General features: G+C 36.2%; 2 protein-coding genes and 2 pseudogenes across 5 annotated transcripts in view; 3 read left to right on the forward strand and 1 right to left on the reverse strand.

Annotated features, from left to right (window-relative positions):
* Positions 1–6,017: 6,017 nt before the first annotated feature.
* On the forward strand, positions 6,018–118,403 carry TRPM7 (transient receptor potential cation channel subfamily M member 7). 3 transcript variants are annotated; one of them, XM_024761869.1, is made up of 39 exons: positions 6,018–6,261; positions 28,561–28,640; positions 32,751–32,789; positions 34,536–34,734; positions 36,848–37,061; positions 39,435–39,559; positions 40,369–40,540; positions 44,543–44,717; positions 45,798–45,921; positions 48,607–48,679; positions 50,467–50,567; positions 57,518–57,652; positions 61,011–61,064; positions 63,620–63,760; positions 64,051–64,185; positions 64,767–65,047; positions 66,066–66,294; positions 67,383–67,538; positions 67,616–67,759; positions 73,772–73,900; positions 75,378–75,656; positions 81,582–81,756; positions 84,094–84,220; positions 85,312–85,496; positions 86,509–86,641; positions 87,409–88,124; positions 90,122–90,189; positions 94,581–94,677; positions 96,909–96,979; positions 100,258–100,292; positions 102,229–102,254; positions 103,741–103,791; positions 103,878–103,943; positions 104,566–104,849; positions 104,972–105,054; positions 105,403–105,608; positions 108,229–108,280; positions 108,382–108,488; positions 116,907–118,403. In XM_024761869.1, exons 1-39 carry the CDS (start codon positions 6,259–6,261, stop codon positions 117,035–117,037), a joined length of 5,601 nt encoding a protein of 1,866 aa, XP_024617637.1. In that variant the 5' UTR covers positions 6,018–6,258; the 3' UTR covers positions 117,038–118,403. The 3 variants fall into 3 exon arrangements, with proteins under 3 accessions (XP_024617637.1, XP_024617639.1, XP_024617638.1); XM_024761871.1 differs by having other exon boundaries at positions 116,954–118,403; XM_024761870.1 differs by lacking the exon at positions 61,011–61,064.
* A 9,070-nt stretch (positions 118,404–127,473) lies between these two features.
* LOC112411035 (uncharacterized) lies at positions 127,474–127,573 on the forward strand (annotated as a pseudogene).
* A 6,946-nt stretch (positions 127,574–134,519) lies between these two features.
* The window catches only part of USP50 (ubiquitin specific peptidase 50), a 26,931-nt gene continuing 17,271 nt past the window's right edge, over positions 134,520–144,179 (forward strand). Inside the window, exons 1-6 of one of the 2 annotated variants that reach the window (XM_024761877.1) lie at positions 134,520–134,725; positions 136,293–136,487; positions 136,726–136,921; positions 138,539–138,748; positions 140,003–140,145; positions 143,443–143,575. In XM_024761877.1, the coding sequence (XP_024617645.1) occupies positions 134,673–134,725; positions 136,293–136,487; positions 136,726–136,921; positions 138,539–138,748; positions 140,003–140,145; positions 143,443–143,575 (930 nt within the window). In that variant the 5' untranslated portion in view covers positions 134,520–134,672. Of the gene's footprint in view, positions 134,726–136,218; positions 136,488–136,725; positions 136,922–138,538; positions 138,749–140,002; positions 140,146–143,442; positions 143,576–144,179 lie in introns of those variants that run through there. The other variant, XM_024761876.1, reaches the window with a different exon arrangement.
* Positions 144,073–144,179, reverse strand: part of LOC112411031 (acyl-coenzyme A thioesterase 9, mitochondrial pseudogene) — a 10,357-nt pseudogene continuing 10,250 nt past the window's right edge.

Genomic DNA, 144,179 nt, shown 5'->3' on the forward strand with positions numbered 1-144,179 from the left:
CAATCATATAAGCCAAATATTTGGACCTAGTGAAGTAAATAAAGAATCTTGATTAGCTGATTAAATAGTTTGAAGAAAAGATTTTGTGAAAGGCTGAATCATATATAATCTGTTCTCTATTATTAGTAACAGCTTTCTCAATGTGTTTTACTGTCACAAGAGGTAATATAGCAGAAGTGTTAAGGACATAAACTCTGGAATTAGGCTGCCTTGGTTGAAACTGTGGTTCTGCCCTGTGCCTCAGTTTCCTCCTCTGTACAACAGGGATGATAATAATAGTATGTAGCTCATAGAGTTCAGAGGACTTAAGTTAATACAAGTTGAGTGACTAGAATAATACCTGGCAGAGAGAAACCATTCAATAAATGCTTGCTCTTCAGTGTTAGGAAGTAAGGACTCTGATGCTTTCCAACTGTTTTACTATGGAGCCTGCTTTTACTTATCTGAATGTAAACCTCTATACACATTTGTGTGGACATCAAGGTGAAACATGTTTTAAATAATTGTGGGAAGTCATAAAACCTGGCTAGTGTCAGAGACAGTCATCACTCATAAACTGCACTATTTATTGGTCCCTTTAAATATAAATTACAATAAACTTGCAGCATTCTAAAAATACTTTTCCTAGGTTAAAATTTAGCCTCTTTATTATTAAATACCCTAAAACCACAAAGAATCTGCTAATGTTTAAAATGGTTGTTTTATAATTGCCACATCCTTACTGCAGCTGTTGATGTGTTTAAAACAGCAAAATGTGCTTCTGAAACATTCTAAATGTAAATACAACACCAAGTATTGTATATTTTAGTTAACAAATTTAAATTACAAAAACCAAGAGGAAATTGTGGACTAATCACTGACATTTTTTAGATTGACTTTTTGTTTTAATCCATTTCTCCTCTACAGTTTAGAAGTTATATAATCCATTTCTTTTCTCATGGTTCTTAATCTTATTTTTTTAAATGTCCTTATGAAACTTGAAGTCTAAAACACTATGGCTGTATCTATCTTCTTCCAAAATAATGAAAGAGACTTGGAGTGATGGTCTTCAAGTATTTTTGTTTACATACCACTTAAAATAATTTTGAGAAACTACTATGGATGGATGGATATTAACTGGACTTATTGTGGTGAACATTCTGCAATATATACATATATCAAATCATTATGATGTACACCTGAAACTAATATAATATTATATGTCAATTATATCTCAATAAAATATGTATCAGTGTAAAAAATACTATGTAACACTTGTATATTTTATCATAATTTAAAATATTTGCAATAAATGTAATTAACAGAATATTAAAAATTTATAGACTTTAAAATGTAAATTTTATCACTTAGATTTTAAATATGATTTGATACCCATCATTATTCATTTAAGAAAGGTAACCTTCTCAAGAATAGGAAATTTTGCATTATTCTTTTTTTGTCCTTAACTTGTGTTTCTATTCTACTTTGCCCATATGCTTTTAAAAAAATTAATACACTTTATTTTTAGAGCAGTTTTATATTTACAGAAAAATTGAGTGAGAAAGTATAGAAAGTTCTCGTATACCCCTTTCACAACCCTCCCCCCTCCCCCCAGTTTCCCCTATTATTAACATCTTGCATTAGTGTGGTACATTAGTCACAGTTGATAAGCAAATATTGATACTTTATTATTAATTAAAGTTCATAATTTACATTGGGATTCACTCTTTGCGTTGTACATTCTACAGGCTTTGACAAATGTATAATGACATGTATCCACATTACAGTATCATACAGTGTAGTTTCACTGCCCTAAAAATGCCCTGTCCTCCACCTATACATCCCTCCCTCCCTCCCTCCTCTCAAACCTCTGGCAACCACGGATCTTTTAAATGTCTCCATAGTTTGCCTTTTCCAGAGTGTCACACAGTTGGAATCATACAGTTTGTAGCCTTTCAGATTGGCTTCTTTCACTTAGAAATATTTATTTAAGTTTTCTACATGTCTTTTCATGGCATGATAATTCATTTCTTTTATCACAGAATAATATTCCATTCTGTGGATGTACCACAGTTATTTTATCCACTCACTGAAGGACATCTTGATTGCTCTGAATATTTGGCAATTATAAATAAGGCTGCTATTAACAACTATTTGCACGCTTTTATGTGGACAAAAGTTTTTACCTCATTTGGGTAAATACCAAAGAGCACACTTGCTGGATCCTATCAAAAGAGTATGTTTAGTTTTTGTTGTACTATCTTCCAAAGTGTCACTACTATTTTGTATTCCCACAAGCAATGAATGAGAGTTCCTGTTGCTCCACTTTCTTGCCAGTAACTTGGCATTGGCTGTTGGGAGGTCTCAGCCCCTTGCCACATGTACCTCTTCAGAGGCTGTTTGAGTGTCTTTTAAAAAAAACATTTATTTACTTTGGCTGAGGCGTGTCTTAGTTGCAGCATGCATGTGGGGTCTAGTTCCCCCACCAGGGATAGAACCCGGATCCTCTGCATTGGAAACACGGAGTCTTACCCACTGGACCACAAGGGAAGTCCTAACACTTTTTTTTGAATGAATATATTCATTTTCCAGAACTGATTGCTCACTGAAGGTCAGCATATGTAAACTTCAGGGCTGTCTGATCACCTGTAAATTAAATAATTTATTTTCAGTAGTTCAATTAAGGTGTCAGTGGGAAAAAATGCACAACCTAAAAGTTGAGAATTATGTTTTATTCAAGAACATTACTGAGTACTATAGCCTGGAAACAGACTCTCAGATAGCTTCGAGAAACTGTTTCAAAGAGTAAGGGCGGAGCCAGGTTATGTAGGAGTCTTTGCTAGAAAAAGACATGTAGTCGAACATCAAAACATTACTGCTAATTACAAAAAAACAGACATCTCAAGTTAATGATGTTAGTGCTTTTCTATGTATGGGAAGATGCAAGAGTCTGGGCTCATTGAGGAACTTCCCTGGTGGTCCAGTGGTTGAGAATCCGCCTTCCAATACAGGTGATGCCAGTTCAATCCCTGGCGGGGGGGGGGGGGGGAATAAGATCCCACATGCCGCGGGGCAACTAAGCCTGAGTGCTCTAGAGCCCACATGCCGCAACTACTGAGCCTGTGCACCACAACTAGAGAGATGCCCGTGTGCCGCAATGAAAGATCCCGCATGCCGCAACTAAGACCCGATGTAGCCAAATAAATAAATAAGGGTCTGGGCTCATTGAAATTATTCCTTTGATATGCATCTTAACTATCTAGAGCCAGTATCCTGTCTTTCTTTATCCTGAATTCCCCTCAGAGCACAAGGTGATAGTGGCTGATGGCTTGATCATGGGCAACATTCGCTGTTTACTGAAATGGCAAGCAACATTTCTAACTCTAAACTAAATGCTCCAATTTACCAAAAGTTTCTGGAGACCAACTATCATTGAGCTATTCTTGTTTCTTTTCTACACCATCCAAGCAAGGGGACTTGTGGGTACAAAAAGGCCAGAGACACAAAGACCAAGGAGAACAGAGCACTCTTATCTCATTTTATTTTGATTTTCTGGTTTGTTTCCACCTTCTAGATTATAAACTCCCTAAAGGCAGGAAGTGTGTAGGCCCAGCTGAGATCTAGAAAATAAACATTTAGATCCCTGCCCCAAGGGGCTGACAATCTAGTAGGAAAGGTATGACACATGTTTTAAAACATTTTTTTAGGACTTCCCTGGTGGCGCAGTGGTTAAGAATCTGCCTGCCAATGCAGGGGACATGGGTTCAACCCCTGGCCTGGGAAGAGCCCACATGCCGCGGGGCAACTAAGTGAGCCACAACTACTGAGCTTGTGCTCTAGAGCCTGCGAGCCACAACTACTGAGCCTGCGTGCCACTACTGAAGCCCAAGCGCCTAGAGCCTGTGCTCTGCAACAAGTGAAGCCACCGCAATGAGAAGCCCACGTACAGCAGCGAAGAGTAGCCCCCGCTCTCCATAATTAGGGAAAAGCCTGCGCTCAGCAACAAAGACCCAATACCGCCAAAAAGAAAAAAAAAAGAAAAAAAAAAACACCATTTTTTAAACCTTGGTCCTGCTGGACCTGTGAGATGGGGAAGGAATATACAATACAGGCATACCTTGTTTTATTGCACTTCATTTTATTGCTCTTCAAAGATACTATTTTTTTTTTGTGGTACGCGGGCCTCTCACTGCTGTGGCCTCTCCTGTTGCGGAGCACAGGCTCAGGACGCGCAGGCTCAGCGGCCATGGCTCACGGGCCCAGCCGCTCTGCGGCATGTGGGATCTTCCCAGACCGGGGCACGAACCCGTGTCCCCTGCATCGGCAGGCGGACTCTCAACCACTGTGCCACCAGGGAAGCCCAAAGATACTATTTTCAAAGCAATAAAGTATTTTTAAATTAAGGTATGTAGTTTTTTTTAGACATAATGCTATTGTACACTTAATGACCTCAGTATAGTGTAAACATAACTTTTATATGCACTGGGAAACCAAAACATTTATGTGACACAGTTTAGTGCAATATTCACTTTATTGCAGTGGTCTGGAATGGAACTTGAAATATCTCCAGGGTATGTCTGTAATTGAAGATTGTTCACAAGTATGGCCAAAGCTTGTTAGGGAAAATGGGTGGATCAGTTTTGTTGAAGAGAAGATCCTACTTCAGTGAATTGTGTTTTAAAAGGTTTACAAGGTTATAGCTATGCTGAGTGAAAGAAGCCAGACCTCCTCTCCCTTCCCCCAGAAAAGTACATATGGTATAATTCCACTACATAAAACTTTAGAATATGCAAACTAATCTATAGTGAGTGAAAGCAGATCAGTAGTTGCTAAAGGATGGAGATGGGGAGGGACAGGATGGAAGAATTATAAAGGGCAGAAGGAAAGTGTGAGGTAATGAATACGTTCACTGTCTTGAGTGTGACGATTTCATGGGTGTATAAATATGTCAATACTTGTCCAATTGTACATTTAAATAGGCATAGGTTACTTAATTGACATGTCAATTATTCCTCAATAAAGCTGTTTTTAAAAATAATTTTACTTTATTTATTTTTGGCTGTATTGGGTCTTTATTGCTGCTCACAGGCTTTCTCTAGTTGCAGTGCACAGGTGCCTCATCGAGGTGATTGAGGTGGCTTCTCTCGTTGCAGAACACAGACTCTAGGCTTGCGGGCTCAGTAGTTGTGGCGCACCTGCCTAGTTGCTCCCTGGCGTGTGGAACTTTCCCGGACCAGGGCTCAAACCCGTGTCCCCTGCATTGGCAGGAAGGTTCTTAACCTCTGCACCACCAGGGAAGTCCCAATGAAACTGTTTTTAAAAAAGAGATGAGATTATCATCAGACAGAGGAACTCTTGACGTTTTTCCGGAGTGTGAAAAGCAACAGTAAACTATCCCTAATGGTCAAACCTGGGCTGGTGTGAGAGCAAAGGAAAAGGAAAGACAGAAAAGCCACAGTCTTAGGTTCAGGTGTGTGGTGTGTCCGCGCCGGCGGGAGATATCTCTGGAGGGAAAGGCTAGTGCCCACAGTTAAAGCCAGAAGAATTTTTGCTGGCACAAACAGGGGAAGAAGCTAGAGGAAGAACATGATTTGGGTCAAGATAATTTTCCATTTTGGACTAGGAGAGAAAAACATGGAAGGCCTCCACCCTCGCTGAGGCACAGCTACGGGGTTGCAGGCAGACGCCAGGCCCAGTTAACAGAGACGAGACCACGCCACAACTCCCGGCGGGATCCCAGGGGCCTGAAACCTTAAACCTCAACTATCGCTTCCTTAAGTTCCACTCCCCGAGCTGAGGCAGATGTTTGTGCAAGTCCCGCCTAGGCATCCCACGGAGATCTGAGGAGAACACCTCACCCAACTCGGCATACCCGAGACGCTGGGACTGGGGGCGCTCGTGCCCGACGCGCACGCGCGGCGCGCATGGAGCCGGCCTGTAAGTGAGGGAGCGCGCGCCTCTCACGTGACCCGGGCCGCGGGCGGCTACGCACACGACGCGCCCCTCACGTGGTCTGTCTCCAGCCCCGTCGCCGGCGGAGGCGGGCGCGGGCGCGTCCCTGTGGCCAGTCACCCGGCGGAGTTGGTCGCACAATTATGAAAGACTCAGTTTCTGCTGCTAGTGCCGGAGCTGAGTTAGTTCTGAGAAGGTTTCCCTGGGCTGTCCTTGTCCGGCGGCCTCTGCTGCCGCCTCCGGAGACGCTTCCCGATAGATGGCTACAGGCCGCGGAGGAGGAGGAGGTGGAGTTGCTGCCCTTCCGGAGTCCGCCCCGTGAGGAGAATGGTACTGGACCCACGCAGGCCCAGGCGGGGGAATGGCCCTGGGGGTTGCGGGCAGGGAAGGGGGAGGACTCGGCTGGCAAGTGTGTGTGCGGAGCCGCTCTTCCTGGGGCTATGCACCGCCGGTTTGCCTTGAGGCTTCCGGACTTGCCGTGGCGGGACGGGAGTGCAGTTCTTTCGCGAGTGAGGAGCAGGAAGCAGGTAGCAAATCTGGCGCGACACCTCGTCGCGGGAATCCCCTGAGCGGAGCCCGGGCTCAAGCGAGGGCTCTTCGGGGCGGCAGAGGTGGGAGCCGCGGAGGACCTGGCAGAGCCGAGCGGCCGCAGCGCGCCAGAGGCAGCGCTCAGCCTGCAAGCTCCGCATCTCCCGGGAGCGCGTTCCTCCTGGCGCTTTTTGCTGGCAGATAAAGCAGCCAAATGCTCTGCTCAAGTTCTGCATGGAAGCAGAGGGAGGGCTGAGAGGGAGCAAAAACGGGATAGAGGATACGGCTTTGGAGCTGTGCCTTGTTTGCTGCGCAGCGTGTACTCCACAGGTCCATTTTCCTCTGGAGCCCAAGAGGAGGGATTAGACGATATTGACGCTAAATCTGGTTTGGAATTTTCTTTAGCAAGAATTAAGGGTTTTATTGGGGCGCTGCTGTAGGTACCGAGGCGATGTGTTGTCTGGATTTATGTCGAACCGCCTCATCCGTTGCCCCAGAGAAGGGTTGGTCGTGTTTTAAACCAAAGTTGCGAGAGGGATGCGGCGCATTTCACCTTCTGATAGAGGTTTTTGTTAAGGCCAGGAATAAAATTAGAAGATTTCTCACAGAGAAAGTCATTTAGATCAGAGACTTGACGAGCGGGTAGGTATTCCTGGTCAGTAGTTGAACTAGATAGGCTTCATGCAAACAATTCTCTCTCTGCTGGAGTCTGGCAGGTTTACTTTTCTCTAGAAACTAATTCAAGTACCATACAAATTGAAACCACGAAAGTAGTTATGCTTTGAATAAATAGTACACCTTTCCATTATTTTCCACATTTTTCGGTAAAGTCAATAAAAACGTCATTTTACCTTTTTTCGTAATTTTTAAAAGAAGGATTTGTTAAGTTCCTCTACCGACGCTAAATTTTAACATTTATTACTTAAGTGGATTTTAAGGGAATCTATTTTGGGGGGGGAAGTTGAATCAAAGTGCCTTTCATTAAAAAAAAAGCAAACCATTAATACTGTTCAGTGATGTGTCTAGTTTTCCTTTTTTTATATGGTAAATAGCATACATTTGAACATGCCATTTAAGTATTTAGAAAAACATTTAGATACGTTAGAAAATGGAAATGAAGACGATTCATCATCTTAAAAGCCATTGCTTCCTACTGTTTGCTTAAAGCAACCAGATGACTTTGTTTCTAGTGACATTCTAGTGAAAGTCAATTTCTTAGTCTTACCTCAGGTGCTGTTAAGTTCAGCCTCTTAATGTCGCTATCTATGTCGCTATCTACACACTTTGAAATCTAGCCTTCAAAAATTGACGTGGTCAGAGTTTCTCTTGTGTTTGTTTTCCATTTTTGTAGCAGATGCACCCCCCGCCTCCGAAACAAAGTTTGTATGCAGTATTGTTGTTTCTACAGGGAGAATTTTTCATTTTAAAATTTGAAATTAAGAATCTGATTTTATTTTTTACGTTGCTTGGGTCCTGACTGCTATTGAGTTTTGTGATTTTTTCCCTACAATTTCCAATTAAATTACAGTGAAACCTTAGGATAACCTAATACTGAGGTTCTCCAATAATGATAATTCGTTGAGCCTCCTCAACTTTAAGGTAAACACTGTGACCTGAAAGTTTCCCTAAGTATGTTGTAGCTACACTGTATAATTCTTATTGTAAACTCTTGTTTAAGGCCTTTGCTTTAAAACTAATCAGCCAAGAGACCAGAAAACAACACAAAACAAATAAAATACCAAGAAACACAAGGGAAACTGCAGTGGAATAAATTTTGTTACAAAATTAAAAACCATGGCTATTAGAAATATTTGTTTCATTCATTTGGTAAACAGTGTTTAATATATTCCAAGCACTGGAGTGGCAAAGATGTGTTAGACAAGTTTCCCACTTTCAAACCGCTTACATTCCAGTTATTTATAAAAGAACTACCTGTCTGTTGTCAATGGGAGATGCATACATCACAAAACGAACATTTAGTGTCTAGCAGGCTCTGTGATACTCTGTCTTGAAGGGCAGTATAGATATGCAAAAAGCAAAAAGGTAGTTTGATATTACTGCATAGATTACTTTGAATGTATAGGGTAGTCAGGGAGAGAGAAAGGAAAGTCTGATTAGGCTTGCAAAGGAGCTGATAGGAGAAGTGAGTGTCGTAGAGGCAATAGGAATTAATTAACCTGGAGATAGAAGGTATGTAGAATTTGGTATTGGTGGTTTTAGTCTAAGGGAACTGAGCTTTAGAAGAGAAGAGCATCCAGGGAAATCCCTGGTCCAGTGTTTAGGACTCGGCGCTTTCACTGCTGAGGGCCTGAGTTCGACCCCTGGTCGGGGAGCTAAGATCCTGAAAGCTGTGCAGTGTGGCCAAAAAAAAAAAAAAAGAGCATCCATAATTTATCTTAAGATCTGTTGTACAAGTACTGTATGTAGTTTAGAAAGAGTGGAGTATGGGATGATATATGGGGTACTAGTCTGGGAGTGTTATAAAGCTAGGCAGGGACCAGATTTCTGAGGGCAATGTATGTTATGCAAAGAAGTTTGGATTTTATTCTGGAGATGAGGGGTCCACTGAAGGAATCAGTATGGAGGGTGACTTGCTGTGTGTTTAAGCTGAAAAGAGAGTCCATAAGGAGGCTGTAGCAAGACTGACCAAAATATTTAGGGCTTGACGTAAAGAAGTAGTAGAAGAAAAGAAGGAACTGATTGAGATGTTTAGGCGTTAGAATATTTAGAGCTTGGTTCCTTTCGAGGAGGTGTGTGTGTGTGTGTGTGTTAGCAAATGTCAGTCAGAAGAACCAGACATAAAATGAAAACATGTAATAGTTGAAGTCATTACTTAATATGTGCAAATATAATACTTAAGGGCAGTACTTAAAATTGTATTTTTGACTTCGATTTTTTTTTTTTTACAAATTTATTTATTTATAGCTGCATTGGGTCTTCATGGCTGCGCGGGCTTTCTATGGTTGCAGTGAGCGGGGGGTGGGGGGGCTACTCTTCGTTGCAGTGCACGGGCTTCTCACTGCGGTGGCCTCTTGTTGCAGAGCATGGGCTCTAGGCATGCGGGCTTCAGCAATTGTGGCTCGCGGGCTCTAGAGTGCAGGCTCAGTAGTTGTTGCGCATGGGCCTAGCTGCTCCGTGGCATGTGGGATCCTCCCGGGCCAGGGCTTGAACTCTTGTTCCCTGCATTGGCAGGTGGATTCCCAACCACTCTGCCACCAGGGAAGTCCCTGGTTTTGATTTTTAAATGAAGGTCTATTGAAGCAAACACTTCTAAAATTTAAGTTTGAGAGTTTTGCCAACCATAGATATTTTTGATACAGTACTCTGATAATCTCTTTCTTGAACATTCTAATGTGGGAGATTTCAAACTTACAAAGGTATAATAGTAAAATGAATCACCATATACCCATGACCCTTTTCAACAGTTTGAAACATGTGAATATTGTTTGTGCTATTATCCCTCTCATTCCTCCTCAACTGGATAATTTAAAAGCAAATCTCAGACATGTTCCATCTACAGGTACTTCATTATGTTTATCTCTAAAACTTTAACATATCCACAGTACTATTAGCACACCTAAAGTTAATAATTCTTTGATATCATTAAATATTCAGTATATTTCCTTAATTTTCTCATGTTTTTTTCCCCAGTTGGTTTGTTTGAATCAGGAGCCAAAGAAGTCCACACAGCATTTGGTTGATAAATCTCAGTCTCTTGTATCCCCTCCCCCTGCTTTTTTGGTCTTGTCATTTAACATTTATTTAATGAAAAAAAAATCCAGATCATTTGCCCTGTAGAATTTCCCAGTTTGGATTTTGTTGAATGTATCCGTATAGCATCCTGTAACATGTTCCTTTCTCCTCTGTATTTCCTGTGAACGAGTGGTTAATCTAAAGACTCTATGAGATTCTAGTTGGATGTTTTGGCAAGACTGCTTCACAGGTAGTGCTGTGTAGTTTTTATTGCATTACATTAAGAGGCACATGCTGTCTGGTTGTTTTTCTTTTTTTGATGTTAAGATTGACCAGTGGGTTGGTGTTGTCAGCTGCCTGATCTTTGAGTTGTGAAGTTCCCCATCATACATTCACATAATAGTAGCAATTGATGATTATTGCCATTGCTCAGTTATTTCACTCTGGGTTTCTGTTTCTCCTTTCTTTTTGGGGGAACCTTTCAGCATATGATTAAATTTTACAATGTTTTTTTGTTTTGTTTTTTTTTAAGAGACTGCTCTTTAAATGCCTGTTTTAAGTTTGTTGCCTGGAGGCAAAGTTCAGAGTGGTTGAGATTAGTTTAGAACATGAGGAACATTTGGCTATCTATGGGAATTTGAACTGAGTCACTTATATGAATTGGTATAAAAACACTTAGATGTGTGTCACTCTTAGAAGGGACTTCGTAATTATTAGATTAGTTTGAATATAAGTGAAATGTGTGACTTGGAGAATTGGACCTCTTCTAGTTTATCTTTATAAAAATGTTGGTTTAATTTGAATTAAGTTACTACTTTTAGATATTTTGTTGACCCTTTGGTTCGGTTCACCTAGGATTTAGAAAATTACTCTGGATCTTTTGGGGGAATATGTGTTTAGTTTCCTGACTAAAGGTTTTAGAACCCTGTTGAAGAAATTTTGGTGTATGGCGGTAAGCAGTTCTTTGAAATTGATAGACTTGCCTGTTCACCTAAGCATCTTTGCCAAGTCACACTCTTTTATGAGTGTCACTGTTACTCTGTGAAAGGCAGATGGTAATCTTTTTTCTACTTCACCTCAGGAGCAGTACTAGGATTAAAGTCTGTGAAACACTATTTGTCCCTCCTTGCGTCATGAAAACATGTTAATAACTTAACACCTCAACTATCCCAGCTGCCAGACTTCTGAAAACTTCATCCTTTGGAAACCCAACTCCTCATAGAAAGAAAAAAAGCTTTTGAGCCAAGCCATTATCAGAAATATAGCACCCTTAAGCCCAGAGTTCAGTGGTTGAAAAATATGTGCAAAGTGAAATTTAATAGGCTTAGTTACCTACTTTTCTCTGACAGTTTGGTAGTACATTAGGAATGATAGAAGGAAAGTTATCTGGGAAGCAGACTATTACTATAAGGAGGAGACTGGAGAAACATTAACTAGAATAGAAAGATGGGACTGTAAATTACCCCTCAGTATGTGAACTAGCAGTCTTCCTTGTTTTTAAGTATAATTTACCATACCCAGTACCTGGAAGGTGCTCTACCCAGAAGGTACTCCTGACTAAACAAAGTGTGTTATAGGCTTTAGACAAATTTTCACAATATTAGCTAACATGTATTAGCATTTTGTGGCCATCGTTCTAAATGCTTTACATATATCAGTTACATATATCACTCTCAAGACTCCATTATGAAGTAGACACTTTTTCCGCCCTCCATTATTTGTATAAAGAACAGAGAAGCAGAACCACTCACCAGAGGTCATAAGGCTTATAAGTGGAAAAGTAGGTGTTGACTTGCCAAATTATAGAAACCTGGAGAAGGATCTTTATTAGCGAGATGTCAGATGACAGGTGTTACTGTTAAGTAAAAAAGTTAAGGTCATTTAAAAAGATGTGTCATTTATGGCTGAGTAGTACATACAATGGAATATTACTCAGCCATGAAAAGAAACGAAATTGAGCTATTTGTAATGAGGTGGATAGACCTAGAGTTTGTCACACAGAGTGAAGTAAGTCAGAAAGAAAAAGACAAATACCGCATGCTAACACATATATATGGAATTTAAGAAAAAAAAATGTCATGAAGAACCTAGGGGTAAGACAGGAATAAAGACACAGACCTACTGGAGAACGGACTTGAGGATATGGGGAGGGGGAAGGGTGACAGGGCGAGAGAGAGTCATGGACATATATACACTAACAAACGTAAGGTAGATAGCTAGTGGGAAGCAGCCGCATGGCACAGGGATATCGGCTTGGTGCTTTGTGACCACCTGGAGCGGTGGGATAGGGAGGGTGGGAGGGAGGGAGATGCAAGAGGGAAGAGATATGGCAACATATGTATATGTATAACTGATTCACTTTGTTATGAAGCAGAAACTAACACACCATTGTAAAGCAATTATACCCCAATAAAGATGTTAAAAAAAATACGAAGTAAGCTACTGAATTCTTTAAAGACTCTTCAATAAAGGCAAGGTGCATCCTTTAAAAAAAAAGAAAAAAGATGTGTCACCTTTAAAAAAATTTTGTCGTACCATATTTTCTTTAAATGCTGTAAAGCTTAGTAGAATTTCCTTTACTACCAAATTTCTATGTAATAACTTTAGGATAGGTTATTTATAACTCAGTTGTTTACATGGTATTTTGACGAAGTGCAGAGATTTACTATTCTGAGGGAATCCTTAATAGATTGGAAAAGTCATTAACTAAACTAAATAGATTTTGTTATAGGTAGAACTCATTAATAAAAACTATAGATGCCTATAATGAGTGTATCAACAAAGTATCATCACACTACTCAGGGACAGAGAATAGGTTGTTATGGTTTACTCCAATATGAAGGCTCAAGATTTGTAATAGAGAATGTCCAATACTTCTTTAGATTTCTCTTTTTCAGATTAATTTTTGTGGTATCATCTGAAAACATATCAATCAATGGTCATTGAATTAGGTATATGTGATAGATCCATTTAATTCGACAGATGCTGTTGCTTTTGAAAAAATATTAGGTAATAAGGAGCCAGGAAAAAAGGTGCAGAATTTAAATTGTATACTATTTGACTGAAAGTACATAATATTTTAAAATAAATGTATATAATTTGAGTTCTTTGCTGGTTTTTTTTGTTATGGAATTCAGGTGTGTAGATCATAATATAGCAGACAGTGCTTATCACCCAGCTTAAGAAATAAAATATTACAGACAAAATTTGATGTACCCCATCAAAATCCCATTCCACTTTCTACTTTTTCAGACATAACTTTTATCCTAAATTTAGCCTTTATTGTTCCTTTGGATGCTTTTGTAATGTTGTTACCAAGAGTCTGTATACTATATAGTGGTCTTTTGGTATTTCTATGTTTGATATATATAGAATTATGTACATCTTTTTATGGATCTTTTTTTCATTTTCTTTTTTTATTGAAATATAATTGATATACAATATTAGTTTCAGGTGTACAACATAGTGATTCAATATTTTTATAGATTATACTCCATTTACAGTTATTATAAGCCGGGATATGGGGATATATGTACATTTATGTCTGATTCACTTTGTTGTACAACAGAAACTAACACAACATTGTAAAGTAATTATACTTCAATAAAGATATTAAAAAAATAAAGTTATTATTAAATACAGGATATATTTCCTGTGCTGAACAGTATATCCTTATAGCTTTTTTTTTTTTTTTTGGCCTCTCACTGTTGTGGCCTCTCCCATTGCGGAGCACAGGCTCCGGACACGCAGGCTCAGTGGCCATGGCTCATGGGCCCAGCCGCTCCGCAGCATGCGGAATCTTCCTGGACCGGGGCACAAACCTGTGTCCACTGCATCGGCAGGCGGACTTTCAACCACTGCGCCACCAGGGAAGACCTCTTTATTTTCTTTTTAATGAACATTCGGTTTTGGAGATTAATTCATGTTGATACATGTAAGGTTTAGTTTATCCCTTTCAGCTGCTATATATTATTCCACGATAGGAATATGCTGTATGTTGTCCATTTTACTGTTATTGGGCATTTAGGTTGTTTCCAGGTTTTTTACAAATAATGATGTAACATTCTTATATGTATCGCCTTATGTACACATGTGAGAATTTTTCTAGGAAGTATATATCTAGACGTAGAATTGCTGGGTCATAGGGTAGGTGCATCTTCATCTTTGTAGATATTGCCAAAGTGTTGACCAAAGTAGTTGTGCAGTGTCCACTCCCTCTAGAAGTATATGAGAATTCTTTTTTTTCCCCCAACGCCTTTGCCAGCACTTTTGATGCGGTTCTTTTATTTTGCCAGATTCATGAATGTGTAGTAGTTCCTCATTGTTTTAATTTGCATGTCCCTGTCCACCGATAATGTTGTGTATCATTTCAGGTTACAAGTTTTTGGCTATGGTTACCTCCTCTTTGATGAATTGCTTTGCTCAGTTTTCTAATGGATTATCTTTTTCTTTTTTATTATTTACTTCTAGAAGTTCTTTATGTATTCTGGATACTAATTTTTGTGTTTTGTTTGTTTGTTTTTGTTTTATGAGCTACAAATACCTTCTTCAGTCTCTAGCTTTTAAAATTTTTACTTTGGGGCTTCCCTGGTGGTGCAGTGGTTGAGAATCCGCCTGCCGATGATAATGGTGGGCTATTTACTTATTTTTGGGTTGTTGGTGTACATTGGTTTTTAATTTTAGTGTAATAATTTATCAGTATTTTCTTTATAGCACGTGCTTTTTCTTATCTTGAGGTTATAGAGTTATTTATTTTTTGGTAGAAGTTTTAAAGTTATGACTTTATTAACCCATCTAGTATTCATTTTGAATTCTAGTGTGATAGTTCATATACATATAGTATATTGGTATTATCTCCTGATTTGTATTGCTGTGTCTGTCACACACCAAGTTTCCTTAAGTGCAAGTTTCTAAGTGATTTACTCAGTTGTTCTGTTTGTCTTTTGTGTCAATATATTTATTTGGATTTTTTAGCAATCTTAGGAGTCTGGTAAAATTTCTTGAGTTAGTGTAAGAAATTTAATTTTTTTTTTTTTGCCAACATACTTATCTTTTTTTCTCCTAAAATGATGAATTTTGATCCCTTTTCATTTTAATAATAATTCTTTATGGTAAAAATGAATTATTCTGGGTAAGACTTTATCAGGAATACCTGAGGAAAAAATTACTGCTGTTTGAGCTAAATGGAGGTTGGTCACTTTTTAGACTCAATGTCTAGCCTTCAGTTATTTAATGTCTTGGACTCCATGGTATGGCATGATGGCAACTGCTCATACTTATCTTTATCAAACATTTTCTATCCCTTAAATTGAGGGCAGTATTGGGCTGGTAAGCAGTCAGGGTAGCAACCTCCACGAGGTCAGCAGGACAGCAAAACCAACAGAAAATAAGATGGGTTATAGTAGTTGGACTCTTTACAAACATAGTCATGGTCTGAATCTGATTCTGTTTATTTATTTATTTTTATTATTATTTTTTTTTGCGGTACGCGGGCCTCTCACTGTTGTGGCCTCTCCCGTTGCGGAGCACAGGCTCAGGACGTGCAGGCTCAGCGGCCATGGCTCACGGGCCCAGCCGCTCCGCGGCATGTGGGATCTTCCCAGACCACGGCATGAACCCGTGTCCCCTGCATCGGCAGGCAGACTCTCAACCACTGCGCCACCAGGGAAGCCCTGTTTATTTTTTAATATATAAAACTTCCCCAACTGTTTATCATTCCACAGAAGCTTTTCAACAGTGTCTTTAAAACCTGTTCAGAGGGTTCACATTTGAATTATCAGTAATATGTAATTATTAATTAGTTAAGTGGTTGGCAGCCAATTAAGCACAAGAGCAGAACTCTAGCGTAAGGGCCTGTGGGAGTGCCAGGAGATCAAATAAATAGGACTCTGACAGAGGAAGTCAAAGAGTGCCAGCTGTTTTCAACATTTTGCTTCAGGCTAGCCTTAATTTTTCTTTGTCATTGTGCTGTTGTTGGCAGGCATGTTGACCTATGTACAAAATTATCATGTAACTCAAAATTTCTAGATCTGTAGTGTCATTTAACTTTTTTAAGCTATTGCATTTTATTAGTAGGCAAACTTCCTCTTAATTTGATTGCCTTTTCTCTTGAGTATGGGTCACATTTTCCTGTTTCTTCTTATATCTGGTAATTTTGGATTGTTATCATAGGTGTTGTGAATGTTACCTTGGAGAGACTCTGGGTTCTGTTATAGTCCTCTGAAGACTACTGATATTGTTTTTTAAAGTAGTTGTTATGGACTGAATGTTTGTGTCTTCCCAGAATTCAGTGTTGATGGTATTTAAAGATGGGGCTTTGTGGAGGTAATTAGAGTTAGATGAGGTGATGAAGGTAGGGTCCTTATATGAAGAGACACCAGAGAGCTTGCTCCCTCTCCCCGACACAGTGAAAAGACAGCTGTCTGCAACCCAAGGAGGGGGCTCTCACCAGACACAGACCTTACTAGCACCTTAATCTTGGATTCCAGTCTCTAGAAGTGAGAAAATGAATTTTGGTTGTTGAAACCACAGTTAAGTCTTCCAGTATTTGTTACAGCAGTCAAAGCAGACTAGGATAGTAGTTGATTAACTTGACTGTACTCAAATTCCAAACTGTGTCTCCTTCGGTGGGCAGCAAAAATATCTGTTCAGTTATTTTATTCTTAACTGACATGCTTGAAATCTGCCCCATGTGTACGTACTTCATGGGTCAGCTAGATTTGAACAGTTATTGTGCAGCATTTAAGCTTCCCTTTCTGTGACTCTGTCCTTTGCAGAGTCACTTTTCCCATCACTTTCCAGCTGCTGTTGTCACCTTGAAGTTGCTGTTCTGGTTCTTCAAGCGAGTAAGACTGTGGGATTTCTATTGGAGTTTTAGCTACTTAGTAGATGTGGAATGGGGCCTGTCTTAGGCAAAAAATGGGAAACTCGCTCAGTGCTGTCCCTTTATCCTAACTAAGTACAGACTTCATCTGATTTCTGCTTGCTTTTGGTTGCCTCTCCAGTGCCATTAAGTAGTTGTTTTTTTTTGTTGTTGTTAATTTTTATTTTGTCCAGAGTTTATGGTTATCTGTGGGAGGGTTAATCCAGTAGAACCTCCATAGCTGGAAGCTCCTTTCTAATATTAATATATAGAACCATAGAGTGTATTTAGTTGTAAAAATAGAGTGATTTTCACATGTTACCTTGAAAGTAGAATTTTTAGAGCAATCTTTTTTTCCCCCAATTTTTGTTCTCAGCATATAGGCAAGAAGGATGTGCTATTACTGACTTGTTTGAAGAGTAGTATGTGGTTAGAAGGTTTATTTATAGCATATGTGTCCCTTATTGCTAGGAGACAGATAGGAAGAATTTATAACTGAATTTTGAAGAGTTGTTGAAATATGACTGTGTGTGTGGCATTTTGCTAAAACATGGACCGTAGTCTTCAGAGCAACATTGTGAATTAGGTACTGTTATTTTTCTATATTATAGGTGAGGGTACAAGTTCAGAAACTTGCTTAAGGTTGCATCGACAGTATAAACAACAAAGCTAGAATTCTAACAGGTTAATCTGACTCCAGAATCTGTGCTCTTTAACCACTGAAGATCACTAAGTGATCCCTAAGTTTCCCTCTTTTGCTAATGTTCTGTGGATATAGTTAGTTTTTACTTTACCTAGTAAAAGTTCCTAAGTTTAGGAATTTTCAGATTTGTGTTTGTAGTGTGCCACCTTTTGGTAAAAGTCAGTAATACAGTCTAGCATAAGAAGTATAAAATCGGGAATATAAATATACATATATTTGTAATCCAGGGTACATTTGATTGGATACCTGATGGCAGAGCAGAAACTCAGAATTTCAAAAATTGCAGAAACCAGTCATTGGGAAGGATTTGCAGTTATCAGCTGGGATATGTGACTATCAGCTATAGGAAACCTGCAGGAAAAATAACTTTTGTTAATCTACATCTAAAACTCTTTAGCCCCACCTCTTTTTTCACCTCATTAGAAAGCAACTCTTTTTTTTCTTTAAAAATATTTTTATTTATTTTTTTGACCACAACAAAAGCAACAATGACTGCAATTTACCAAACACGAAACACACTCATACTATGTCATAATATTGACATTCAGTCCAGTAATCCTCTACTGTAACAGCTCCTTTACTTTGCAGTGAAAATTGATTTGTATGTTTTTTGCCTCTGAGTCCTTCTGGGGTAGTTTTTTTTTTTTTAATTCAAACAGAAAGTCACAAAAATTATAATCATCCTAATCAGTTCACTCAGTCCCATGTAATTAATTTTTTTTATCTTGATCTTTTGTTAGCACTTTTATGAATTCATCAGTTTTCCATTAGAGTTCTGAAAATGCTTATTCATTCAGTTCAGCAGTATAATCAGTTACCAGAAACCTGTACTTGTCAGAGTCTTTTCCATGAATTCCTTGAAGATGAAACCCTTTTATAGGAACATATTTGGAAAAGCATCAGAGTACATCTAGAACTGTCTGTGAATGAAAAAAGACTTAAAAATGACCACAGTTAAAGATTTTATGAAAGTTCATAATAATGCAATTGACAAGGAAATTTAGTTATTTCTGAGATATATATTTTAAAGTAATAACTAGAATTATGACTTATAACATTATATCAGAACATACAAGATTTTTAGAAATTTCATGTAATGTCTGAAACATTTATATTAACATATTTCCATACAAATTAACCCAAAGAGAGTTTAGTATTAGTTTTTCTGTTTTTTTTTATACTGCAGGTTCTTATTAGTCATCAGTTTTATACACATCAGTGTATACATGTCAATCCCAATCGCCCAATTCAGCATACCACCATCCCCCACCCCACCGCGGTTTTCCCCTCTTGGTGTCCATACGTTTGTTCTCTACATCTGTCTCTCAACTTCTGCCCTGCAAACCGGTTCATCTGTACCATTGTTCTAGGTTCCACATACGTGTGTTAATATACGATATTTGTTTTTCTCTTTCTGATTTACTTCACTCTGTATGACAGTCTCTAGATCCATCCACGTCTCAACAAATGACTCAATTTTGTTCCTTTTTTAGGGCTGAGTAATATTCCATTGTATATATGTACCACATCTTCTTTATCCATTTGTCTGTCGATGGGCATTTAGGTTGCTTCCATGACCTGGCTATTGTAAATAGTGCTGCAGTGAACATCGGGGTGCATGTGTCTTTTTGAATTATGGTTTTCTTTGGGTATATGCCCAGTAGTGGGATTGCTGGATCATATGGTAATTCTATTTTTAGTTTTTTAAGGAACCTCCATACTGTTCTCCATAGTGGCTGTATCAATTTACATTACCACCAACAGTGCAAGAGGGTTCCCTTTTCTCCACACCCTCTCCAAAGTTTTCGACTATAATCTCTTCAGATATTTTCTCTGGTCCTTTCTCTCTCTCTTCTCCTTCTGGGAGAATGAGAATGTTGTTGCGTCTAATGTTGTCCCAGAGGTCTCTCAGGCTGTCTTCATTTCTTTTCATTTTTTTTCTTTATTCTGTTCCGCAGCAGTGAATTCCACCATTCTGTCTTCCAGGTCACTTATCCGTTCTTCTGCCTCAGTTATTCTGCTATTGATTCCTTCAAGTGTAGTTTTCATTTCAGTTATTGTATTGTTCATCTCTGTTTGTTCTTTAATTCTTCTAGGTCTTTGTTAAACATTTCTTGCATCTTCTCGATCTTTGCCTCCATCCTTTTTCCGAGGTCCTTGATCATCTTCAGTATCATTATTCTGAATTCTTTTTCTGGAAGGTTGCTTATCTCCACTACATTTAGTTGTTTTTCTGGGGTTTTATCTTGTTCCTTTATTTGGTATATAGCCCTCTGCCTTTTCATCTTGTCTATCTTTATGTGAATGTGGTTTTTGTTCCACAGGCTGCAGGACTGTAGTTCTTCTTGCTTCTGCTGTCTGCCCTCTGGTGGATGAGGCCATCTCAGAGGCTCGAAGGGAGGGACTGGTGGTGGGTAGAGGTTACTGTTGCTCTGGTGAGCAGAGCTCAGTAAAACTTTAATCCACTTGACTGTTGATGGGTGGGGCTGGGTTCCCTCCCTGAGGCCACCCAACCTTTGAACCTGCCTGGGGTCTTTGGTCGGGCTAATGGCAGACTCTGGGAGGTGTCACGCTAAGGAGTACTTCCCAGAACTTCTGCTGCCAGTGTCCTTGTCCCCATGGTGAAACAGAGCCACACCCGCCTCTGCAGGAGACCCTCCAACACTAGCAGGTAGGTCTTTTTCAGTCTACCCTGGGGGGTCACTGCTCCTTCCCCTGGGTCCCAATGTGGACACTACTTTGTGTGTGTCCTCCAAGAGTGGAGTCTCTGTTTCCCCCAGTCCTGTCGAACTCCTGCAATCAATTCCTCCTAGGCTTCAAAGTCTGATTCTCTAGGAATTCCTCCTCCCATTGCCGGACCCCCAGGTTGGGAAGCCTGATGTGGGGTTCAGAACCTTTACTCCAGTGGGTGGACTTCTGTAGTATAAGTGTTCACCAGTCTGTGATTCACCCACCCACCAGTTATGGGATTTGGTTTTACTGTGACTGCACCCCTCCTACTGTCTCATTGTGGCTTCTCCTTTGTCTTTGGATGTGGGGTATCTTTTTTGGTGAGTTCCAGTGTCTTCCTGTCGATGATTGTCTAGCAGCTAGTTGTGATTTTGGTGTTCTCGGAAGAGGGAGTGAGAGCACATCCTTCTGCTCCGCCATCTTGGTTCCTCCTCTAGAAAGCAACTCTTAATACAAGGATCTATTGGGATTGTAGGGCTGGTAGAAGGGACATTAGTAATATCCAAGAAACAGTGTAGGGGAAGAATCTGAAGGGCTTGGCACGTACTTGTTAGATTGAATTGACTCAGTGGAATGGTGAGATTTTTTTGTGGGAAGCTTTTGTGGGATTTAGAGCGTGAGTTGGCAAACTATGTCATGTATGCCAAATCTGACCAAGGCCTGTTCTGTATGGCCTTGGGCTAAGAATGGTTCTTATGTTTTTTAGTGGTTAAAAAACAAAACAAAGAATAGGTGATGGAGACAGTATGTGGTTCAAAAAGCCTAAAACATTTACCATCTGGCTCTTAATAGAAAAAATTTACTGATTCCCCATTTAGAGTATAGCCATACTTCTCTAAGAAGCGGGGAAGTTGAAGGAAGCATCAGTTTAAGGGGAAAGGTGTTCCTTTGGGCCCTGATGAGTTGTCTGTTGTTGGACAAATAATTGCAGAGGTGAATTTGAAGAAAGGATGAGAAACCAGGACTATATTAATAATTGATCTGTAGTGTTTATTTTTTTGTAAGGCATTGTGTTAAACTATAAAGGATTTGGAAATTATCTGTTGTATCCATTCCTTTACTAGTCCAGGCTTCCATTGCCCCTCCCCAAAAGACTGGTGGCTCTAGCTTACTTTTACTTACCTCCCTGATTAATTTTCCTAAAGAGAGCTCTGATGATTCCTTATGGTAAATGCTACTTGGGATTCATTTTTCTTCCGTATGTAAATTAAAATGTCAATGAAAATGTTTATATTTACAATTACTAGGAAGGCATAAGGTATGAAAAGTATATATACCTGTGTTTCACTTTTTTTTTTTTTGCGGTACACGGACCTCTCACTGCTGTGGCCTCTCCCGTTGCAGAGCACAGGCTCCAGACAGGCAGGCTCAGTGGCCATGGTTCAGGGGCCCAGCCGCTCCGCGGCATGTGGGATCTTCCCGGACCGGGGCACAAACCCGTGTCCCCTGCATCGGCAGGCGGACTCTCAACCACTGCGCCACCAGGGAAGCCCACCTTTGTTTCACTTCTACGAGTATTTCAATTAATAACTATCCAAAGTTTTACAAGACGGCATTTAGACTTAACTGGGGCATTAGTTCGTTGCTGTAGAACAGTCATTTTGAAATCTGTTGATACTTCCATCCCTATCGCCACTTGGGTTTGAATAGCTATAGTTAGAGTTGCTTCGGGTAGACTGTTGCTGAGGAGTGGAATTGGAGAAAGAAAAGGGGAAAAGCTAATACTGCTTAGCAGTAGTTAGCAATTAACAATGCCTTTTAGGAGAGGTATGTTAGCTCTCTGTTCTTTTTATTTTTCTCCATGTTCAGAAAATTATATACATAGTGATTACATAGGAATTCTACTTTTGAAAGTAATTAATATATTTCTACTCATTGGTTTCAAAAAAAGATGTAAGAAAGGTGCTTATTTAAAGCATATCATCAAATGATTTTCAAATGCTTATCTTAAATTTCTTTTAAAAAGCTAAAAAAAGAAAGCTAGTAGAGGCTTTGGAGTCAGGGTAAACTACTAGCTGTGTGACTTTGGACAGTCTTTTAACTTTCATGTCTAAGTCTCTGTCCATACCTTGTCTTTTCTCTTTCTGGAGCTCTGATTAAACTTACGTTTGATCTTCTCATTCTGTTTTACATGTCTTGTAACCCTCCCCTGCCTTTTTAACAGCTTTGTTGTGGAATAATGCTCATACTATAAAATTTGCCGTTTTTAAGTATACACATTTGATGGGGTTTTTTGTTTTGTTTGTTTGGTTTTGGCCATGCTGTGTGACTCGTGGGATCTTAGTTCCCCAACCAGGGATTGAACCAAGGCTCTCGGCAGTGAAAGCACAGAGTCCTAACCAGTGGACTGCCAGGGAGTTCCCCATTTGGTGGGTTTTTTTTTTTCTTTTTTTTTTCATTTGATGGTTTTTAATAAATTTATTTACTTTTATAACCAACATAATCCAGTTTTAGATACCTCACAAAGTTCCCTTTTACTTGTTTGCAGTTTATCCCTGCTCTCACTCTCAGCCCCAGGTAATTACTAAACTTACTGTTTCTGTGGTTTTGCCTTTCTAGAAATTTCATGTAAATGAAATCATAATATCTTATGTCTGGGTCTTTCCATTACCATAATGTTTTTGAGGTCCAGCAGTGTTGCGTGTTATCTTTAGTTTGTCCCTCTTTATTGTTAAGTAGTATATATCATTGCATGGATATATCACTTTGTTGGTTATTATGAATAATGTTTCTAGAACATTCAAATACAAGTCTTTGTGTGGACATGTTTTCATTTTTGGGGGGAAGATAGTTAGGAATGGAATCTTGGAGTCATATGTAAGTTTATGTTTAACATTTCAGTAAACAACCAAACTTTTCCTTTGTAAGTGTTTATACCATTCTGCATTCCGACTAGTAAAGTATGAGATTCCAGTTTATACATCTGTGCTTGCACTGGGTATTGTCAGCCTTTGATTAAAGCCTTTCTAGTGGTTGTGAAGTGGTATTGCATTGTAGTTTTAAATTTGCATTTCCCTAATAGCCAGTGAAATTGAGCACCTTTTCTTACACTTATTTGGTAAAGTAAGCATATTCTCTTTGGTGAAATGTCTCTCCATGTCTTTTGCCCATTTGTGAATTGGATTTTTTTTTTTAATGTTGAGTTTTCTGAGTCCTTTATCTTATTTGCAAATAAGTCCTAAATCAGTATATGCTATTTTGGATGGAGTATTTTATAAGTTCCATCAGGTAAAATTGATTGACAGTGTTGTTTAAGTCTACTCTATTCTTTCTAGTTTTCCTATCAAGAAAAAGATGAGGTTAAAAAAAAAAAAAGGATGTGAACTGTACAAGATTGCATTTCATAGCATTTATCTATGCCCATATATTTCCAAGTTCTCCCTAAGACCTTTTCCTCTTTTGTCAAGTGGTTGTCTTTGACAGAACTCCTTAGAAAGGTCCACTGTTAATTAATAAATTTGCTCATGTTGTGTTCATTTTTTGCCCATCTTTCATTCATATTGTAGGCTTTAGACATATGCTCATGAACTGCAAATGATTTAGTTAAAAACATATATATATAATTTATACCGGAGTAGTCTGAGTGCTTCTCATGCATGTATATTGCCATTATTTTAGTAGGTTATTTGCATATGTTCTAGAATCTGATTTTGGTGGACTTCATTACCATAGCATGGGACTGAGCTGTGGTCATTGCCATTTGTTTGCAAAGAAGCTCACAGGGAGAAATTCCAAACAAATCTTTGTCTTGCTTTAACAACCAGTAAAAATATAGCAGCAAGTACAACCACTAATCTGTTTTTCCCCCTCAAACCAGTTCCAATTTTTTCTAGAAGAGAGAAGCAACCCTTTAAATGATAAATCACAGTATAATTTTAGTGCTACCCCTAAACCCTGCATTTTTAATAATAGGAGCTTAATGAAAATTTCATGAGTTTAAAGCAGTAGGTTAAGTTGGTTTTGGTAGAAATTCAAGCTCACGTTATCACGTATCAGAGCAGCCTACCAAATGGTATTTTTTTCAAGTTACAAGCCGAAGTCACATGAATAAATGTCTTCAGGTCCAGATGCTCTGCCTACCTTCAGTGTACTATGGTTGTGGAGTGGGAGAAGGGGCCAGGATAGCAATAATATACCAGCAGTCTAACTGACATGGCCAGATCTTTTGGTTCTCAGAAGAATGCTCTAAATGTGATCCTGGGGATGGTTCTGTTGCTCTACAGGTGCATAAGGGAGTAGGGAGTGATGGAGATTGCATTCCTAAATAGAGTAAGTCTCATTGAGAAAGGTGACGTTTGCTCAAAGACTTGAAGGAGGTGATAGAATGAAAGTAATGAGTCAGGATGCAGAGATGCAGAGCACTAGGACCTTAAAGATTATTGTAAGGACTTTGGCTTTTATAAAACTTCTTTGAGTAAAATGTGAAAATACTGAAGAGTTTTGAGCAGAGAAGTGACATAATGACATATTTTAAAAGGATTACTTTAGGGACTTCCCTGGTGGTCCAGTGGTTAAGACTCTGCACTTCCATTGCAAGTGCCATGGGTTCGATCCCTGGTCAGGGAACTAAGATTCCATATGCTGTGTGGCATGACCAAAAATAAATAAATAAAATAAAAATGTTTTAAAAAGATTATTTAATTTCTTTTGGCAAGGGTGGCGTGAGTGGTTTCTGCAGTAAGCCAGGCAAGAGGTGATGATGGCTTGGGCCAGAATAGTAGCAGTGGAGGTGTGAGAAGTGGTTGGATATTGGATGTGTTTTGAAGGCAAGCTGACAGGTTTTGCCATGGGATTATATATGAAGTACATAAGAAGAGGAAACCAAAGATGACATTAAAATTTTTGCCTTAAGGGACTTCCCTGGCGGTCCATTGGTTAAGATTCCACACTTCCACTGCAGGGGCCACAGGTTCGATCCCTGGTTGGGGAACTAAGATCCTGCGTGCCATGCAGCCAAAAAAAAGAAAAAGAAGTATTTTTGCCTTTAAAAAAAAAAAGAAAGAATTACAACTGGAAGAATAGAGTTACCATTTACTGAGATGGGGAAGACTTTATGAGAAATAGTGTTTGGGTGAAAGATGAGCTCAGTTTTGGCCATGTTACGTTTGAGATGCCTGTTAGACATCAAAATGAAGCTGTTAAGTAGGCAGTTGGTTATGTGAGCATGGAGTTCAGGGAAAGATCTGACATGGAAATACAAATTAGAGAGTTATCCAGTGTATTGATGGCAAACTGGATGTGAGCACTAAAAGAATGACTATAACTGGAAAAAAAGTCCAAAGTCTGAGTGAATATAACCGGAAAAAAGAAGTCCAAAGTCTGAGTGAATATAATTGGAAAAAAGAAGTCTAAAGATTGAGGAGAAGAGGAGAAATCAGCAATGGAGTGGCCAGTGAAGGGAAGAAAATCAAACTAACTGATGAAAATGTTTTAAGAAGGTAAGAATGGTTGATTTTGTTAAATGCTGCTGATATATCAATGAAGATGAGTCCTGAAAGTTGACCTTTGGATTTAGAGAAAACCATTGATGATCTTGTTGAAACTTATTTTAGGAGAGTGCTTGCCTTGAAAGTCTGACTGGAGTGGGTTTTAGAAAGCATGGGAGGAGAAGAAAAGAGGGAAACACTTCTTCCAATGATCTTTACTGTAGATGGAGACAGAAACATTATGTGTTAGCTTGAGGGGCAAATGGAGTCATGCAAAATTTGTTGTGTTTAAAATGGGAAGAATAATAGCATGTTACGTGCTGATAGGAATAAGTTAATAAAGAAGGGGAAAAAATCAGGGAGAACTGGTGGAGAGTTAGTAAGGGTATGGGGTCTAGAGCGCAAGAGTGATTAGACTTAAATAGGAACACAGTCACAGGAAGGAAGGCAGAATGTGTGGGTATAGATACTCATTGGTGGACAGATGTGGTAGAGGTTTGTAGAAGTTCTCTTCTTGCTCAATTTTCTGAGTGAAATGGGAAGTAGATCATCACTTGAGAGTAAGAATGCTGAAGGAGTGTTGGTGGTTTGAGGAGAGGAGGAGATGGTGTGAAATCATACAGAAGAATGAGAAAATGGACCAGGGAAATATGGTGTGACTGTTGGACATCATGAAGGGACATTTGAGGTTTGTGGTCAGGGCTTTAAAGTGAAACCAGAGGGTGTTGTTTTGTTTTTTTCCATAGTCATATTAATATAGGCAGTTATGGAATAGATGGGGAATTGGATTGAATCAGGGTTGCGTTTGCTAGGTGTATTCCTAATACAGTAAAACTGGAGAGATTCCTATTTCCCCCCCCGCAAGGGGTATGTAGGGAAGCAGATTCTTCAAAGGAATACTACCAGACTTTAGTTAGAAAAAGAAGGTGGTGGCTTGCAGGATCTTAGTTCCCCAACCAGGGATCGAACCCATGCCCCCTGCAGTGGAAGCACAGAAGAATCCTAACCAGTGGACCCCCAGAGAATTCCCTAGAGGTTTCTTTTTGGAATACAGGCTCTTCCTTTTTGTACTGTACTGGTAAGAAAGAGGGGGATGGGGGCGAGAGATTTTGAGAGAGAGAGCGTGCTAATACCTATATTTAATATATATCTATATCTATAGATATATTAGATATTTAATGTTTATATGTCTAATATATATATTATGTGGAGGATGAAGCTCAAGATCTTCAATCTACTCAGTCCGAATTTATGGAGTTTCACCTATCTCAGTATGTAATGCCTCATCCCTTTTTTTAAAAAATAAATTTATTTATTTATTTTATTTTATTTTTGGCTGCCGTGGATCTTCATTGCTGCATGCGGGCTTTCTCTAGTTGCAGTGAGCGGGGGCTACTCTTTGTTGCTGTGCACGGGCTTCTCATTGCGGTGGCTTCTCTTGTTGCAGAGCATGGCCTCTAGGCGTGTGGGCTTCAGTAGTTGTGGCACGCAGGCTCAGTAGTTGTGGCTCGCAGGCTCTAGAGTGCAGGCTCAGTAGTTGTGGTGGATGGGCTTATGTGCTCCGCGGCATGTGGGATCTTCCCAGACCAGGGCTCGAACCCGTGTCCCCTGCATTGGCAGGTGGATTCTTAACCACTGAGCCACCAGGGAAGTCCACCTCATCCCTTTTTGATCAATCACCAATAGCAGGATACAGAGTCTGGGGATCCAGGCAGAAGCTTAAGTGGTGGTATAAAAAGTAATTTTAAAAAAAACTTTTAAATTTGAAATTATTTCAGGTTTAGAGTAATTGACGGAAATGTGTTAATCTTCCACTGTCATCCTAGATTTGTCTTATTCTCCATATTGATGTTTTTGCTTTATGCATTTTGAGACTACTTTATTTGGTGATTCATATTTAAGATTGTTGTAGTAGTCTGGTGAATCAGATATTTGAAATCATATAATAACCTGCACTATCCCTGTTGATGTTTAGCATGTATTTTTTTTTAGTATTGTCTTTCTTTTGATTAGAATTTGCTTGATATCTCTTTCTATCCCTGTACCATTAGCCATTCCATGGCCTATGCTTTAGGTATTTGTCTTAGAAACAGAGTATAGCTATTATTAGGTTTTATTTTATTTTTAGTTGAATCTGACAGTCACTTTTTGTGTGTGTGTGTGTGTGTGGTACGCGGGCCTCTCACTGTTGTGGCCTCTCCCGTTGCGGAGCACAGGCTCAGGACACGCAGGCTCAGCGGCCATGGCTCACAGGGTTAGCCGCTTTGCGGCATGTGGGATCTTCCCAGAGCAGGGCACGAACCCGTGTCCCCTGCATCGGCAGGCGAACTCTCAACCACTGCGCCACCAGGGAAGCCCTGACAGTCACTTTTAATTGGCTTTAAAATGATCCACTTCCCAGGATCATACCAGCCCCTCTTGAAGTTTCTGGCTGAAACTCGATTTCCCTCCTCTCTGGTTATTTGAAGCCACAGTATCTGCATAGCACTGTTGATTTAGTAATCTCAATCTCACTGGACTTAAATGGAATGATTCTAATATTTTAGGTGTGCTGTCGTCAGTCAACATGTTTGTATATAGTAAATATTTAGTGAATTAAATTATTTTAATGTATTTATCATTAAATTTTTCCTTGTAATATTAGTTGGTTAATTTATAAACCATCTTTTTTAAACTTTCTGTTTTAGTCCCAGAAATCCTGGATAGAAAGCACTTTGACCAAGAGGGAATGTGTATACATTATACCAAGTTCAAAAGACCCTCACAGGTAAGCATACTTCTCTTTCTTCTGGGTTCTTCTAGAAATAAATAAATAAATAAATTTATTTATTTACCTACCTACCTACCTTATATTTTTGGCTACGTTGGGTCTTAATTGTGGCAAACGAGATCTTCGTTGAGGCATGCAGGATCTTTCATTACGGAGCACGGTCTCTTTGTTGCGGCACTTGGGCTTCTCTTTAGTTGCAGTGTGTGGGATTTTTGTCTCTAGTTGTGGCGTGAGGGCTCCAGTGCACATGGGCTCTATAGCTGTGGTGCGCGGGCTCTCTTGTCGAGGTGCGTGGGCTTAGTTGCCGCGCGGCATGTGGGATCTTAGTTCCCTGACCAGGGATTGAACCTGCGTCTGCTGCATTGGAAGGCGGATTCTTTACCACTGGACCACCAAGGAAGTCCCTCTTCTAGAAATTTAGATGTAAATTATATTGCTATTTATTTATTAAAAATTTTAATTATTAATTATTTGTAGTTACTGTTAACTTTTGTGCTTACTGTTAATTATTCTTTTAGGATTAGGAGAAGGAGCTATCATAGCAAAATATCAGTGTTCTGGAGTTCTTAATGACATTTCACAACATAAAACCTCTTCTTCAAAGTGTTGTTCCATCCCTAATCTCCCCCATATCATACTAGTGTATTACAAAGACAGTTAAGGCTCTCTTTTTTAATTGATTCACTGATACTGAGAACTTAAAAAAGTTTGTGTATCGGTTTAATGGGCATCTACTGAGTGCCCAACACTATGGTTTATGCTGAAGAAACCAATATGAACCTAATAGTTGCTGGTTTTGTTTGCCAAAATATAGCTATAATGAGCACTTAGTGGAAAACCTATCACCAGAGATTCTGTTGGCATCTCTGATTGTCTTTTGGTCTTTAAAATGGCTTTGATAATAGAAAAAATTTTAAGTAAAGGACAGTAGTTAGAATTCAAGAAAAAGACCTGTTGAGGTATTTATTGAAGAAATATTTTTCCTAATATTTTTCTTTTTCTTTAGACCTAAAAATAGCAAGAAGCTTAAAAGGGTAAATTAAAAATACAGTTATTTTCTGGCCTACAGAGCACCTCTTTTCACAGGCACTTAGGAAAAATTAATTGAAAAAGGCATTTACAAGGATTTTTAGTCTTCTTACCTTTGCTGTCTCCTGTTAAACCCTGTTTGCTATGTAGTAATCTTCTCTGCAACTTTACTTCCATTTACTATATGGCTCTTATGAAAATACAGCCAAGTAGGTAATCTTTTATTAACTGATGTATTTTAAATTATAGCACCTGTCACCATTATTGTCCATAGTGAGTTTTTGGTAAATATTTGTTGAATAGAATTTCTGAACCTTTTGTTTGTTACATTACATAAACCTGCTGTTTGAATTCAACATTTCTCTTTTTTTTTAAACAGCAAAAAATACCTATTTTGAATATATCTCTCACTTAAACAAATTTCCATTATAAGAGGAATGTGCATGATAACTTTTGGAAAGTTTTGAGATGCAGAAAGTAGGCTCAGGGACTTCCCTTGTGGCGCAGTGGTTAAGAATCCATCTGCCAATGCGGGAGACACGGGTTTGATCCCTGGTCCAGGAAGTTGTCACATGCGGCGGAGCATCTAAGCCTGTGTGCCCCAACTACTGAGCCTGTGCTGTAGAGCCTGCGAGCCACAGCTACTGAAGCCCGTGCACCTAGAAGACCGTGCTCCGCAACAAGAGAAACCACTGCAATGAGAAGCCCATGCACCGCAATGAAGAGTAGCCCCCGCTCGCCACAACCAGAGAAAGCCCGCACACAGCAGCCAAGACCCAGAGCAGCCAAAAATAAATATATTTATTTATTTAATTTAAAAAGTTACTCTATCATTAAAAAAAAGAAAGTAGGCACAATACTCAGTTTCAAAACATGAAGACAGTCATTATTAATAACATTAATTGCACCTATTTTTAATCTTTTCTCAGTGCATAGCTTTCGTTTTAAAATATTGCTAAATTCAGTCTATACGTAAAGCTTTGAATCTGCTTTTTTAACAAAATGTTATAGTAATTACATTTTTTCATGATATAGATATTTTATAAGAATGGTAGTTAATATTCTGTTAGTGTAAGTATCACAATTCATATACCTATCCTACTCTTTGCCGTTTGAGTTATTTTCAGTTTTTAGCATTATAAATTAAAATTAGGTCACAGTGGAGATCTTAGTGGATAAAACTTTTGTGTTTAAAGTTTTATTCCCGCTTAGTATGTGTAATGCCAAAAAACTTTACAAAAGATAAAAGAAGACACATTATCACCAGTAGTGACGAGATTGCCTGAATATTGACTAGAGTAATATGATCCATCATCTTCAAGAAAAAGTGATGAGTAGAAAATAGTGTATGTATTAAATTTGCATTTATTTGATTACTGTTGAGAAAACATTTTTAATATTCTTTAATATTCCCCCAATTTTTGTTAATTTCTGTAAATGCCTTTTTAGATCATTAAAATAGATAACCTTAATGTCTCTTCCAATCATTATTCTATGATTTATTTGTATTTCTTACTAATTATTAAAGATAGGTTTTATTACAAGATAAGATTACATTTCTTAACCAGAGAGCATAAGTGACATTTCCCAGGTCCCATGGCTAATAATTCATAAAGATTGGATTAGAATTTAGATCTGCCAGTTCTAAATAAGACTGTGTTGTTCTTCCATTTAGAGAAAATTATGGTTTTGCTTTATTAAAAAATAGATTGTATTATCATTAAGGAGCTTATTTCTTGTAATTTTGTTAATTTTACTTTGCAGTAGAAATAATACAAGTCCTCATTAGGTGTTAAAGAAATCTCAAGCTGTTATTAAATACCCTTGCCTGTAGCCATCCATATGAGACCTAATTTACAAACACCATTAGCTGGTCATTTTTTCCTACACTAATTGGATTTTAAAATTAATTTAATATGAATAGGTTAATCATTGATTTACAAGGTACCAAAAATTATAAGTGAAAGCCTCGTTTTTACCACTGTGCCTTAACTATAAGTTCCCCTCCCTAAAGGAAACTGGTGTTACCTATTCCTTGGGATACCTTTCAGAAATAGATATACTCTTTGTCTGACCAAGCAGATGTATATTTATTCCTCCCTCTTCCCTTTTAAATACATACTGTTTATCTCGTGTTTATTATCTTGGCAATAACCACTTTGCTCTTAATTTTTGCATCCTTTTTAATTATATATCTGGATCATAATTTTAGTATTCCCTTAGGACATTTTAGCTATTCTGTTTTTTTGCTGTTAGAAAAAAAAATTCTGTTGGGTTTTTTCAGCAGTAGCCGTCCCTGACTCCTTGTTTGGTACCTTACAATAAATGCCGCTCTTTCCTTCACCACAATAAATAAATAAATAAATAAATGAATGAATGAATGAAAAAAAATTCTGTAGTGAATAACCTTATAAGTGAATCATTTTACACATATGCTGTAGATATTTTTTAACCTTCACTCTTAGTACTTTAGACTTAGAGAAAGAGTCTGCATTTTTCATTTTGATAAGTATTGCCAAATTGCCCTCCATAGAGAGTTTATCAATTTATACTCCTCCCAGCAGATACGAGGCTACTTTCCTCTATATTCTCACCAAGATATTGTCTTAAAGGATTAAAAAAATTATTTTTCTAATCAAATACCTTTTCATGTTTGTTTTTACTGTGAATTATCTGTTTATATATTTTCCTATTTTATATTGATTCAATGAAGCTCTTATATATTAGGAAAACTAACATTTTGTCTGCAAATATTTTTTCTCAGTTTACCTTTAGACTTTATGGGTGACATATTTTTGCCACATAAAAATGTTGTATTTTTTATGTAGTTAAATCTGTCAGTCTTTTCTCTTATGGTTTTAAGTCACAACTAATTATATTTTAAATATGAAAATCATGTTAGTTTTTAAAAGTAGTTATTTGAATATGTAAATTAAGGTATAAATGTCTTGTGCTATCTACTGAAAAATTAAACTAAATACATAATTTTTCCTTTGTTTTGTATTTTTTATGGATTTTATATAGTTTAAACTAAAAAAATTATTTCCCTTTAAGTAATAGATTTACCTTGTTTTATAGGTGCCTTCCAGGATGTCAAATTTGTCAACAACTCGTCAGGTAATTTTCATAACTCCATTGCACAAATTTTGAAAAATAAAACTAATGTATAAAAAAAATCAGAATACATTGGGATAAATTCACAGGCCATTATGTTTAAGGGTTACTTTACTCAGACTTGGGAGGTGAAGGATCAGGCAAAGCTGCTTGAAACTCAAGTGTAGGTATCTGAGCAGAGTTCTAAAGCTGAATGTGACTTAGGTAAAGATTGAGGGAAAGGGATTTTAGGCAGAGAGAACAGGATGTGGGAAGGCCTGGCAGTGAAAAAGATTATGGTTCTGTCAGGAAACTGCAGGCTGTAGAATGTAAGATGGATATTGGAGAGATCAGAGTCTGGAGAAATAAGTAGGGCCAGATCATTTAAGCTCTTTGTGTACTATGCCACACAGTTTTGATTTCATGTTAAAAGGGTATTATATAGGGAAGTAACATGTTTAGTTTTTTTTTTTTTTCTTCAATAAAAGCAGTTGGTATTTTGAGGAGATTGGATTGGGAGAAAAAAATAGTTTAGAAACTTTTGGAGTAATTCTGGCAAAAAATGAGAGCCTGAATTAAGATACTGGCTATGGTGATGAAGGAGAAGTAGGCATGTTTGAAGGGATTAATCAGACAAATTCAGTAGGATTTGGTGGATGTATGGAGAAAGGGAAGATTTGAGGATGGTACCTAAATTTCTTACTTAGGCAACTAATTAAAGAGTAATGTTGTTCTTTTAAGCTGTGATGAAAGAAGACAAGAGGAAGATGAGAAGGTCTCTTGGTGGTGGGCTAGGAAAAGAAGTGCATAGAATATATTCATTTAGATATATTGAGTTGTTTTAGCATCTCCAGTCCTGTTCATTTGTTCCTCTAGATGGGAAGTTTTCTGTCTGGTGTCTTTACACTCAGGATGAAGAGCTTCCTTTAGCATTTGGTATAATGCAGATATACTGGAGAGGAATTTTCTCAGCTTGGTTTATCTGAAAATATGTTTATTTTACTCTCATTTTTAAAGGGTATTTTCACTGAATGTGGAATTCTGAGTTGATACTTTTCTCATTCCAGTGCTTTGAAGATACCATTATATTGTCTTCTAGCTGTTGGTTTCTAGTGAGAAGTCAGCTGTCGTTAGTGTAGTTGCTCTCCTGTGTGTAATGGGTCTTTTTTTCCTCTGGCTATTTTAAGGATTTTTTTTTTTTCCCTGTAATTCTGGATTTCAACAGCAGGTCTATGATGTGCCTAGGAATGGTTCTTTTTGTACTTCTTGCATAAATATCTGCAAGTTCATATTTTTCACCAAATTTATAAGTTTTCAGCCATTGTTTCCTAAAATACTTTGCTGCCCCATTCTCTATCTCTCTTCCCTTAGAAACTCCAGGTATACATATATTAGATTGCTTGATATTTTCCACAAGTCACTGAGGCCCTGTTTCATTTTTATTTAATTAAAATAATTTTTCCCATTTATTAGATTAGATCATTTGTATTGATCTGTCTTCAGGTTCACTAACACTTATTTCTGCAATCTCCAATGCTGTTTTGCCCATCCAGTAGGAAGTAGATGCCCCAAACTAAATTTAGAAGACTGTATCATCAAATACTAATGTATTTATACTATTTTAATTCTATGGTGACGGTATTAATTTACTGATATCCTAAAATCAAAAAGATTAATTTTCATACTCTGAGTTCATTTATTTTCGTATGGTTTTTCATTGACTAATTTTTTAAAAGGTTTTTTTAAAATTTTATTACTTTTTTCCTTTAGGTGTTTTTGTGGTCGCTTGGTCAAGCAACATGCTTGTTTTACTGCAAGTCTTGCCATGAAATACTCAGATGTGAAATTGGGTGACCATTTTAATCAGACATTAGAAGAGTGGTCTGTGGAAAAACATACAGAACAGAGCCCAACGGATGCTTATGGAGTCATAAATTTTCAAGGGGGTTCTCATTCCTACAGAGCTAAGGTATGTCATGTATTTGAGTTTCTTCATTTACCTTATTACCTAATAATATACGTTTATTACCTGACAATAATATTGTGTCAGAAAATTAGTTTCAATCATTTCCTTATGTATTTTAAAGTTCTTTATATAGGTACATATATGAATATAGAATTGTTATATCTTGTTGAATGGAACCTTTTAGTTTAGTCTACTATCTCACTTTTTCTTTTCTTTTTGGTCTTTTGGATTAAGTATTTTTTCATTAAGCTTGCCTTCTTTATAGCATTTTATTTATACATTGTTTTTCTATTCTTTAGATTAATCTTATAATAAATACTATAAAATGCATTTATAACTTGTTCCTATTATAAATTAGTACTTTTACCACTTCCTGGACAACGCAAGAAACTTTAGAATACTTGTGACTACATTTTTTTCCCTCATGACTAATGTGCTCTTGTTGGCATGAATTTTATTTCTTCGTGTATTAAACTTCCAAATCATAATTATTATTCATTTAGATGTATCAACATATTATCCCTTAGATTGTTCCACCTGCCTCCCTCCCTGCCTTGATTTGATAAGCAGTGCCAAATGTTGGGCCTGTCTCTCCATTTTTTCTATTCTCTTGGATCCTGATCCCACAAGTTGTCACTGCTTTGGTAGCTCACTGATAGCTTAACAACAGGTGTTATTTATCTAGTTTCTAGTTTCTTTAGTTCCCAGGGGCTGTTAGTCGCAGACAACCTAGTCCATCATTGTTGGAAATGGAATTCCTCATTTATTACTAACATAATCTTTTTTTTAAAAAAATTAACTTTAGATTGTTTTCCAAACACTACTTAATGTACCCAAGTATAATAATGAGTTAAACAGAACTAATGCAGAAAGACTTAGTACAGAACAAATCTCATTACAAATCATTCTTAACGGATTCTGGAGTCTTCTCAGTTTTATATAATTCTGATATTTTGGGATAATTTTCCTTGGTGTTTGATCTCTATTTGTAAAGGAATTGGCAATATGTTGTTTTGCAAAGAACCTTTATTAGAGATGATTAAAAGTGTTTTTCTGGGCTTCCCTGGTGGCGCAGTGGTTGAGCGTCCGCCTGCCGTTGCAGGGGACACGGGTTTGTGCCCCGGTCCGGGAAGATCCCACATGCTGCAGAGCGGCTAGGCCCATGAGCCATGGCCGCTGAGCCTGCGCGTCTGGAGCCTGTGCTCCGCAACGGGAGAGGTCACAACAGTAAGAGGCCTGTGTACCGCAAAAAAAAAAGTGTTTTTCTTCCAACATCTGAATATTTTAGATTTCTTATGAGCTAAGTCATAGGTGCTTTAGATAAAGAAAATGAATTACAGTAGTCATAGCGAGTAAATTTTGTGATGTCACTTACCAGAAAGATCATTTTTTTAATCTTTCAAACCAGAGGAACTTACTCCACAGATATGATAGCTTATTTCCTTATAGAATGATTTTTCAAAAATTAAAGTGGTGATTCCATCTGAACACCTTGAAATACTGAGCAAAATTTATTATTTTCAGCAATTTGTGAGTCAAATCCACAGTTACTTCCAGTGAAGGAAACAATCATCTGTATTAAAAAAATCTGTGTTACTTTACTGCATAGTCACAATTCTGATCAGTGGATTAGATCATTGATCAAACTTTCAAACAGATAATTCAGTATTTGCCTCTCATAGTTGCAAGAGTTGTAGAAGTCTCCATGTTTTCACCATTCTTCTCTTATTTTCCCTTTTCCCATCATCATACCTATCCTTAACACTTCTCACTCAATGCATACTTATAGTTAAACAAGGCAATGAGTACTGTGGATAAATTTGTAAATCAGATGAATGGTAATTAAGTTTATATAAACAGAAAGAGTAACAAATTTACATCTTGGTTTAAAAATTACAGTGCCACTACTTCTGTAGCTCTTATGGAATGATTTTCCAACTTTAAAATCATTTGCTATTGCTTATTCCTAGAAGTGTAAATATATTGCAAGTAGCCTGTGAAATTTATTTTATAATAATCTGATCCAAACAAAATTTTTCTTAAGTCATATAATGTTGCATTTTGAAACCTATGAATATTCAATTGTTAATTATTGTTTTAAAACCTTTTTTATTAGTATGTGAGGCTATCATATGACACCAAACCTGAAGTCATTCTACAACTTCTTCTTAAAGAATGGCAAATGGAATTACCCAAACTTGTTATCTCTGTACACGGTGGCATGCAGAAATTTGAGCTTCACCCACGAATCAAGCAGTTGCTTGGAAAGGGTCTTATTAAAGCTGCAGTTACAACTGGAGCCTGGATTTTAACAGGAGGAGTAAACACAGGTAATGTGATTATACCAGTTTTATTTGGTGTGCTTGTAAATTCTTCATAATATCAATTAGATATTTGAAAAGTCAACACTGAATATAAATATATTCAATTCTTCTGTTAAATAATCTACTTCCTAAGTATAAATGCTAACTGAAAAAGTATTTGGTTTTCATTTATTCTTTTAAAAGAATAATATGCTTTATCATTCACTTTTTTAAAATTAAGACTTTATTTATTTCTGGCCACGCTGTGCGGCTTGTGGGATCTTAGTTCCCGGACCAGGGATTGAATCCGGGACCCGCGTCCCTCCGTGAAAGCACCAAGTCCTAACCACTGGACCGCCAGGGAATCCCCAAGAATAATATGCTTTAGAGCAGGGGTTTGCAAACTGTGGCTCCATGCACCAAATCCAGCCTACTCCTTATTTTTGTAAATAAAGGATTTTTGGAACGCAGCCACACTCATTTATTTTTGTATTGTTTTGTATCATACTTTTGTGCTACAAAAGCAGAGGTGAGTGGTCTGACAAAGACTGTATGCCCTGCAAAGCCTAAAATATTTACAATTTGGTCCTTTATAAGAAAGTTTGCTGACTCCCTACTGTAAAGTGAAGTGTTGTTCTTGTCACTCTGTGACTACTGGTAAATTGAGAGAAGAATGGCAATTCATTGCCTAGACACTGGTAACAAATAGCTTTTCAAATTAATTTTTAATGTACTATAATCTTTCATTCTAAGTCTTTCCTGTCAGATATACAGGTTGGATATATTGAAGGCAAATTAATTTTAATATCCAAAGTAAAACATAGTTATTATTTAAATTAGCTTGGAAAAATCTAATTTGTTATCAGCAACTGTGTTTTGAACCTCATTGTGTGTCAGGCACTCTTCTGGCTGCTGAAAATATATCATTCCACAAAATAAAATATTTACCTTCATGGAACTTATATTCTAGTGGGGAAGATGCAAACAACAAACATAACTAAATAGTGTATAATAAATTAGATGATAAGTGCTTTGGAGACACATGAAATACAGAGGCGGGATAGTGAGGGATGGTCGAGGGGACTTCATTGATAAGGTGACATTTGAGTAGAGATGTAAGGAAATGAAGTGAGCAAGATCAGAATAATGTGGAGCAGAGCATTTAAAGGAGAAGTGGCAAGTGTTGGAAGAATAGTAAGAAAGGTCCAGTGTAGCTTGACTGGAATGAGCAAGGAGTGCCAAGTGATGAAATCAGAAAGTTATGGGTGAGTGGTGGTGGTGGTAGGCCTGGCGTGGGGTGGTGTGGTGAATAGCATGGGCAATAGACAGATCATCATATAAGGCCTTGTAGGCCATTATAAGCACTATGACTTTTAATCGAATGAGAAGGGGAGGTTTTAAACAGAGAGTTGACAAGAGCAAAGATCACTTGAATGATGATTTAAAAATAGACTGTAAACAGGCAAGGCATCACTTGGAAGAACAGTGAAGGTGCTGTTTCCATTATCCATGTTAGGAATGAGATCTAATGCGTTATAAAAATCAAATTGAGTGATGCACTGGTTTGCTAGGGCTGCTATAATAAAATACCACAGACTTGGTGGCTTAAACAAAAGAAATTTATTTTCTCACAGTTCTGGAGACCCAAGATCAAGATGTTAGCAGGTTTGGTTCCTCCTGAGGCATCTCTCCTTGACTTTCAGATGGCTCTCTTCTCCCTGTGTCCTCCTGTGGCCTTCCCTCTGTGCATGTGCATCCCTGGTGTCTCTTTTTGTGTCCAAATTTCCCCTTCTTATAAGGACACCAGCCAGATTGGAGTAGGGCCCACCCTAACAGCCTCATTTTCACATGATAACCTAAAGAACCTATTTCCAAATACAGTCACATTCTGAGGTACTGGGATTAGGATTGCAACATAGGAATTTTGGAGAGGTTACAGTTCAGTCCATAACAAGTGATAATGAGAAGTTGTGTGCTCTTTTGAATTATCTTTTCTACTTTCCTCCCAATTTTGACTCAGTTGGAAAACTTTTGTAGTTTTTTGTGAGCATGTGTGTTTTGCTTGTAGTCCTGAGCCATACTCTTGTTTTTTTTAAGATGATGTTTAGAGCAGTAACAAAAACTACAGTTAACATGAGGAATCTAAGAGAGGAGACTAGGCCTAACAACATGGTAAAAGTTTTACGTGTGTTTCAGGCAGTTGTAGTGATTTGACATTGTGGGTTTTTTTTTCTTTTTTGTCCTTGTATTTTCTTTTGTAAGTTTGTCTTTTGGACCTTGTTGCCTTTTATCTAGTGTATGTAAAGAAAAATACCACCAATTGTAATGTTATTGAGCAAAGGATTGTTCTGAACACTGTAAAGACTTCCAAATAAAATGAATTAAATTTTGTATGAACAGGTGTGGCAAAACATGTTGGTGATGCCCTTAAAGAACATACTTCCAGATCATCTCGAAAGATTTGCACTATCGGAATAGCTCCGTGGGGAGTGATTGAAAACAGAAATGATCTTGTTGGGAGAGATGTAAGAGTGCTTTTTAAAATTTCTTACATTTAAACTTATGTATAAACAAAATTAGAGCAAGAATAATGCGAAGTCAACCTAAAATATTCATGATCATACCACGACCGTTTCGAAAATGCGTTCATAGATACAAAAAGTAGTGTTAATACATTGTTTCTGCCTTCTTTTGTATAACTATTTCACACCGTTTCCATGTCATGCCAGTCTTTGTAATTAAATTTTTAATGGCGACATTCTATTAAGAATTAATTGTATTGTCTGTAAGAGTAGTAATCAAATACCGGTGTTTTATTCAAGTAGGTTAAAGACATGTGAATTGGTTATAGATATCTTTCAAGAGATTATTAAAAAGGAATTACTGAATTATAATGATCACTTTCAAGTGCAATTAAATTTCTAACATCAATTTTAAAGATTCTACTTATGACTGGAAAAATAACTATGACATTTGATTGCTTTTCTTCAGTGTCCTTTATATATTTCACTTTATTCAGTAATAACTTAATAGTTTCTTCATATTGTTTGTTTATTTGCTTGTTTGCTGCTGTTTCCTTTGCATGGGATGATGAAATATGGTATATTCTGCATTGATAGCCGAAATACAACACTGTGGTTCAACCCATTATTGAATAATCTTCAGCTGCTTAAAAGCTCATGCTTTTTGATATATTCTTTTACATTTTCTATTTGTTGCTATGCATAAATAGAATCTTATCTCCTACTTGCCTTTACAGATTATTTCAAAATTTGTTTTTACTTTATATTAAATTTAATCCTGCCCACTAACTCTCACGTTTGCTATTGTTTAGGTGGTTGCTCCTTACCAAACGTTATTGAACCCTCTGAGCAAATTGAATGTTCTGAATAATCTACATTCCCATTTCATATTGGTGGATGATGGCACTGTTGGAAAGTATGGGGCAGAAGTCAGACTGAGAAGAGAACTTGAAAAAACTATTAATCAGCAAAGAATTCATGCTAGTAAGGGAATTTATAAATTTGTTGTTGTTGAAATTATCCTGGGCTGTATTAATTGCGAGCAGCATTCTAAAAAAGGTAGACTGTTCTTTAAGTGTTCATTTCCTTATGTAGCAGGATAACATACAAAACAACCATGAATGACTGACCTTACACAAAATAAGATCTAGGAAAGGAAGTCTGAGATTAAATAGGGTACTCAGATAACAAAGCCAAAGCCACAGAGGTTCATTGGAAGCTTTGTTGCTATTGTAAACCCACTGCAGCTCAAGGAATTCAGAAATATTCTTAATGTATGACATATTCCAATACCCGACTTTGAAATTCAAGATTGAAGAGGAAAAATATACTTTATGGTGAAGTAAGAATCACCTTGCTTAAAGTTGATAACACGAGTAGGTATCACTCTTTGGTAGATAATGTCTTAAAAGTTGGTATTTTTGACACTGGTCTTCCTTTCTTTTTTTTTTTTTTACATCTTTATTGGAGTATAACTGCTTTACAATGGTGTGTTAGTTTCTGCTTTATACTCGATCTGTATGACACACTCTGGGTCTATCCACTTCATTACAAATAGCTCAATTTCATTTCTTTTTATGGCTGAGTAATATTCCATTGTATATATGTGCCACATCTTCTTTATCCATTTATCCGATGATGGACACTTAGGTTGTTTCCATCTCTGGGCTATTGTAAATAGAGCTGCAATGAACATTTTGGTACATGACTCTTTCTGAATTATGGTTTTCTCAGGGTATATGCCCAGTAGTGGGATTGCTGGGTCATATGGTAGTTCTATTTGTAGTTTTTTAAGGAACCTCCATACTGTTCTCATAGTGGCTGTACCAGTTCACATTCCCACCATCACTGCAAGAGTGTTCCCTTTTCTCCACACCCTACAGGTGGTGCATTTCTAAGAATTTGTCCATTTATTCCAGACTGTCCATTTTATTGGCATGGAGTTGCTTATAGTAATCTCTCATGATCTTTTGTACTTCTGCAGTGTCAGTTGTTACTTCTCCTTTTTCATTTCTAATTCTATTGATTTGAGTCTTCTCCCTTTTTTTCTTGATGAGTCTGGCTAATGGTTTATCAATTTTGTTCAGCTTCTCAATGAACCAGCTTTTAGTTTTATTGATCTTTGCTATCGTTTCCTTCAATTCTTTTTCATTTATTTCTGCTGTGATCTTTATGATTTTTTTCCGTCTGCTAACTTTGGGTGTTTTTGTTCTTCTTTCTCTGATTGCTTTAGGTTGTTTATTCGAGATGTTTCCTGTTTCTTAAGGTAGGATTGTATTGCTATAAACTTCCCTCTTAGAACTGCTTTTGCTGCATCCCATAGGTTTTGGGTCGTCATGTCTCCATTGTCATTTGTTTCTAGGTATTTTTAATTTCTCTTTGATTTCTTCAGTGATCACTTCGTTATTAAGTAGTGTATTGTTTAGTCTCCATGTGTTTGTATACTTTACAGATCTTTTCCTGTAATTGATATCTAGTCTCATAGCGTTGTGGTCGGAGAAGATACTTGATACGATTTCAATTTTCTTAACTTTACCAAGGCTTGATTTGTGACCCAAGATACGATCTATCCTGGAGAATGTTCCATGAGCACTTGAGAAAATGGGTATTCTGTTGTTTTTGCATGGAATGTCCTATAAATATGAATTAAGTCCATCATGTTTAATGTATCATTTAAAGAATGTGTTTCCTTATTTATTTTCATTTTGGATGATCTGTACATTGGTGAAAGTGGGGTGTTAAAGTCCTTTACTATGATTGTGTTACTATCAATTTCCCCTTTTATGGCTGTTAGTATTTGCCTTATGTATTGAGGTGCTTCTATTTTGGGTGCATAAATATTTACAATTGTTATACCTTCTTCTTGGATCGATCCCTTGATCATTATGTAGTGTCCTTCTTTGTCTCTTCTAATAGTCTTTATTTTAAAGTCTGTTTGGTCTGATATGGGAATTGCTACTCCAACTTTCTTTTGGTTTCCATTTGCATGGAATATCTTTTTCCACCCCCTTACTTTCAGTCTGTATGTGTCTCTAGGTCTGAAGTGGGTCTCTTGTAGACAGAATATATATGGGTCTTGTTTTTGTATCAAAAAAGTAGAAATAAAGAATTAGAAGAAAGAAAGAAAGGAAGGAAGGAAGGAAAGAAGGGAGGGAGGAAGGAAGGAAGGAGGGATCGAGGGAAGGAAGGAAAAAAGAACGAAAGAAGATAAAGTAAGATAAAATATAATAAAGTTATTAAAACAAAAAATATTAAGAGAAAAATTAAAGAAAAGAAAAACTGGACAGATAGAACCCTAGGACAAATGGTGGAAGCAAAGCTATACAGACAAAATCTCACACAGAAGCATACAAATACACACTGATAAAAAGTGGAAAAGGGGAAAAAATCATAAATCTTGCTCTCAAAGTCCACCTCCTCAATTTGGGATGATTCCTTGTCTATTCATGTATTCCATAGATGCAGGGTAAATCAAGATGATTGTGGAGCTTTAATCCACTGCTTCTGAGGCTGCTGGGAGAGATTTCCCTTTCTCTTCTTTGTTCTCACAGCTCCCGGGGCTCTGCTTTGGATTTGGCCTCGCCTCTGCGTGTAGGTCTGTTCTTCGCTCATACAGGATGGGGTTAAAGGAGCAGCTGCTTCAGGGACAAGGCTGTGTTCTAGCTGCCAACTCCAGTCCTCTCCCTGCGCTCCAACCGACCGAAGCTCGAGCCTCAGGTCCCAGCCCCGCCCGCCCCGGCCGGTGAGCAGACAAGCCTCTCGGGCTGGTGAGTGCTGGTCGGCACTGACCCTCTGTGCAGGAATCTCCCCACTTTTCCCTCAGCACCCCTGTTGCTGTGCTTTCCTCCGCGGCCCCGAAGCTTTCCCCCTCCACCACCCGCAGTCTCCGCCCGCGAAGGGGCTTCCTAGCATGTATGTGGAAACCTTTCCTCCTTCACAGCTGCTTCCCACTGGTGTAGGTCCCGTCCCTATCCTTTTGTCTCTGTTTATTCTTTTTTCTTTTGCCCTACCCAGGTACGTGGGGAGTTTCTTGCCTTTTGGGAGGTCTGAGGTCTTCTGCCAGAGTTCAGTAGGTGTTCTGTAGAGTTGTTCCACGTGTAGATGTATTTCTGGTGTATCTGTGGAGAGGAAGGTGATCTCCTTATCTTACTCTTCTGCCATCTTCCCTTCGTCCTCTGGTCTTCCTTTCTGACCATGGTCAAACTTTCTGGTTCAACATCTGGATTTTTATTTCCCAAAAAAAAGAATGTAATAATTTTAGGAGACCAAGGAGGTGAGCTCTATGACAAAGTGAAATAGAAATGCAAACTCATAGAACAGTATTTTCAGATTATGATGGAGTCATAGCATCTCCTAAAAATTAGGAATATCTTAGAATCCTTCATACCCCACTAGGGAATGCCTATATTTTGGATTCTTTCACTGCAGTACAAGTTATTGTAAAACAAAAATTGGTATTCACTAAATTTTTTGTTACTCTTAATAGAGGTCTTGGATTTTTTTGATCTGTTTTGTCTATGTAATCCTGATTCTGTTAATTTCTATATTAATGTCTCAATGCATTTGGAATCAAAAATAGACATTTTAAAAGTGATTAAAGACAAATACATATGAGAAGTTCAACTCATAAAGTATTAAAAAACTGAAAACCAAATTGGTGTTTTAATTTCTTGTCGAGTTAAAGTAGTGAAATATACAAAATAATTATTGCTTTTCAGTGAATATATAAATTATAGTGTGTGCCTCATTATATATTGGATTTTCTAATTTTGTTATTTAGAACAGACTTAAAGTCAGTGCAAAAGTAATTTATTCAGTATTTAATTTATTTATATCAGACTATATATCATGTTGAGTATGTAATATTAAGTCAACATAGTCTTATAAGAAATTATATTTTGGCATTTTATTTTTGATTGAGTGAAAACTAAGATTAAATTACTGAATTTTGCCTAATATCATAATTAATCTTTTACCTTTTTTAAGGAATTGTTCAAGGTGTTCCTGTGGTGGCACTTATATTTGAGGGTGGGCCAAATGTTATCCTCACAGTTTTAGAATACCTTCAGGAAAGTCCTCCTGTTCCAGTCGTCGTATGTGAAGGAACAGGCAGGGCTGCAGATCTACTAGCATATATTCATAAACAGACAGAAGAAGGAGGGTAAGTGTATGATTACAACATATTTTTAATAATTTTATGTAAAGAAGCTGTGGTTTTTAGAATATTAGATTCATTTCAGTGTTTTAATAATATGAAAATACCTTCTTAAGTCTTGAGGAAATAGCCTGTCTGATACATTATTGGAATGAATTAAAATATAAGTCTTTGTAGTGGACAGTTTTCAAAGACCTGTTAAATAGAGGCACATATCTTTTGACGCAACAGTTCCATTTCTGATAATTGTTCCTACAAATGTACTTGCACGCATGTGAAATAACATATATAAAGTTACTCAATACAGTGTGGTTTGTAACAGTAAAAGATTGGAACAAAATAGAACATTTATATCAAGGGGACTAGATAAATAACTTAAGGTACATCTGCACAACGGAGTAGTTTGTAGTTACATCAGGTATCTGTATATTAGATTTGGAAAGATTACCAAAATATATATGTAAAAAAAGGAAAATGTACAGTAACATGTATATTTTGGCACCTTTTATGTAGGAAAAAAGACAAGGAGATAATTGTATGTATTGAAAGAGATCCTCAAATGTTATACAAAGTAATAGTGTTTCTTGAAAGCAGTTGAAATGGAATGGCTGATGGAAGACAGTGGGAAAGACACTTTCACTATGAATTTTCACAGTTTTATATTTTATATTATATCATATTTTTGAGCATGTAAATATATTCCGTATTGAGAAAAAGAAATAAAAATGCAAATGTGCTGGTATTTAACACATTTTGTTAAAATACTGCTTTTTACACCATATTATCTTAAAATTATCTTTATACAATGTCTTACATGATAAGATACTGTATAACTGATAACATTAACACATGCCTTATAAAAAATTAAGAAATAATTCAAAGAGAAAAATCACTCCATTCCATTTTCCACCCTTATGACTTATAGTAGGAGTCTAATGAAGGAGAAAATTTCACTCAGGGTCAAGTATTTAATATTAATACAGTATCTTTAAATGTCTTGCCTGGATCCACTAGGACTTGATATTAGATTCTTCAAATAATGGAATTTGAAATCAGTGGATTGAGTTATGTTTCCTCTTACTTCAGGAATCTTCATGATGCAGCAGAGCCTGATATTATTTCAACCATCAAAAAAACATTTAACTTTGGCCAGAGTGAAGCAGTTCATTTATTTCAAACACTGATGGAATGTATGAAAAGAAAGGAGCTCGTAAGTACATTTCACAGAATAAGCCTTTTTTTTTTAATATAGGTTTATTTTGGCTGCATTGGGTCTCCATTGCTGTGCGCGGGCTTTCTCTAGCTGCAGCGAGCGGGGGCTACTCTTTGTTGTGGTGAGTGGGCTTCTCATTGTGGTGGCTTCTCTTGTTGCGGAGCACGGGCTCTAGGCACATGGGCTTCAGTAGCTGTGGCACGTGGGCCTCAGTAGTTGTGGCACACGGGCCCTAGAGCACAGGCTCAGTAGTTGTGGTGCACAGGCTTAGTTGCTCTGCAGCATGTGGGATATTCCCGGACCAGGGCTAGAACCCGTGTCCCCCTGCATTGGTAGGTGGATTCTTAACCACTGCGCCACCAGGGAGGCCCAGAATAAGCCTTTTTATTTCATTCAAAGTACATTCTAAATTGGATAAATGCTTTTTTATTTTTTTAATTTAATTTTATTATTTTTATTTTTTGCGGTACGCGGGCCTCCCACTGCCGCGGCCTCCCCCATTGCGAAGCACAGACTCCGGATGCGCAGGCTCAGCTGCCATGGCTCACGGGCCCAGCCGCTCCACAGCATGTGGGATCTTCCCAGACCGGGGCACGAACCCATGTCCTCTGCATCGGCAGGCGGACTCTCAGCCACTGTGCCACCAGGGAAGCCCTGGATAAATGCTTTTTAATTAATTAATTAATTTTTGGCTGCTCCCCATGGCTTATGGTATCTTAGTTCCCTGACCAGGGATTGAACCCAGGCCCTCTGCAGTGAAAGCATGGAGTCCTAACCACTGGACCTCCAGAGAATTCCCAATTGGAGAAATACTTTTTTAAAAAACTTTGGATTTAAAATTTTAAAATCTTTTCTAACCATGTAAAGATGTCATTTATAATTTTGTTCAAGCTAAGAGATAGCATAGAAGGATTATGGGGTTTTTAAAAAAATTATTTAATTTATTTATTTACTTTGGCTGGGTTGGGTCTCTGTTGCTGCGCGCGGGCTCTCTCTAGTTGCTGTGAGCGGGGGCTGCTCTTCGTTGTGGTGTGCGGGCTTCTCATTGTGGTAGCTTCTCTTGTTGTGGAGCAGGGGCTCTAGGCGCACGGGCTTCCATAGTTGCAGCACGTGGGCTCAGTAGTTGTGGCACATGGGCTTAGTTGCTCCGCTGCATGTGGGATCCTCCCGGACCAGGGATTGAACCCGTGTCCCCTGCATTGGCAGGCGGATTCTCAACCACTGCGCAACCAGGGAAGCCCCTAGAATATAGTTTTTATATGGTGTGGAGACATGTATTATTACACTTCTATTTTTGGAAAAGTTTCATAACTGAGCCTCAGTAGATTATGTTCAGGATCAAGGAAGAACTCTAAAGAGTTATTATTGGCTTCTCTAAAATATATTTGGAGGAAAAAACCCTATTTTCCTCTGAGTGAGTGCTCAAATTAAAGATCAGTGCTGCTTCACTATTGATACTATGTGTAAAACAGATAACTAATGAGAACCTGCTGTATAGTATAGCACAGGGAGCTCTACTCAGTGCTCTGTGGTGACCTAAATGAGAAGGAAATCCCAAAAAAGAGGGGATATATGTATACGTATAGCTGTTTCACTTTGCTGTACAGTATAAACTAACACAATATTGTAAAGCAATTATACTCCAATAAAAAAAAAATAGAGACCAGTGTTGCTTAATTTCAGTCATCTAGACATGGGCTTAAGTTTACAGAGACAAAAAATTTTTACAGTTCTCTAAGTAGGTGGATGATAACATGGTTTGATCTGCAGTTTTCTTCCATGCATTTCATTTTTGTATACTATGAAATGAAGTTAGTTGAAAATTTTGTATTGGGGTTATAACAATAGACTTTTATTTTATGGAAAGATTATTAAATGAAAACCTCTCTCTAATGGTATTATGTTTCAAATAATTTTAAATAAATTTCCAGTAAAAGGATTCAACAAAACACTTCTCATTCAAGAACACATATATTTACTTGAACTGAGTAAGTGTCTACTCTGCAGAAGAAACAGCCGGATTTACTCAGATTAGTAATCTATAGCCTTAGCTCATAAATTGCTTATACTAGTAATGGACATAAAATATATAAAAAATTAATATAATATGAAACCAAACATTTTGAATATACTTGAATTTTATTTTTTTTAAATTTATTATTTGTTTATTTTTAGCTGCGTTGGATCTTCGTTGCTGCGCGTGGGCTTTTTCTAGTTGCAGCGAGTGGGGGCTACTCTTCGTTGCAGTGTGTGGGCTTCTCATTGCAGTGGCTTCTCTTGTTGCGGAACACAGGCTCTAGGCGCGCGGCCTTCAGTAGTTGTGGCACATGGGCTCAGTAATTGTGGCACACGGGCTCTAGAGCGCAGGCTCAATAGTTGTGGCACCCAGGCTTAGTTGCCTCGCGGCATGTGGGATCTTCCTGGACAAGGAATCAAACTCGTGTCCCCTGCATTGGCAGGTGGATTCTTAACCACTCTGCCACCTGGGAAGTCCCTACTTGAATTTTATTTGGTAAATGATACAAATTCTTTAATTTTCTGTGTTTTAATTGTAATGAAATTATTCCTGACTCAAAAAAACTATATCTGCCAAGTAGTTTGCAGTTACTTTGCGATTTATATGCGTTATGTCTTAGCTTATAAAATATAAAGGCATAATATTATGAATTGATCTTTAAATAGATTACTGTTTTCCACATTGGATCAGATGAACATCAAGATATAGATGTAGCAATACTTACTGCACTGCTTAAAGGTAAGACTTAAAATTCATTTGTTAGGTCTTTCATTTATAGTGTTTTTATATAAGTTAGGATTTTTTAATTTGACCAAATGTTTGAGACCTGAATTTTTCAATAGTTTTTCTTTGAAAAAGACACAGTGTTCACTTTCTTTGACAAATTTGCTTTTGTTTTGAATCTTATAACTTTTTAAAAAGTTCATACCAGGATTTATGCCATTAGACCTATTTAATTATCCTGTTAAGAATGTGTCAAACGTCATATTTTTAATTGGCTGAAAAATAATTGTTTAAAAGTAATAGAGTATTAGTTAATGCAAATTAAGGATAGCATTCTTAAATGTGCTATTTTCATTAGGGAGGAAAATTTGGAAAGAAAACTAATGGTATCTTCTAGGACTAAGGGGTTAATGCACACGCAGTTGAATTGTTTTCCTCTTATTATCTTTCCAAAGACATCTAACTGATAAGACAAACAATACTATAGTGAAAAATCTTTTCAAAAATTAGAAATTAAAATGTTGTTTTGTCCGAGTACCTGAAAGTCCAAGCATGCAGTGAGGTGGCAGAAGCAGAGCAAGAGGGCACTATCTTTATCATTCATAAGAATTTCCCAAATATTAGACTACAATGAATTGCCAATAGATCAGACATTTGAAAAATACTATAATAAAATATAACATATTTACATCATCTGAGAATAAGAGATCATAAGTAATAGGAAGCCTAGAAACCATAAAGGGAAAGATCAATAAATGCGATTGCATAAAAATAAAAAATAAAAAGAGAGCACCTAATATTTGCTGTGTACTTTCTGTGTACTAGCTACTGTGCTTTAGTGGTTTATGTTGTTTACCCTTGTGACAGCCTTAAGATGAAGATTTCCTATTATTTTTCTCATTTTATAGATGAGAAAACTAAGAACAGGAATGTGGAAGGATCACAAAAAGGTGTTGTAAATTAGTAATAAAAAGATGAATACCTCATGGAAAAATGAGTCAAAATTTAAGTAAAAGATTTTAGCAGAATACAGATACTTGGGGGAAATGTGGAAATGATGGAAAGATGTTATAATTTTTAAAAAAACATAAATTAAAAAAAAAAAGCTTTTTATCCTCCTACTGGGTATTTGTATACTCCTGATGGATGATATAACCTTTCTGTAATATATTTTGGCAATGTGTCAAAAGTTTTAAATTATATACCCTTCTACGCAGCAATTTGGCTTCTACAGATTCATCCTGTTAAATATGTGCACAAAGATACACTTACCAGAAAATTCAAAATAACGTGAAATGTCCACTAGTTAGAATATTTGTTGAATAAATTTTAGTTCACCTTTAAAAGGTATTTATATATATATAAGGTACATCTGTATGTACTGTTATTGAAAACTAAATACACATAAAGCAGGCTGAGTATTTTGTATAGTATGACCTGCTTTTGCATAAACAATTATATGTATGAACTTATATATGCACAGAAAACACCTGTAAGGATATTTTTCATAATATTAACAGTCAATACTATCGCTGTGATAGAAACAGATCATCTTTCTTTTCTGTTCATTCTTGTGCATTCTGAATTGTTTGCGATGGATGAGGCTGTGTCTTTTCTATAGTTGGAAAATAAAAGTCCTCAACCCTGGGGTAACCTTATCTTTCTGAGGCAGGCTACCTCTGAATAGTGACTAACACCAGCTGTGTAAGTTAATTAAAGGGGGAGGAGGGGAATTCATAAGTGTTCATATTTTATGGAGATAAATTAATTGAACTTGTCGACTGTTTTCTTTATTTGATTAGGCACTAATGCATCTGCATTTGACCAGCTCATCCTTACATTGGCATGGGATAGAGTTGACATTGCCAAAAATCATGTATTTGTTTATGGACAGCAGTGGCTGGTATGTAAATAATCTATATAAACAGTGTAATTTAATTAAGCTAAGTTAATATCAAAGTATTTGCTGAAACTGTTACCTAACTTGACATTTACCTGTCAGTCAAAAGTGCAAACTTATTGTAGCCAAACATTTCTGCAACATTCAGATCCATTTAGGATTTAATAAGTTCTATTTGCCTCTTGATAAAAACTGTGTTTTTTATAGGGTATAGATCTTTAAAAATCCTGAAACTGAAAAAAGTTTTAGAAATAGTGCTCTTTGCATCTGTGTTTGTCAGGAATGTTGGCCTGTAATTTTCTTTTCTTCTGGGGTCCTTGTCTGGTTTTGGTATCAGAGTAATGCTGGACTCATAAAATGAGTTTGGAAGAGTTTGAAAAGGATTGGTATTAGTTCTTTGAATGTTTGGTTAAATTTACCAGTGAAGCTGTCTGGTCCTTACTAGTAATCAGACTGTTCAGAATTTCTGTTTCATCATGATTTGGTCTTGATAGGTTGTATGTTTCTAGGAATTTATCTGTTTCTTCTAGGCTGTCCAGTTTGTTGGCATGTAATTGTTCATATTAACCTCTTAATGATCCTTTGTATTTCTGTGGTATCAGTTGCAACATCTGTTTCATTTTTGATTTTATTTATTTGAGTCCTCTCTTTTTTTTCTTCCTGAGTCTAGCTAAGGGTTTGTCAATTTTATCTTTTCAGAGAACTAGTTCTAGTTTCATTCTAGTTGTCTTTTCAATCTGTTTCATTTATATCTGTTCTAATTTTCGTTACTTTCTTCCTTCTACTAACTTTGAGTATCGTTTGTTCTTCTTTTTGTGGTTTCTTGAGGTGTAAAGTTAGGTTATTTGAGACTTTTCTTGTTTTTTGAGGTAGGCATTTATCGCTGTGAACTTCCCTGTTGGAACTGCTTTTGCTGCATCCCACAAATTTTGGTATGTTATATTTCCATTTTTGTTTCTCTCAAGGTACTTTTTATTTATTTATTTATTTATTTGGCTGCGTTGGGTCTTTGTTGCTGTGCGGGGGCTTTCCTCTGGTTGCGGCGAGCGGGGTCTACTCGTCGTTGCAGTGTGCGGGCTTCTCATTGCAGTGGCTTCTCTTGTTTCGGAGCACGGGCTCTAGGCACATGGGCTTCAGCAGTTGTGGCACGCGGGCTCAGTAGTTGTGGCACGCAAGCTCTAGAGTGCAGGCTCAGTAGTTGTGGTGCACGGGCTTAGTTGCTCTGTGGCATGTGGGATCTTCCTGGGCCAGGGCTCGAACACGTGTCCCCTGCATTGGCAGGCAGATGCTTAACCACTGCGCCACCAGGGAAGCCCTCTCAAGGTACTTCTTAATTTCTCTTTTGATTTCTTCTTTGACCCATTGGTTGTTGAGTAGTATGTTGTTTGATCTTCATGTATTTATGAATTTTCCAGTTTTCTTTGTGTAATTTCTAGTTTCATACCATTGTGGTCAGAAAAGATGCTTGACATGATTTCAGTCTTCTTAAATTTATTAGGACTTGTTTTGTGGTCTAACATGGTCTATCCTGCAGAATTTTCTGTGTGCACTTGAGAAGAATGTGTATTCTCTTGCTTTTGGATGGAACGTTCTGTATATCTGTTAAGTCCATTGGTCTAATGTGTCATTTAAGGCTGATGTTTTCTTACTGATTTTCTGTCTGGATGATCTCTCCACTGATGTAAGTGGGTATTAAAGTCCTCTATTATTTTGTATTGCTGTCTGTTTCTCCCTTTAAGACTGTTAATATTTATTTTATGTATTTATATGATCCTATGATGGGTACATAAATATTTACATATATTGTATCTTCTTGTTGAATTGACCCCTTTATCATTATGTGCCATCCATCTTTGTTTCTTATTACAGTCTTTTTTTTAAAGTTTATTTTGTCTGATATAAGTAAGCTTCCTTTTGGTTTCCATTTGCATGGAATATCGTTTTCCATTTCTTCACTTTCAGTCTATATGTGTGTCTTTACATCTAAAGTGAGTGTCTTATAGGCAGCGTATAGATAGGTCTTGTGTTTTTATCCATTCAGCTACTCTGTGTGTTTGAATTGTTGAACTTAGTCCATTTACATTTAAAATAATTATTATAAGTATGTACTCACTGATATTTTGTTAATTGTTTTCTGACTGTTTTTGTAGTTCCATTCTGTTCCTTTTTTCTCTGTCTCTTGCTCTCTTCTTTTATGATTTGATGACTTTAGTGATATGCTTATATTTTTTTCTCTTTGTCTTTTGTGTATAGGTTTTTGCTTTGTGTTTACTATGAGGGTTACATATAATAACTTATATCTGTAATGTCTATTTTATATTGATAACCATTTGTTTGATCCCATTCTAAATCTCAACATTTTTATTTTCCTCTTTTCTGTTTTTCATGTCACAGTTTACATCTTTTTACCTCGAGTATCCCTTAACTAATTATTGTAATCATGGCTATTTTTACTACTTTTGTCTTTCAACCTTTATTCTAACTTCATAAGTGATTAATCTACTATTTTTACTATATATTTACCTTTTCAGTGAGATTTCTTTCCTGTGTTTTCTTGTTACTAATTACCACCCTTTCTTTTCAGCTTAAAAGATGCTCCTTTAACATTTCTTGAAAGGCTGGTTTAGTGGTAATCAACCCCTTTAGCTTTTGCTAGTTTGGAAAAGTCTTTCTCTCTTTCAATTCAGAATAAGAATTTTTGCCAGGTAGAGTATTCTTGGTTGGAAGTTTTTTTTTTCTGTACTTTGAATATATCATGCCACTCCCTTCTGGCCTGCAAAGTTTCTGCTGAAAAATATGCTGATAGTCTTATGGAGGTTCCCTTGTATGTAACAAGTTGTTTTTCTCTTGCTGCTTTTAATATTCTTTCCTTGTCTTTAACTTTTGGCATTTCAATTATGTGTCTTGGTGTGGGTCTCTATAGGTTCACCTTATTTTAAACTCTCTGAGCTTCCTGTATCTGGATGTCTGTTTTCTTCCCCAGGTTAGGAAGGTTTCCGCCATTATTTCTTCAAATACAATTTCTGCCCCTTTGTCTCTCTCTTCTTCTGGGAACCCTAAAATGTATCAGTCCATTTGATGTTGTCCCATAAGTCCCTTAAGCTAACTTAACTTTTTTAAAAGTTCTTTTTGCTACTCTGGGTGAATTACACTACCTTATCTCCAAGTTGACAGATCCTTTCTTCTGCTTCATCTAGTCTGCTCTTTAACCCTGTTAGTGTATTTTTTAGTTCAGTTTTTTATTCTTCAGCTCTGTGACTTCTGTTTGGTACTTTCTTAGATTTTCCATCTCTTTGTTGAAGTTCTCACTGTGTTCATTCTTTTCCACAATTTGGTGAGCATCATTATAATAATTACTTTGAACTCTTTATCAGGTAAATTACTTATCTCCATTTCATTGAGGTTTTTCCCTGAGGTTTTATCTTGTTCTTTCATTTGGAACATATTCCTCAGTTTCTCCATTTTACTTGACTGTGTTTTGGTTTCTGTACAGTAGATGAAATAACCACCTCTTCCAGTCTTGAAGAAGTAGCCTTGTGTAGGGGATGAGCCTTGTCAATCAACCTTGACTCAGCTTTTTGTTCTCTCTCAAACCTTTCTGCTTGTTTAAGCAACGTATTGTATTTTTACTAGCTCCCAGTAGTTGAGAATGTGCAGTTACCTATCAGGGTCCCTAAGGGAAGTATTTCAGCATCCAGATTCAGACTGACTGGAATCCATACCCTCAGACAACATCTTTTGAAAATCTTCAGAATATTTAGGAAACTGAATTCAACAATACTTTTAAAGGACCATATACCATAATCAAGTGGGATTATTCTGGGGATCTGCAAATCAGTCAACGTGATATATCACATTAAGAAAAACGATGATAAAAGTCGTATAATCAACTCAGTGGATACAGAAAAAACATTTCACATGATTCTATATCCATTTATGATAAAGACTCTCAACAAAGCAGGTATAGAGGGAAGGCACCTCAACATAATAAAGGCATATATGACATAATAAAGGCCTACAGCTAACATCATATTCAATGGTGAAGAGTTGAAAGCTTTTCCTCTAAGAACAGGAACAAGACAAGGATGCCTGCTCTTGCTACTTTTATTCAGCATAGTATTGGAAGCCCTAGCCACAGCAGTTAGGAAGGAAAAAGTAATAAAAGGCATCTAAATTGGAAAGGAAGAAATAAAACTGTCACTCTTTGCTGATGACATGATACTATGTGTAGAAAACCCTAAAGACTTCACCAAAAAACTGTTAGAACTAATAAATGAGTTCAGCAAAGTTGTAGGATACAAAATAAATATGCATGAATTTGTTGTGTTTCTATACACTAATAACAAAATATCTGAAAGAGAAATTAAGAAAACAGTCCCACTTGCAATTGCATCAAAAAGAATAAATTACCTAGGAATAAATTCAACCAAGGAGGTGAAAGATTTGTGAACTAAAAACTATAATATGTTGATGAAAGAAATTGAAGAAGATACAGAGAAATGGAAAGATATTTTGTGCTCATTGATTGGGAGAATTAGTATTGCTAAAATGTCTATACTACCCAAAGCAATCTACAGATTCCGTGCAATCTCTATCGAAATTCCAATGGCATTTTTCACAGAAATAAAACAAGCAATTTTAAAATTTGTGTGGAACCACAAAAGATCCTGAATAGCCAAAACAATCTTGAGAAAGAAGAACAAAACTGGAGGCATTATGCTTCCTGATGTCAAACTGTGTCACAAAGCTATGATAATTTAAACAGTATGGTATTGGCATAAAAATAGGTAAATAGGTCAGTGGAACAGAATAGAGAGCCCAGAAATAAACTCATGCACATATGGTCAATTAATTTACGACAGAGTAGTCAAGAATATACAATGGGAGAAGGACAGTGTTTTCAATTATTGATGTTGGGCAAATTGGACAGCCACATGCAGAAGACTGAAACTTGACCACTGTCTTATACCACACACAAAAATTAATTCAAAATGGATTAAAGACTTGAACATAAGACCTGAAACCATAAAACTTAAAAGAAAACATAGGTGGTAAGATCCTTGACATAGGTTTTGGTGATGATTTTTTTAATTAACCAGACTAATACAGAATGTTATTGTTGGTAACTTAAAACCCATGGGGAACAGAAGAACACCCCTTACAAGTACAGGATAAGAAAAGAAAGGAGAGAAGGCCAACTGAGCAATAGAGTAAAGGTTGTTAATGTTAGAATAAGTTAATAAGAAATCAGATTTGTATGTGATACGAGAAAGTAGGAGATAATCTTAACTAAAATAGGAGTAACATGCCATGATCAATTACAGGCCGTTAATATATGAGAAATTGAATACGTATTACATTCTTATAAGTTAGTTGTGCCTTGTTTTTAAGTGCAATGCCAAAATATTTTCCTTGTTATGAAATAGAACTGAGTGGTGAAAAAAAAATGACAGAAAACATATCTGCCGTCTCATCATCATCCATCATGCATAAGGCATGCGTTTAGTCTGTATACTAAAAAGATTTTGGAGACCCTATCCTTTGCAAAGTAATGGAAATCAAGGGTAGGTTGGGTAAAGAAATGGTAATAGAAACTGCTGTAGAGAAGTTGTATAGTTGTATGGTAAACTTTTGAAGACAATAAAGATTTAAAAACAAGAGGTGAAAAAAATGATTTTTAAAAAATTTATTATTTTATTTATTTAATTTTGGCTGCGTTGGGTGTTTGTTGCTGCACGCGGGCTTTCTCTAGTTGTGGGGAGTGGGGGCTACTCCTCGTTTGCCGTGTGCAGGCTTCTTATTGCGGTGGCTTCTCTTGTTGCAGAGCAGGGGCTCTAGGCACGCGGGCTCAGTAGCTGTGGCTCATGGGCTCTAGAGTGCAGGCTCAGTAGTTGTGGCGCACAGGCTTAGTTGCTCCACGGCATGTGGGATCTTCCCAGACCAGGGCTCGAACCCGTGTCCCCTGCATTGGCAGGCGGATTCTTAACCACTGCGCCACCAGGGAAGCCCAAACCCAGTGATTCTGGTATTGATTTTCACAAAGCTTTTTTTCCTATGATACCAAAATATTTAAAATTATACAGAAGCAATGAGGTATTATTAAAATATTAATATATCAGTAATACTAAACATACTAATATTATTACATTAATAAGATGACTTTTATAATGCTTCTCAGTGAAATTTCTGTATTTGTGTCTTCACTGATTTTAGAGTATTTGATTCAGTGTCTGTTGAAGTCTGTAAAAGTGTCTCTAAAAACTTACAAGGGAGCACTACAAATGCTGACTGATACGTGTGTTATATTAAACTGCAGTGCCACATGTTGTATTGCTGTTAAGAGATATGATTTTTCTCTGACGGTGAATGGTTTCTGTTAAAGTTCTAAAGAAAACTAAGTATAATCTTTTCTGACTTATATAGTAGTTGTATTTTTGGAAAGTTTGTGACAGAATACTTTGTGTTTATATGTAAAGCAGAATTACTGGATTTTCATTTGTGAGAATCTAACAGGATAATAGAAAGTTGTATGAGATATAAGGCAATTCCTTTTTGAGTGACATTGTCTGGCATATTGCATGATTTCTGGTATCTTTTGACCGTGTCCATTAAATGTAGTAGTGGCCCCCAATTATTGAAATGATCCCTCTAAAAAACCTTTCTTAAACACTGAGAACCATTGCTCTAAGGTATTTTTCCCAAAATTTACTTGATGGTGGATTCTTTCTTGTTTCCCCCCCCACGTAACCTTTGCTGTCCTACAGAATGTTTTTTAGGGAATGCTACTCTAGTGAGGTCTTTTTATCTATTCCCTGTATACCTTAAGTCCTAGTCTTTTACTTTGCATCTTTTTAATTTTGTTTTAAAACTGTTTAGGAACAAATATGTATAAATCCTAAGGACTTGCATGTAGAACTGTTTGTATAATTTTATTAATTTTGATACTGTTTTAGGTTGGATCCTTGGAACAAGCTATGCTTGATGCTCTTGTAATGGATAGAGTTGCATTTGTAAAACTTCTTATTGAAAATGGAGTAAGCATGCATAAATTCCTTACCATTCCTAGACTGGAAGAACTTTACAACACTGTAAGTGTATGTTAAAATTCTTTGTGGACTAAGTTTTATCATCTTTGGAAAGTGTCATTTTACCTGAGTATATTCATTCCTATTGGTAAAACCTTTAATATTTTGCTGGATTACATGGAAAAATTACAGCCAGTCTTAGTATAGATTGTTTATATGAGAGTCTGAAACCCTTTCCCTGTTTCTGGAGACCTTCTCTGTCACCATAGCCACATAGGAAAGAGATGTACTTAGTGTTAACCCTTTCCTTCGCCTTAACCCTTTTTAAAACTGTAAGATCAAGTTCTTAATTATAGAGTCATTATATTTCTTCTTTTTCTTGGTGGTCATTTGTTACACCAAATTTCTTTTGATTCCTTTGACCAATGGAGAAATTACACATTGCTTTTTCTTTTCTCCTTTTTGTTGTTTACATTCATGATTTTGACCTTGTGGTGTCATACTTTCAGCTTACGTACTGTTTTTCAACTTTTCTTTTAAAGAGCTCCTGAAAACTAATTATTCCTTTTACAAAGCCTTTCTCACTTTGTTTCAAATTTCATATCACTAACATTGGAGAGGGTAAATACTACTATTCTTAATAGTTTTTCATTACTAATAGAAGTATACCTTGAGGAATACTAGGACCAAATCCTAGCTTTCTAACTTTGACTTCTCTGCAAAGCTGTTTCCTTTTATTTATCAGTTTCTACCTATTTATCTCTTTCTTTTCATTCCTAATGTCTTTGTACTACTCAATCATTTCCAGCCTATACTACTTCTGTAATCTAATTTCCTTGTCTATTTTCAGATCTTTAACCTAAATATTCTTATAGTGACATATTTTATCATATCTTTCCCCAGTTTAAAAACTTTTGATGGCTCCCCAGTATGTATAGAATAATACTCAAACCCTTCACTTGATTTTCAGAGCTCTTCAGCTTTTGAAATTTTGCCTCAGCTATCTCTCTCACTTGGCCTTTTAATTCCTATCTCCCACCTCCGCATAGTGGATATTTCAACTATGTTATCTACGTGTTATTTCCCCAAAATATAAACTTTTTTAAAAAGCATTAGTTGTTTACACAGTGCTGGTATGTGTTTTTCTTCCAGCTACTACTACCCACTTACTGGATTTTATTTTGTTTGGAACCTAGTTAAAATGCCAAGGCAGTACTACATTGAAGCCCAGTGGTGCAGTTTGTTAAGTACAGTTATGTCTTCCACTGTGGATTGTAAATTTCCTGAGTAGGGATTTGTTGGCGTTCTACTGTCTCTAGCAAATAGATGTAAAAATTATTCATTGTGCCGAAGTAAGGTTTATCCCTGAAATGTAAAGCAAATATAAAACACTAAAAATAAAAATTGGTCCCATTAGCAAGGAAAGTAATTTTTTTAACTGTATAACTCAAAGTTATTAAGATAATAGTTAACATTCAGCATCAATTATTGATAAAATTTTTTAAAGTTTAAGGGTTATATATAACATGATAAAGCAGTGGTTCTCAAACTTTTTGTTATCAAGATCCTATTACATAAAAATTATTGAGGACATCACAGAGCTGTTCTAGAGAGGTTTTGCTTATGTGTGTTGATATGTACCATATTGGAATGTAACACCAAGAAATTTTAAAAATATTTATTAATTTGTACTTCAATACAAATAATAAATCCATTACATGTTAATGTATATAACATTTTTCAAGAAAACAAAAAAGAATTAGTGAGGAGAGTAGAATACTTTTATGGCTTACAAATCTCTTTAATGTCTGGTTTCATAGAAGGCAGCTGGATTCTCATGTTTGCTTTTGAGTTTAATATCACACATCATGAAGCCTCTGGAAAACTCCACTGAACACTGAGAGAATGAGAATGAATAAATGCAAATAACATTTTAACATGATTCTGAAAACACTTTTGATCTCATGGGCCTCCTGAAAGGGTCTTGGGGGCCTTCAGGAGTCCCCAGATTGTACTTTTGAGAACTGCTGTGTTAAAGTATACTTATTTTTTACTAGGAAGTTTTATTTAATGAATAAACATTAATGGATTAAGATAAAATAGAATTACAAAAATTGCGTTTCTCTCTGATTATATACTATTAGAGAAAATACAGTGAAGCTTCCTAATACTTAAAAAGTATGAAATAATTCACATTCACTTGGAAGACACATTTATTTTTTAAAAATTAACTTACAGGCCTTCTGTCTTTATTTTTTATAATCCTTTGCATTTCAGAAATGTTTGAGCTGTAAATATTTTGTAAGTCTAAGTGCACTAAAATATTACCAATTTTTTGTAAATATTTCTACTAAGTTTCTTTATGTTAAAAATAAATGACATTTTAAATAAAAGAAAAATTAACTTACAGGGGAGAATGAGCTGAGGGAACTTAGCTCTTAAGTCTATAGACTAAATACTGTAAAAAGAATGCAGTATCAGTTATAGCCATCTTTAGATATTATATAGAATTTGAAAGCCAGTAATATCAAAGAAAATAATATTGTTTTCAAAGGAATAATAAGTTTACCCACTTAGATTTGAAAATGTATTACCAAGTATATGTAATCAAAATGGAGAAGTACATTGAATTGATTACTAAAATAACCTCATAAAAATTAACAGTAACACAGTGGTGGGAGAAAAATCTCATTTGGTATTTCTTTTAAACAATAGATTTAAAGTATTGACAATAATTCTCTTGATTTGTGCTACATAGAATCAATTGCAGTAAATTTCATATAGATCAGAGCACTGTCCAAAAAGTTTAGAAGAATATCTTTTTGGCCCATTTATCTCAGTTTTGATGGGGGGACATATACTCCTGGGTATTTTTTCAAAATACAGGATACCATCAAAATAAGATTAATGTAAAAATGAAACTTGTCATTAGTGTACTGTAATATTATATTTAAATAGAATTAAGATAATAGGGAAAAATGGCCTATATAAATGTTAAAAGTTTGTTACCCAAAATATTTAATGTATTGCTACAGCTTGATGATTAGTGGCAGAAACAGAGGTGCAGACATTTTAACAAGAGGAAAGAGAATGTATGCCTCCATTATCAATGAAATATAAATTAAATTTAACATATAATTGTGAAGCTTGCAATGTTTGCATGACTTTTAGAAAAGAAAAGCTTTTGTGTTTTGCATAAGTAAAAATGTAAGAGCATAAGAAATTATATATCTTGTTAAAGGTAAATATGACAACATGAAATAGTTACATCTTTTTCTTTGTTCCATTTTATGAACAGAACTTGTATAACTCAAAAACAATATAATTTGTGTAAGTACAAAAGTCCTGTAACAAAAAGGAAGTTGTTTAAGTTATTTTAGAAGAAAAATAATAGTTTGCTCTAATTATTTTCTCCTTAAAGAAACAAGGCCCAACTAATCCAATGCTATTTCATCTTGTTCGAGATGTCAAACAGGTAACAGATTATTTTTGTTTTCGAAAAATGTTATTTTAAAAAAGTCATTTATACTTCATCTGTTTCTAGAAAGCATTTCAGTGCATCTTAAAATTAGCAATAAAGTGACTTTTTTTAGATCGAGATTAAAATAAGGGATAAATTTATAGTAATACAGGAGTAAAGAGCATAATGTATCAGAAATCAAGAGAAAGGAAAGTTTATGAAATTAAGACCTGAGCTTCTAGTCATCCAGGATACAGTATGATGAATTTCTTAATGCTCATTTGTTCATAAAGGAAGGTCTTCTTTCTCTGTGTTAAGAAGAAATTTGTTCCCTGGGCATGTAAAGGACATTGAGAGAAACACAGATTGGTGATCTTCAATGGCAGATTTTGCCAATAAAAAGGCTGAAAATGTTCTTTCTTTCTGTGTATGTCTTTCTCCCGCCCCCCTGCCACCATCTCTGTCTCCCTCTTCCCCCTTCTTTTATATTCAGTATTGGTAGTGATTTCATATATAAGGCTCTCATACGGTCTGAAGCCATTCTGTGGTGACTAAATTTGATACACTGATATTCCTCTTCTTTTCTACTGAATTCTCTGTGAATTAATAGTTTTAAACACTTATTTAAAAATTATAACAATTTAAACTATTGATATCCAATAGTTTTATTTCCCTTGGTGAAAAAGTACTCATATTTAGTTAATTGAATTATTTTTAAAGTTTCTGAACTGAAATGCTTTCCTTCTAGAATTCTTCATTCAACTGTTTTACTTGCCATTAAGTGTGAGTGAGTATACTATTAAAAAATGGAAAACTTGATAGAAATGTCATTTTCTGTGTTTTTTAATATGTTTAATACTAAACTAACATTTCATAGAAAGAACTTAGACTTTGTCATACTTAAAATTTTTTTAATTTTTTTCCATGTGCTTTTCTTTGTAGCTTTATTGAAATGTATTTCACATACCATAACATTCATCCACGTGAAGTGTATATATAGTTCAGTGACTTTCTATATTCAGGGTAGTGCCACCGTCACCACAATTTTAGAGTATTTACAGTACCCCCCAAAGTAACTTCATACCCATTAGCAGTCTCTCCCCATTCCTGCTCCTTCTCTACTCCTTGCCTCTGAGCCCGCCCTAAGCAACTGTTAATTCTTTTCTATCTCTGTGGATTTTCCTATTCTGGACAGTTCACATTAATTTTTGTTTGTTTTGTTTAAGTAACTAAAACTTTCTTTTTTTTTTTTTTTTCTTCCCAGAAAGCTTGAATAATGAGGGAGACCTTCAGTCCGGGGATTTCTTAAACACATTTGCATTATGATTTACTTATGTGGTTTAGCAGAACTATAGTTGTTAATTCTGGGAACCTCACATAGGAGATTTGTTATATGTTAACTTCTTTTACATTGATGGCTGTAATAATAAGCCCAGTTTTTCTACTTGCATAAGTGAAAAATCCTGAAGTAAAATCAGTACTTGAATATTTTCTAATTCAAATTAATGAGTTTTCTAAGAGTTATTTGTATAGCTTGAGAAATTGCTTATCTTTTTTTTAGATAATTCACATTATTTTCCTTAAATTAAGTTTTTCCCATACAAGTGAATTCATAACATAAGGGTATTTGTCAGATTAAAAAAAAATAAAACTAAAATATCTATCATACCTGACATCCTTAATCATAGAGCATATTTTGAGGTTGCTTAAGATGAAATTAAAAACAAAAATCTTGTACTTAAGGTGAAAATATGTTTTTTGATTAGTTTTTAAATTAGCAATCTAAAGAATATAGGTATCTAGAAATTAGAAACTTCACAGATGCAGCCAAAATATAAAAAGTATAAGCATTTTAAAAAGTACTAAGTTCATGAAGTTATAGTTAGGGAAATGAAAAGAATGGTGATGGATGGTGTAAGAGGGCAGAATTGGTTAACATATATAACTCATCTGATGATTAAACCCTTTAACCAATAATTCATTCTGAAACTGTCTTTCCAAACTCACAAATGGATTATGTTCCAAAAGTTTATTTGTAAATTGATGCCCTGGGAAAATGAATTTTTATCTCTGAACGATGTTATAGGCGGCAGTTGAATTCTAGTCAAGGCTATAAAAACGTGTAATCTACAATATGGCCAATATAATTTTGGTTAAAAATATTTATAAGTATTAATGGGCCCTTCAGGAAACATTTATAGCATTATTTATGCAGGAAAATGCAACTTATGTGCCACAGTGAAACAGAATACTTGGCACTTGGAGGTTTCTTTGCCTGTGTGTGTGAAGTATTAGTACAGTGGAGAGATCAAATTATCTTCCTGTTGTAAGCCATACTCCTGTCCTGAGCCACACCGTTGGGACTTCAAAACTTCAGAATCTCTCTTCTTACAAAAGGAAACAGAAACAAATCACCCCCCTCTTCTGTAAAGTTAGCTGCTGGCAACTCCAGCTTCCTGTAACAAGTAAACATTTGTTATTTTGGAGAGTAGTAGGCACATTTCTAGGCATGGCATAGAAATATTGAGAAACACTATTTTGTCTTTTTAAAACTAATGCTTTGTTTTCAGGGAAATCTTCCTCCAGGATATAAGATCACTCTAATTGATATAGGACTTGTTATTGAATATCTTATGGGAGGAACCTATAGATGCACCTACACTCGGAAACGTTTTCGATTAATATATAATAGTCTTGGTGGAAATAATCGGGTATGTAATTAATATTTGGGGGGAAGTCTATAATGTGCTTTAAAATGAACTTACACACTTTAAAAGTTAAAAATTACTTAGAATGGTAAAAGTGGGATTGCCTTAAAAACATGAGATTTTAAACTAAGAGTACTTAGAAATACTTTGTAATTGAAATCCTGAAGAAACTATGTATTTTTTTTGGTGTGCGTACACACATATTTATATACACATACATGAGTAAAAACTGATTTTTTAATAGCATAACAGCATATTTAAATCTATAAAATCTAATAAGCTTTTGTTTTCAGAGATCTGGCAGAAATACCTCTAGCAGCACTCCTCAATTGCGAAAGAGTCAGGAATCTTTTGGCAATAGAGCAGATAAAAAGGAAAAAATGAGGCATAATCATTTCATTAAAACAGCACAGCCCTACCGACCAAAGGTATATTTGTTTAAATATTACCCTTTCTGGCTTTCACATTTTGTTCTTTCTAAATTACTTAGTATTATGAAGCAAAAAACTACTTGTTTTAGTAAGAATTATCTTTTGGTTTTAGATATGGTATTATATCCTTGATTCTTCATTTTCCTATATGCCAAAAGATATTCATTGTTACTTAATGATTGTTATTTTTTAGTATTTATGATAATGACCAAAATTTTTAGATGTTTTGATTATTGCTTAACTGCCTCCTTTTATTCCATATTTACTTGATTAACAACATGCAAGACAGGTGTTATCCAAACTTTCCTTTCATTAATATTGTGTTTTATTGGATATTAGTTGAAATATTTAGGCCCTTTCTTTAATCCTGGAAAACTTCGTTGCAAAGACATGTTTTTGGAAATGACATTTCTATAAAATGAATAGCGGTAATAAAAATCAAGTGTGTAAAATTTATACTATTTTGATTTGTGCAGCTGTATGAAATTGAAGAATAAAGGGTATTTTATTAAAATTCTCACATGAATGTCATATGGCCTTATTTTGATGAGCCTTATAACATTTATTTTCTCTTAAAGATTGATACAGCTGTGGAAGAAGGAAAGAAGAAAAGAACCAAAGATGAAATTGTAGATATTGATGATCCAGAAACCAAGCGCTTTCCTTATCCACTTAATGAACTGCTAATTTGGGCTTGCCTTATGAAGAGGCAGGTCATGGCCCGTTTTTTGTGGCAGCATGGTGAAGAATCAATGGCTAAAGCATTAGTTGCCTGTAAGATCTATCGTTCAATGGCATATGAAGCAAAACAGAGTGACCTCGTAGATGATACTTCAGAGGAATTGAAACAATACTCCAAGTAAGTTACATTTTATCATTTGAAACATTTTAAAATACAAAATAGATGGGGTTTAAGTGGAGATTATAGTGCCATGCACTAATTAGGTTACGTATTATAATTTTACTGGAAAATTTAAGAGAAACCCACTTTCTAAATGTTTAAGTTTTTAAAAAAAAACTCAGAAAGAAACTGCTGCCTAGGCATGTATATTGTTTGCAGTTCAAGAGTTAAATATCTCAACAAGAAAGAAGAAATGCCAGAAATCAGTTTAATAATTAGTTGTACATAATAGCAATTAGATTAGGAAAAGTTCCATTTGAAGTGGTAGGGAAAGGAAGAAAGTGAGGTTTGAGCTGTAGTCTAAGGAAATAAATTTAATTCAGCTGGAAGGGCATTTCAGATGGTGGGACTACATATGTAGAAGAATAAAATAGTTCACAAGTTTTACAGTCTACTTAGGGGAGTAATAGAATATTAAGCTAGAAAGGTAGTTTGTAGGAAGCTTTATAATAGAGAATAGGACCACCTTCCCCCAAAATGGGCTGTCTTTGGAAGAGAGTAAGAGTTGTTACTGGAAATAACTCAAATAGAGATCCTGTGATCATGTTACCAGGGATTTAAGATTAAGATGTTCTTCATATTAGGTTAGTCCCTATTCACATTATTCTTCCTCTCTACTGGATACCAACCCTCTTCTATGTTTGAAATATTATATAGAGACTTTCTGAACAGAACATCTGAATATTGTCAGTTTTGGTTTCCTGTGAGTCTATAGGTTTATTTCTAGGACCAGGGGAAAGTGCTCCGGAGTCACATTTTCAGTCTTGTTCCTAATGTGGCATATTTTAATATTTTGTGATTTTCACATAGTGGATATCTGAAAACGCAGGGCTACTATGATTCTGATGCCTCACATTTCCCTAAGTGTGTGTGTGAAAATATTAAAAACTGGAACATGTTATGAATGACTTAAGGATAATGGTTTAAAACTGCAATTTGGTAATCTGAATATGTTTTGGCTTTTATCTTTTGATAGTGATTTTGGTCAACTGGCAGTTGAATTATTAGAACAATCCTTCAGACAAGATGAAACCATGGCTATGAAATTGCTCACTTATGAACTGAAAAACTGGAGTAATTCCACCTGTCTTAAGTTAGCAGTTTCTTCAAGACTTAGACCTTTTGTAGCCCACACCTGTACACAAATGTTGTTATCTGATATGTGGATGGGAAGGCTGAATATGAGGAAAAATTCCTGGTACAAGGTATACCTTAGAAATAATTTAATATAAAGTGTGTGATTAGATAAAAAAGAACAGAAGAATTAGCTCAGCTGTATAGTAAAATGCCTTGATTTGTGAGGGTGGTAGGGGTTGCGGTGTTGGCATTTTATCCCTCTTAGTCTTCACTCTGAATCCTTTTCAGGTGTGATGTATAGTGATTGTTTCCCCAGTCTGAGGCAGAAGCATGAGAGCAACAAATGGGAGTACTGGCATTTATAGCAGCCATGAAAAAAAGTTGTTGCTGTATGAAAAGATGATTCCCAAATTCTAAAATTCAGGACCTATCTACTAACTTAATAATCTGTTACTTTTAATTTGCTTGAAGTATATTGGATCTGCTCGGTTTTTATGGTTAAAAATTGGGGTAAAATGTTGTCTGGTACTTTCAGTTTCATTAGTGAGAGATTTTACTTTAAACTTTCCTTTTTGTTATTTTATGTCTGAAAAAAGGTATAGAAATATAGAAGGCAGAAATCAGGCAAGTAGTTTAATCACTGATCATTGTAAGTGGATAATAAATACTGATCATATATTAAAAATAATGGTGAAGGATTAACCCTGATATACAATTATAATAGAAACCCTGACACAACAATTATAATTTCTTTGTGCTTGAGGATTTTGCAGGTAATACATAAAATTTTGGAAATAAACCTTTTTGTTTATAGAGGCACAAGCTGAGTAATCACGTTGTGACATGGAACACTTGCAGAGAGATTTAGGATAAAATTAAGCACATATTAACTTCATAAGGCTTACATTTTATTTAGACAAAAATGTATTTTCTGAACAAATTGTAACCTGATTTTTTAACAGGACAGGTGTATAATAATTATTAAATCTTTTCTGTACCCTTATATCATAATACTCAAATGTTTTGTTACTCTTTAAAACAATTCAACCTGGCCTCTTTATATATAAGTAAAATGTGAAGTTTTTGTTTTTTCCCTGCACCACCAGGGGAAAAATGGCTAATAATCAGGAGATTGTATGCCTTTTTATTGCCTTTATTATATTCTTGAAGGCCATTAATTTTAAAATGTAAACTTTTGTGTTTCTAAAATTTTTAGGTCATACTCAGCATTTTAGTTCCACCTGCCATATTAATGTTAGAATATAAAACTAAGGCTGAAATGTCTCATATTCCACAATCTCAAGATGCTCATCAAATGACAATGGAAGATAGTGAGAACAACTTTCAAAACATAACAGAAGAGATTCCCATGGTAAGGAGGAGAAAAAATTTAAAGTAAATATAAATTTGTTGTGAATAAATGTACAATAAATGTTCTTTTTATTTTAGGAAGTATTTAAAGAAGTAAGAATATTGGACAGGAATGAAGGGAAGAATGAATTGGAGATACAAATAAAATCAAAAAAGCTTCCAATCACACGGAAGTTTTATGCCTTTTATCATGCACCAATTGTAAAATTCTGGTTTAACACGGTATGATTTTTTTTATTGAAGTATAATTGATACTATATGTTACAGTGTATAATATAGTGATTCATAATTTTAAAGGTTATACTCCATTTATAAAATATTGGCTATAGTCCCCATGTTGTACAATATATCCTTGTAGCTTATTTTATACCTAATAGCTTGTACTTCTTAATCCCCTACCTTTATATTGCCCCTCCCCCCTTCCCTCTCCCCACTGGTAACTACTAGTTTGTTCTCTATATCTGTGAGTCTGCTTCTTTTTTGTTATATTCACTAGTTTGTTGTATTTTTAAGATTCCACGTATAAGTGATATCATACAATACTTGTCTTTCTCTGTCTGACTTCACTTAAGATAATACCCTCCAAGTCCATCCATGTTGCTGCAAATGGCAAAACTTCATTCTTTTTTATGGCTTAGTAATATTCCATTGTATATATTTACCACATCTTTGTCCATTCATCTGTTGATGGACACTTAGGTTGCTTCCATATCTTAGCAATTGTAAATAATGCTGCTATGAACATTGGGGTGCATGTATCTTTTTGAATTAGTAACATGGTATATTTTAAAATTGAGCAAAAATTGTTTTTACCACATTAAAAACCATTCAGTTTTATTAGTTAACGTATTAAGTTCACACATGGTCTAAATAAACCTTTAACAATCCATCTATGATTCCCTATCAAAATACAGATTACAATACAGAAGAATTCTCGTTCTTTGAATGATCTGAGAATTGTGATTTTTTTGATTTACCCAAAGAAGCCTATTTAGTAAACATGGATGTACAGTAATTTTATAACTTCTTATGGAAGGGTTACCTATATTTTTCTTAGTTATTGATGAAGATGTATTTGTTTCAAATATGCCAACTAATATTCATGACTTCTATCTGTTGATTTAATGAATGTTTATCAAGATTTTAATGAATTAACATCCTTTTATCCTAAAAGCAAATGGGCACAACTATTTAAAGTTTACAGTGATCCTCTGTCTTTAATACAAAGAATGATTCCTTGAACACTTAACTAATGGTGATCTATAGGAATGATTTAAATCAATGACAGATGTCATCTCCATTTAGATTTTCATTGTACATTTTACATTACAGGCTCTTTAAACATCCATGGAGTAGTAAAAATAAATGATTGCTACCTAATATTATTTTCAAATAATCTCAAATAATGCCAATATAAAAAAGATGCTGATAATAATTACACCTGCCCAAATATCATTCCCTGTGATCCTGTGATAAATACCACAAATTTTATAAGTGTTTTAACTTTAGATTATTTTCTGTAATATTCTCAATTAGAGTAACGCCAGAAAAATTATTGACTTTAATGCTTTCTACTATGTATTCTGATATTTGTTTAGATTTGATTTTTGATTAAGTACTTTCACATTATTTTCATCATTCAAGTTTCTTTCCACTGTGAACTCTTTGTTTTCTGAAGTATATATTTAGGACTGATGTCTTTCATCACTTATTACATTTGTAGGGTTTCTCTCCACTATGGATTCTGATGTTGAGCGAGGTAACAGCTCTGGTTGAAGGCTTTGTCACATTCTCTACATTTGTACGGTTTTTGCTATTATGGTTTTTTTCTACTTTTTCTACTGTTATTTTCTGATGTTTTTGAGAGCCAGTTAAAGGCTTTGCCACATTTGCTACATTTGTAAGGTTTCTTTCCAGTATGAGATCTCTGCTGAATAAGATACGAATGCTGATTAAAGGTACTACCACATTCTGTACTTTTGTAAGTCTTCTCTGCAGTGTGGATTATCTGATGCTGCTTAAGATTTGAGCCCTGGGTAAAGGCTTTGCCACATTCTTTACATTTGTACAGTTTCTCCCCAGTATGAATTCTCTGATGTTGAGTACATTTTGAGCACCATTTGAAGGCTTTTCCACAGTCTTTACATTTATAAAGTTTCCCTCCAGTATGAATTTTCCTTTGTCTACTTAGATTTAATGATTGATTAAAGACTTTCCTACATTTATTACACTTGTAATATTCCTCTCTAGTATGATTACTCTGATGTTGAGTAAGTTGATGTTGAAGACTGATTAAAACCTTTATCACATTCACTACATTTGTAAGTCTTCTCTCCAATATGAATCCTCTTATATGTAGTAATATTTGAGCTTTGATAAAAGACATTCCTGTATTTATTACTTTTAGAATGGTTTTCTGAAAATTCAGTGCCCTGATGTTTCATAAGACTTGAGTCTCCGTCAAAGTTATTGTCTGATTCAATGCAGGGATAGCTTTTTGTTCCATTATAAATGCTGTTGTAGTTATTGAAAAATAGAGCTCTTGGTTAAGACCTTACACAGTTTATTGCAGTTTAAATTTCCAAGTCGACAACTTTCATGTTTTCCCAGCAGCATTTTTTGGAATAAATCTTCCATGCCTACTTTGTGGTCATCAAAATCTGGGTGTTGTAAGAAGACATAGTTGGGTATGTGGCTACTGTCTCCATTCCCTTCACATCCTAGAGATCCTTTTTTTGCTCCAAAAAGGTGACCAGATCCCTATAGCTCTCTAACATCTGTCCCTGTACAATTCCCATTGATCAAAGTCCAGTCATTCCCACTCCTCTTGAGAGAAATCTATGGCCACATCTTGGAATGTCAGCAGTCCCTGAGAAGCTGCCATTTCCTCCTATTCTTTCTCCTGCTCTGGGTTGTTTTTTCATCAATATTATGTTGAAGAAACACATCAGCATCTTGAGAATATACCTTCAAAGGTGTCAGCACATCTCCCTCACCAGCTCCTACGCACAAGCCGAACTTTCATAGTTGACTTTGAAATGCTGAAAAGGCCAATTTCTCCCATCCTTTGTCTCAGGAGAAATACAGGAATCACCAGCTCCTGGCCTTTAAAAATGCTTTGCTGAAACCCTTTCAGGAGTTTGGGTTTTTGGGGGCATGAGCCACCAGTCTCCTTGCATTGCCTTGCAGTAAACCTTTCTCTGCTCCAAACTCCAACATTTAGGTATTATTTGGCTGGGGCTGCGGCTGCTGTGGGCGCCCGTGCCCCACCCCCGGCTTGGGGCACCCCCTCCAGGAACCCCCTAGGGGTGGGGCCATGCATTCTGCACTCTCCCCCAAGTGACTGAGGGCGGAGCGGCCCCGCCAAGCAGAGCCAGCAAAATGTTTTTAAAAGATAGGCTTTAAGGGTACCTTTGGTTTAGAGTCCATACTAATCTTGATATAACTTAGATCACTGGAGATCCATTTTCCACTTAAAAGAACAGTACGTTCTCTGATACACAATTATAATTTCTTCGTGCTTTTGGATTTTGCAGATAATGTTAAAATTTTGGAAATAAACCTTTCTGCAGTGTTAGTTGATGGTGAAAAATAATCTAGATTATTCATATAGTTTTATTTTTCAGTGGTATGATAGCTTATTTCTTTAATCATAGTACATGTTTGGTTATCTGTCACATAATTGGTTTTTCCCTTGCCAGTGGAAGAACAAATTTTACTACCAGGTTAAAGAGCATACATGTCCATAGAGGAATGGACTCCATCTGAGAAACACATGAGACTGGTGCCTACTTTTTTCCAGGGGCCAAGTGAATGAGTTTTTACTCCCCAGGAAAACTTTTAAGTTGTTTTTGGTTTTTGTTGTCATGTTTGTTGTGTTTCATTTTCATCATTATCAGGCTTTTTTTGAATTGCCAAAGTATGCAAATGTTAGTTCTCTGTTAGCTTTATGCTAATATGAACATTTGAGAATTTGTTCCTTCAACCATTGCTTTCTCACCTACACACATGCCCATTAACCTGAGACTAATTCATTACACTTCCTTCCCGATACGAAAATTTTCTTGCTCCATCTTGTTCAGATGTTAAAATTGTAAATCTGAATTACCTAATATAATCCCCAAATTCTGTCTCCACTAATGGAAATAACATAGGTTTCATATGTTTGCATTCGTATGAACAACTATTTAAAAATGGACAATTCAGGTGGCTCTAGGAATTTTTTTCTTTCTTTGCATATTGCAGTTTACTTCTCTACTCCGCCATAGTTCAAATCAAAGATATGGCTTATTTTAAAACTGGTAGAGGCAAGGAAAACGATGAGAGAATTCTCAGCCACAATTGTTCAAGGGTCAGAGAGTCTGGGTTTTCCTCTGAAATGAAGTGACTCTTCAAATGTTATTATATGTTGTTCCTTATCATCTCCTTAAAACCTTTCTTGTTAAGAGTCTCAAAGGTGGGATGTTCTCTTACCTAGGGAGAATGTTTTCCATATTTGTTTACATTTCTTGGGATTCAACCTCACTGATTGGGAGCTAAGAAAATATTGGGTTGGCCAAAAAATTTGTTGGGTCTTTTCTGTAAGATGGCTGTAGTAGCACTTAGTTGTCTTTAACTTCATTCAAAACAATTTTGTTAGGCTGTATTGTGACAGCTGTCATATCAGCGTGCATTTAAAAAAAGCTTATCAAAATTGGCGAATTTTTGTGTAGCCATTTTAATATTGAAGATGGAAGAAAAACAACATTTTCAGCATATTATGTTTTATTGTTTCAAGAAAGGTAAAAACAACTGAAATGCAAAAAAAGATTTGTGCAGTGTACGGAGAAGGTGCTGTGACTGAATATGTCAGAAGAGGTTTGTGAAGTTTCATGCTGGAGATTTCTTGCTGGACGATGCTCCGTGGTCGGGTAGACCAGTTGAAGTTGATAATGATCAAATCAAGACATCGAGAACAATCAATGTTATACCACATGGGAGATAGCCGACATATTCAAAATATCCAAATCAAGCGTTGAAAATCATTTGCACCAGCTTGGTTACGTTAATCACTTTGATGTTTGGATTCCACATAAGTGGAAAAAATCTTCTTGACCGTATTTCTGCATGCGATTCCCTACTTAAATGTAACGAAAACATTCCGTTTTTAAAATTGTGACAGGCAATGAAAACTGGATACTGTAAAATAATGTGGAATGGAAAAGATCATGGGGCAAGTGAAATGAACCACCACCAACCACACCAAAGGCCGGTCTTCATCCAGAGAAGGCGATGTTGTGTATATGGTGGGATTGGAAGGGAGTCCTCTATTATGGGCTCCGGCCAGAAAACCAAACAATTAATTCCAACAAGTACTGCTCCCAATTAGACCAACTGAAAGCAGCACTCAATGAAAAGCTTCTGGAATTGGTCAACAGAAAATGCATGATCTTCCATCAGGATACCACAAGGCCACATGTTTCTTTGATGACCAGGCAAGAACTCTTATGGCTTGGCTGAGTAGTTCTCATTCATCTGTCGTATTCACCAGACATTGCACATTCGGATTTCCATCTATTTTGGTCTTTGCAAACTTCTCTTAATGGAAAAAATGTCCATTCCCTGGGAGACTGTAAAAAGCATCTGGAACAGTTCTTTGCTCAAAAATATAAAAATTTTGGGAAGATGGAATTATGAAGTTGCCTGAAAAATGGCAGAAGGTAGTGGAACAAAAGGGTGAATACGTTGTTCAATAAAGTTCTTGGTGAAAATGAAAAATGTGTTTTTTATTTTTACTTAAAAACCAAAGGAACTGTTTGGCTAACCCAATACCAGTTGTCTTTCTTAGGAATACTACTTGGTTGGGGGAAGGAGGAGCCACATATTATGTGTTTCTTGATGATGGTGATGAAGTTCTATAGTATGATACTTGAGGTATAATATAAGTTAAGTGAAATTATGTGGGCTATACTGAGAACATAAACCTGGTATTATAAAATTCTTCCTATGAGAAGTACTAAAAAGTCAACTAAACACACTTTTACCTTGGGGACCATTTATAAATGGTTGATTGATAAATGCAATGTCTGCATGGAAGAAGAGTTACTTCTGAAACTTTTTTAATGATTGAAGCTGGGAGATACTTCACAGGGGCTCATTTTGTCTCTTTTTTTGTGTATGCTTGGAAATTTTCATAGTAAAATTGTATTTTATAATAAATTTTATTCATATCTTGTATTTTCTTTTTTTTATTAGTTGGCATACTTAGGATTTCTGATGCTTTATACATTTGTCGTTCTCGTACAAATGGAACAATTACCTTCAGTTCAAGAATGGATTGTTATTGCTTATATTTTTACCTATGCTATTGAGAAAGTCCGTGAGGTATGTCTTTAGTTTTTCCTACCAATAACTTAGTGTATATATGGAGGGTGTTACGTTTTGTTTTGGTTATGTGTGTGGGTATGTGTTATTCATACTCACGCACATAACCATGATGTAGGTGAGTATATTCATATACCCATCTGTATCACCCAGTAGGTGATGTTATTGAAATATATAGATTGTTTGGTTTTGCTGTTCTAAAAGTGATGGCCAAAGAATAGAGATTGTGTGGTTAACTTTGTCACAATTACAAAGATAATGATTTGTCTCAAAAAATAGATTTGTTTTTGTCTTATTTCCTCAACATTCATATTTATGTTCTTTGCCATTCTCAAAAAGTATTAAATATACATATAGCCAATCAGGTAGATAAATTATAAGTATATTCTTACTTTGCTCTTAGGTTGTACTGCTCTAAAGTGTACTGTATTGCCCATTGAATTATCATTTAGATCCCTTTGTCCATCAGAGTTTTCAGTTTAAAATTGTAAATTTTCTAATACCCTGATTTTGGAAAAAAAGGTTTTTAAAAAAGTTTTATACTTTCTGTTTAATCTAGTACCTATATAAATGTTGTTTTATAACACAGTTATTTAAATACATATGAATTATTTCATGTATCTACATTTAGAGAGTACATGAAATTGCAAAAATAGATAGAAGGCATTGTACTTCCCTCCCACTTAGGTATAATAGGAATTTAATAGCTTATGCATTTTAAATGCCTTTGAGTGCCACAGCCCATATGTTTATGAAATCTGTTGTTTTACTAACATGTTTGAAGAAATTAAGTTGTTAAATTGTGAAAGCAAGTTGCATATAATTTTTTTATTCATAAAACAGTTCTGCAAGGATTTATTAGATAGTAATAAAAGTGATTGCCTCTAGTGGGAAGGAGAATTAGTTGGCTAGGGGTGAAGAGTGGAAGGGAGACTTTTCAGTATTTACTTTTGATACACTATGATTTTGAAGCTCTAAATGTATTACCATTCCCCACAAAAAATTTAAAATATTTTTTATATTAAAGAGCTAAGTATAGCTACTTAAACCATTGAGTTGTTTACTTTCTGCAAATAAGGCACCTTTGGAAGATCCTACCTGGATATCCTAGTGTTGTTTCAGTGAAAAATAAAACAACTTTTGATAGGTATCTCACATTCCAAGTCTAGAGAATTGTGTTCTAATCCAGGATTTTCAGTGTCTTAGTTGGATGACCTTGGTTGAGCAGGTCATTTTTTTGTGGGTCTTTTTTTTACTTTTTTTTCCCCTATATATAGAGAATGAGGATAAGAAGTATCTGTCTTTGATATCTTATTGAATTGTTTTGGTGATCAAATGCCAAGATAGTCAAAATACTTTGAAATATTAAATGATATATAAAATTCTGCTCTGACAGTATAATTGAATTCTGGTATATGTTTTAATAGGAAGAAAGTGATGAAACCTTTTTTTTTTTTTTTTTTTTTTTAACCTGTAGATCTTTATGTCTGAAGCTGGAAAAATAAGCCAGAAGATTAAAGTGTGGTTTAGTGATTACTTCAATATCAGTGATACAATTGCCATAATTTCTTTCTTCATTGGATTTGGACTAAGATTTGGAGCAAAATGGAACTTTGAGAATGCATATGATAATCATGTTTTTGTGGCTGGAAGATTAATTTACTGTCTTAACATAATATTTTGGTATGTGCGTTTGCTAGATTTTCTAGCTGTAAATCAACAGGCAGGACCTTATGTAATGATGATTGGAAAAATGGTAAGTTGAGAGGTGTCTGATAATACTCATGGGTTTATTGATTTTTTTCTTAAAATCATAAAAATATGTTATTAATATAGTTTTACTTGAACCAGAGAATGATAGTTCATATTTATTTGCCTCATATTGCAAATAGCCCCATTCCTAAGGATATTAGCTTTTTTAAAAATTTATTTATTTATTTGTTTTTGGCTGAGTTGGGTCTTTGTTGCTGCGTGTGATCTTTCTCTAGTTGCAGTGAGCAGGGGCTACCCTTTGTTGTGATGTGCGGGCTTCTCATTGCGGTGGCTTCTCTTGTTGCAGAGCATGGACTCTAGGTGCACGGGCTTCAGTAGTTGTGGCATGTGGGCTCAGTGGTTGTGGCTCGCGGGCTCTAGAGTGCAGGCTTAGTAGTTGTCGCTCACAGGCTTCGTTGCTCTGTGTCATGTGGGATCTTCCCGGACCAGGGCTCGAACTTGTGTCCCCTGCATTGGCAGGTGGATTCTTAGCCACTGTGCCACCAGGAAAGCCCAAGATATTAATTTTTGAAGAAAATATTTGAGGGGATAAAATTAGGAAACCTTATTTTATTTGTTTTCTCTTGAAATACTTTAATTTTTAAATGTTACTTGCTAGGGCTATTTGAAAAAATATGAACTTGCCAGCTCCAATCTATGAGTTTCTTTTCATCTTTACTACCACTACCCTAAACCCAATCTGTCATCATCTGGCACGGGCAGTAGTATAGTAATCTGTTTACTCACAAGCACTCTGGCCTGTCTTCAATCTATAATATTATAGCCAGAGTAATATTTCAAATATTATAGCCAGAGTAATATTTCAAAATGCAAATCTGGATATGTCAGTTCTCTCTGGATATGTTCTTCTTAAAAACATCTTTTAATGATTTTGCATTACTGCTAGAAATCAGTGTACTTAATAATGAAACCCATAAGCCTTGTCCAATTTGACTGTTGCTTTCCTTCCTTTCTTCCTCCCTCCTTCCCTTCTTCTCTCCCTCCCTCCCTCCCTTTAAATTTTGAGATAGTGCAGTTGTAAGAAATAATACAGAGCGATTCTGTGTACTCTTTACCTAGTTTCCTCCAGTAGTAACATCTTCCTTGCTTTCTTAAGTCTCACCTCTTACCATTTTTGACCTCTTATTTGTGTTCTAGTCACACAAACCTTTATCTTTTTCCTTTAACACAGCCCCTATCAGAGAACCAAGAATAGCTCATGTTCTTTCTGTGTAAAATGATCACCCTCATGTACACTCATATCCTTAGCTTTTTTCATTAATTAACTTAGTTTTGTCCTCCAGATCTTGGCTTCAACATGTTTTTTTTCAGGGAAGCTTTTTTGATCTTTTTCAACTAGATCAAGTTTATTTGCTGTATAATTTTATGGGACCCATGTTTTTCCCTTCAGAATATTTATCTGTGTCTAGCTGTATTTTAAACTACATTCTTATTGTATTATTTATATTCTCCTCTAGACTTTAAATTCCTTGGAGTAGAAACCTTGTCTGATGTCGGTCACCTTTATATCTCTAGTATCGCAATACTTACCACTTTAGTAGATTCCTCCTTAGTAAATATTTGTTGGTTGGGTGGATAAAACCATTTCAAGTAGGAAAAAAACAACATAAAAATACTGAACATTAATTGTATTTTCATAGGTTGGTAGTTAAGATTTTTTTCTCTTATTTTTATATCCTTAGCAGCAGATTATAAATTTAAAAAACTGTAATTGTTCACCAAGTAGTTTTTAATGTTTATTATATTTTCACTGTTATGTAAGACAGTGCAGATTGGTTATTAGGATATTGCCCCTGAACTTTGTGAAACCACATTGCTCTTTTTTGACTTTATCAGTCCTGTAGTTATTTTTAACAGTTACATAATCTAGCTTGAGGAGCCTATCCTACATAAAGTATTTTAGGAAATTATATGAGATATTAGTAAAACTATCAATGTGGTTTATTGATTAAGTTAATGAGTAGGGGATATAGGGATTCATGGAAAGAGAGAAATTTGTGGAGGCTTTTGTTAAAGCAGTGGAATCTGAGCCATTCTTCGAAAGCTTGAGAGAGATGGGAGTAAAAAGGAACAGGCTGACTGGAAATTTTTTTGTGATAAGGTATAGTTTGTTAGCAGATTGGTTAGACAGGGCGTAGTAGCTTGGAGTATATAGAACATTGAAAACTAGGACTTTAGAGAAGAAAAATATAGGGGAAACCATTGAAGAGTTTTCCTGCCAATTTTTGATTTTTCTTTACCATAAAAGAAGTAGGTTGACATTTCTCTGTCTTTCCTTATCATCTTGGAGTGACTTTTCAGTGTATGGATATTGAAAGCAGCTAGTCAGATTGTTCATTATGATGATTTTCAACCAGTGAGGCAGTCTGAAGAAGTCTCACAAGGGTTCCTCATGCTCAGTTCCAACCCACCACACTAATCTTGTCCCTTATTAATGCACTTTGCAAGATAATGCTAACTAAACAAATACTGTCAGTGGTTTATGTCTTTAGGTACCTCTTTCCTCCTATCTTTACTGATCCAGACTTTTAAAATTTATATCCAGAACATCTAATCTTTTCCTGATATAATATGCCCAATATTTTGCTTTTCCCATAGGCTTAACCAACTGGCAGGTTTTGTTTTTGAAATACAGATGTCAGGTTTAATGTGCAGTTTTTTATGCACTGAGCTGAAAAAATCTAAAATGTACTGGGTCTACTCCTGCCATAAATTTGGGCCTACTCCTGCCATAAATTACTTTCGGTTTTCAGTTGAAAAAGGCAAACTCTATTATGCTTCTGTTGCTTTTGTGAAAGTAACTTTCCTTTCCTTGTTCTAAAATTACTATTCATTGTAGAAAATTTTAGCAAGTGCAGACAAACTACCCTCCAGAGACATCCAATATTAACAGTTTGATGTATACCTTTCCATCCTTCAAGACATATATATGAATACGTGTGTTTATTTGTGTCAAACTTCACACGAATAAATGTATATAATAGTTTTATCGAAATGGGCTCATTATGTGTAGGCTGTTTCTCAGTTCTTTTTAAAATTGGTCTTCTAGATTAAATTTATCTTTTAAGTAACCCCACTAGCTCACAGGATTATCAGCATTGCTTTGCATTATGAAGACAAAATTTTTACATTTTTTGAATACAGAGTTTCATTATTATACTTGATTTTCCGCACTACACATTTTCCCTCTAGGAGAGTGTATCCTGCTCTCCCCAGTTAAGAATTACTGGTTTATTATTTGTCACATCAAAGAAATACTTACTATTCATCCATTTTGCATTCTTTCATTAAGTAGTGATATTTCCAGGAAAAGTTAGGGGAGTTAAGGTTTTGGGGGAGGAACTGGTTTTAGCCGAACGTTTTAGGGCAAAAAACTGCTCTAGCTCTCATTGTCTACCAGATTATTTAGTGACTTAGTATTATTGGGTTAATTTAATGGTGATATACAGTAAATGGAAGGTGCAGGAAGTATAAAAGTGAACAATCTTAATAACAGATGGAGATGGGAAAAGTAAGGAAGCCAAGAGAGAGTGGAGCTGTCTGGATTTCCATCTGAATCTTACCTCTAATATACTCCCAACACTCCCACCAGTTCTCCCATCCCAATTATAGGGAGCTGAAATATATATTTCATTTTCTTCTTTACCTTTGATCTTCTTTAGAGCCACCCTCCACCAGGATTATGTCTTTCCCCTTGTCAACCATTTATTTATCATATCATTATCATTTTTCTCCTAGTGCCATCTTCCCTTTCTACCTCCTTCAGTACTCTCAGATGGTTAATGTTCTAATTATCTGCTTAAAGTAGATGCTGCAAAGTATAAGAAATCCTTCATTAAAGTATACCTTTAATGAATAAAGGAGATGATTTTATAGTATGTAGTAGATTCCTAGAGTAACTTAACATTTTTTAATCATTGGGTATCTGTTATATGCTATGCATTATACTAAGCTGAGACTACAAAGATGAATAAGACGTGGTCCAGATCCTCGTGGAATTCACAGTCTAGTATATAAGACAAGCATGTGAGCAGATAGAGAAAGATATGATAAACTGTTTTGTGAAGACAAAGCTTTCACAAGGAACATGGTATTTGAAAAAAGTTTAGAAAATAGGTAGGAATTTTTCCTGAGCGGGGAATTTCTAATCAGAGAAAACAGCTTCATATCTTTCATAAAGATATGAAAGATTAAAGTAGAAGAAATCTTCACATTTGACATCTTTAATAGAGATCAGACTAATGAAAATTACATGGTAAATGCTGAACTCGTCCTACTCACTCCGTATACCTATATATTCAAGCTAGGAACCCTCATTTTAGATATAAGAAATGGAATATTCAGATATTTTAGTTAAATTTAGATCAAATATAAGGAAGATTGTCCAATAGGCTTTATGCGAAAGGTATGAAATCCAGAGAACTCTGAATCATCAGCCAACAGACCTTGAATAAATCTAGAATATTTCGGGTTTGGGTTTTGATTTGAAATTTTGAGTTGGGCTTTTTCTTTATTTAATTTGGATTTCAAATTACAGCAAATGCCGTGAATAATGTTTTGATGAATTATTTGCCTTTAAAAATCTTTTATCCCAAGATTTTGTTTATTGAAAACATATATTCTTTTAGTAGTTCTCTTAAGTGGTCAAATAAGGCATTATTTAACCATTTTACAAAGAAAAAAACTGAATCTTGGGTGGTGTATGGGATTTTTTTATTGTAAGTCACAGGGACTCTAACTTAATTTTAAAAAAAATTATTGGCAGATCTAACAATTTTAAAGGTAAAGGATCAAGACTAAATGATTATTTATAAATAAATATTTTATAATTTCTCCATCTAGTGTAGACTTACTGTCCTCTTTTCACAGTCCTGCCTTCCATTTCTACTCTCACTATATACTTGTTCAAAACATATGAAAATGTCTTAGTAATTTCTTTTAGATAGATTTATTACTGCAATTATTGTTAGTTCATAGTAGATTAAAGTACAGATTTATTGTAAATGTAGTCTCTTGATCTCCATGGGATTTTCCCCTTAGATTATTATTTGTGGATGAATATTATTACATATTACCAGAGTGACACTACATTCACTTTCTTAGATGTAAGTGCTGAACACTTGTACACATAAATAAGTGGATAGAAATTGAAGTTTCATTATAGCATTTCACTTAATTCTTTGAATTCCTGAGTAATGATGTCAAAATTCACATTGTGATTTAGCAATAAAAATTGTTTTTTAATGATTTATTATGTGATAGTTCAGTTAGGCTCTTTTTCAATTTTGTTGAAATTAAAGAATTTTAAACTACGTGACTTGCAAAAGAATTTGTTAACCAAATACGGGTCTCACTAATTTTTTCAACACCCATACTGATAATTCAGTTTGTTGTTTTATTTACCTCCTAGGAGGTTTTCACAGCCCAGGAGACAAAGCACCATGGTAGGGTTCATGATGGGTGAAAAGAATGCCTTTCTTTTGTGAAGTGGGCAAAAGATACTCTCAAAGGAAGGTAGAAAAGATAGTCTGCACCTCCTGTATAAGAACAGAACAGTTTTAGGAAAGAACTCTCATGGAAATTGGTTCCCTGAATCTGCCCCGTATGTCTTTACTTCTTTAAAATCTTCATGGACATGAGATAGGCAGACTCCAGTTTGAGCCTGTGATATGGTTCATTATGTAGAAGATGCCTATGACTTACCTGATGTTACAGATCAGTTTTTACATAATTTCCTGGATGTTAAGGTTTATGTAGTGATGAGGTTTCTTGAATGCTAATGCTAGGAATAAAAAGAAACTCAAAGATTCAAGTTATCTGTTGGAACATTAGAAACTGTTTTTTAAGATGAAGAATTGTCTTTGTGTTTCAATTCCCATGTATTTTAACAGTGTTCATTTTTTAACAGGTGGCCAATATGTTCTACATTGTAGTGATTATGGCTCTTGTATTACTTAGTTTTGGTGTTCCCAGAAAGGCAATACTTTATCCTCGCGAAGCACCATCTTGGACTCTTGCTAAAGACATAGTTTTTCATCCATACTGGATGATTTTTGGTGAAGTTTATGCATATGAAATTGATGGTAAGGATTTATGTGTACAGATATATCTTTTGGTTATTTCATATTTCAAAGTCAAAATTGCATTATAGTAATATTACAGATTTTCACAAATCAAACTGTTAACCAGCCTAAGTCCTCCCATGATACATTAATCCCAGAAGAAACATAACAAAAATTAATTGAAAAAAAAGTTTTTCAAAATTTTTTTTAGCTGCAAATAATGGAATCTGGCCTAAACTGGCTTACACAATAAGGACATATATTAGCTCACATAACAGAAAGTTCAGAGGTAGAGTGGTCTGTGGTCTTTGGGATTGGTTAATTCATGCTAAAGACACATTCTTTTTCATCCCAGTCCTCTGTAATAAGTATCTGATTCGTACAGGTTTTCCTTTACAATTGTAAGACTCTGTCACAAGCAACAGGAGGAAAGAGACACTGTTTTCCATTGGTTCTCTTCAGGGGAAAAAGTCCCTTTTCCAGATGCCTTCTGTTGAACCTATTTTTTAATCTCATTAGCTCAGATTGGCTTCAGTCTACCTGTCCAGGGCAAGGGTAATGGAATTACATTGATTAGTTGGATTGTATATACTATTTTTTTTTTTTTTTTTGTGGTATGCGGGCCTCTCACTGTTGTGGCCTCTCCTGTTGTGGAGCACAGGCTCTGGACGCGCAGGCTCGGCGGCCATGGCTCATGGGCCCAGCCGCTCTGCGGCATGTGGGATCTTCCCGGACTGGGGCACGAACCCGTGACCCCTGCATCGGCAGGCGGACTCTCAACCACTGCGCCACCAGGGAAGCCCGGATTGTATATATTCTTGAATTGTAAAATTCAACTCTGAATACATTCTCTGCATAAAGCTATTCTGTTGTTTTAGTTTAAAAGGCTAGATAACTTGTGGACATAGTTGATACTGCCAACTTTCAAGGATGTTCTTCTGACCTTCACATTGAGTTATAGAATCTTTATTTTGTTAGTTTGTTCATGTTCTCTCTTGCTCTCTCTCACCCATCTTACTTTACTCCTCCATCACCCCCATTCTGTGTTGCTCCTTACCCACCTATTTATAGGTGATTAGATCAGGGGATGGTCACATAGTAGTCATCAGTTGTTTTGAGATGTTGGTTAAAACAGTGAGGTTTTTACCAGCCTGGTAAAATTTTGTGTTTAATGGCTTCCTGTTTAGTGTCATTTCCAGGTTTTTATTGTCTGCTTTTTCTTATGTGGCTCTAGTTTAGTTATACACCATTGGATATAGTTTTTTACTCTCCTGCATTCTCTTTCTTGGGTATTTGCTTCAACAAACTAATCTGAATAGAGTGGAAATAGATTCATAAAAAATTTTAGGGGATTCCCTGGTGGCGCAGTGGTTGAGAGTCCACCTGCTGATGCAGGGGACACGGGTTCGTGCCCCGGTCCGGGAAGATCCCACATGCCGCAGAGCGGCTGCGCCCGTGAGCCATGGCCGCTGAGCCTGCGCGTCCGGAGCCTGTGCTCTGCAACTGGATAGGCCACAACAGTGAGAGGCCCGCGTACCGCAAAAAAAAAAAAAAAAAAAATTTTTTTAGGAGTGAAAGGACCTTATGCATCAGTTTGCCCGTAAAACCATTTTATGTGAAAGGAATGATACAGCCATGATGAGAATTTCAATGATGTATATTTTTAAAATGCTTACAAAACACCAGGTGCTAAGTGTATTATAAATATTTGTATAAAACTTGTCACTAATTCAAGACTATTTAATTCAAATCCTTGCCCTACTTGAATTTATTTTACTTTATTCCTCCTAAGTCTGGTGGGTATTAAAGCTCTTTCCTTCCTTAATTCAGCTGTGTTATGGCTTCAGAAACATTCCAGATGGAGGCAATGAAATGCAAGGAATTCAAATCTAATCATTGTATATTTAAGAGGCACTTTAACCATTCCTTCAACCCTCCTTTGTGGCATAATAAGCTAAAGTCAGTATTCATTATGTTTGTAGATTTACTATGAGTTTATCATACTCTTTTCTGGTTCAGTTATTTTTCTTATAGAAATGTGTGGCTGAATCTGGGAGTTTTATTCTTCTTAATGCTCCTCTGGCTAAACCCTACCTTGGAGGGTAGACATAATACAGAAATATATACTTCCTTGTATGGAGTAGAGTCATAGAATAGTACCCACATCCTTCACAAATTCTTCTCTTTTGGAATACTGTTAAGTTGGTGTTTGTATGGCTGCCTGCCCAAAAGCTTTTGCTAGAATCTGTGAAACAGATATGTACATAATCAAAACTTCCTTCAAACAAACGTGCACAAATATTGACTAGAAGCAGTAACTGGTAAATTACTGTTTTAATTTTTTTTTTTTTTCTTAAGTTTGTGCAAAGGATTCCACTATCACTGAAATCTGTGGTCCTGGGACATGGTTGACTCCATTTCTTCAAGCAGTCTACCTCTTTGTACAGTATATCATTATGGTCAATCTTCTTATTGCATTTTTCAAGTAAGAATTTTATTTGGTTGCTTATTGTAATGAGATCATTTAATATATAGTTCTCTTTTTGAAGGAGCTATACAAAATTTAAAGTATAAAGATTTTATTGAGGCGTAAACTACTAAAAATTATTTTTGAAAATTACAAATAAGCATGCATTTTCAAAATCAAATTAATTCTAAATTTGAGACTATCTTTCAACATGCACTTCTTTTATAAATTTAATCTTTATTTGGTATTTATTACAAGGTGGACAGGGAATACACATGCAGTATACAAAACAGAAAGGCAAATAGAAAATACTTCAGTAATCCCATCCTTAGTATTTTGGTATACATCCTTTTTATATTTTATATATATGAACCACTTTTTCTTTTTAAAAATAATGTTCTTATATTTTGTATACTGTTTTTAACTAAGCAAAACATGAATATTATCCTACATTAATAAATATCCCTCTCCAGTTTTTTAATGACTACCTCGTATTCCATGATATAGACTGTAATTTTTAAGCCAATATGTTATATTGCTCCATTCGATTATTTATAATTTTTTGTTCCCCATAATTTTTTGTTCCCCAAAACCATATTGTGGTTAAATTTTTTATTAATCCTTATGTATTTCCTTAGTGTTTTCCTAAAAGTAGAACTATTCAATATATGTATATTTCGGACTTCTTCTATTTAAGTCAAAATAGGCCTTGTGTCTCCAAATCTCTGCTAACAGTAGGTATTATCTTTTTAATGGTTGCTAATTTGACAGTACATAAGAGTCTTGTTTTTATTTGCACTTATTTTGTTACTACTCAGATTGAATATTTTCTTCTGTTTTTGTCATTTATATGTAATTTAAAAAACTTAAAATCATATTTTCTGCCTATTTCTCTGGGAGTTTATAATTAAGACCCTCAGCAGTATCAAACTTTGCCTTATACTGTTGCATGTGTTTTTTTCCAGTTTCGCATTTACCTTTTAGTCTTGTTTGTGGTGGAGTACTCCTTTGAATCCTTGTTTAGAGCAGAATTACAATAAAATTTTAGTATTTAAAACTTTAAAATGTGATTAGCTAAGTTTGTTTATTTTTATTCTTTGTTATTCAAGCAATGTGTATTTACAAGTGAAGGCAATTTCCAATATTGTATGGAAGTACCAACGTTATCATTTTATTATGGCTTATCATGAGAAACCAGTTCTGCCTCCACCACTTATCATTCTCAGCCATATAGTTTCTCTGTTTTGCTGCATATGTAAAAGAAGAAAAAAAGACAAGACTTCGGATGGACCAAGTAAGTAAGATATATTAAGGCAAATATTTTTATTTTATCACTTATCGGTATCACACTGAAAGCTAAGTATTTTTTTTTAAATAATTTTATTTTTAAATTTATTTATCTTTGACTGCGTTGGGTCTTCGTTGCTGCACGCAGGCTTTCTCTAGTTGCGGTGAAGTGGGGCTATTCTTCGTTGCGGTGCGCGGGCTTCTCATTGTGGTGGCTTCTCTTGTTGTGGAGCACAGGCTCTCGGCCTGCAGCCTCTAGAGTGCAGGCCTAGTAGTTGTGGCGCACGGGCTTAGTTGCTCCATGGCACGTGGTATCTTCCCGGACCAGGGCTCGAACCTGTGTACCCTGCATTGGCAGACAGATTCTTAACCATTGTGCCACCAGGGAAGTCCCTGAAAGCTAAGTATTAATTTTATTCAGAAGACTTAACTGGTTAATGTTATTGTAAAGCCTTTTGTTGAATTTGCCTAAACATAAAAGAATTTAAAGTGCAATATGTTTATCTATAAAAGTAAATTTAGTATTAAACTTCCCTTTTGGTATGGCATCTCAATTCGGTTTTGTTAAAATGCTAGTGTAAGCCATAACATTTGCCGTTCTACAAACCATTTTGACTGCTGTGTAAACAATAACACTTTTAGTACATTCTATGTACTACGTGAGACATAATAAACTCTGCCTAAAATTTTACAGTGGCTTTTTATTCTACCAAATCAGTTCTTATATTCTTGTACCTGGGTATGCGAAGGAGAGGTGTGAGAGATAGATGGGGAAGGGTATTTTATAGGAAACGGAGATTCAAAAAGGAGGAAATACTGGAAACTATTCTTCCAACATCACACTGTGAGTGAAGAAAGAAGTAGAAATACTTGTTTAGGGCTTTAGAAACACACCAGTAAAAAGAGAAAAAAAAATGCTGATGATTTACATAGCTTTATGAACTCTAAATAACATAAAACTCATGAGCTAAAGTTTATCTTGATGTCTCTGTTGATTTTTTTTTCTTTTCTCTCCTTAGAACTTTTTCTAACAGAAGAAGATCAAAAGAAACTTCATGATTTTGAAGAGCAGTGTGTTGAGATGTATTTTAATGAAAAAGATGACAAATTCCATTCTGGGAGTGAAGAGAGAATTCGTGTCACTTTTGAAAGGTTCAGAAACTCTTTAATTGTAACTGATTTTATGTCAGAGTGGGTTTTCTTAGTTATGTCTCTTACACATGGTCATTGTTCAATTTATGTTTGTCAAACAAGTAAGTTTAGTAATGGTTTTACATAATATATTGTGAGACAGTTCAGTTCTTTACTTCTAAGACCTCATGTAAGTCAGTCAGTCAGTCTCTTAACTGTTTTTTGACCCTTGTTACAGAGGGCAGAAAAGAGTTGGTGGAGAAAAGTTAAACTGTCTTAATTATTTTAAAACATGTTTCTTTTCATTAGTTTTGCTACGTTCTAAAAGTATATGGTATTTGTGTAGGTATAATAATGGTAATAGTTTATGTGTATGTAGCTGAATACACAGTTTTGTGTTACTCTGATGGGGGAATAAATAGCCTATGGTACAAAAGTGTGTTTTAAAATCTTATATTTTTATTATAATAGGATTAGCACTTGATCCTTTTTTTTTTTTAAATATTTATTTATTTATTTATTTTTGGCCACGTTGGGTCTTAGTTGCGGCATGCAGACTCCAGAGTGTGTAGGCTCAGTCATTATGGTGTGTGGGCTCTCTAGTCGTGGTGTGTGGGCTCCAGAGCTTGTGGGCTCAGTAGTTGCAGCACGCGGGCTTAGTTGCCCCACAGCCTGTGGGATCTTAGTTACTTGACCAGGGATCGAACCCATGTCCCCTGCATTGGCAGGCAGATATTTCGAAACCATTAATTTTTAACATTTGTAAAACTCTTGTGTTTCCCTTACAGAGTGGAGCAGATGTCCATTCAGATTAAAGAAGTTGGAGATCGCGTCAACTATATCAAAAGATCATTACAATCATTAGATTCTCAAATTGGCCATTTGCAAGATCTTTCGGCCCTGACTGTAGATACATTAAAAACACTCACTGCCCAGAAAGCTTCAGAAGCTAGCAAAGTTCACAATGAAATCACACGAGAATTGAGCATTTCCAAACATTTGGCTCAAAACCTTATTGATGATGGTCCTGTAAGACCTTCTGTATGGAAAAAGCACAGTGTTGTAAATACACTTAGCTCCTCTCTTCCTCAAAGTGGTCTTGAAAGTAATAATCCTTTTCTTTGTAATATTTTTATGAAAGATGAAAAAGATTCCCAATTTAACATATCTGGTCAGGATTTACCTGTAATACCCCAGAGAAAAGAATTCAATTTTCCAGAGGCTGGTTCCTCTTGTGGTGCCTTATTCCCAAGTGCTGTCTCTCCTCCAGAACTGCGACAGAGACAACATGGAGTAGAAACCTTAAAAATGTTTAGTAAAAATCAAAAATCAGGCAGTTCGTCTAATAGCATACCACATCTATCATCCCCACCAACCAAATTTTTTGTTAGTACACCATCCCAGCCAAGTTGCAAAAGCCACTTGGAAACTATAACCAAAGATCAAGAAATTGTTTGTTCTAAAGCTGCAGAAGGAGATAATGTAGAATTTGGAGCATTCGTAGGTAAGTTTGGCAAACTGATATTTGTATATCAACATTATTTATTTTTTAATTATAATTATCACCTTAGAAATAAAAATAAATTGCTAATTAATAAAATCATGTACTTGTGTGACAAGTGGATTACCTTTTCATAGAGTATAGTTCTAAAAATTTTTTAAGGAGTCAGAAGTCGGGGAAGTAGGTTGATTTGGGCTCTACTAGTTATATTAGCACATACCTCTTTGGTGCAGCTTACTATAATAACAATTGTATGGAAAACTTATTTGGACTTTTTTTTTTTTTTTTTCCCGATATGCGGGCCTTTCACTGTTGTGGCCTCTCCCGTTGCGGAGCACGGGCTCCGGACGCGCAGGCTCAGCAGCCATGGCTCACGGGCCCAGCTGCTCTGCGGCATGTGGGATCTTCCCGGACCGGGGCACGAACCCGTGTTCCCTGCATCGGCAGGCGGACTCTCAACCACTGTGCCACCAGGGAAGCCCTGGACTCTGTCTTTTGAATTTAAGCATAGTCTCTTGAATTTGATCAACTTTTGTTGAAAGAATTTGCGTGACGTGTAAGTGTTGCAAGACAAAGGTATAGGGGAGGCTAGAAGTAACTGGAAAAGAACAGTGTTTTATAAATAGGCTGACCATATAATTTTTCATCCAAACCAGTACACTTTTGAGAGTGAAAGGGTGTGTTACTGATATTTACATTAGGATAATAGGGAAAGCCAAGACTCTACTTGGAAAATGAGTATTTATGGTCAACCCATTTATATACCCAGAGAGTATATACCCAGAGATCATTTCAGAAAGGAACGATTCATTCTTATACCTCACCTCAAGTAAAATAAAGACTGAAAATATATTTATTTTGGCAATGATAACATGTTAATAACCTTGGTGAAAACTGTTTCAGTGAAGGAAGTGATAGAGGAAGAAGCCTGATTATAGTGAAATAAAGTACAAATGGGAGTGAATGTAGAGAGTGATGGGGGGCGACTCAAAAGCTTGGCAATGAAGGCAGAAAGAAAGAACTAATATTGTGGTTTGTATGTTTAAGGTTTTATTTGTTTTGTTTTTAATGATGTTTTGTTATTTAAATGTTGACATTATGCCACGTGGGAGGAAAAGATGAAGAGGGAATGCTTTGTAGAGCTAGCTAAGCCCCAAATATTTGTAGAATATAGTGTTCTAACAGCCTTCCTCTTAGATTATTAAAGATAAAAGTATTTAACAAAGAATTCTTAGAAAACAACTTCGGTTGTTCGTGGACATGACCAGAATGTTCCAAGGTTTGAAGAAGGCCCTCTGTCTCTTCAAGTTAGAATTTTTCCTTCAGGTGGTTTCCCAACCTTGTCTTTAACACTTATATGAGCCTTCCCAGCCTAGGAATTTACTTTGTCACGGAACATGTATAGAGATGGTTCACAGAATGTTATGTCCATGTAAAATTCTCCACATTAGGGCCAACCCCATGGATTATCTAGGTACTGAGCATGCTGATCTCTACTGCTAGGCTATGTGAGTTCACTGTGGGTTTATAGAGACAACTTTTCCTACATAAAATCTATCCCAATTTATTTTTTAAAAACATATTTTAGTTTGTTAATATATTGCCACTGGTATGGATATGTAGTTATAGATATCCATGTTTGATGTCTATATTTATATGTAATATGTATATATGTATAATAATTATATATAATGCTTTTTTAATTGAGAGTAAAAATGATTGCACCCCCTTTTCTAAATTTCAAGCAGTTTACTTCATATCACATGTTGGATTCTTTTAGGATCCTGTTACTGTAAACTTGAACTACTCATCTTCTCCAGCTTTTTGATACCTATTTTCAGTATTTATCAGGAAAGCTACAGGAAACTTCAGAGCCATCAAAACTACTCACAAGATGACATACGTCACTTGTTTGAATAGACTAGGCAATGACATTATTTTGATAGAACTAAAAAAAACAAGTATTTTTTGTTGTAATCTTTTCTTTTTTCTTTTTTAAGGACACAGAGATAGCATGGATTTACAGAGGTTTAAAGAAACGTCAAACAAGATAAAAGAAATATTATCCGTAAGTAAATCCTTATAGCAGTGCGATTATTTTGCTGTTTTGGAGTTTAGTTCAAAATAGAATTAAACATATTTTTCAGGAAAAATACAGTGTTAGCAGAAACCATCATCAGCATGAGAGTTCCAAATATTTGAAGCTTATACACAATTTGAAAAAAAGAAGAAACAGTTGAAGAATATGAAAAAATGTACAAATAGCCTGCATTTTTTAACTGAAGTTAAAAATCACCTATTTAACATTTCTCTTAAAAAATGCTTCTCCCTATATGGTTTCCACAGACTACTCATTGAACTCAACTCTTTCCCAGGCCCCAGAATTCATTAGAATATAACCCTGCTTCTCAAGGACCCTGTGGTCTAGCAATAAAAAGCTGAATATGCCGGTAACTACAGTATCGCGTGCAAGTGTAAGATGTTCAATAAATGTTGGTTAAATGAGTTTTAAAGTGTACAGAACAACTAGCAAAAAGGTGTGTTTCCTGGCTGAAAATTTTTCTTAACTGTTACTTTCGTAAATTACCAGTAACTAATTTGAGCTTTAAGGGTAATAACAGCTACATCAAGATAATTAGGAAGACCTGGAAAAGTGCTAAGCTTCTCCATCCCTTAAGAACTTAAGTTGTAGAAATGATCAAGTGATAAATATAACGGAAATAAAGTTTTTCCTAAAACTAGAGCCAAGGAAATGATAATGATATAATATAAGCTTTTATAAATGATTATTTCTCATATGATCTATCGTTAATTGTGAAATTGCTGTCAGGACATGTTACTTATTACCCTACATCTAAAAGGTAGACTCAAGTGCATTTTTTATAATATAAATGCTGACTTTTTTTGGGGGGGCGGCGTGCCACTCAGCTTGCAAGATCTTAGTTTCCTGACCAGGGATTGAACCTGCACCCTTGGTAGTAAAAGCACAGAGTCCTAACCACTGGACCACCAGGAATTCCCCAACATTTGTATTTTTAATAGCATATATTTTGATTGAACTATTGTACGAAAGTGAATAATTTAATGTCTATTAACTACATTTTGTTAACTTTGGATTTAATTGGTGACTATATGGAAATTGAGATGTAGTGATTCCATGAGGTCCCTTTCTTTCCATATTTGCCTTTAAGTTTGTATTTCTTACCTCAAATAAGACCATCAGAATGATGTAAGAAATAACGATTATGGAATATTCAAAGATGCGTAAATATCAGGTAAAATCTCTTTAGTACTTGTGGGAGTCAAAAAGTTAACTTAAAATATACATATACATTTAGATGGAGGAAGTAGGTAAGATAAACTTACCATAAGACTAATTTGCATGATGTATTCTAACCATTTTAATTCTGTGACATACTTCTAAAGATCTGAATTTTCCATTATATATGATGCCTTACAGAGAACTAAATAAATAGATTGAATGCATTTAGGTAGCATTAGCTGACACGTGATGATGAAAAACAAGGGAAGAATAAATGAATGAGAAAAAGGAATAAGTAGAAAGAAGAACTGACAAAGCTCTACCAGAGTTGGTTTTATAATTCTTAAAATGTAGACGTGATATATCTACATTCCATATGGGGTTTTTCTTGAACAGGTTTTAACTGAAGTGGATTTTATAGTAAATGAAGTTTTTTATGGACCTTTGTAACTTTTAATAGAGTTTTTTTGTAATTTGGAATTATTTAAGTTTAATAAAATTTCTATCACACTCTCTTTCTCCTATATGCAAATACCCTTTAATTAAAAATATGGACCCAGTATGTTATATTGCTCAATTGTAGAGTCCATTTGTGTCAGTGTAAGAGAGCCCAATGCCTCTTATTTTAGTCCTTCCTTAGAGTATAATTGGTTGTTCAAGAGAGATGTACATGATGATTTGGGTAGTATATTTGTTCACTTTTTATTAGTGAAAGTAATTTTTTAAATGTTTAAATATTATAGTTGGGTACTTGGTATCCTAGAATTTTAGAGATATTTATTGATACCTTTTAGCAGTTAGTAATAAAACTTAGTAATAGGGGCATTAGTGCCTAAGTGGCATTTGACCCCAAGTTTGACTCTAAACCTGTACACTTCAATTTTAGCCAGGAAAATTCTGAAGGCTAGGAATGGATATGGAGAAAGTAAATCTTTGGAGTGATTATGACTTAGAGAATTGACATGACACCTCAATAAAAGGTTAGAACTGCTAACTAGCTGGAACTCTGAGAGTTGTCAAACTCATCATGTCAAAACCTCAAATTCACCATCATCTCCCCGCTCAGCAGACATATTTCTTTTCCTCCTGTATTTCCTACCTCTGTTAATAGCATCAGCATCCTACCCTTCCAGTCAACAGCCAAGTCTACCTGGTTTTGCTTCCTAAATACTTTTTTAGTGCCTCTACTTTTCTCAATCCTTAGTTATAGTAGTTATAGTTACCCTGACTTAGGCTGTTAATTCTCTTAATTTATATTTCATTGAACTTTTAAGGTATCTTTAACAAGGTGTCACAACAGCAGTTGAAGGAATTTGATGACACTCTGATGGCATTTTGCTGTTGTGAAGCACTTGATATATGGTGGGAAATCATTTATAATGAATGGACATTTCCTAATGGTAAATGGTAGATGTTAGGTTTTCCCCACAGATTGCACCTTTTAACAATGGACCTATTAAATGAACTTAAAACAGGAGTATGCTGAAAATTTTTAAGTGAGCAAATAACTTCCTGGTAAAAACAAGAAGAAATAACAAGTTTCTGTGAGTGGGAAGAAAAGTGGTGGCTATGTTTTAAATTTAACAACTGTGAGTACTTTAGTTAGAGGAAAAGAACTGTAATAATAGAATAATGAGCTCTAGCTCTTGACGGTTAGAGGTTTTGAGTTCTTGAACATTTGTGGGTTATACATCCCTTTGAAAATTTAATGGAAACTACAGACCACCTTCCCAGGCAAATGCACATATACAAATTTTTTTCTTTTAAAGTATAGAGTTTTACAAATACCTCGAAGCCCACTCATCAGCCCCACACTAGAATTTCTATCAAAGATGGTTCTATGAAATTGATGTGTCATTGTATCAAAGAGTATATATCAAGGAAAATACTTAAGTAAAACAATCAAGAAATAGCTAGAACTGGTTCCAAAAGGAACAACTAAAATCAGAAAGGAAATCAGAGTTGCTTTGTGACAATAGGAAAAAGGTTAGCACTTTTTGCTTGGCTATATATCAATAAATCAGCTGTAATGTGAAGAATGTGAAACATCAAAGGTAGAAAAACTTAATTTTCTTGAGATGTTTAAGTTAAATTTATTTAATGAAAGTAATAGCTTATTGTGGTAGTAACATTTTAAAACTCATTGTTTCTGAGGGGTGGTAGAGGTTTGGAAATATTTTAAAGTTACATAGTAGTATGACCTGTGTATAGCTGAAAAAAAAAACAGGGTGAAGGTATCAGATCTTCCGCATTAGTTTAATGAATTTCGTTAGTTCATCTGGAAAAACGAATAGGTAAAAAGAATAAAATGGGGGAGAATTAGTTGTTAGATACTAAAATATCTAAACAAGTGGTACAGTTGAAACATGAATATTTAGTGAAACATTTTGGTGACTCCAAAATAACCCTTCTACAAATACAAATTTAATAAGAGTTGGATTAGAAATTGATGAGAAAAGGGATGCTTTGTCAGTAAACACACAAATTGGACAACTGGGTAGAAATTAGGAAACGTCTGTTTCATATCACTTCGTAAGCTCAGATGAATTCTGGATTTAAATATAAAAATTCAAAGTATAAAAAAAACTTAAGAAAATAGAAATATTAAGTCATTAAACTAGGAGGGCTTTTAAAACAAATATTAAGGGAAGGATGAAAAGAGATGAGTACCTAAAAATATAAAGCATAGATAAAACAAATATGAAAAAAATTGAAATTTGACAAATAATGACCAGATAGATCTTTGTTATACAAATAGCTTATAAAAAGCAATAAGAAAGCTACCAAAACTCCCCAAAATAAATTTCCCCTCCACTTTTTTACTCTCCAAAGAAGAAAGTATTGCTGTTTCAATTTTAGTGTAAAATAGTTTTTTTCTTTTTAAGGTGAATTGATAAATGTTTTATTATTTTTCCTACAGTTTCCTATTTTCCTCCAATTTTTTAAATGAACTTGTATTGCTATGAAAAAGGATTCATTCAGATGGATTTATGAACAATAAGCAAGTAGGGTGTTTTGATGGCAGTTTTTGAAATTGACATTGAAGAAAATAAATGTAATTTGTAATATACCCCTTGGAGTCCAGGTAGATTAAAGCATATTGAGCTAAATAGATCCAGAGGCTCTTATACTACTTAGAGCAATGATTTGAAATTTAGTTCAATTGTTTTAAAATTGTGTATATGTATAATATGCAGAATGATATTCCTTCTGAAAACACTCTGAAACTTGTGAGTTCTCATGCTGGATTTACTGAGTGTCACAAAACTTCTGTTCCTCTTCATTCAGAGCAAGGTGAGTATTTTGACTTCATGAATTATGCTAACAAATATACTCATTTAAGCTTTACAGGTATTTTATGGACATCATTAAACTTTAAATGTATTTTATGTATGTCACACACTTGAGCAGTGAATGTTTCAGAAGTAAGAAAATGAAGATTCTGGTCCATCATTGTTGTTCTTAACCTTGAATAATACATAATCTGAACATTCTAATATTTTTCAACAAATTGTTTAGACTTAAAAGATGAAAGGCAAAGACTCGCTTTTTACAAATACGCTTTTTTACAAATGAATCGGTTGTATTTTAATCTGTATAGTCATTTAATCAACTTATTTTTCTGCTTTAACCTTTAAAAATAACATACATTTATTTGGTTCAAAATTAAAATACACACACACACACACACACACACAAGCACTTTGAAAATCAGTCTCAGTCTCACACCAACCCCATGTGTAACCACTGTTATTTTTTCTCTAGTTTCATGCTTATGTAGTCATATATGACAATAGTCTTTTTTACCTCTTCATCTTTTACACAAAAGGTAGCATACCATACATGTTGTCCTGCATCTTTAATTTTTCATTTAAGAAGTTTAATGATCTGGAGATGTTTCCATATCATGCTTTTTTGGGGTCATAGTTATATGCGTATAAATTTATTGTTATCTAACTTTTCAGTTATGTACAATTAATCTTTATAAGGTTCCTTAAGAAAAGCAGTACTTCCTTATTCCCCTCACCATTATTTCTCCTTTTATTCTCTTCAAGTTGGGTTTATTCCAGGAGTGCAAATTAGTTTAACATTCAAAAATATAAGGCATGATAGTAACAAATTAAAGAAGAAAATCATATGATTATCTTAATAGCTGCAGAAAAGGCTGAATTTGATGAAATTCAACATCCATTCATGATTAAAACTCCTAGCAAAGTAAGTATAGAATGGAGTGTCCTTAATCTGCATAAAGGGTATCTAACAAAAACTTGCCACAGATACCATACTTCATAGTGAAGTATTGAACACCCCAGAAGGAGAACAAGACAAGGATTCTATTAATAAAACTCACTATTTTTGGATAACGTGGATATTATTTCTAAAGTTAGGATGCCTGTAATTTTATATCCTCGTATTTCAGTTTTAGGCAGTATCTGTTGACCTCCCACTAAAGAAGACAAGGATTGAGCTCTTCCCTACCGCCTTCCCCACCCCTCTCTATTCCCTAGCCCACATGCATGCACAGATGTCTTTACCCTTTCCCACCAGTGTAGTTATGTCATGATTTTGGTTAGATCAACACTGGATTCTCTGCTCTTTGAATAAATTTTTTCAAAATATTCAGTTTCATCATCTTGAAAAACTTTTGCCCAGAGTCCCCTAATATATCTCAATCTGCTCTTTTTGCCCTCTATACTTGGAATGTTCTAAGATTTCCTTTCACCATTCATTCTTTCGTTCTAAGATTTCTCTTCACTGTTCTTTCTGAGGTTTTCCTTTATTGTATCATGAGGTTGTAAATTCTAAATTAGTTTAAAATTTAACATCCTCACTTCTTTTGGAAAATAGGCTTAATTCTAAAGTTTGTTTAGCATAAGCAAGCACAATGTGACAAAAGTGGCATCTTAAATGGGGGGAAAGATGAACTATTTTTTTTCCATTACTGTAAAATGATGTTTAAGGTTATTAATTGCAACATTGTTACAGCAAGAGATTGAAATCAGACCAAATGTCCATCAATAGGAGTTTGGTTAAATAAATTATTGTATATCCAGTGTATGAAGTTCAGCATAATATCAAAGTAGAATAGAGAAATCCTCTGTGTACTGATATTGAAAGATCTCCAAGCTTAAATTTAAAAAACCAACAACAAAAAAACTGAAGATATATATATTATACTAGCATTTATGTTAAAAAACGAAGATTCAGGGGTATATATAGAAACACAAAATATCTTTGGAAGGATACACGAGGAATTTGGGAACAGAGGAAGAGCAAGACTTTTTTTTTTCCATACTCTTTTATTTCATATTGCCTTTTCACAAAAATAAATTGAATAATTTTGATATCCTGTCAAGAGACCCATGAGACTCATATAACTCTTACATTCATCAGTGTTGGGGAGAGGATAAGTTATCTTAGTTAAGTTATATTATGCCTCGAAACACTTTGTGTTTGGTTAGTTGATATTAAAAAAAATTTGTTTTACTTGTATAACTTTTTTATTTTTTTAAATTTTCTTTTAGTGGAAAGTAACAGTAGAAGGCCATCTATAGAAGACACTCATGAAGTAGATTCCAAAGCAGCTTTACTACCGGTTTGTACATTTCAATTAAACATATGTGTATTTAAAAATATTTATTTAGGGCTTCCTTGGTGGCGCAGTGGTTGAGAGTCCGCCTGCCGATGCAGGGGACACAGGTTCATGCCCCGGTCTGGGAAGATCCACATGCTGCGGAGCGGCTGGGTCCGTGAGCCATGGCTGCTGAGCCTGCGCGTCCGGAGCCTGTGCTCCGCAACGGGAGAGGCCACAACAGTGAGAGGCCCGCATATCGCCAAAAAAAAAAAAAAAAATTATTTATTAGATAAGAGCTAAAAGATGGTGATATTTTATCTGAGATTATATCTAGCTTTCAAAAATTTTTTAACATTAGAAAACTGACCTCAGTGCATAGTAACAGTTATGGAAAAGAGTTTCTTCCTGTAGTGAATAGTCAGGAATTATTAAAGAAAAATGTATGCAGAAGAAAGAAAGGTAGGAATCTCTGTTTGAATTGAAGCTAATGATATGAAATTATTCCCAGCCAACTGGAGTAATATTTGATTTTACAAACACTCTTTAAAAGCAGACTTTGGCAACCAAGACAAATAGCTTGGGAGAAAGCAAAAACAGTTGCTCCTTTCTAGTCAGGTATAGAAATTAGTGCTCATAATTATGATCCTGGATCATCAAGAGCATATTAACTTGGCCCCACCCCCCTGGACTGAACGCTACACATGTACTCACACCCTCTTGCTGGCTCCCACCCTGGCAAGCAAGGCAACCATGAGAACCTGGAGGTTCTTCAGAAGACAAAGAAGTCATTCAACCAGGTGTTATCAGCCCCAGGTGAGGCAAGCAAAAGTGATGGAGAAGATTCCAGGAAGCTGCCAGAGCAGGCGGGGGAGAAATCCCAGGTTGTGTATAGAACTGGGCACTATAAGTGGTTCAGTGTGCGAATGGGATGTGGATTCATTTCTGTGATAAACTGAAAGGGAAACCCCTTGGATATTCCAGTCAGTGTATTTGTACTCCAGGTTTTTTTTTTTTTTATCTTACCCTGTTAGAAGCCTTTGACCTGCTGCTGCTATTGTTTCGCTCATTTCCATCATCTAATGCAGAAAGGAAACAAGAGGATCTTCTAAGTCCATCAGATGCCCATTCTTTTTTTTTTTAATATTACTGTATTTTTATTCATCTCATTTATGCATGTTCCTTTGTTGTGGCCACAGCAAGGGGGTTGGGGGAGAGGAAACTTTCTTCACGCATGCACAAAGGTTGTGATGTTTACTGAAGATGATGGGAAAAATTTTTCGACACTCGCATCAGCTGAGGCCAGCCAGCAGTGAATCTTGGAAGTTAATTCCAGTGCCCAGAACCGGCCCAGCATGGGGAGTGAGGAATCCATCCCCTCCCCGGCAGTCGTACCTTGCCCAGGAACATTTGAGAAAAGTGTTGCCCAGTCTGCAGTCTGTGACCCTAAGCGGAGAAATGCTCACCAGGAGGATCGGGTCCAGCAAGGAGTTCCGGCTGCCCAGTGATCCCAGTTTGCCCTGCTCACTCGCCTGCCGGTTGTCCCAGATGCCCATTCGTTTTTTTCTTCTTCTTTTTTTTTTTTTTAAATATTTATGTATTTATTTGGCTGCGTTGGGTCTTAGTTGCGGCACGCGGGATCTTCTTTGCAGCGTGCGGGCTCAGTAGTTGCGGCACTCGGGCTTAGTTGCCCTGTGGCATGTGGGATCTTAGTTCCCCAACCAGGGATCAAATCCGCGTCCCCTGCGTTGGAAGGTGCATTCTTAACCTCTGGACCACCAGGGAAGTCCCCCAGATGCCCATTCTTTTTTTTTTTTTTTTTTTCCATTCTTATTAAAACATTTTAGAAGCCTGAAGAAAAGAAAAAAAGAACATATTAACCATATTAACTTACTTTGTGCTGTAAAGAGATAGATTATATTATTAAAAATCATTTTATTAAAAAAATTATTTCAATGGGAAGGGTGTTTAGTGAATGCAGAGTTTCACAGTAACAAATTCTCCTTTCTGGAAGGACTCATCCTGAACCTAAGCTGCACAGTTTTGCTACAAATAAGGTTCCATTGAAGATGACCTCACAATGCCAAATTACAAAACTTGTGGGAGCCAGCTTATACAAACAGTATTAGATCTCTGACAACTTGAGATAGTAGAATTATTGGTTACAGATTATAAGTCTGATTAAAGCCATTAAAAAGTATTATAAATATTTCTAAAAAAGAAAAGATATTACTCAGAAATACTGGAAAATTTGGGAAAAAATAAAAAATCTCAGTTGGGGGTTTCCATGGTGGCACAGTGGTTGAGAATTTGCTTGCCAATGCAGGGGACATGGGTTCGAGCCCTGGTCCAGGAAGATCTCACATGCCGTGGAGCAGCTAAGCCCGTGTGCCACAAATACTGAGCCTGCATGCCTAGAGCCCGTGCTCCTCAACAAGAGAAGCCACCGCAATGAGAAGCCCGCGCACCGCAACAAAGAGTAGTCCCCGCTCGCCACAACTAGATAAAAGCCCGCATGTAGCAACAAAGACCCAAAGCAGCCAAAAATAAAATAAGTTAATTTAAAAAAAAAAAATCTCAGTGGGGGTTAAAATAACAGATTGGGCACAGCTGAATGGAGAATTTTGCTAAATTGGACCACAATGTAACATAGAATTATAATTAGGTGGAAAATGTGTTAAGCGTAAAGAGATGGAAAAATACCTCTAAATTGGCCTTGAGAGAGTAGACAATTTGAAGAGATTATAAATGACTTAGAATTTTCCAAATTGATGACATACATGAAGATTCAAATTCAGGAAGCTGAAGTCCCAAAGTGGGGAGGTAAAAATAAATCCACACCTATAAAAATAATTATAAAACTGCAGAATAAAGCCTACCACGTACACACACAAAAGGGCTTCAATGAAATATGCCTGTTATTAGTGATTTCTTTGTCACAGTTTGCATGATTTTAATTTTTATCTTTATACTTTGATGTGTTTTGGCACCAGGCACATATTTTTTTTAGAGTCATAGAAACAAATATGTATTTTAAGAAAATAAAATTGTCAGCAGACAATTACAATTATGTTGTAGGAAATAACACTCATGAAATTCTTTATTCTACCTTGTGGAATGGCCTTAACGGTAGCTTTTATACCAGTTTTTTATTTTATTAGTTCAGTTGTATAAAACGAATGCATATTAACTTTTCAACCCTTCATTCATCAAACATGTAGGATACAAAACAGATAAACAGTTATGCTTTATCTAGAGACTTTTTTCTTTAACTTTTTGTTTGTGTTTGTTTCTGACTAAAGGATTGGCTACAAGATAGACCATCAAATAGAGAAATGTAAGTAAGCCTTTTCTCATTGTTAGTGTGAAAAGTATCATAGGTATTGAATGTTGTTTTTTTCCTGCTCTTTGCATCATCTTTTTAACACTTCTTGAAATTATTGCTGATTATTTATTTTGTGATCTCCTGTCTTTACATAGAAGAGATTGGGGAATCATTTATTATAAGTTAATGTATAAATTTTAATTTATGATTTTATATAGTTATATTAGTCATATTATAACCACAGCTCAAATAAAATTTTCATTATAATGATACAGTTATGATTTTATTATTTAGTCCTGTTTCCAACTTGCTTTTGAATAAACTTGTTCAACAACTTAGTTTGACACTTTAATAATTTCTCTGCCCATCGTTCTAATCAACAAGCCTTTCTTCTGCTTTTGGGAAGCACTGATAATTAGAGCAGTAATACACAGTGTACATTAGAAAGCCGGCATACAGAAAGATCCACGAGAAAGCTGATGTGATAATCCAGAACCAAAAGTAGAAACAAAAGGCAATCTTACAAGTAGTCATCCCCAGAAAGTGAAAATTTTCAGTACAGATTAAACATAACGATAAAGAAGAATCAAAGATAATCTCTCTGTTTTCCAGCCTCGAAATTAGTATTTTAGGATTCCAAAGGACATTAAAAAAGAGTAATTAAAAAAGAGTAATCTTGTTTTGACACCCATTTGATACTAGAAGCATGGTAAAGTTACTCTCCAATGTGAACTGCTTGAGAAGGGAAGCCAATTTGAGGGAATTTATTATATATTATATAGTGTTTTCCCTATTTCCTTCTCTGTATCAGAAATAGATGTGAATATATAGAGAAGAGAATAAACCAGGTGCTATGTGGGTATGCAGTTGTTCAAATTGTGGAGGTATCCTGGCCCTGAATGGCATTTGGAAGATCTATTTATAATCAGACCTCTTCAGAGAATAATGTCTTTTATAAGTAGAACTGTAGGATGTAAATGCAGAGAATCAGTACTTAAAGTTGATGTTAATTCGGCTAACAAGAGAACTTTGAGTTACAGAATGCTGACCCATAGAAGTACCCAGAAAGGTGGAGTTGGTCAGTACTCTTTGGGTGTGCTAAGAGTGGTTTATCAGCAGTAGACAAAGGGCTGATGCTAGGGTCAAAGTATTTCCTATAGGAAATATTGATGTTACTAAGGTGAAAGCCAGCGGGAAATATCAGGATCAGATAGAATGTAAGAGCTAGAAAGAGATTACCAAGGTCTCCTACTCAAGTGGTTCTTTCTAGATCTAGTCCTTTTAGTCCTGAGCAAGGCCACATAACTGTATAATGGGAGAGCTAAGCTTCTAATCTATTTTTCTTGATTCCCATTCCCCTTTCCTTTCCACTACACTTGTCTCTAATTTGCACTGGAATCTTTGGGATTAATAGAACCTACACTTGGTACCAGTATATGTTGTTATAAATAAACATATTCACATTGGAAAAAAATTTTTTTCAACATTAGCAATTGAATTTTGCAAAATGATATACAATTGCTGTTCTCTCTGTTCTTTGCCCATCAGTTCTGTTGAAGTATTTTTAGAATCCTGCAAAGTCATTTCAAGGCATTATTAAAGTACTGGAATGAATCTCCACAAATAGAGGAGTCATGGAATATTTTACTGTATTAGTACTGAACCTTCAGTTTGGCATCAAACTACTAATAATATTTATGTAGGCATAAATTGGAGGTAAAAGTTGTTGATAAAGTATATGCATATGGATTTATACATATCTGTGTATGAATTTGGTACAAGCTTAAGGGAAGTGGCAAATATTCAAACAAAAGTGAATCTGAATCTCAGAATTCCTTTAATAATGTTATATTAAATAACAGTAACTTCATAAAATAAAAAGTTTTGTGGTAGCCAAAACTAATTTTAAGTTACTAAAATTGTAACATATTTTTTGTTGTTTCTTTAGGCCATCTGAAGAAGGAACGTTGAATGGTGAGTCTGTGTGGTAGATTTAATGCGAAAAACTGAGGATTGTATATGATCTACTTTAGCAAATACTACATTGTCCTAAGTAAGAAATTTTAGACTTCATATTTGAAAAAGCCAAGGTAGTAGAAAGTTCTCCCTTCAGCTTGTTTCTCTTCATTATAAGTGTTTCACAAATACAAGAACTCACCGTGTGAATGATGATCGTTTTACAAAAGTCTCCCCACTCCCCTTTATCCTTGCTGCTCAGGTTGCTTCTTCCCTTATATTCCATGTGTTAGTGAATGGTACGTTTTCAGTCAGCTAAGTGAAACCTGAGCAGGAGGTATTCCTGACCCCCTTGACCTTGCACTCACAAAGCCCTCTTCCTCTGAGATATCCTTCAACCTTCAACCAGGAGACATTTGGTACCCCTCCTCTACAGTCCTGTATTGTGTGCATGTGTGAGAACACACATACACATGCACACACATACACACACACCATATTTTATATTTCTCACACAATGATATAACTGTTAACTAGCTTTCTTCTTCTGCAAGACGATAGGTTCTTTTTCATTTATATTCTAGAAACTTAACACATAGCAGGTTCAATTCATTCTCCTGGTTCAACTTATTCTCCATCTTTCTCAGTACAGTTAAAAAGTGAAGTCCTCGGGAGTTCCCTGGTGGCCTAGTGGTTAGGATTCCAGGCTTTCACTGCCATGGCCCCAGTTTCAGTCCCTGTTTGGGGAACTGAGATCCTGCAAGCTGCACAGTGTGGCCAAAAAATAAAAAATAAAAAAGTGAAGTCCTGAGCTTCCCTGGTGGCGCAGTGGTTGAGAGTCCGCCTGCCGATGCAGGGGACACGAGTTCATGTCCCGGTCCAGGAAGATCCCACATGCTGTGGAGCGGCTGGGCCCGTGAGCCATGGCCGCTGAGCCTGCACATCCGGAGCCTGTGCTCCGCAACGGGAGAGGCCACAACAGTGAGAGGCCTGCGTACTGCAAAAAAAAAAAAAATAAAAAAGTGAAGTCCTCACAGAAACTAACACAACATTGTAAATCAACTATACCTCAATAAAAAAATTTAAAAAAGTAAAGTCCTCAGATATACTTAGAGTTGGAAGAGGGGCTTTTTTGTTATTTTATATCTTCTCATGGTCAACCCATTAAAATGGTTACAGGGCTACAGCCCCACACCCCAAAGGTCTGACACTTTTCTTTTTGAGTAGGGAATAAGGGAAGAATGCAGTTTATAACAGGAGAGTGTGAACCATCATGTGCTTTTTCCCTTCCAGGTGTCATACTACACAGTTACCACTAATCTGCCGTAATGAAATAGAGTAATAAAGCACATGAGGGACATAATTTATTACATGTTTTTTTCTGTTTTTGTGAACAGAGCTTACATGAAGGAAACTTGGGATGATTAAATGAGAATGCTTGAACAGAAATTTATGCTGCATTAGTACTTTTAAAAGGGTCTCATTTGTTTATTTACCATTTTAGGTCTTGCTTCTCCATTTAAACCAGTTATGGATACAAATTACTATTACTCAGGTTAGTAATAGTAAATATTAAAAACAAAATTGAGTAGTTCTTTGAGCTTTTGGGGATTTCATTATTTCTCTCTCATTTTTATGCAGCTGTGGAAAGAAATAACTTGATGAGATTATCCCAGAGCATTCCATTTACACCTGTGCCTCCAAGAGGTAAATCCAAAAAGTAAAGAAATAAGAGGGAAAATAAACCCTTAATTAACATGTGGTTTTAACTGTAATATAGAACATGGGTGGTGACAGAAAGAGGAAGGATCACATTAAGAATTGTTAATTTCATATAAATTTTAATCAGTCTGATTACTACAAGATTCAGGTATGTTTAAACTGAAGGAAACATCAGAAGTATTGATTTTCTCTCTTTCTGGCATATCGGAAGCAGTGGTGTATTTTAATTCAGAAAAGCTCTTGATCCGTAGTTTAGCAATGAAAGCGTTAATAAATTGATATCACAGGGTTTGTGGAACAGATCTAACCTCCTGTTAAAAAGTTTAGCTTAGAAGTGTTTAGACGTCTAATTGCTTTCTAAAAGTTTTTCTCGAAAATGTTCACGATTTCAAAAATGCTTATTATTACCAAATGCAGGTGAATTTAGAGATATTAGATCCTTGGTTTCTGAGTATTTCTTGCCCTTAAACTTCTTTTATAAAACTACAACTTGGTCCATCTCATATTCTATTCCTCACTTAATCTTAACCAAAGATACCTGCCAATTTCTACCTTGTGATTTTCAGAGTCATACTTTGACCTTAAAATATGTCTATTCATGTTGCAGGTGAGCCTGTCACAGTGTATCGCTTGGAAGAGAGTTCTCCCAACATACTGAATAACAGCATGTCTTCGTGGTCACAGCTAGGCCTCTGTGCCAAAATAGAGTTTTTAAGTAAAGAGGAGATGGGAGGAGGTTTACGAAGAGCTGTCAAAGTACAGTGTACTTGGTCAGAACATGATATCCTCAAATCAGGACATCTTTATATTATCAAATCTTTTCTTCCTGAGGTGGTTAATACATGGTCAAGTATTTATAAAGAAGATACAGTTCTGCATCTTTGTCTTAGAGTAAGTGCTAGTGAATGCATACAGTGAAGCATTATTTGAGCTTCATGTTTTCACTTCTAAAGTATGATAAATCAAATCTTAATTTCAGTGTTGAACGAGGGTTTCTTTTTTCTGTTCTGTAGGAAATTCAACAACAGAGAGCAGCACAAAAGCTCACATTTGCCTTCAACCAAATGAAACCCAAATCCATACCATATTCTCCAAGGTAAATCTTTTAAAATTTTTGAGATCTTTTAGTGTTATGTGGATAGCATTCTCTTTTGACCTTCATTATTGATGCTGAATATTTCATTAGTTACCCATTTTAAAGATGGATTAGAATTTTGTTAAGAAAACTACTAGTATAGGATAAAATGACTAAATTGAGCAGGAACCTATCTGAGGGCACTGAACTTGAGTTGAAAAATGTGAATAAGTGTAGGTGGTTGCAGAGCTGAAAGAATTATATATGGCATAGATTGTGTATTGGTTAAGATTAAATCAATAAAAATTGTCATTTGGTTGTTTATCATTAAAAAAACTACTAGTAATATCTATAACTGTTTTTCATAAGGTTCCTTGAAGTTTTCCTGCTGTATTGCCATTCAGCAGGACAGTGGTTCGCTGTGGAAGAATGTATGACTGGAGAATTTAGAAAATACAACAACAATAATGGTGATGAGATTATTCCAACAAATACACTGGAAGAGATCATGCTAGCCTTTAGCCATTGGACTTATGAATATACAAGAGGGGAGTTACTGGTACTTGATTTACAAGGTAAATTTATTAAAATATTGCTAAAAGGGAATTATGCATTAGGTTCTCATCTATTCATGTGTTATGAGCAATATATAGAAATCTGCTAATTTATGGATAGGTAAAATCTCAGGTCAGCAGAAGCTGTTAAAAAAGCAAGTCAATAACAGCCATAGTATATAGCTATCAGGGCCCTGAAGAGTGGGATGCTATCTTAATTGTTATTTAGGTAATACAGATGTTTTAATAAGCAAAAACATGTGAAATCCCCTATTCCACTCATAGGTCTGTAGCCTTAATTTCTTTAAAAGTATAAAGACCATTTCTTTAAAACAATAACAACTATCTGTATTGTTCCTGGTGTTTATGTTATCTATTACTATGAACTAAACTACCTAATAGTGGATTAAAACAACCATTTTGCTTGCTTACACTTCTTTGGTTAAGGAATTTGGGGATGGCTCATCTCTCCTGTCCCCTTGGAGGGTTTGAATGGCTGGAGACTAGTTTGGACAGCTTGACTGGAGCCAAATGTCTTAGGTCTCTGTTCAAGACAGCTGAATTCCTCAGTTCACCACAAAGTGATTTTTCCACATGGCTGGGTAGCTTGGACTTTTTGTAGCATGGTAGTTTCAGGTAATTAGACTTCTTACATGACAGCTGGCTTCCTCCAGAGAGAAAGCAGAAACTCTTAGGTTAGGACCAGAATGGGCCCACATCCCTTCTGCCACATTTTACTGGTCAAGGTAAGTTATAAGGACAACTCAGATTCAAGAGGTAGGGAATAGATTCAAGCACTTGGAAGGTAGAGCAGCATGTATACAAGGAGGGGAAAACTGAGCATAGCCATCTTTGTAGACAGATTCCTTCATACATGTAAAAGGGAGGAAAAAAAAGAAATGATGACTAGGAGAGAGCAGTGATTTGCTTAGAGTAATATTTATGCAGCTTCACAGCAGGGTCAAAGAAAAATGAAATTGAGCAAATTGCCAGCTCTGCCTGGATGACACTTTCACATTATAGGTTCCATTTTTTTTTTTTGCCTCTAAAGAGCAGCTTTAATTTCAAATGTCAACATAGACCAGATTTCAAATCACATAAAAACAATTGTTTAGAATATTTATCACTTGATGACTTCTCTCATTATATAGATACTCCCAAATATAAACAATTTGTTGAAAAGCAAACAGTTGGTATTGATTTTCAATACCAACTCAAGAAAGAAAATCTGTGTAAAAATAGCTATCCTTTTTTCAGTAAATTCATCATTTTACATAAATGATTAAGTGATATATATAGTGAAATTTCTGATGTATATTATTAGACGGGCCAGTCCATCTTCAAATATGCCTAGGAAGTGAGGCCAAACTGTTAATTAAAAGATGGCAGTTATTTTTAATAAGCAGAGTAATAGTGATGTTCTCTACAAAATTAATGTGTTCATGGAGCCATTTTTTTCATAGAAATATTTTAGACAGTTACTACAAACAAGTTAAACAGCATAGAAATATATAAAGAACAAAATGTTCCCATCTTTACTGTTCCTCTACCTTTGTGAAGACAAATTACAAATTTTTAAACTTACTTTTAATCATTTTGTGTTGTGATTTTCCTCCAGCTGGGATCATGCTATATATATGTATGTGTGTGTGTGTATTTCACTTTTTTTTTTTCTACCTAATAATACATGATGGCCGTCTTCTGGATCATTATTGATAAATCTGAGGCATTCCTTTTAACAGCTGTAGTATGGAGGCATAGCATGATTTACATCCTCTATTATGAGACAGTCACCCAATTTTTAGTTTTAGAGATGAGTACAATTTCAATAGCAACGGCCAGGTTACTTTTCCAAAAGGTTATGTGAATTCATACTCAGCACTGTGAGCACTCATCACTGTGCCCATTTCTTCGCCATCTCTTCATTACTGAATATTTACTTAATCTTTGCCAATCTGAGTAGAAATTAGACTCATGTTTTAATTTTCTAGCTTTTCCTATTGTGAAATTCTACCCATTTTATTAGGTTTCATTCTAATGGGTTAAATATTTTATGATTATTCAAATATCAGTAGTTCTTTATATGAATGAATAGATGAGACTGAAAAGATTTAACCACACTTTTAACACCTCTGGACAGGGCTGGAGGTGAAGGAAGATGTTCACAATCTTACTCTTTATGTAATCTAAATCTTTTGCAAGAAAATGTATTTATATGTTAGCCTATGATTTTAAAAAATCCAAAAGACTTGTAAAATGACCTATAGATCATGCCTTCATGTACCTAATTGTTCTTTGCTAAGTAAGCTGAAACAAGGGCAAATTGTAAATAAGGAGATATTTACTTTCAGCTTGGCCTTGTTGCATCAGAAACTGGTGTCACCAGGAGATTACATGCCTACCTACCTATTCTGACATTTAACTGTTGTTCATGTCAAAGGAACTGTGTTTGTTCCTAGTGCAATGTTGAGGTCATAAGTCAAGTTATGAAATATCAAGAGTGAAAAACTATCCTCTTTTGAATAATTTAACGTCGTGTAATGGTTGATGATGCTATAGAATCTCTTGTGACTTTTTATTATACTTAAGTATTTATATCAATTATATAATAAAATTGTCTTTTTAATATATACAAATAAAGGTGTGGGTGAAAATTTGACTGACCCATCTGTGATAAAGGCAGAAGAAAAGAGGTAATAAGTTTTAATAATTTCATTAAGACATTTTTGTAATTTCAAATTCTACATTTCTGTTTTCATTAACTGACTTTTTCTTTTAACTACCAATTCCACAGATCCTGTGATATGGTTTTTGGCCCAGCAAACCTAGGAGAAGATGCAATAAAAAACTTCAGAGCAAAACATCACTGTAATTCTTGCTGTAGAAAGCTTAAACTTCCAGGTAAGCATTTTCTTAATCAGTATAATATATAAATTGTTAGCAAAGTTAATTACTACAGAACTTCATAAGGCCAGAAGCATAAATACGTATTTTTGGTTATAAATGGATCTATGCTTTCATTCATTACTTATAAAAACACAAAGTCCATTCACTTAATACATATTTATTATGTGTCTGCTGGATGCCAGGAATTGTGTTAGGTATTAACAATGCACAGTGAACAAGACAAACATGGTCCCTGCACTGGGTGGAGTTTAGCCAGGTCTTGGATACTGACAAGATTAACAGAGAATTATAGGACTATCATAAATGCCAAGCAGAAAAAATAGAACAGGTAAGCAGATCACCTAACACAAACTTAGAAGTCAGGGAATGCTACCTGGGGAACTAACAGATTTGCCTAAAACTGAAGGATGAATAGACTTTCAAGTTAGCCTGGAAAAGAGTTGGGAAAAGAGTATTCTGTGAAACTGGAAGAGGAACTGAAGGTACAGTCTCTCACAATAGTAACTTCATCTTATATTCGAAGAATTACAAGTTATTATTGAATCATAAGTTATACCACAAACCAGTTGTTCTCATCCTTTGGTGTGTTTCAGAATCCCCTGTGGAACTTTTTCAAAATTACAGGTGCCTGGCACTCACCCTTGAGCTGTATTTTTAAAAGTCCCTCTCATTATGACCAATAATATAGTAGTCGTTAAGAGCTTGGACCTGGGAGCCAGACTCCAGGGCCTCAGAGAATACCTATATCATAGAGGTTTGTTGTTTTTTGTTTGTTTGAGGATTAAATTAGTTGGTATTTGTGACGTACTTAGAACAGTGACAGGCACATAGTAAGCATGTTAATACTACTATCTGTAAATTTTAAAAAATTGTTCATTATTAATAGATACAGAAATTATTTATTTTTGTATATTGACCTTGTATTCTGTGTTCTTGCTAAACTCACTTAGTTCTAGGAGGTTTTTGTTTGTTTGGTTCTTGTTTATTGTTTGTAAATTCCTTGGAATTTTCTGGGTAGACAACAGAGACAGTTTTATTACTTCCTTTCCAATCTGTATGGCTTTTATTTCTTTTTCTTGACTTTTTGTAATGGCAAGGAATTCAAGTACAATGTTGAATAGGAGTAGTGAGAGTAGACATCTTCCATGCCTCATTTCTTGAAGACACTTATCCTAAATGTTCACTGAATTTGTCAGATGTCTTTTCTGCATCTATTTGTATGATCATTTGGTTTTTCTTCAACTGGTTAGTATTACATCGAATTACATTGATTGACTTTTTAAATGTTGAGCCAGTCTTATATTCCGAGGACAAACTCCACTTTGTCATGGTATATTTTATATATATAATATTATATTATTATATATAATATTTATTATAATATATATATATTTTTGTTGTTGTTGTGCTGGGTCTTTGTTGTGGCAGGCGGGCTTCTTAGTTGCAGCTCACAGGCTCCTTAGTTTTGGCATGTGAACTCTTAGTTGCAGCATGCATGTGGGATCTAGTTCCCTGACCAGGGATTGAACCCGGGTCCCCTGCATTGGGAGTGCAGAGTCTTCACCACTGCGCCACCAGGGAAGTCCCTGTCACGGTATATTATCTTTTTTATGTGTTGTTGGGTTCAATTTTCTAATATTTGTTGATGATTTTTATATCTATGTTCATGAAGAATATTGGTCTATGGGGTTTTTTTCCTTGTACTGTGTTTGTCTTGTTTGGTTTCAAGATAATACTGACCTTAAAAATAAGTTTTAAGTGTTTATACCTCTTTTGTTTTGGGGAATAGATTGTATAGAATTGATATTATCCCAACTTCAAATGTTTGATAGAATTGTCTAGCAAAACCATATCAGTCTGAAGTTTTGTCAGATGCTTTTTAATTTTTAGTTTTTTAAAATAGATGTCAGTTTCTTGAGTGAGTTTTAGTAGTTTGTGTCTTTCGGGGAATTGGTCCATTTTATTGTTTTTTTCCACTTTCATTGAGAAATAATTGATATACATATCTATAAATTTAGAGTGGATAGCATGATGGTTTGATTTACATATATTATGAAATGATTACCACACTAGATTAAGCTAACATCCATCTTCTTGTATAGATAGAATAAAAAGAAAGGAAAAAAATGTTTTTCCTCACGATAACTCTTAGTATTTACTCTCTTAACAGCTTGCCTGTATATCATACAACAGTGTTAGCTGTAGTCACCATGTTGTACATTACATCCGTAGTACTTATTTATCTTATAATTGGAAGTTTGTACCTTTTTTTTTTTTTTGCGGTACATGGGCCTCTCACTGTTGTGGCCTCTCCTGTTGCGGAGCACAGGCTCCAGACGCGCAGGCTCAGCGGCCATGGCTCACGGGCCCAGCTGCTCCGTGGCATGTGGGATCTTCCCAGACCGGGGCATGAACCCGTGTCCCCTGCATCAGCAGGCGGACTCTCAACCACTGCGCCACCAGGGAAGCCCAGAAATTTGTACCTTTTGACCACCTTCCTCCAGTTCTCCCTCCCCTCACCCCTCTACCTCTGGTAACCACAAGTCATCTGTTTCTGTGAGTTTGTTTGTTTTTTTAGGTTCCATGTATAAGTGAGATCATACAATATTTGTCTTCATTTTATTTAAATTGTCAAACTTATGGACATAGAGTCAGTGATACTACTATCTTATTTTTTTTAATGTCTGTGGGGGGGGTCTGTGGTGAATCCCATCTTTCATTAGGGTAATTTGTGCTTTTTGTTTTTTTGGTCAGTGTGGCTAAGGTGTATCAGTTTTATTGATACTTTCAAAGAACCACTTTTTGTTTTCATTGTTTTACTCTATTTTCTGTTGTCAGTTTCATTGACTTATTCTCTATTATTTCCATGTTTCTGATTGCTTTGGGTTTAGTTTGTTTTTTCTCTAGTTTGTTAGGATAAAAATTTTAAATATTCATTTGAGACTTTTTCTCTAAGAAAACATTTTAGTGCTGTAAATTTTCGTCTAAGCATTGTGTTAGCTGCATCCCACAAATTTTGGTATTTAAAAAATTTTTTTTTGGTATGTTTTAGTTTTGTTTTTCTTTTTTAAATATTTCTTATTTCCTTTGAGATTTCTTCTTTGATCTGTGGATTAATTACAGGTGTCTTTTTTGTTTATTTTTGGCTGCATTGGGTCTTCATTGCTATGCATGGGCTTTCTCTAGTTGTGGCGAGTGGGGGCTACTCTAAATTGCGGTGTGCGGGCATCTCATTGTGGTGGCTTCTCTTGTAGAGCAGGGGCTCTAGGTGCGCGGGCTTCAGTAGTTGCAGCACGCAGGCTCAGTAGTTGTAGCTCACAGGCTCTAGAGCGCAGATTCAGCAGTGGTGGTACACGGGCTTAGTTGCTCTGTGGCCTGTGGGATCTTCTCAGACCAGGGCTCAAACCCATGTCCCTTGCATTGTCAGGCAGATTCTTAACCACTGGGCCACCAGGGAAGTCCCAGTGAAGGAAAGTTTTTTGATAGTGTTGTTCTGGTTTTTAATATCCTTGCTGATTTTTTGTCTATTTATTCTATTTATTACTTAGAAGAAAGGTCTCTAAGTATAATTGTTGCTTTGCTTTCAGTTCTATCAATTTTTCCTGCATGTATTTTGAAGCTTTCAGTTCTATCAATTTTTCCTGCATGTATTTTGAAGCTTTGCTCTTAGATACATACAGATTTACAGTTGTTATGACTTCTTGGTGATTTAATTTTTATTAAATTAATGCCATGGTAATTCTCATTCTTCTAAAGTCTGCTTTGTCTGATATTAACATAGCTTGTGATTAGTGGTTTCATCAGGTATCTTTTCCCATTCTTTTTACCTGTATATATTAATTCTATTTAAAGTGGTTTTCTTGTAGACAGCATATAGTTAGTTCCTAGGTTTAATTTGTTTTTTAAAATCTAACCATTTCCATCTTATAATAGCTGTTTTAGACCCTTTACATTTAATGTAATTATTGATATGGTTAGATTTTGGTCTGCTGTTTTATTGTTTTCTGTTTGATGTCTCTGGTTTGGTTTTTTTGTTGTTTTCTCCACCCCACACCCTACAGCCCTCACTCTGTTTTAGTATTCTGTTTTATCTTTATGTTTAGTTTTTTTAGTGGTTGATCTTAGTTCCCCTTACCTAAGAATGTATTTCGCTTTCATTCCTGAAGGGTATTTTCACTGGATCTAGAATTTTAGGTTGACATTTCTTTCTTTTAGCACTTAAAAAATGTTCTTCTGTCTTCTAGCCTCTGTTATTTATGATGAAAACTCCAGTCATTTGAATTGTTCTTCCCTTATACATGATGTATCATTATAATCTATCTTCTTTCAAGATTTATTCTTTATTTTTGGTTTTGAGTAGTTTGATTCTGTGGTTACGTTAACTGTAGTTAGCAGTTATGTCTAGTTGTAGCTTTCTCTGAGTTTATCCTGTTTCAGTTTTACTAAGCTTCTTGAATTTGCCAATTTATGACTTTTATCACATTTGGGGAGTTTTTAGCTATTAGTTCATCAAATATTTGTCTGCATCAATCTCTTCTCTTTCTGGACTCTCATAAAAAGAATGTTAGACCTTTTGATATTGTCACCCAGGAACCTGTGGCTCTGATTACATCCTTAAAAATTAATTTTTTTCTTTAGTTCAGATTGGATAATTTCTATTGATCTACACACAAATTCACTGACTCCTCATTCTTTATCTCTTCATTCTGCTATTAAGCTCATACACTGAATTTTTTATTTCAGTTATATTTTTCAGTACTATAATTTCCTGTTGGTCTTTTTATACTGATTATTTCTCTGCTGAAAACTTATTTTTCCTTTCATTTCAAGTCTGTTTGTCCTGCGTCATGGAGTATGGTTCTGGTAGTTTAAAGTCTTTTAATTATTCTACCATCTGAGTAACCTTGGGATTGGCTTCTCTTGGTTGTCTTTTTCTTTGAGAATCTTTGAAATGTTCCTGTTTGTTGTATCTCTAGTAATTTTCGAATGTGTCCTGGATATTTTGAATATTATGTTATAAGATTTTTGAGGTCTTATTAAAAATCCTCTATAGAGAATTTTGAATTTTGAATCCTTGAGGTTTTTGGTGTTAGTAGGCAACCAACTCAGTTAAATTCAGTTCACAAGTCCCAGTCTGTTTTCTGTGTGGCTGTCCCTCTACTGTCAGTTTAGTTTTTAAAGACTTGGCATTATTAATCAGGTCTCTCTCACATGTGTGTCAAACAAGGGCAAGTCTGGGACACAAGTGAAGGTCTGCACCATAGTTTAGTTCTCAAAGCCTATGCTATGCCGTCTTTCCATATATGTGCCACTCAAGCCTGAGTCTGGGATTTCATACATAAATTTAGGGTATCTCTCTCTCCATTTTCCTCCTCTCCATGATTTTTTCCATACTTTGTGACTCCCGGGGGCCTCTTCTTTCCTTTTTTTTTTTTGGTACACTGACTAGAAAGCCAGGATTTTGGCATCCCTGCGCTGTCACACACATTCTGCAATTAGGTCTGTTTCTGGTGCTGAAAATAATACTTTTTGGATCATAGAGGTACCTATTCTCAGTTCTTCTGGTCAGAGAGAAGGGTTTTCTCTTGGAGTTGTAGGTTCTTGCCCAACTGCCACCACTGTAGGAATGCCTCTTCATGACCAGGGCTTAGGTAAAGGGCAGAAGAACAAAAAGAATAATTAAAAAGAGGGAATTCCCCTCAACATTTTCCATCCCACAGGGTCCTCCTTCCTTATCCTGTGGCCAGAAGGTCTTGGAGCTTTTTGTGTTCATGCTCACTGTATGTTTCTGTGATTGAGCTATTTTCAAGTCTAAGCCCAGAAATAAGAGATGGGAAAAAAACAGGAAGTTCACCACCATATAAATCGTTCTTTAAGTTCTGATTTCCTTCTCTTATATGTCTGCTGTTACTTTTCAGAAATCTGAGATAGTTGCTTTATGTATCATGTTTTTACTTGTAATCAGTTTTTATTTGTAATCAGTGAGAGAGAGAGAGGATGGAATATGCTTAGTCCATTTAAGCCAGAAGTAGAACACACAATGATGAATTTAACAGGCAGCCCAGATATAATTATTTGGTTTTGATACAATGCAATATTTAATAGCATATCTGTTTTTTAAATTGTCATTTAAAGGATTTTACAGCTTGGAAGGGACCTTAAAAGCAACCCAGTCGAAGTCCATCGTTTTACAGAACATAAAATAAGAGTTTACATGATTTGCCCATGGTTGCACCTAGTTAACAGCATTATAATTGTGAATTGAATTATAATTGTGTTTGAATTATAATTGTGTTTCTGTCCATTGTTCTTTGTGTACACTTCAGCTACAAATTAATTTGCATTCCCTAAGGCCTTACTGGCAAAGTCTTGAATTTAAAGTTTATCAAAAATTGTTCATACTGGGGCTTTCCTGGTCGCGCAGTGGTTGAGAGTCCGCCTGCCGATGCAGGGGACATGGGTTTGTGCCCCAGTCTGGGAAGATCCCACATGCCGCGGGGCGGCTGGGCCCGTGAGCCATGGCCGCTGAGCCTGCGCGTCCGGAGCCTGTGCTCCGCCACAGGAGAGGCCACAACAGTGAGAGGCCCGCATATTGCAAAAAACAAAATTGTTCATACTGTAGCAAATATGTATTTGGATCATTGAATATAGACTATTACTGAAATTAAAATTAACAGTTCATATTCTGAGTGTTAGTTCTATTTTACATGGAGATAAAAGTATAAGGGTATATGCACGACTATGGTTTGTTTTATAAAGTATAAATTTGATGCTACTGCATTGTTTTCCAGTTCTGCAACCATTGTCATATATGTCTATTACTCCCTGAGTTCATCCTATCCCATAGCTATAAAGGCAGTCTATATCCTGATAGTACCAAATTCAACTGAAGACTAATTTCTTTCCTGAGCTCCTGTTTCTATATTGAGTTTCCTACATTGCTACTTGAATTACTTTTAAGTAACACTTTCACTCCAGAACTCTTGACTTTCATTTTCCACCCCTACCCACAAAATTCTGCTTCCTTGTCTCATTAATGGTTACCCAGTTGCTCAGGCTCAAAACCTAAAAGCTATCCAGTTCCTTTGTTCTCTTACTTTTTGTTTGTTTGTTTTTTTGCGGTATGCGGGACTCTCACTGTCGCAGTCTCTCCCGCCGCGGAGCACAGGCTCCGGACACGCAGGCCCAGCGGCCACAGCTCACGGGCCCAGCCACTCCGTGGCACGTGGGATCCTCCTGGACCGGGGTGCGAACCCATGCCCCTTGCATTGGCAGGCGGACTCTCGACCACTGCGCCACCAGGGAAGCCCTGTTCTCTTACTTTTCATAACCAATCTGTCAAATTCTGTCTGCTCAAATTCTGAAATCTCCCTAGAATTTATCAATTTCTCTTCATTGTCATTGCCACCATTTTGTTTCCTGGATTCTTACCAGTAGCCCTCTAACAAGACTTCATGTGACGATTGGAATGGTCATTTTAAACAAATTTGATTACATTCCTCCCTTAAGACTTCTTAATACCTTCCAGTGGGTTTTCACCGTAATCTATACTTAGTTTGCAAACCATGAATCAGAGGTCAGCAAACTTTTCTGTAAAAGGCAAACAAAGGAAGTATACATTTTAGGCTTTGTGGGCCATATGGCCTGTGTCACAGCTACCCAACTCTCCTATTGTAGTACAAAAACAGCCATAGACAATCTGTAAACAAATTTTCTATGGTTGCATTCCAGTAAAACTATTTACAAAAACAAGTAGGCCAGATTTGGCGCACAGGCTGTAGTTTGACAACTGCTGACCGTTAATGATTGTTTGACCTCATTTTCTCCTAGTTTTTCCCTCATTCACTACATGCAAGCCATGCTGCTTCTTGCCATTCTTGGAACACACCAAGTCCATTTCCTTTTTGCAGTCTGCAGTTCACTTTCTCTGCATAGAGTACTCTTCCTGGGACTTTGATAGGTCATTTCTTAGTATTCAGGTCTTATATGTTACCTCCTGTGGCTTTTCTGCCGAGCCCTATCTAAAAGAATCACCTCATACCGTCTCCCACCTGACCCTCATCACACTATTTTCTTCAAAGCACTTGCTACTACTTATAATTGTCACTTTTCTATTTGTTTTTCTTCACCTACAAGAATATAAGCTCCATGAGAACAGGGACCTTACCTGCCTTGTTCACTGCTGCATTTCTACACTTACATGAGTTACTGACTCATGGTCGGAGTGTAATAATTATTTGTTGAATGATTTCATTTTTATGTGTATAAATTCTGTGACTTTTGAATTTATAACAACCTTGTAGAAAATAGATCTGGCATGTTTAGAGGGAAATTGATTTAGAAAATGTTCTTAAGTTTTTGTTTCTAAGCGATACTCTTTTTTTCTTTTTTTGTTGGGGGTCATGAATATAGATCTGAAGAGGAATGACTATACACCTGACAAAATTATATTTCCTCAGGATGAGCCTTCTGATTTGACTCTTCAGCCTGGAAATTCCACCAAAGAATCAGAATCAACTAATTCTATTCGTCTGATGTTATAATATTACTGAATCATTGGTTTTGCCTACACCTCACAAAAATGTTACTGTCGCTTTTCATTTAGGAGGGAACTGTTTGGTAATAAAGAAAAGCGTGTGCTAATTGAATATGCTGAACTGGCACATTTAAAAGGTCAATATTCTTTTGACCTGATTAAATTAGTCGGGAACTCCCTATACAATACAGCTGGCAGCTGTTAAATTTTAAAGGTAAAGAAAAATTAGTATTTATAACTTTTTAAAGGGCTCTTTTTAACAGAGGATTTCATTTGACTTTGTTCTGATGAGGGTAATACCCTCTCTTCATGTGGTGCAATACCATTAACCAAAGTTAGGTGTCCGTGCAGATTTTATTGGCAGCTGGTTTACTGCCATTCAGCTAGCAAAATGAAGAAATCACCCAGTCTTTTGGTTAAATGGCAGTCAGGTGTCTTCCTCAGTGTGTTTTAGTGTGTTCAGTGATGATGTCACTAGTGCCCAGCTAGATGCTTGTTGTTTCCCATCTCATGGGAAAGGAGATGGCTTGTTACAATTCTAGATCTACAGGGATATAGAAAGCCCAAGCAGAAAACCATTTTCTAAGAGGGACCTTATGAATCAGGGTTAGGCTCCTATTTAAAAGGTAGAGCCAGTTTTTTTCGTTAAATAGAGCCCAAATTGTGCAAAGTATTAGTGCTTTTTTTTTTTTTTTTTTTAAACATTGTTAAGTAGAAGAAAGCCATGGTAGACTGGTATAACCTAAATATATCAAAGGAGAAACTTAACTCACTGTCCAAGAGAAGTTACCTTGTGAGAAAAGTTAAAGTGCTTTTTTCTTATCTATATATACTATAGTTACAACTTGGAAGTTACATACTTCTCAAAAGATTTTATTGACCAGTATATCAAATCAGAATGTAAACATGAATTCTTGCATATATTTAAAATTGTGTAGGAACATCTGAACATGAATATTGTTTGTGGTACTTAAGAAATTGAATTGGATTATCATTATGTGATGTTGGGAGATTGCAATGCAACTTTATGCCAATAAAATGTAATTTAACTGCCCCAGATATTGTTGAATACTCAACAACAAGAAAAGCTTTTCATCTGTCTGAAGTACTGTGCTTTGACTATTTTTCTTTCTTTTTTTTTCCCCTAGGTACTAATTTTAATTTTTATTTGGGAGGGAGCAGTGTAAATCTTATTTGTATTCAGTAGTGTATCTCATAGATACAGACAAGGGAAAAAGAGATAAGCTGTTCAAATAGTGTTTAATATTGATGGGGGGGGAGAAAGAAAAAATGTATTAAAGATATTATACTATATACATTTTGTATGTCATTAAATCTTTAAAAGAAATTAAATAAATTTATTCTTGTTTAAAGATGTTTTACTGAGTGTAATCATTCTGAAAAATTAATATTTTCACTGTTAATTTTTTTTCAGAATATCAGGTTCTTTTCAAATGAACCAGTTGTATGCCTGTGCATTTTGATCTCCTGTCCTGTACAATGTTTAAAGTGATCTTGATTTCCTACTGTGTTTTTAGTTATTTATTTTTGGATCTGTTTCTTGTTATGTCAGAAAAGAGGGATATGAATTGTCTACTGATATTTAATATTTTGTTGATTATTTTCACATGATAATAATAGTAGTTGAGGGCTTCCCTGGTGGCTCAGTGGTTAAGAATCTGCCTGCCAATGCAGCGGACATGGGTTCAAGCCCTGGTCCAGGAAGTTCCCACATGCCGCGGAGCAACAAAGCCCGTGAGCCGCAACTACTGAGCCTGCACTCTAGAGCCCGCGAGCCACAACTACGGACACCCGCGTGCCTAGAGCCCGTGCTCCGCAGCAAGAGAAGCCACTGCAATGAGAAGCCCGCGCACCACAATGAAGGGTAGCCCCTGCTCGCTGCAACTGGAGAAAGCACGCACACAGCAAGGAAGACTAAACACAGCCAAAAATAAATAAAATTAATTAATTTAAAAACAAATAATAATAGTAAACACTTATTTAGTATTTAATATGTGTCATGTACTATTCTAAGTACTTTACATACATTAACCCTTTTAATCCTTACAACAATCTTATGAAATAGGTGTTATTTTTATCCTGTGATGCTGATTAGAAGATCACAGCATTAGGTAAAGTAACTTTCCTCAGATTCTTATACTTAGTAAGTAGCAGCACTAGAATTTGAACACAGGCAGATAGGCTTTTGTGTTTGTTTGTTTATACTGTAAGTTCTTATTAGTCATCAGTTTTATACACATCAGTGTATACATGTCAATCCCAATCGCCCAATTCAGCACACCATTATCCGCACCCCACCGCGGTTTTCCCCCCTTGATGTCCGTACGTTTGTTCTCTACATCTGTCTCAACTTGTGCCCTGCAAACTGGTTCGTCCGTACCATTTTTCTAGCTTCCACATACATGCGTTAATATATGATATTTGTTTTTCTCTTTCTGACTTACTTCACTCTGTGAAAATCTCTAGATCCATCCACGTCGCAACAAATGACTCAATTTCATTCTTTTTAATGCCTGAGTAATATTCCATTGTATATAGGTACCACATCTTCTTTATCCATTCGTCTGTCGATGGGCATTTAGGTTGTTTCCATGACCCGGATATTGTAAATAGTGCTGCAATGAACATTGGGGCGTATGTGTCTTTTTGATTTATGGTTTTCTCTAGGTATACGCCTAGTAGTGGGATTGCTGGGTCATATGGTAATTCTATTTTTAGTTTTTTAAGGAACCTCCATACTGTTCTCCCTAGTGGCTGTATGAATTTACATTACCACCAACAGTGCAAGAGGGTTCCCTTTTCTCCACACCCTCTCCAGCATTTGTTGTTTGTAGATTTTCTGATGATAGCCATTCTAACTGGTGTGAGGTGATACCTCATTGTAGTTTTGATTTGCATTTCTCTAATAATCAGTGATGTTGAGCATCTTTTCATGTGCTTCTTGGCCATCTGTATGTCTTCTTTGGAGAAATGTGTACTTAGGTCTTCTGCCCATTTTTGGATTGGGTTGTTCGTTTCTTTAATATTGAGCTGCATGTGCTGTTTATATATTTTGGAGATTAATCCTTTGCCAGTTGATTCGTTTGCAAATATTTTCTCCCATTCTGAGGTTTGTCTTTTCGTCTTGTTTATGGTTTCCTTTGCTGTGCAAAAGCTTTGAACTTTCATTAGGTCCCATTTGTTTATTCTTGGTTTTATTTCCATTACTCTAGGAGGTGGGTCAAAAAAGATCTTGCTGTGATTTATGTCAAAGAGTGTTCTTCCAATGTTTTCCTCTAAGAGTTTTAGAGTGTTTGTCTTACATTTAGGTCTCAAATCCATTTTGAGTTTACTTTTGTGTTTGGTGTTAGGTAGTATTCTAATTTCATTCTTTCACATGTAGCTGTCCAGTTTTCCCAGCACCACTTATTGAAGAGACTGTCTTTTCTCCATTGTATATCCTTGCCTCCATTTTCATAGATTAGTTGACCATAAGTGCGTGGGTTTATCTCTGGGCTTTCTATCTTATTTCATTGATCTATGTTTCTGTTTATGTGCCAGTACAATATTGTCTTGATTACTATAGCTTTGTAGTATAGTCTGAAGTCAGGGAGTCTGATTCCTCCAGCTCCATTTTTTTCCCTGAACACTGCTGTGGCTATTCGGGGTATTTTATGTCTCCATACAAATTTTAAGATGATTTGTTCTAGTTCCATAAAAAAATGCCATTAGTAATTTGATAGGAATTGCATTGAATCTGTAGATTGCTTTGGGTAGTGTAGTCATTTTCACAATATTGATTCTTCCAATCCAAGAACATGGTGTATCTCTCCATCTGTTGGTATCATCTTTAATTTATTTCATCAGTGTCTTATAGTTTTCTGCATACAGGTCTTTTGTTTCCCTAGGTAGGTTTATTCCTAGATACTTTATTCTTTTTGTTGCAATGGTAAATGGGAGTGTTTCCATAATTTCTTTTAGATTTTTCATCATTAGTGTATAGGAATGCAAGAGATTTCTGTGCATTAATTTTGTATCCTGCAACTTTACCAAATTCATTGATTAGCTCTAGTAGTTTTCTGGTGACATTTTTAGGATTCTCTATGTATAGTATCATGTCATCTGCAAACAGTGACAGTTTTACTTCTTTTCCAATTTGTATTTCTTTTTCTTCTCTGATTGCCATGGCTAGGACTTCCAAAACTATGTTGAATAATAGTGGTGAGTGTGGACATCCTTGTCTCGTTCCTGATCTGAGAGGAAATGCTTTCAGGTTTTCACCATTGAGAATGATGTTTGCTATGGGTTTATCCTATACGGGCTTCATTATGTTGAGGTAGGTTCCCTCTATGCCCACTTTCTGGAGAGTTTTTATCATAAATGGGTGTTGAATTTTTCAAAAGCTTTTTCTGCATCTGTTGAGATGACCATATGTTTTTTATTCAACTTGTTAATATGGTGTATCACATTGATTGATTTGCATATATTGAATCCTTGCACCCCTGGGATAAATCCCACTTGATCATGGTGTATGATCCTTTTAATGTGTTGTTGGATTCTGTTTGCTAAGGAAGATTTCGACTATAATCTCTTCAAAGATTTTCTCGGGTCCTTTCTTCTCCTTCTGGGACCCCTGTAATGCGAATGTTGTTGAGTTTAATGTTGTCCCAGAGGTCTCTTAGGCTGTCTTCATTTCTTTTCTTTCTTTTTTCTTTATTCTGTTCTGCAGCAGTGAATTCCACCATTCTGTCTTCCAGGTCACTTATCCATTCTTCTGCCTCAGTTATTCTGGTATTGATTCCTTCTAGTGTAGTTTTCATTTCATTTATTGTATTGTTCATCTCTGTTTATTTGTTCTTTAATTCTTCTAGGTCTTTGTTAAACATTTCTTGCATCTTCTCGATCTTTGCCTCCATTCTTTTTCCAAGGTCCTGGATCATCTTCATTATCATTATTCTGAATTCTCTTTCTGGAAGGCTGCTGATCTCCACTTCATTTAGTTGTTTTTCTGGGGTTTTATCTTGTTTTTTCATCTGGTACATAGCCCTCTGCCTTTTCATCTTGTCTATCTTTCTGTGAATTTGGTTTTTGTTCCACAGGCTGCAAGATTTTAATTCTTCTTGCTTCTGCTCTCTCCCCTCTGGTGGATGAGCGGCAGATAGGCTTTTATCTATGCTTTTAAGCCCCGTGCCGTATTAACTTTCAAGCATAATGACCAATGATGATTTCTGTACCAGTTCCTAGTCACTTTTCTGAAACAAATTTACTTCATTAACTTTTTTTGTTAATTGTAGAAAGTAACAGTTTACCTGAAAACCACATTTCTCATTCCAAAGAAGTGTTGTTTTTAGATTAAAGTTCATTATTACTCCATTGTCTGAAAGTGTCATTTACTTTAATCTCTTTAACATTTCTTGTCAGTTGCATCCTACTTAGAACAGAGCTCCACCTCTTTACCAAGTATTACTTCATAAAATATCTTCTGCAGATGTTCTCTAATAATGTGCCTTCCTTGGTCTCGTGGTATATGTGAGCCACTATTATTGTAAAAGTAATGCACGTTGATTGTATTGGAACATATGGAAACAATTTTAAATGTAAAGAAAAATATAAAATTACCCTCCTTTTCGACCTTTAAGTTGAACTATGTTGCTTTCATAGTTACCATGTGTCTTTATACCCCATTAGACTGTACAATTCACAGAGGAAAGGACCCTTAAGATTTTTCGCTCCTGTAGCACCCACCACCTTGTATACCACATGCCTTGTGACAGACATTTTGTAAAAATAATTGAGTTTTTAAATGTTTTTCCACAATATCAAACTTTCTCTTGAAGGTAGGTCAAAATGATACCATCTTGTGTATTTATGTAGACAAGGCAAAAGCACCCAGTGCAGACCCAGCTGTTTATCACAAGAGAGATGAAATAATTATTTGCAGGAAGGGGTGCATCTATGGTCAGGGAGGGATTTTTGAGTACTCCTTGTTTACCACATCTGTTCTGATTGTTTCCTAGCTAGATTTCACACAAGGCATCTGTATTTGAGGAACCCAGTTTCTCAGATCTGTCACAGTTAAACACCTAGTTAAATACTCAGTAATTATATATTGTAATAAAACTACTCACCCACTATGTGTGTCTCTCAAAACTAGATCGTCTGTGTTACCAACAAAGAGTTGTATTATTTTTGTATTTCCCTTGGATCCTTGCTGGATTTTGTAGCATACAATATAGGTACTCAATAAGTATGTGTTGAAGAAGTACCACAGAATATTTCCAATATTAGATGATCTGTGAGCTTTTTCTTAGGAGAAATCCCAAGGTAAGGTTCTGATCCGCTCTGGAATATGTTTTCCTCTTTCTAGGCCTTTTGGAAATTCCTCAAAGCAGAGTTTCTTCCTGAGTTTCTTGATTCTACCTTAGTGGGTATGAGAGGGGTGGGAAAGGGTATGGTTATTCTTCAGAAATGCTACATGCGCCAGTTTACAGTAAACAGTACTTTTCATCAGGGTACTTTCTTTCATGCACTGTCCCACCCCACATTTAGCTCTCGCCCTTGTTTTTTCATTGGAATTTGTCTGGAGTCCTGCATTATGGAACTAAATGTTTTAGTGTATGTTTCTAAAATACAGGAACTGTAGTATCTTCACATCTAAAAAACTTAAGTTACTTAATATCAGATAATATAGTCATTCTCAAAAAAAAATTTTTATAATTTGCTTGAATCAGGACCCAGATAAGATTCATGTTTTGCAGTTGCTTGATTTGTCTTTACATTTTCTTTTAATATATAGGTTTCTCCTCCCACCTTTTTTCTTCCAGTTTATTTTTTGAAGAACCAGCTCATTCATTCTAAAAAGTTTCCCACATAAAAGGTTTTGCTGATTATTTCCTTAGTTGTCATCTTATGTTTATGTTTCCTGTATATGCCATAAACTAGTTGTTAGGTTTAGCAGCTTGGTCAAATTCAAGATTGATTTTTTTGAGAAGAATGCTTCATTGGTGGTGGTGTGTACTTCCACTAGGAGACACCGGCCTTGTGTTTTTGGTGGTCATTGTTTAGATGTATTAATTAGGTCAGTGGTTCTCAAAGTGGACCATAGACCCTGAGAGTCCCCAGGACACTTTCACGGGGCGTACAAGGTCAAAACTCCTCATAACTCTAAGTTATTATTTACCTTTTTCAATTTGTTGAAAGTTTTATTGATGTAGCAAAATTATTGATGGGTAAAGCTGCTGGTACCTTAGCATGAATCAAGACAGTAGCACCAAACTGTGCTATTGTTCATTATAGTCTTCACTTTCATGCCACAGTTTTTCTTAAGTTCATTTCAATTTTTAATTAATCTTGATCTTGAAAACATGTCTTTAATAGTCTGTGGAACAAAATGAAAAATATACATAAAGCACTTTTGCTACATAATGAAATGTGATGATTGTTTCAAAGGAAAGGCAATTATGCAATTGTGTGAATTATAAACTGAACTAGTCACTTTTTTCATTGAACATGTCTACTTGGAAGAATGACTGGCAGACAAACCAGGGTTCTTCTGACTTGAGTGTTTGGCAGAAAACTAACAGTACTTGTTACTGCTAAAATTTGAACTTTCAAGAGAAAGTTGGAATTTTAGAAAACTTGCCTCTTCACACTGTAGCATGACAGCTTCCCAATACTTTTCCAATATAATCAGTGCTGATTTAACAACAGTTGTTTTTGATAGTTTATATGAAATGTGTCAACATTTGGATGATCTGCAAAACAACCAATGTTCTCCAGATGCTCTGTGCATGGATTACAAAATGGTCCGTGAGTGAAGAAGTGAGTGAAACTCTAGCAGGGTAGAAGAAGTTTACAGGGGTTTGTCAAATTTTGGTATTGTCTCAAATAAGAATGTCCACAACTATCTGAAAGGCCTGCTAAAATACTCCTTCCCAAACAAAGCTAGACAAATCAAGACAGTGTGTTATGCCTTATAGATTAATAAAATAGAATTAAGAGTCCAGAAATTTGTGGTTAATTTTGGCACCCTACAGGGGTGCCAAAACAGCTCAATGGGGAAAGAATGGACTTTTCATTAAATTGTTTTGTGACAACTATATACCCACTTGCAAAAGAATGAAGTTGAATCAGTACCTCACACCATATGCAAAAGTCAACTCAGAATGGATTGAAGGGACTTCCCTGGTGGTCCAGTGGTAAAGAATCTGCCTTCCAATGCAGTGGATGTGAGTTTGATCCCTGGTCAGGGAGCTAAGATCCCATATGCTGTGGGGCAACAGCCTGCGTGCCATGACTATTGAGGTGCTCAGCACCTCGAGAGAGCCTGCTTGCCACAAACTACAGAGCCCACGTTCTCTGGAGCCCATGCACCACAGCTAGAGAAAAAACCCACGCGCCGCAACTAGAGAGGAGCCCAAGCAGACAGCGCACTGTGACGGAATGATCCCGCATGCCTCAACAGAGATCCTGTGGGCCTCAACTGAGACCCAATGCAGCCAAAAAAAAAAAAAAAGATTGAAAACCTAAACGTCAGAGCCTAAATCATGAAACTCTTAGAAGAAAACGTAGGTGTAAATTTTTGTGACATTGGATTAGGTGATAGTTTCTTAGATACAGCACCAACAGCAAAGGCAACAAAAGAAAAAATAGGCAAATTGAACTTTGTCAAAATTTTTAAGTTTTGTGCTTCAAAGTACACCATCAGCAGTGAAAAGACAACTCAGCACGGGAGAAAAATTTTGCAAGTAGTATATCTGATAAAGGACTTGTGTAAAGAACTTGCATCAATAAAAAAACAGCTCATGACAAAGCAGTTTTAATCTTTGGTGTATGTTTATACTCAAGAGAAATGAAAATGTCTACACAAAACCTTGTACACAGATGTTGATAGCAGCGTTATTGATAACAGCCAAAAAGTGGAAACAACACAAATGTCCCTTGGATGAATGGATTAATAAAATATGATATATCCAAAAGTTGAATATTATCTGGCTATAAAAGGAAGTACTGATATATCCTACAACATCCCATGGGCCTTTCAATTCTGTAGTAACTGTATACATCACAGTGCAAAATGAAGCTGGATAGACTCGGATTCTTATTCTTGCTCTGCCACTTATTCCATGACTGACTAACTTATTGAGCAAGCCTATTTGACAATATTTGTCTCATATTGTTGTGAAGGTGCAGTTAGTTAAGTACTCAGCAAATAAAAGTACTCAAATAATAGGTCTCTTCATGCTACCTTTTTTTCTCTTGGAAGTTCTAATAGAGAGAGGAGGGTATGATGAATAGAGAACATTCTGAGAGTGATTTTTCTCTTTATAAAGGAACTTATCTTGTAGCTTCTTTTGTTAGTGTAGTTAAAATGTCAGCACATGCTTAAGAGACGTGTATATGTGTATAATGTGCTCAAAGTGTATGTCTTTTCCATCATCATCTCAACAATTGAAGGCACTTTTAGGTTATCCTTTAAGACTTTAAGAGTGAGATTAGGAAAAAAAAAAAAGATGTAAAAAGTTGCCCTAAGCACAAAGGTAAAACTAAAACATCAAGAGAATTCAAGTCAAGTAACCATACAAGTGCAAGTGTACGGAAGTCAAAATAATGGAAAATTTGTGGGAAGAGTTGGAAGCACAGAGAATAAATCTAAGTGGTCAGTAGACTGTGAGTTATCTGAAGGTAGAGACTTGTATTTTATTCACTGCTAAACACCCAGTGCAGAGACTGGTACAAAGTAGAGTCACAATAAATATCTTCTAGATTAATAAATGAGATATAATAACTATTTAATAGGCATTCCAGATTAAAAGACCTAGAAGAGAGGAAATAAGTGAAAAGACCTACTTAATGCCACATTTTGGTCACTCTGCAAATGAGCAAAAAAGTAAGTATACAGGGCTTCCCTGATGGCACAGTGGTTGAGAATCCACCTGCCAATGAAGGGGACATGGGTTCGATCCCTGGTCTGGGAAGATCCCACATGCCATGGAGCAACTAAGCCTGTGTGCCACAACTACCAAGCTTGTGCTCTAGAACCCGTGAGCCACAACTACTGAGCCCGTGTACTGCAACTACTGAATCCCACGTGCCTAGAGCCCATGCTCTGCAGCAAGAGAAGCCACCACAATGAGAAGCCTACGCACCACAGCAAAGAGCAGCCCCAGCTCGCCACAACTAGAGAAAGCCTGTGTGCAGCAATGAAGACCCAACACAGCCAAAAATAAATTTTTTAAAAAAAGGTAAGTATACAAAGGAGAGAAAAATCAGATTGACATAAGAATTTTCACCTGTCCTATAGTATCTAGGAGACAAGAAAGCAATATTGTTAAGTGAAAAGGGGGAGCTTGAACCCAGCTATTTAATGGCTTTCTCAGAAAGTTCACAATTCTCTTGGAAAATATTAAGGATAAACTCAAGCAAAAAGAAAAAATCTAATTCTTGCTTCAGCAGCACATATACTAGAATTGGAATGATACAGAGATTAGCATGGCCCCTGGACAAGGATTACACACAAATTTTTGAAGTGTTCCATATTTTCCCCCTCAGACCCTGGCCATGCCCTCAACCATGGCAGAGATTGCCATTGCTCCTAGCAGAAGCCCAGCTCCCTCAGGGCTCCTGCTCCAGCCCCTTGGGCCCTGGACTCACCCCCCTGATGGCAGCAACCACCACTGAACCAGGAGAAGCTCTAGCTTGCAACTGACTCTAGCCCCTCCAACCCCAGCCCTACTTCCCACCAAGGAGGCAGCTGCCAATACACCCCAGGAGAAGACATGGCCCCTGTTCACTTCATGTCCTGCTCTCCCACTAAAGCCACTGGCCACACACAGACTGCATAGGGATGTTCCCATACACCATGAAGACTGGGATAGGTAACTTTCACCTAATTTCATAGAGACAGAGAAAATCAAACAAAATGAGAAGACAGGAATATGTTTCAAACAAAAGAGCAAAATAAAACCTCAAGGGGGGAGGAACCCTAATAAAATGAAGATAAGTAATTTACTTGATAAAGACTATAAAGAAATGGTCATAAAGATGCTCATTGAACTCGGGAGAAAAATTGAGGAACTCAGAGCTTCAACAAAGACAGAACATATAAGAAAGAACCAATCAGAGCTGAAGAATACAATAACTGAAATGAAAACTATACACTGGAACGAATTAATAGCAAATTAGGTGATACAGAAAAACGTACAAGTGACCTGGAAGTTAGAATAATGGAAATCACCCGATCAGAACAGCCAAAAATTATATATATATATATATTTTAGTGATAGTTAAAGCGACTTCTAGGACAACATAAAGTGTACTAAGGTTCACATTATAGGGATCCCATAAGGAGGAGTGAGAGAGAGAAAGGGGCAGAAAATGTATTTGATGAAATTATAGCTAAAAACTGCCCTAACCCAAAGAGAGAAACAGATACCCAGGTCCAGTAAGCACAGAAAGTCCCAAGCAAGATGAACCCAAAGAGAGACCAAGACATACCATCACTGAAACAGCAGAAATTATAGAGAATTTTAAAGGCAGCAAGAGAAAACAAAGAGGTACATCCAGGGCATCCCCCATAAGGCTATCTGCTGATTTTTCAGCAGAAACTTTGCAGGCCAGAAGGGAGTGGCATGATATATTTAAAGTGGTGAAAGGAAATAACCTATAACCTCAGATACTCTACCCAGCAAGGTTATCATTCAGAATTGAAGGAGAGATAGTATGCCTGACAACAAAAACAAAGAGTTCATCACCACTAAACTGGCCTTAAAAGAAATGTTAAAGGGTCTTCTTTAAGTGAAAAGGAAAAAACTATAACAAGAAATAAAATATATGAAATGGAAAATCTCAGTGGCAAATGCAAATAACAGTAAAGGCAGTGGATCAACCACTGAAATAAGCTAACATGAAGATTAAAAGACAAAATTGTAAAATCAGTTGTAACTACAATAAACAGTAAAGGGATAGACATAAAGATGTAAAATATGACATCAAAAACAAAACATGGTGGAGGAGTGAAAAATGGAGATCTTTTAAAATGAACTGAAATGACTATCAGTTTAAAATAAGTAGATATAGGTCGATATATATGAACTTCATGGTAACCACAAATAAAAAACCAAAAATATATATGCAAAAATTAGGAACCCAAACATAACACTAAATAAAATCATTAAACAACAAAGAAGTGACTAAGAGAAGAGAACAGAAAAGAACTACAAAAACAACCAGAAAACAGGTAACAAAATGGCAATATGTACCTACCTATCAATAATCACTTTAAATGTAAGTGGACTAAATGCTCCAAAAGACATAGGGTGGCTGATTGGATTAAAAAAAACCAAACAAGACCCATCTGTATGCTGCCTACAAGAAGCTCACTTCAGAGCTGAAAACAGACTGAAAATGAAGGGATGGAAGATGTTCCATGCAAATGGAAACGAATAAAGCTGGGGTAGCAGTACTCATCAGATAAGGTGGACTTTAAAATGAAGTCTATAATAAAAGACAAAGAAGGGCATTATATAGTGATAAAGTGGCTATCAATCCAAAAGAGGCTATAAATTCGTAAATGTGTGCCTATCTGCACTTAATATAGGAGCATCTAAATACATAAAGCAAATATTAACTGACATAAAGAGAGAAATTGACAGTAATACAATAATAGTAGAGGACTTTACCACCTGACTTACATCAGTGGATAGATCATCCAGACAAAAAGTCAATAAGGAAACATTGGCCTTAAATGACATGTTAGAACAGGTGAACTTAACAGATATTTACAAGATATTCCACCCCAAAAAAGCAGAATACACATTCTTTTCAAGTACACATGGAGCTTTCTCCAGAGTAGATCACATGCTAGGCCATAAAACAATTATCAATAAATTTAAGAAGACTGAAATTATATTAAGCTTCTTTTTGACCACAACAGGATTAAACTAGAAATCAGTTACAAGAAGAAGAATGGAAAAACAAACATATGGAGACCTAACAACTTGCTACTAAGAAAAACCCCAATGGGTCAATGAAGAAATTGAAGAGGAAAACAGAAAATATCTTGAGACAAATGAAAATAAAAACACAAAATTTGAAAATCTATGGGAAGCAGCAAAAGCAGTTCTAAGAGGGAAGTTTATAGCAATACAGGCCTAACTCAAGAAATAAGCAAAATCGATAAACCTTTAGTCAGACTCATTAAGAAAAATGAGACAGGGCCCAAATAAATAAAATTAGAAATGAAAGAGAAGTTACAATCAATATCACAGATAAGATATACAATCATAAGAGAATACTTCAAATAGTTGTACAACAACAGACATTTGCAGGACAGACCCATGTTTTTCGGGTTCTTCCCATGACAGTGTGAGTGGCCTCTGTGGGCATTACTGGCCTCTGTCGGAACACTTGCAATCTACCCACGTGTGTTAGAATTCTTTTCCCACACGTCTTTGCAGTCTGTTCCCGCTGAAAGTCCGCTAAGACTTGCCTACAATTGCTGACAGCCTCATCCCACCCCAACACTTGTACACTCACTCTCAGGCTAAAAAGCCATATTGCTTAATTTCTGGTGCAGTTTTAGTGAACTTAAAGCCATCTGAGAAAAGAGACCAAAAAAAAAAAAAAAAGTAAACCATCAAAATCAGAAGCAGAAAATAACAGGGAGAGCCTGATTCCTTTCTTCCTCTCTTCCTTCGTTCTTTCACACTTTAGTCTAAAAGCCATAGTTGAGACCAATCTAGTTAGGTCTCATATTGTTGCAGGGCAGCAGTGACTTGATGTGGGGTGTCAGAGAAGCAGGGTAGGGATGGTGTCTGTGTGTAGTGTAATAGGGTGGGAATCAGGGGTGGCAGCAACAGGAGATAATTTACATGCATAGGGGTTGATCAAATAAGGAAACATATTGAGAGTAATGGGGGGCTGTGACACTGTAATAGTGTGAGTATACCTAGCTCCCAGATCTTCTAAATACTGTTCTCCTCTAACAGGAACCAGGGCTCTTTGAGAAATGGCTGACTTCAGGACTGGGACAGGGACAAGACAAGGTAAGTCTGGAAGACCTTGCTGTACCAAAAAGTAAGGAAGTGCCCAAAGAATGATGGGGACATGTCAAATGGGTACAGAAAACATCTTGAAGGGCCTCCTGCTGGCTAATCTTGAGACGATTTATACATCAGAAATAAATGATAATAATAACAGATTCTAATCCAGTGAATAAAACAGAAATTCGAGTCCACCATGATTTTTAAAAAAAAAAACAAATGAGGAAAAGATAAAACTTCTCTTTATAGTAGAGGATCAGCTAATGAATGTAATTGGAATAACAGCATTAGGAAATCACCACTTGGCAGCCACCATAGTGATAATTAATCCAGCTAAGCAACATTGATTAATGTGTGGAAGTTTGATGAAGAATGGACCATTTACACTGTCTCTAAGTCCTTCCCACAAAATACTGATTACAAAAACGAAAAGTAACTACATTGGAGAAACCTGGAAGGCCCCACTTTATCTGAGTGATTGGAGTTAACATTGCCAGTGCTGGGACAGATCAAAATTGTGTTGCACCTAATATGATGCAGTAAGAACACAGCATCACTTTTGTGATATTTGTATTACAAATGCATGAAGTGAATCTGATCATGAGGAAACATCAGACAAACCCAAATTAAGGGGTATTCTTCAAAATAACTGGCCAGTAATCTTCAAAAGGGTCAAGTTCTTGAAAGTCAAGGAGATATATAAGAACTTTCAGGTTGAAGGATCCCAGAGAGATGTGATAACAAAATGCAATATGTGATCCCAGCTAAGCCATGCCCGGACTCCAACCTACAGAAACTGAGATAATATTGTAAATGGGTGTTGTTTTAAACCACTAATTTTTTGGTAATTTGTTACACAGCATAGAACACTAATCCATGGGTGATCTTACTCATGCACATAGATACAAAAACCTTGAACAAAAGATTAGCAAATAGAATCCAGCAATTCATGAAAATGATGCTATATCACAAGTAAGATAGGTTTCTCCGAGAGATAGAATATGGGTTTAATGTGTGACCATCATCAATAGTTAACCACGATAACAGAATATAGAAGATAGAATCTCATGATTACCTCAAAAGATACAGAAGAACGTGATCGCATTCACAATCTATTCATGATTACAACTGTCCAAAAAAAAAAACCCAACTATGCCTTTAGTAAGCATCACAATTAATGGTGAATTATACAAAATTTTTCCTCAGTTCAAGAATGAGCTATGTATACCTACTATCCCACTTGTATTCAATGTTTTACTAGAGGTGCTAGCTAGTTCAAAAGATAAAAAATAAAAGGCATAAGAAATTGGAAAGGAAATAATCCAAAGAACCTAAATAAAAATTAGACTTAAGTTAAAGGTTCCTGGATACAAGATCAACATATGAATATGAATTGTATTTTTACCTCCCAGCATCAAATTAAAATGAAATTTTAGCAAGACTATATTGATTAGGAGAAACTGAAGGTCTTGGGAGAACTTCACTGACAAAAGGAGCAGGATGATATGGTTCACGTCCTCCAGAATCACCACTGTGGTGACTTCAAGAAACTCCTCTGTAAATAGGCTGCAAAGATCAAATAGCTGCAAGAGTTAGCACCTCTAGTTGCCAGGATCCCTTATCCTGGTGTCAAAAAGTGATTATTCTTAATGTCTTTGTGTAGCCTGAGTATAAATATATAAATTTAAATGTATATGTATAAGCATTTGGACACACTATAGGCAAACTCTTAAGCACCTTGCTTTTTGACTTACCAGTACTGTACCTTGGAGATAAATCCAAATTACAAATATGTCTACTACATTCTCATTTTTTAAACTTTTTAGTTTGAGATTATTTCAAACTTACAGAAGGATTTCAGGAAGAGGATAAAGAACTCCAATATACCCTCACTCAGATTCACCAATTGCAGACATTTGGGCTGCATCTGCTTCATATTTGCTTTATCACTCCCTCTTCCCTCCTTTCCTCATGTGTGTGTGTGTCTGTGTGTGTTTTCCTGATCCATTTGAAAGCAGGTTGCATAAATCATGCCCCTTTATCCCTAAATCCTTCAGTGTGTATTTCTTAAAAACAAGGACATTATCTTTAATAAACAGAATACAATTTTATAAAATTCAGATATAAAACTATTCTTATATAATCCATATTCAGATTTCATCAGCTGTCCCAATAATGTCCTTTTATACTATTTTTTTTCCTGACAAAGGATCCCACCCAGGATTGAGTATTTGTCTTGTTTCTGTAGGTTCTTTTTAATCTGAAATAGTTCTCAGCCTTCTTTCTTTCCTGACACTGACAATTTTGAAGAGTTTTTTCCTTTTGTTACCTCATTCATTTTACTAGATGGAGAGCTGAGAAAAGATGAATTGAATTGGCCCTAATGGCTCTTTCTTTACCTACTTTCTACAGATTCTAAGTTAGCTCAGAGGAAGAACATGTTGGTATTAGCTCCGGAACTCCAGAGGCTCCCCCTTTCTAACAAGGCCACTTCCTCGACCAGGTTGCTATCACTGCTATTGGTCACATGTATTCTCTGACCCCTTTTCATCTAGACAGAGCATTGGGTAGCGGTTCTTTGCAGGGGTTGGGGAGTCCCTGTCTACTGAAGTGCTTTCTTTTTTTTTTAACATCTTTATTGGAGTATAATTGCTTTACAATGGTGTGTTAGTTTCTGCTGTATAACAAAGTGAATCAGCTATATGTATACATATATTTCCATCTCTTCCCTCTTGCGCCTCCCTCCCACCCTCCGTATCCCACCTCTCTAGGTGGTCACAAAGCACTGAGCTGATCTCTGTGTGCTATGTGGCTGAAGTGCTTTCTTTCTTTTTTTTTTGAAGTGCTTTCTTAAGCACAGTTCTCTGTGAAGAAAATGAGAGCTCAGGAGCTCATGTGTGCTTTGCTATTTCTCAACTTATAACTTCTTCTTTGATGAATAATTTTATTTGCCCAGTGTGGCATTAGGGGTGTGTGTGTGTGTGTGTGTGTGTGTGTGTGTATACCTCTTTTGCACTATAATTGATGACTGTGAAGGGAAATACTCCAGTCTATCCCAATGCTATGCATTTTGGGAAGCAGCAAAAGCCATCTGCCTCTTTCCCCGGTGTGAGACACAGTCCCTCAAAGTCCCTGGAGTGGTGTGGTCACTGGGAAGCTGGATGAGTGCCCTAAGGGGGCAGAGTTGCCATAGTATCCACTGATGTGGAGGCAAATCTTCTGTGTATGTGTTTGTGTGTGTGTGTGTGTCTGTAATATATATATACAAGAGAAACTTGGAAAGATGAAGAGAGGTTATATGTTCAGTTAATTCTCTGAAATCTAATCTTTTAAGTTTTAAAGCAACCAAGTAACAGTATCTCAGGCAGCATTCTAGAATTTTGAAGTGTAATGTAAGGGATTATGATGTATGGGAAATCCAAGTTGGAAGGTACCTGAAGTACAGATGAAATCAGTTTGCAGCTACTGAAAGTAGGAAGGAACATGTAAGTTGTTTATTACAAACAAGAAGAACCAAAGTAACAGGCTTGGAGAAATGAAGTTAAAAGGATTAGATGTAGCTCCTGAATAGAAGTGAAAGACCAACATTGTTTCACTAAAATGGCTTCACAACAGCCTTTCACTGCAGATGACTTCGGTATCTACTATGTCCTGTGAGCCTCTATCTACTACAGTTTTCTAGATAAGTTTAGCTGGGCTGGGGTGGGGTGGGGGGAAGCCATGCTTAAAGGGGTCATGAGGTACATGCCGAATTTTGAATGGATTCCTCAGGGTTGACCCATTGGAGGTCTCCCAAAGGGAAGGGATGGGAAGGTGTTATTTAATATCTAGCCAATAGTTATTCCTAAAGAGTGACAGCCCAGGGCCTCCTGTGACATTGGTAAATAAAAGGGGAAGTGTCCCTCCGTGTAAAAGCGAGCACTTTTCAAACTGGCAGAATTGTAAGTAGAGATACTGACATGAGGTAGCTGTCTCTTGGAGTCCCAATTTTAGATACTATGTGGAAAGAAAACCTAAAAGGATGAAGATATTGGGCTGCCTGGTACAGTAGCCAAATTACAAAAGGAAGCTCTGTGTGGAAAGAAGAGGACCCTCTTCTCTGTGCAGGTCTGGTTGATCCACATGGACACACGAATTCCGTAGCTACTGTTAAGGACATCCTGGATCAGTCATTTCTTTAAAGAAATTTTTTTAGGTTACCATTAACTATGTAATCTGTGCCTCGTTCCTTGCATTGTTTAATCCTCACAATCCAATAATCCTATAAGGCAGGTAACACTATTCCTATTTTATAGATGAGAAACAGATATGAGTCCCAGATCATGTAGCTGGTAAGTGACCATCAAAATTTAAACTAAATGCTCTTTCTCTCCCCCCTCTATGTATGTGTGTGTGTTTATATATGTATGTATTATATATACATATATAACATACACACATATGTGCTCTTAATATATGTATATATTCTCTTAATATGTGTATATATTATGCTCTCAAATATATATATGGCATATATATGTATATACACACACATATATACTCCTAATATTTGATATATAAATCCAAATAACTCTTGACAGACAGATGATGGGTAGGTAGATAGATAGATAGATATCCCTTCTCTCTGTGTGCCACTGCACATGCCTTAGTATATTACCGTGGGCAAATGACGAAACCATTTATTTACACATGATATCTCACCTGTAAAACAGGATTTAAAGATAACGGTACCTACCCCATAGAATTGTTGAAAGAATTAAATGGGAAAGTTCATGTTAAGTACTTAACATAGTGTCAGGTCAATACAAGATAGCTATTGTTATTAACTACTATCTATTATTATTATTACTGGTAATAATAATTAAATTACTTGCCCAGCAAAAAAGGAAATACTTTGATATTTAGAGAGGAAGTCTGCATTTTAGCAAAGCAATTCTAGGTCTCTGAAAGGCCAAATTTTTCTGTCCTCTTGCTTTGGTTTAAGGAAGAAACTTTATCTCTGCTTATTTGGCCGCAGGCACTGTTCAGAGAGTCCCAAACAAAGTAATGCAATTTTAGACTCCAAGTCCGAATCCTTCTGTCTTTGATAGGGAATGTGTTTGGTGGAAGTCTTATGAAGGACTCTTCTTTATGTCATTAGGTTGAGATGGCCTTATTTCATTTGTACGTATTTTGTTTCCTCAAAATGCTGTCCTTTCTTTCCATGTGGCACCAACACAGCACAGAGTGCACAGATCACTATGACCCCTTTCCAGTTAATGGGGCTGATGAGAACCAGCCCCATTTCCAGGGCGTGACTGGTCTGCAGAACCTGGGCAACACATGCTACATGAATGCCATCTTACAGTGTCTCTGCAGCATCTCGCCGCTGGTGGAATACTTTCTCTCTGGAAAGTACATTACCGCTCTTCAAAAGTAAGACAATTTGCCATCCCTGCAGCCGGGCCCTCACCCCTGCTCTCCAAGGTGAGGTTAGGGAAGGGACCCTCTAGAATCCCTATGAAGGGCTAAACCAGTTAGGAGAGGCTGCAGTGCCCCAGATCCCATTTCTAGGGTGTGTAAAATGGGAAGGTCAACCAAGAAATGAATGAAGCTTTGTTTGGGGTCTGATGCCACATGCTTAGCCGGAATCATTTCCCTTCCTTCTTCCAAGGGATTGCAGTGAGGTTGCCACTGCTTTTGCCTACGTGATGACAGACATGTGGCTTGGAGACTCTGACTGTGTCTCACCAGAAATATTTTGGTCAGCTTTTGGCAAACTCTACCCAGCATTTATGAAAAAAACGCAGCAAGATGCTCAGGAATTCTTGATTTATGTCCTGAATGAACTTCATGAAACTCTGAAAAAGGTAAGTAGAATTAATGGCCTTGAAATAGACCTTTAGCTCTATCAGCAACTTTCACTTTTCATTCTTTTATTTGTTCAGTCAGTATTGCCTACTCTGTGCTGAGCACAGGTGCTGGGGTCACTATGGGGAACATTCAAGTTAGTATTTGAATGGGCCTGTATTTCCCAAACTTGGCTGTTTATCGGAATCACCTGGGGAGATTTTATGGCACAGCTTCTTAGGCCCTCTGGTGTTATTGAATTAGAATGCCTGCGTTGTCTTCTGGGAAAACTCACTTGGGATTTCCAGTAATCAGCCGGTGTGGGGACCACTGGTCTAGTTCCCTTGGCAGTAACATCTGCATTGACTATTTTTTAGAGTGAAAATTACATTTTTTTATAAAAATATATTCCTCATGAGGTATAATATATAAAATTTACAATTTAAAACAAGTGTTCTTGGTAGCTACAAACCCGAGGAAATATTAAGCTTGTTGTAAGGTGAAAGGACAGATCTGTAAACTGCAGTTTCATCTTTATACTAAATGTGCCTAACCTGAGTTCTTCACTGGATTAGGACATACATTTAATAAAACATGAAATTGCCAGTTACTAAGGAGGTTGCCTTTATTTATAAGACTCACTACCTTCAGCCTTGATCTGAGACCACACTCTCCAAAGATATGCCCTAGACTTTATGCAGCGTCTTTGTGCTGCTGTTAGCTTACCTCATAGCCAGGAGACACTTATCATGAAAGACCACAAACTATTACTGTTAACCCCTCTCATCTGCAATCCTCAGCTCCATTTTTAATTTTTACTGAAATATTCACAGCAGCACTTTTTTTAGCCAGAGGGGAGGGTGATGGTCAGTAAAAATCACTGAGGTCCTCATCTGCAACCGGTCTGAAATAAATAGCGTTCTGGTTCTCAAGGTTAAACTTGGAGTTAGAGGCATCAAACTACTGTCAGGGGGAAGACACGGGCAGGTGGGTGTGATGAAAGAAGCAGCCAAAGCGGAGCTTTGTGCACAGTTCCAAAACATAGCTGACTGCGGAGCTAAAGCACCTTCAGAATGTATATTCTGCTGAGGCTGTAGAATCACCCGGAAATACTGTTCCTGAGCATCAGCTAGATTCAAATCAGGCTACAAGGCTAGTGAAATTGGGCTGCCCTTGGAGTTTAAGATTTGCTCTTTAAAAAATTATTTTCTAACAATAAAAGAAGAGACTAAGGAACGTAACCTGAAGGGACTGGAGGAGAGATCCAATTCCTTTATCTTACCTCTAGATCAGCTTGCATGACCAGAAGCTAGTTTGCAGCTTACCCTCAGCCCAGGAAAAACTGCCTGCAGGACCCTATATCACATTATCATTTACTGTCAGTTTATGGCACCATGGATATATGTTTTACCAGGGTTAGGGTGTCCTCGTTCCTCAGGTTCACTTGAAGAGGGAAATAACTGAATTATCAGAAATCACACATATTATATGCTCTTAAGAAGATCTTATTCTGTTTATTTTCTGAATCCAAAACTAAGTGGTTTTGGGTAGCATTCTGCTAGAAAAATCAGGTCATTCTATTAAAAATATTTTGATAACCAGTAGTTGATTTGGGGTGAATTTGTTCCTTTATTCAGTACCACCGAAGAAGATCATATGAAAAAAGATCTATTCCGAGATTCTGCAGGAAGATGATTGCCAACGAGTCCTCCATCATCACCCGGCTGTTTGAAGGGCAGCTCAATTATAGCATCATATGTTTAAAGTGTGAGAACTGTACCTACAAGAATGAAGTCTTCACCGTCCTCTCCCTCCCCATTCCATCCAAATACGAGTGCTCTCTTCAGGTAGGGATTCTTACTCCATGAGACTTCTTTTGTCTTTCTCTACCCCAGCCCTGGGTTTTCCAAGGCTGTTTCCTACATTTTCTAGTATGAGGGGAGCTACTTTATAACTTAAAAAAATTGGAAACCCGTGATGAGAACATTTTGTAGAAAAGTGACATACAGCCAAAAGTTACTATGAATTCAGATGTATCTCTAAATGTGCTCAGTGAAAGAGCCTCACTGTAAAACTGGAAAGATGGGTGGGCTTTATACAGTCTATTGAGATGGCTTGGTGCATATAGGGAATTTATACTTATAAAAATTTTATGGCCCTTTCTCATCCCAGAGGTCTGTAGGTACATATTAGGAAATGAATTTGACTCTTATTCTTGAGCTCTTATGTTTTGGACAAAAGCTGAGGAATCTGGGGGTAAGATAGAATGGAATAGTGCCTTAGTTTACCTCTCGAGTTTTCTTTACCATAATACCAAAAGTTAATCTGTAAACAGAGGAGTGGTGGAAGTCGGGGGCAGGGGTGGGTGGTAGGTGGCAGTAAAAGCCAGGGAACTGTGAGGAGGGAGGGAGCAATAAGTTTCCTTGCAGGAAAACACACATTTATATTTTTCTTCTTAAATTGCTAAAAGTCTTGAAATACCAGAGTTAGAGAAAATAATCCTACTACTTATTCAGAACTGGGCTTTGTTCTCAGATCAAACTGCTAAACACTACTGAAGATGAATTCCAAAGCCTCTAAGTGAGGTGCTGGCAATCTGTGCTCGTCTTCCTCTTTAGGTTAATGGTTTGCAGAGCAGGGAGCCTGGCTGGTTGAGGATGTCTCCTGTGGGCATGAGATCTAATTCTCTCTGTTCTGCTGTCTTTATTATGGGCCACCCCCAAATACAGGGATACGGTCATTTTTCAGTCCCCAGATCATTTTTCTGATGAGATGAATAACTTAAAGCAGCTGCCTGACTTGGTTAGTGGAAATTGCATAGTTGGTATTATTCCGAAACAAACCAGAAATGTTAAAATGCTGATTCAGAGATTAGAAATGAGATGGACATTTGGATCTATTTCAATAACTCAGTGAGAAGGCAGCACCTCCTTTGCCAGGTGGACTATATCCAAGCTGCAGCTTGCAGCGCTGGCATCTCTTGGACTTGGAGAAAAGCACAGAGAATTACATTTCCGCAGCTCTTTCAGAGTTCTAATATAGACAGGACCCCAGGTTGAAGTGGATTCAGTTTGGTCACCAAATGCTTCTTCCCTCGACAGGACTGTCTCCAGTGTTTTTTTCAACAAGACACACTGACCTGGAACAACCAAATTTACTGTTCCTTTTGCGAAACCAAGCAAGAAACAGCTGTGAAGGCCAATATTTCTAAAGCACCAAAAATAATTGTCTTTCACTTAAAAAGGTATGGATTTTGACATTTTGTGAGAAGATTTTTTGAACAGCTTTATCATGATATAATTCACATACCATGCAATTCACCTATTTAAGTGTACAATTCAATGGTGTTGAGTATATTACATTAATTTTTTAAAATCTGTGGTAAAATATATATAACAAAATTTGCCACTTTAAGTATATAATTTCACTGGCATTAATTACATTCACAATATTGTGCATCGATTTTCCAAAACTTTTTCATCACCCTCAACAGAAACTCTGGAACCATTAAGCAATAACTCCCCATTCCTCTTCCCTCCCAGCCCCTGGTAACCTCCAGTCTACTTTCTGTGTCTATAAATTTGCCTGTTCTGATGCTTCATATAAGTGTAGTCACACACCATTTGTCTTTTTTGCTGGCCTATTTCACTTAGCATGTTTCCAAGGTTCATCCTTGTTGTGACGTGTACCAGAAGTTCATTCCTGTTTATAGCTGAATAATACTCTATTGTATGTATGTACATCATATTTTGTTTGTCTATTCAACTGTCGATGGACATTTGGCACTCACTTTGAGTGCTCTTAAAAAATAAATTTCCTATAAAGATGTTATAAAATAAATAAATAAATTCCCTAGCTCCACCCTTGGGGATTCTGTTCGCACAGGTCTGAGGTGGAATCTAAGAATCACTATTTAAAATTTTAACACCCCCCCACACCGCACTCAGTTATTATTTTTATTTTTTTGTTTTTGTTTTTGCGGTCCACGGGCCTCACTGTTGTGGCCTCTCCCGTTGTGGAGCACAGGCTCCAGACGCACAGGCTCATCGGCCATGGCTCACGGGCCCAGCCGCTCCGCGGCATATGGGATCTTCCCGGACCGGGGCACGAACCCGGGTCCCCCGCATCGGTAGGCGGACTCTCAACCACTGCGCCACCAGGGAAGCCGTATTTTTAAATTTATTTTTGGCTGCATTGGGTCTTAGTTGCTGTGCGGGCTTTCTCTAGTTGTGGAGTGTGGGTTGCGGTGTGCGGGCTTATTGCGGTGGCTTCTCTTGCTGCCGAGCACGGGCTCTAGGGCACACGGGCTTCGGTAGTTGTGGCTCGCGGGCTCTAGAGCACAGGCTCAGTAGTTGTGGAGCGTGGGCTTACTTGCTCTGCGGCATGTGGGATATTCCCGGGCCAGGGCTCGAGCCCGTGTCCCCTGCATTGACGGGCAGATTCTTAACCACTGCGCCACCAGGGAAGTCCCAATATTTATTTTTAAAAGTTACAAATCTACAGAAAGTTTGAAAAGGTATATAATGAATACCCATATACCCTAGAATCTTCATTAGTTGGGGCCACTTTGCCACATTTCCTTTTGCTCTTCCTGCCTGTCTGTTTCTCCCTCCAGCCCTCCCTTCCATTTTATTAGCTGAACCGTCTAAAGTAAGATGCAAACACCATGGCATTTCATGCTTAAATACTTCAGCAGGTATCACCTGAGAATAGGACATTCTCCTACATAATCACACCATTATCATATAGCCCAAGAAATTTAACAATACTTTTATATCACCCAAGATACAGTCCATATCTAAATTCCCCCATCCCCAAAATATCTTTCATAACTTTTCTTCCAATCTAGCATCCAGTCAAGGGTCATACATTGCATTTGGCTGTCTCTTTAGTCTCTTTTAATCTAGAAGACTCCTTCCCTCTTTTTTCATATTTGAACAATTTTTTCTCATTTTGAGTTTGTTTAGATTATGTCACCCATCCTGGATTTGTCTAATTGTTTCCCCATAGTTAGATTTAGGCTAAACTTTTTTTTTTTTTTAGCAAGAATTTGCCATAGCTGATGTTATGGACTTGTCATTACATTACATCAGGAGGCAGATAATAAAAGTTTGTCCCACTACTGGTAATGTTAATTTGATCACTTAGTTAAGGTAGTGACTATACGATCTCACCATTTAAAGGTATAGTAGTTTTCCCCACTGTAACTGGTATCACTCTGGACTCGTGGATATTTTTAAACTTAATTGGTTTAATATCCATTACTATTATCATTCTTCTCCATGCTCAAATTGTTCAAAGTTGGCCAGTGGGATCCCCTTCAAGCCAGCTCCTGTGACCCCATTAGTTAATTTAAGTTTACTTACATATATAAAATGTATCCTTCTTTTATATAGTTCTATGAATTTTGACAAATGTAATGTAACCATCACTGCCAACAGAGATTCTTTCCATCACCCCAAAAAGTTTTCTCATATTCCTTTATAATCAATTCCTTCTCCCACCCTCAGCCCCTAGAAACTTCTGATCTGATTTCCATGTTTATTGCCTTTTCCAGAATGTCGTATGTTATATCATATATGGCCTTTTGAGTTTGGCTTCTTTCACTTAGCACAGTGAGATTAACCCATGTTGTGGAATGTAGTCATGGTTCCTTCCTTTTGATTGCTGTGTAGTATACCCTTTTATGAATGTACCAAAATTGTTGATCCATCCACTAGTTGATGAACATTTGAGTTGTTTCCAGTTTGGGGCAGATATGAATACAGCTGCTATAAATTTTGCTTATAGGTTTCTGTGTGGATATAAGTCTTCGTTTCTTCTGAGATGATACCTAGGCATGGTATTGCTGGGTCATATGATATGATATTCCCTTAGTTTTTGCAAACAAGGTTTCTTGCTTTCTGGCACAAGAATATCTCAGCCTCACCCAGTAATTTCCCTTCCCCTGACCTAAACCAGCTGTTTTTCCAAAATGAACATAATTTATTCTTTAAAAAGCTCTGGGGTGATTCTGATACGAACTCAGATTTGGGAATTGCTGATCTGTATAACACATAGAGAATGTGACAAGATTTTCACAAAATTTTATCTTATTAAAGATATATTAAAACCTCCAAGTTGGAAAACAGGACACTGCGAAGACAGTGTGTGCTGAAATCAACATAAGGAAAAGCTGAGTCAGCTTGGTTAGAGTGAACAGCATCAGACGGAGGGAAGACTTCTGGAAGTTATCAATGTGATTTCTACTCCCCCCGATGCTGAGCTTGGCTTTATCCCTTTCTTTTTCTCCCGCTGGATTGACTCTACCCTGTCTCACTCCCTGACTCAGGCTCTTGGCCCACTTCAGCCTCAGTTTTGGCTGTGGAGATTCAAATATATGTAGATAAGAAAAAAATAATTTATGTATAAGTCTACACCAAATAATCTTTCCAAGAAATTACTTTTAACTATACTTAGAACTTGTGAAGGTATGTGGACTTCATTCATGAGTGGTTCACAAACTTACTTTCTATTTTACACATTTATTATATCTCTGCAGGTTTGACATTCTGGGTACAATGAAAAGGAAACTGAGGACAGATATTCATTACCCGCTCACTAACTTGGACCTTACTCCTTACATTTGTCCAATTTTTCGGAAACATCCTAAATATAACCTCTGTGCAGTGGTGGTGAGTAAAATACTGAAACTATTTAAAGTAACACAGGTTTAAAGAAAACTGTAGAATTATCTGTTTGAATGACTACTACTTCTATCTCTCCCTGACTTCTCCTATACTGCCCTTTTTAAAGCAAAATATAGAGCCTGGAAACTCCCTGCTTTGACCTTGAACAGTAGAGCAGTGAAAGAATACATCAAAGAATACAATGTCCTCTATGCTGCCTCCCCACTGTCCCTCTACTCTATAATATTACAGAGTATTTATTTATTAGTACTTATACTAATAAATAATACTGTAACAATAGTAGAGACAGGCTATTTCAGATCTAGGGACATTTGTGAGCTGTGCTCTGGGGGCAGCAGAAGTCGGTTCCAGTAGCTTTATGTTGAATAATCATGAGCCCCTCTATGGTGAAAGCCCCAAACACTAGGGACATGGTAGTTATAGACTCACTACCTGTGTGTGTCAGTCCTAAGGAAACTCTGGGGGTTCCCTTTGGCTGTAAATCAACTGTCATCATTGAGGGTTCCCTGAAGGAAAGAAAGCATGGAGTATAATTCAGACCAAATCATCTAGAACTTCCCACAACATCAACCACCCCAAGCAACAGGAC

Source organism: Neophocaena asiaeorientalis, unplaced genomic scaffold (genome assembly GCF_003031525.2).
Source record: "Neophocaena asiaeorientalis asiaeorientalis breed wild unplaced genomic scaffold, Neophocaena_asiaeorientalis_V1.1 scaffold111, whole genome shotgun sequence".
NCBI classification, from domain to species: Eukaryota; Metazoa; Chordata; class Mammalia; order Artiodactyla; family Phocoenidae; genus Neophocaena; species Neophocaena asiaeorientalis.

Excerpts from the sequence above, each read along its gene's own strand:
- TRPM7 (XM_024761869.1), top strand. Across the intron at positions 100,293-102,228 it reads AGACCATCAAATAGAGAAAT|GCCATCTGAAGAAGGAACGT; the intron begins GTAAGTAAGCCT and ends TTGTTTCTTTAG. Across the intron at positions 103,944-104,565 it reads TACACCTGTGCCTCCAAGAG|GTGAGCCTGTCACAGTGTAT; the intron begins GTAAATCCAAAA and ends TTCATGTTGCAG.